General features: G+C 45.4%; 2 protein-coding genes across 3 annotated transcripts; both read right to left on the bottom strand.

The window, feature by feature from the left end:
* Window positions 1–16,508: 16,508 nt before the first annotated feature.
* On the bottom strand, window positions 16,509–45,257 carry TAB1 (TGF-beta activated kinase 1 (MAP3K7) binding protein 1). The gene is made up of 11 exons (XM_051962012.1): window positions 45,148–45,257; window positions 36,875–37,011; window positions 36,237–36,390; window positions 35,137–35,223; window positions 34,571–34,709; window positions 34,092–34,205; window positions 33,477–33,588; window positions 32,982–33,126; window positions 31,349–31,571; window positions 29,764–29,920; window positions 16,509–29,385 (listed from the first exon to the last, which is right to left on the bottom strand). Exons 1-11 carry the CDS (start codon window positions 45,178–45,180, stop codon window positions 29,178–29,180), a joined length of 1,509 nt encoding a protein of 502 aa, XP_051817972.1. The 5' UTR covers window positions 45,181–45,257; the 3' UTR covers window positions 16,509–29,177.
* Window positions 45,258–52,657: 7,400 nt separating this feature from the next.
* Window positions 52,658–82,859, bottom strand: SYNGR1 (synaptogyrin 1). 2 transcript variants are annotated; one of them, XM_051962013.1, is made up of 4 exons: window positions 82,299–82,859; window positions 66,034–66,271; window positions 62,214–62,359; window positions 52,658–56,894 (listed from the first exon to the last, which is right to left on the bottom strand). In XM_051962013.1, the coding sequence occupies exons 1-4, from the start codon at window positions 82,395–82,397 to the stop codon at window positions 56,679–56,681; spliced, it is 699 nt and encodes a 232-aa protein (XP_051817973.1). In that variant the 5' UTR covers window positions 82,398–82,859; the 3' UTR covers window positions 52,658–56,678. The 2 variants fall into 2 exon arrangements, with proteins under 2 accessions (XP_051817973.1, XP_051817974.1); XM_051962014.1 differs by lacking the exon at window positions 52,658–56,894 and adding an exon at window positions 59,219–59,921 and having other exon boundaries at window positions 82,299–82,840.
* Window positions 82,860–113,574: the final 30,715 nt, after the last annotated feature.

Raw genomic sequence — 113,574 nt, 5'->3', positions numbered from 1 at the left:
CCTACCTTAGCTGAAATAGGGGAATAGATCTCGGAGACTGACTCTAGCTCTAGAATCCAGAGCCAAAGAAATAAAAGGAGCCAGGATCGATTGAGTAAAGGTCTGGGGAAGGTGCAGGGTCCCAACCCTGCCTTTCCGACGGCCCCGAGTCCTTCTGGATGCAACAACTGTCTCCTAGACTCTGTCCCCAGGAGAGCTGGGTGCAATGGCAAGAAAGCGAGTTTGCCTGGAGGAGCTGACCACATTGAACAGTAGTAGAGCACCTCATTTCCTCTCTTCCATTAAAACTGGCAGGAGGTAGGGACCTGAGAGCATCTTGCCCACACTTTCATTTTCTACAGGAGCTAAACTGAGGCTCCCAGAGGAGGAAGGGACTTGTAAAGGCCCACACAGCGAGTCTGGGTTGGAATCCAGTTATCGAGCCTCCCGGGGCAGCACTCCCGGGGCAGCACTCTGTATTTGCTCCAGGATTCCTGGGAGGAAGGAGGGCTTTCCAGGTGAGGGCTGGGAACCTTGGGTGTCCTTGGCTGCCCCTCTCCACCTTGGCTCAAAGTGGCCCCCCAGCAGCTGAGCTCGGGGGCCCCCACCCTCATCCCCAGGGGACAGGACCCGCTCAGTCCCTTGGACTGCCAAGGGATCAGACCACTGGGCTCTTACCCTCTGCATTTGCTTCCTGAGGGCCAATGTACCCCTCCAGTCCAGTCTCAGTTTTGTTATGGAGCAAATGACAAATGCAACTTTGTTCCCCAGGTCACAATGGAATGGAAAGATAGTCATTGTCAGGATTAAACTGGCCTCTCCCTCCCTCCCTCCCTGGACTGTGTCCGATAGTCTGGGGCAGGAAACCTTTGCAATAATATCTGAGCCAAGAAGAACAATAACACCTTGGGGGAGGGGGGGAGAGAGGGGAGAGGAGACAATCCCTAGCTGCCATTTTCCACCCTGTTGGACAGACCCAATTATTTGTCTTTAACAAATGAAGAAATTAAGATCCAGATTGGGGAAGGGCGTGGGGAGAGAAAGGACCAGCTTGGGAACTACACCCGTCATTTCTATAGCATTTTTGTTGGGTTTGTTTGGGATTTTTTTTTTTTTTTTTTTTTGGGAGGGGAGAGTGAGTCAATCAGGGTTAAGGGATTTGCCTAAAATGACACAGGTCTTCCTGACTCCACAGCTGGTGCTCTATATGCCGTACAACATAGCTGCTCCAGTTTCTGTAGTGTTTTAAAACTTACACAGAAGTTTCCACACAACAACCCTGGGAAATACTACTACTGGAAGGATTAATAGCTCCATTTTATAGATGGGAAAACTGAGATTAAGAGGCCAAGACGAAGAGTTCATCTTGAATTGAGCTTGAAATGATGATAGAAAACCCAGGTCTAGCTGCCTGTAAGACTGATAGAAAGCTTGATATGGTAGAAAAAAAGGATTTAGATTCCAAAGACCTGGATTCAAATCCTACTTTTATCATTTACTGACTTTAGGTAAGCCATTTATTCTTTCTCAGGGCCTCAGTTTCCCTAATTATAAAATTATATATACAAAATTATAAAATGAAAAGATTAGATGAAATGGCCCTTGAGGAACCCTTCATTATCAAATTTCTTTCCCCTCCCCCTTTCCAGAGAAACATCCGTTGCAATAAAAAAATTTAAAAAGAAAGACAAATCATAGAAAAAATATTCTGAAAAAGTAATCAACAATAAGGGACGAAAGTACACCTTCTCATCTCTTCTCTCATAGAATGTTAGCACTTTAAAATCGGCGATTGTTTCTGTTTTTATCACCAAAGTCCGGCACCTAGCATTATGGCAGGTGGATATCGGTAGTAGACATTTTTTAAAGTGCTTGTCCCCCCAAAATAAAATAAAATAAAAGAGTTTGTCAATTGTGGGCCAAGCTAAGTGAAGATGTTTTTGGACTGAACTTGTGATTTCATTAGTGTAGGAGAATCCCTGAGCAAACTCCCTACCACTGAGGCTGCTTTCGACTTAATCCTCTAAGAATTACCTGGGGCATTTAAAGATTAAGTGATTTGTCCAGTCTAGACACCCATTCTATGTCAGACCAGTCATCTTTCTCTTTATTAGTTTTATTTGATATTTTCTATTTTTTACAACACTATAGTATATCACGTCTCTCTCCTCCTCCCCTTTCAGAGAGATATTCCATATAATAAAAAGTATTTTTGTAGAGAGAAAAGGAAAAAAAAAAGTTGATACAACTGATGGAGACATTGAAAAAGTCCGAAAAGTTGTGGAAAGTATAACAACACCTCTGGATCTCCCACCTCCAGCAAGGGGGCAATTTCTCATTTCTTTTTCAATCTATTAGATCTATAGAATTTTATTATGTTTACTTTTGCTTACGGGTGTGCTATTTACATTGTTCGTTACTGTGTATATTTGTTCTCATGGCTCTGTTGACTTAATTTTGCACCGTTGATGTAGATCTTTCTCTGTATTCGTCGTCATTTCTTATAGCTTAGTCATATTCCATTACATTCACATACCCTCAATCCGTGGGCACTTATTGTTTCCAATTTCTAACTATCACAAAAAAGTGCTGCTATAAATAATTTGGAGTACATGGAGATTTTTTTTCCCTTATAATGGCTTCCTTAGGGAATGGTGTCTCTAATTCAAAGGTATGGACATTTTAACATTTTATTCACATAGTTCCAAATGCTTTCTAATATGGTTGTAACACTTCAAAGGTCCACCAACAAAATATTAAGATGCTTATCTTCCTACAGCTCTTCCAACATTGACTATTTTGCCATTAAAAAATTTTTTTTGGCAATTTGCAGGATATGAAATAAAATCTTAGGTTGTTTTAATCTGCATTTTCCCTTTAATTCATGGTTTGGAACATGTGTATGAGTGTGTATGTTTGTCTCATGCATATTTTGCAGTTCTTTTGAGAACAATTTACTCACATTCTTTGACAATTTGACAATTTATCTATTGGAAAATGGTTATTGGTTTTATATTTGTTAATTGTTTATATATCTTGAATGCCAAATCCTTTACAAAGATTCCCCCATTTGACTATTTCCTTTCTTTTTTCCCCTGAGGCAATTGAGGTTAAGTGACTTGCCCAGGGTCACACAGCTAGGAAGTGTCTGAGGCCAGATTTGAACTCATCCATTACACCAACTAGGTGCCCAGATTACTTCCTTTCTTATCCTAAAGACATTAAAATTGTCTATACAAAAGCTTTTTCAAGTAATCAGTTTTATCTATTTTATCTTTTGTGATTTTTCTATTTCTTGGTTAGTATCTTTTGTTATATGACATTATCTCAGAGAATGGCTGATTAATGTACATTCCAAAATATTTTAATTTTGTACTTTTTGTGATTATGTGTTTATATTAGTATAAACAATAATGAAAAAAGTTCAAGATGTAATATAAATTTTAAGAAGAAAATTTTGTCACGGTTTTATTTTAAAAAAATTAAATGTAAAATCCACTTGATTTCATTCTTTTGAATTAAAATTTTGATATGTTTTTTAAAAAGGATACATCTCCTACCCATAGCTGTGATATACATATATATATAATATATGTATACATATATACATATATATATCTGTTTCTCTTTTATTATTTTTTTGATAGCATGATCTTTAATATTAAGGTCATGTATCCATTTAGAATATATTGTAAAGTGTAGTCTAAGCCTAATTTTTGCCAGGCTTCTCTCCAGTTTTCCCAGTAGTTTTTATCAGACAAGGAGTTTTTCTTAGGTAATTTATATTCTCCACTTTATCCCACACTGGTTGTTTCTCAATCTCTCTAGTCGAGTCTGTTCCATTGATCCAACTCTCTATTCTTTAAGCAATACCAGATGGTTTTGATGACCGCTCTCTGAGAGAACTATTCCTCCATCTCTACTTCTTTCTATAATTTCCCTTAAAATTCTGAAACTTTTGCTTTTTCAAAGGGTTTTTGTTATTTCATCAAGTTCTGAATTTGATTGGTATATCATTAAAAGTATAAGTTTATTTCGATAGTATCGACACTTTTATTATATTGGCGAGGGTTCATCAGGAGCACTGAATATTCTTCCAGTCATTGAAATTTAAGTGGTTTTTTTTTTTTTTAATTTCTTTAAAAAGCACTTTGTAATTGAGCCTATATGAGACTTGTGTGTGTTTTGGGAGATTAATCCCCAGATAGTTTGTGCATTTTGAAGATATTTGGAATAAAATTTCCCTTTCTATTATTGCTTCTTGTGTTTCATTATTATTAAATAAAAATGCTATTTTTTTTTTTTTGCAGCTCTTAACTTTGTTGAAGCTGCTGTCTAAATCAGTATTTTTGCTGATTCCTATGATTTTCCAGGTAAACCTCTATGTTACCAGGAAACAAGGATAATTTTATGTTTTCTTTACCTATCTTTATGACTAATTTCTTTCTTTCTTATCTCCTTGCTATTGCTGACATTTCCAGAGCTCTATCAAATAGTAGTGAGGAGAGTGGACATTCCCTGCTTCACTCCCATAGTTATTAGGAAGATTCTAGTGTATCCCCATTGCTTTTGTTTTTAGATAAATAAATTTCATGCTATTTTTTTTTTAAAAAAGATCCCTCTGTGCCTATGCTTCTGTAGGAACCAGGAAGACCTAAGTTCAAATTCAGTCTCAGACACTTCCTGTGTGACTCTGGGCAAGTCACTTAACCTGTTTGCCTCAGTTTCCTCATCTGTAAGATGAGTTGGAAAAGGAAATGACAAACTTCTCCAGTATCTTTGTCAAGAAAACCACAAATGATCTCACGAAGAGTTGGACAGGACTGAAATGACTGAACAACAGCAACAATACCCAGTTCCTTTTCCTTTATAATTTCCCCTTGGTTGACTCCTTTGGTGATCTTATCAGTTTTTATGGGCTCGACTATCATTTCTAAGCTAATGTCCTCTGAAGTTTTTCTGAATAGATACAAATAATAGTCACATTCGAAGTAAGCAGTTTGCTGGACAGCTCCTGGGGACCCTAGATGTGTCTCAAACTCAGTTTCAGAATGAGGTCATCTTTTTCTCCCCCCAACCTTGCCCTTCTCTAAACAGCCCTGTTTCTATGGAGGATACCATAATCTTCCCAATGGTCAAGCCAAGCCAACAAGCATTTAGTAAGTGTCTGTCATGGGCCAAGTACTGCGCTAAGCACAGCATTGGGTATTCAAAGAAAGATAATTAATAGACACTCTCAAGGAGCTCAAAGCCTACTGAGGAAGATATCACACAATGATATTCAAATAAATTAGACAGAATAAATTGGAAATAAATAGCTGAGGGAGTCAAGAGAATTTGATTTTAGAGATCACTATTAAGTCTGTATCTTTGGCCATGTATATATAATCTTGGGCAAGTCACCTGGGATTCTCAGTTGGCCTCAGTTTTCTCATCTGTAATGTAATAAGTAGGTCTTGATGGCTTCCAAAACCCCTCCATGATCCCTTTCTAATATAATTTCATTCATGAAGTCTTCCTTGATGTCCATTCAGCTGTTAGTGTTCACTCCCTTGCATTCCCTTTTGTGGGATATTCATTTGTGTGCTCTTTGTTTCCTCCAATAGATTGGAAACTTCCTGAGGATGAGAACTATTTCATATTTGTCTTTGTATTCCCAGTGCTTCATATAGAGCCTGGTATATAATAAAAACTCAATAAATGCTTACTGATGGAAATGAAATGTAGATTATGGTAGATGATTAATTAGATTCCTATTTTATTCTAATCAGAATTAATCAGCTTGATATGATTCCATAGGAGGAGTGCTTATAAGTTCACTTATATTAGACTCCAGCTTTGGACTGCAGATTGTAAGTTCACTTAATTATAAGAAGCTAGCTGGAGGATCTTCACCTTGTAAAAGTGACAGAATCCAGCCTGGTGGAGGTGACTCAATAATATGGAAAACCTTTCAGCTATTTTTTTTTGCATTTCCTCTTCTTGCTTCTCTCCCATCTTTCCATTACCCAACAAGGGGAGGTGGCTGTGAGTATTTGGTCAATATATGACCCTATTTGTCTACCTCTGGTCTGTCTATCAGCTCTTCTACTCATGTAGATGTTTGCACATCTGCTTATCAGCCCAGCCCATGGATTTGTTTGTTTGCTTGATAGGACCTCCTGAAAAGTCAATAGGTTTGTCAAAATGTGTTCATCTGCTCATTTTGTCAGCCAATGGGATTTTGTATCTCTTATAGATTCTAGAAAATAAAGGTCAAGCCGACAAGATTAGAAGGGAAGCAATAAACTGGGAAAGCATTTTTACAGTTAAAGATTCTAATAAAGGCCTCATTTCCAAAATATACAGAGAATTGACTCTAATTTATAAGAAATAAAACCATTCTCCAATTGATAAATGGTCACAGGATATGAACAGACAATTTTCAGATGAAGAAATTGAAACTAGCCATATGAAAAAGTGCTCCAAGTCATTATTAATCAGAGAAATGCAAATTAAGACAACTTTGAGATACCACTACACACCTGTCAGATTGGCTAAAATGATAGGGAAAGATAATGCGGAATGTTGGAGGGGATGTGGGAAAACTGGGACACTGATACATTGTTGGTGGAGTTGTGAACGAATCCAACCATTCTGGAGAGCAATCTGGAATTATGCTCAAAAAGTTATCAAACTCTTCATACCCTTTGATCCAGCAGTATTTCTCCTGGCCTTATACCCCAAAGAGATACTAAGAAGGGAAAGGGACCTGTATGTGCCAAAATGTTTGTGGCAGCCCTGTTTGTAGTGGCTAGAAACTGGAAAATGAATGGATGCCCATCAATTGGAGAATGGTTGAGTAAATTGTAGTGTATGAATGTTATGGAATATTACTGCTCTGTAAGGAATGACCAGCAGGATGAATACAGAGAGGACTGGCGAGACTTACATGAACTGATGCTGAGTGAAATGAGCAGAACCAGGAGATCATTATATACCTCAACAATGATACTGTATGAGGATGTATTCTGATGGAAGTGGATCTTTTTGATAAAGAAAAGATCTAACTCAGTTTCAATTGATCAAGGATGGACAGAAGCAACTACACCCAAAGAAAGAACACTGGGAAATGAATATAAACTGCTTGCATTTTTGTTTTTCTTCCCAGGTTATTTTTACCTTTTGAATCCAATTCTCCCTGTGCAACAAGAGATCTGTTCGGTTCTGCACACATATATTGTATCTAGAATATACTATAACATATTTAACATGTACAGGACTGCTTGCCATTTGGGGAAGGGGGTGAAGGGAGGGAGGGGAAAAGTCGGAACAGAAGTGAGTGCAAGGGATAATGTTGTAAAAAAAATTACCCAGGCATGGATTCTGTCGATAAAAAATTATAATAAAAAAAATAAATTAAAAAAAGTATAAGGTTGAAATATTGCTGTGGTGTAGGAAATGATGAATTTGTGAATTTAGAAAAATATGGAAAGACTTGGACTTAAGAAGGAAGATGTTACCCATCTTCAGAGAAACAGAGGACAACAAACAAGCAAACTGCAATAGTCTTACAAAGATGCATATGAATGTATATATGTATGCGTGTGTATGATTATAGATATTGATGTATATGTATGTGTACTTCTACTTAAAATAAATCTGTGCTTAATTGTAGCCTTGGAGGGAGGGGAAGGAAGAAGGGGGGAAAAACAAAGTAAAAGGTACACAGCAGAGAACAAAAGAAAATCTATAAGGAAGTAAAGATGGACAGTTCTGAACATAATGTGTAGTATTCATTATACTGGCTGATTAGGTCCTCAGTAACTGGGTGGGGTTGACAGGAATTAGAGCATTGATAGAACTGTTCCTTGGGGCAGGTAAGGAGGGGCACTGATAGAGATCAGTCCCACCTTTTGTGGAGGTTCCTTCTCTGTGGGTGGCCTGACCTTTTGGTGTCCAGCCAAGAAATCCACCCCTGTGGTTAAATTTCCACTATAAATCTGTCCATGGTTCATGCCATTTTTACTGAATTCCTCTTGGGATTATAGCCCACTACAGCACTCTGCCTCAGGATATCTTCCCTTCATCTCTCCCCCATGCCGTATGTAATCTCTCCTTTCAACAGCCCACCATGTCTTTCTTCTTTTATAACTCTTTTTAAAAAAATCATAGCTTTTTTATTTTCAAAATATATATTATGGACAATTTTCAACATTCACCCCCTACAAAACTCTGTGTTCTATTTTTTTTTCCTCCCTTCCCCCTCCCTTTCCCAGTCGGCAAGTGATTCAATATATGTTAAATATGTGCAATTCCTCTCTATGTATTTCCATAAATATCATGCTGCACAGAAAAATCAGATCAAAAGGGGGGAAAAATGAGAAAGAAAGCAAAATGCAAGTGATCAACAACAAAAAGTGAAAATACTATGTTGTGGTTCACACTCAGTTCCCACAGTCCTCTCTCTGGGTGTAGATGACTCTCACTGAACAAGTTGAACTGGTTTGAATCATCTTATTGTTGAAGAGAGCCACTTCCATCACAGTTGATCATCATATAATCTTGTTGCCGTATACAGTAATCTCCTGATTCTGCTTGTTTCACTCAACATCAGTTCCTGTAAGTCTCCCCAGACTTCTTTGAAATCATCCTGCTGGTCATTTCCTATAGAACAGTGATATTCCATTCCATTCATATACCATAATTTAGCCATTCTCCAATTGATGGGCATCCACTCACTCTCCAGTTTCTGGCCACTACAAAAAAGGTCTGCCACAAGTATTTTTGCACATGTGAGTCCCTTTCGCTCCTTTATAATCTCTTTAGGATATAAGCCCAGTAGAAACAAGGCTGAATCAAAGGATATGCACAATTTGATAAACCTTTGGGCTAACTAACTCTTTTAGGGTGTTGCCAGCTAAGGGTAGACTCCATTTCTTAGCCAGTACCAAATGGTTTTGATGACCTCTGCTTTATAATATAGTTTTAGGTCTGGCACAACTAGCCCACCCTCATTTGCATTTTTTTTATTAATACCCTTGAAATTCTGTTTCCAGGCTTTTCTGAAATCAACCTGCTCATCATTTCTTATAGAGCAATAATATTCTAATATATTCATATACCATAACATTCATTCCCCAACTGATGGACGTAGTGGAAAACATTCTTGGTTAATGTGATAAACAATTTACAAAAATAAAATATGAACTATATGAAATAAAGGATGTCTTCTCAAAAATGATTTTTAAAATATGTGTATAATTTTTACAAGTTCTACATTTAAATAGCCCCCATTCAAGAATTCTTATTTTTCTTTTCAAACATTTTCTTTTATCTAGGTTGTAAAATAGTTTTTGTGTTGTTATTTAAAAAAATAATCTTTCAGACTAATAGGTATATTGAAATTTGATTTGAGAAATCAGCTACTAATTTTAATGAAAGCCTAATCTGGGATCAAAAAAAATGTTTAGATGCCATTCTAAGTTAAACAACTTTGACAGAAATATACAAACATTTTTGGTGTAGATACTTGTAATTCTAATCTTTAAAAACTTCTAACAGGATATTACAAGTGACAAGCTGAGGTCCAATAGCTGTGCACTTTGACCATCCATGAAGACTGAAAAGCACACACGTAAAAGAGGATGGGAGCAAGAAGTTCCAGTCTATATTATAGAAGCTTCAGTTCTTCAGCCAGAGCTGAATCTTGAGTTAGATGACTTCGGGGACTTCCCAGTATCATAAAAATGGAAAGATAGATCAAGGCTGGAGCTCAACAAAAGGACAAGCATGTTTTCATTGTCTGAATGGGATATGGGATGAGCTTGAGGTGCAAGTCACAAAATCGGGCTCACTGATTCCCAAACATTCAGAGAAAGATCTAGGAGGATGCTTCTGTCTTTGATGGAAGTGTTCAGAAACACCTCAAAGAAGTTCTGGTTAATGGCATCATCACAGAATCCGACAGCCCTTATACATCACCCATAGTAGTGGTATCTAAGAAAAATGGAAAGATAGAGATACATGCGAATTACAAAGAAATAAAGTGAGTGACATAAACTCCCACTTTCCAAAGGCTGATGGAAAAAATATCTGGAGACATGAACTCTCTGGAAGTGTTAGCAGACCTTGGTAACATCACGGTCTTGTGAAAACAATGGAAGAACATAAGAAACTAAGAGAAGGTTAGATCAGCTGGAGGAAACCAGTCTGAAGATATTCATTGATAAATGCTAATTTTGCAGAGCTTCTGTTAGGTATATGGACCACACTGTTTCCCAACAATGTGTTAGCACTGACCCAGAGAAGATGGATGTACTTCTTATGTAATCACAACAACCTGTTGTTGTTGCTAAACTATTTAAGTCATTTAAGATTCACTCATGGACATGTAATTTTAGAAACCCTGACTCAAATGGAAAAGAAAGGTAAAACTGTCTTTAAACCTACCAAGGCTTTTGGAGATAAATGAACAAATAAATGTAAGCTTTGAATCAATTGCCTTACTCATGTATTGGTATAAGCAGCCACAAAAGACCCACAAAAACAAAAATAAACAAAAAATAAACAAATAAAAAGCCCCTTTGTCCTCCACACATGCCACCTTGGAAGATTTGGGAATTTTCCTATACCAAGAGTGATGATCACCAATGACCACTTGTATTCTTCAGCAGAGGTTTGACTGACACTGACTCCCAAGTATTTTATACTGTCTGTTGTCCTTTTGAATGGAATTTCTCTTTCTGTTTTCCTACTGGTTTTTGATGATAATGTACAAAAATGCTAATGATTTGTGGGGACTTAATTTTATATCCTACAATAGTGTTGAAGCTAATTGTTTCAATGAATTTTTTAGTGGACTCTAGTGTTCTATAAATAAACCATTATATCATTTGCAAAGAGTGAAGTTTTGTTTCATGATTGCCAGTATCTTTTTCTTGTCTCATTGTTTAGTAATATTTCTAATATGCTATTAAATAGTAATGGTGATAATGGATATCCTTGCCCTGATATTATTGGAAAGGCTCCTGGCTTATTCCCATTAGAGATAATGCTTGCTCTTGCTTCTAAATAGATATTACTAATCATTTTAAGGAAAGTTGCTTTTATTCTTGTGCTTTCTAGGTTTATTAGTAATGAGTATTTTTTTTTTAAATCAAAAGCTTTTTCTGAACTTATTGAAATAATTCTATGATTTTTGTTGTTTGTATTGTTAATGTGGTTAATTACACTTATACTTTTCATAATATTAAATCAATCTTTTATTTCTACTATAAATTAAGCCTGGTCATAGTATATGACTTTTATAATATGTTGCTGTAATCTCCCTGGTAGTGTTTTATTTACTAAGAATTCAAATTTGCATGAGTTATAGAAATTGACATAGTTTTCTTTTTTTGTTTTAACTCTCTCTGGTTTAGTTACCAAGAGAATATTTGTCATAGAGTAATTAGGTAGAATTCCTTCTTTAGCTATTTTTTTCAAGTAATTTATATAGTATGGGAATTAATTGTTCTTTAAATGTTTGGCAGAATTCAATTGTAAATGTATGTATGGTGGTTGTTTTTTTTTTTTTTTTCCCTCAGGAAATTTATTTTTGGTTTGTTCAATTTCTTTGTCTAGGACAGGGCTATTTAAATGTTCCATTTCTTGTTCTGTTAATCCAGTCAATTTTCATTTTTGTAAATATTCATTCATTTTATTTAGCTTTCAGTTGTATTGGAATATAGTTAGGCAAAAGACTCTTAACTTTTAATTTTATCTTCATTGCTTGTGAATCCACCCTTTTCATTTTTTAAGCTGATAATTTGGTTTTCTTTGTTTTTAAAAGTCAAATTAGCTAATGATTTATCTATTTTATTGGTATTCCCCCACAAAAAAAAAAAAGTAGCTCATAATTTTGTCTACTAGTTCAATTTTTAAAAATTTTCAATGTTGTTTAATCTTGCTTTCATTTTCAGAATTTCTATTTTAGTGTTTAATTGGGGGGACAAGTTACTTAGTTTTCTAAGTTTTTTAGTTGCATGTACAGTTTGTTGACTTATTATTTTTCTCTTTTATTGATATAAGTATTTAGACAAATAAGTTTCCCCTGATGCTTTGGCTATATCCCACAAATTTTGGTATGTTATCTACTTTTTGGATTATCTTTGATGAAATTGTTTCTATGATTTGTTCTTTGATTCACCTATTCTTTAGGATTAAATTATTTGGTTTCCAACTAATTCTAAAACTATGCTTCAGGGGCCTTTTATTGAATGTATTTTTTATTTTTACTGTTATCAGAAAAAGATGCATTAAAATTTTCTGCTTTTGTGCATTTGTTTGTGAGATTTTTATGACCTAAGGTCATGGTTAATTTTTGTAAAGGTGACATGCACAAGTCAGAAATATATATATATATTCATATAGCTATATAAATGAAATGATATATGTGTATCTGTCTGTCTGTCTCTCTCCTTCCTCTCCTCCCCCCCTCCCCCCATCTTCTATTCCCATTCAATTTTCTCCAGAGGTCTATCATATCTAACTTTTTAGAAAAATCTGTTCATATCCTTAACTTCTTTCTTGTTTATTTTATATTTAGATTTATCAAGGTCTGAGAGAGATAATTGAGGTCCCCCGTTAGCATAGTATATTTCCTCCTATAATTACTTTTCCTTTAAGAATTAGATGCTAAATTGAAACTATGCTCAAAAAGTTATCAGACTGTGCATACCCTATGATCCAGCAGTGTTACTACTGGGCTTATACCCCAAAGAGATTTTAAAGAAGGGAAAGGGACCTGTATGTGCAAGAATGTTTGTGGCAGCCCTGTTTGTAGTGGCCAGAAACTGGAAACTGAGTGGATGCCCATCAGTTGGAAAATGGCTGAATAAATTGTGGTATATGAATGTTATGGAATATTATTGTTCTATAAGAAATTACCAGCAGAAAGATTTCAGAAAGGCTTGAAGAGACTGACAGGAACTGATGCTGAGTGAAATGAGCAGAACCAGAAGATCATTGTATACTTCAACAACAATACTATATGATGATCAATTCTGATGGATGTGGTCCTCTTCAGAAATGAGATGAACCAAATCAGCTCCAATAGAGCAGTAATGAACTGGACCAGCTACACCCAGCAAAAGAACTCTGGGAGATGACTATGAACCACTACATAGAATTCCCAATCCCTCTATTTTTGTCCACCTGCATTTTCAATTTCCTTCACAGGTTAATTGTATATTATTTCAAAGTCTGATTCTTTTTGTACAGCAAATAACTGTTTGGACATGTATACATTGTATTTATTATATTTAACTTATACTTTAACATATTTAACATGTATTGGTTAACCCGCTATCTGGGGGAAGGGGTGGGGGAAAGGAGGGGAAAAGTTGGAACAAAAGGTTTTGCAACTGTCAATGCTGAAAAATTACTCATGCGTATATATAATAATAATTATATATATATAATAAAAGAAAGAAAATTAGGTGCTATAGACCACCTGGTGCACATATATTTGGTATCGATATTAATTCATTGTCTATGATTTATTTTATTAAAATGTGGTTTCTCTGTATCTCTTTTAATTAGGTCTACTTTTGCTTTTGCTTTGTCTATCATAAATGATATTATTTTGATACCACATGCTTATTTTTTACTTCAGATGAAACAGAATAGATTTTGCTCCAGTCCTTTATTTTAACACTAACCAGAAACAATAGTTCCTAATCCTTTATCTAATTCATTATCCTCATCTGTTTTATAGGTGTTTATCCCATTCACATTCATAGTTATGACTGATAACTATTGTTTTCTATCCTAGTCTCATAATTATTCTTCTCTTTTTTTAACTCTATACCCTCCTCAAGAATCTGTTTGGTTTCTGACAGCTGTCTCCTTTAATTTATCCTCCTTACCTTTCTCTTGATTTCTTTCCCTCCTACTTTTCTGTTGGGTAACATGCGTTTCTGTACCCAATTATGTGGATATGTATATTCTTTCCTCCTAAAACTAATTCAGATAAAAGTGATGCCCACTCCCGTTCACTGTTAGCACTATTATATAAACCCTTCCTTTTGTGCCCCATTTATTTTTCATGTTTTCTCTCTCTCTTTTTCCCCTCTTCCAGTATTTTCCTCTCCCCCAGCCATTCCATTCTTCTTTTGAGAATTTTTTGAGGTTGTATTAAACACAAATCACACCTAGGCTCTTCTATTTAGACTCTTTCTTGATAATAATAAAGTTCCGACAAGTGATTTGTATCATGTCCTCAAATAATGATGTAAACCATTTAACCTTGTTTAGTCCCTTATAATTTCTCATTCATATTTAATTTGTAAATGCTTCTTTTGAGTTTTGCATTTGAACATCCAATGTTCTATTTGGTTCTGATTTTGAGGAATGTTTCAAACTCCCCTATTTCATTAAATATATATATATAATTTTTTTTTAACCTGTATGCTTATACTTGGTTTTGCTGGGTGGCTTGTTCTTGGTTGTACTCATAGCTCCTTTGCCTTTTGGAATATTATATTCCAAGCCCTCCATTTCTTCATTGTGGTGGCTGCCAAATCTTGTGCGATCCTGACTATGACTCCAAGGTATTTGAATTTTTTCTTTCTGACTGCTTGTAACATTTTTCTTCTTGACCTGAGAATGATGGATTTTGTCTACAATATTCCTGGAAGTTTTCATTTGGGGGATTCTTTCAGGAAATGATTGATAAATTCTTTTTACTTCAAAATTATCCTCTGGTTCTAAGATTTCGATTCTGGGCAGTTTTCTCTTATAATTTCTTGAAATATGATGTTTAGACTCTTTTTGTGGGTTGTTGTTCATGGCTTTCAGGTAGTCTAATAATACTTAATCTCCCCCTCAATCGATTTTCTAGGCAAGTTGTTTTGTTTCATATTTTTCTACTATTTCATTTTCTTGATTTTGTTTCATATTTCTTAATGTCTCAGAGAAATTTATTTCTAATTGGCCAATTTTTGTTTTTAAGGAGTTATTTTCTTCAGGGAGGTTTGGTACCTCTTTTATCAAACTTATTTCCTTTTTATAATGTTTTTGCATAGCTCTCATTTATTTTCCCATTTTCCTACTGCTTTTATTTATTTATTAAGATCATTTTTTGCTCTTTTAAAAAAATCATTTTCTTCAGGTTTTAACTCTTTTAGGAGTTCTTATTGGATTTTTGTGCAGTCTGATTTTTTTTTTCCATTGAAACTTTGCTTGTAGATGTTTTCAAATCATTATCTTTTTCTTACCTGCTCCCCTGTCCCATATCAACTATCATTCATGGTTGGGTTCATCTTCCAGCCTACTTCTTGACTATGGACTTTGTGTTAGGGTTGGGCTCTATTTATCTCTGGGAGATAGTATCTGGTTTGAGTTTTTTTATGTCCTTCTGCTATGTTTTTTTAAAGTTCACTCTGGGGGCCTGAAAGTTTTTGGTGCTTCTGAAATAATGTGATGCTGGAAGAAGTCTGTTCTCTGTCTTCCTGGTCTGAACTCTGGTCTGATCCAGGTTTAGATCTGTCATCTTGCATGTGGTTGAGTTTCAGTAGAGCACCATTGGAGTCAGTCACTGTTAGTCTGCTGGAAGGTTCTGCAGAGCCAGAGACACACAGCTGCTGGCTACTCTTCTGGATCTCCTGTCCTGCTTATTCCACTTAAGATTTGTGGGTTAAAAGCTAGAACTGAGTAATAGTTTGGCATTTTCTTCTCTAGTTTTCCTTCTGTGTTCAGAACCACACAGATAAGTTTGGTTTGTGCTCAATATATAACTATGGCCCAGTGCTGGTTCTGGCCACTCTCCTCTGACCTCTGCATAATGGGGGACAGAGCCTCCAGAGGGACCGGTTTCTGTTCTACAGCTAGTCTGGGGGTTTCTTGGGATTTTAGATTGTCCCAGGGCTTTCTTCCCTGGGGGCTTTTTCATCCATCTCCGGACACTACCAGAATGTTCCTTCCCATCACTTCTGAGTTTCCTTGGATTTGCCAGCCAGGATTCACTAGAGTGAATATTCTAGGTTAATGTTAGAGCTGAGTAAAAATGCTGACTCTTCTCCATCTTGAATCTGCCTTCTACAATAAGAATTTTTTAAAACATATTTTTATTTGTTTCCTTAAATATTTCCCTACTGCAGGTAAAAAAATTTTCACCATCCACTTTTAGGGGCAGCTGGGTGGCGCAGTGGATAGAGCACCATCCCTGAAGTCAGGAGGATCTGAGTTCAAATTTGACCTCAGTCACTTAATACTTCCTAGCTGTGTGACCCTGAGCAAGTCACGTAACTCCAATTGCCTCAGCAAAAAAAATAAATAAATAAATAAAAAACAAACATTCACTTTTTAAAATTTCTTCTTCCCACTAACCCTTGTCTTATTCAGTGAGAAGGCCGGAAATATGATATCAATCCTACATGTGAAATCATGCAAAACATTTCCATATGAACCATGCACAACACACAATTTTTTTTTTTAAAAAGCACATACTCTGTGCTAGGCACTCTGCTAAGTCCTAGGGATATAAAGAAAGGCAAAAAGCAGGACAATTTTGTGACTGTTCTGTTCAATTTAATATACTTAAAAAAAAAAGTATACCCAGGGGCAGCTAAGGGCCCTCCAGATAGAGCACTGGACCTGAGTTAAAACTGACCAAGACACTTAACACGTACTAGCTGTGTGACTCTGGACAAGTCACTTGAATCCAATTGCCTCATTTAAAAAAAAAAAGTATACATAACAGATTCATGGTTTTACATATCATTCACTTTGTTGAAATGTCTGTTTATTCATGAAGGTTAAGTTTGTAGTAAAAAGGAAAAATTAAGGGAAACTGCTTTATCTGTTCTAGCAATCAGGAAGGAGGAAAATTCTAAGGGGATTTGCACCTAGTCCAGGGGACAGAAAAGGAAGTGGAAGCTAATCTACTTTCTCCGGGGGGGGGGGGGGGGGGGGGGGGGGGGGGGGGGGGGGCAATAGCTGGGTATGACCTTGGTCCATTATCCCACTGATCCTCACAACAATCCTGAGAGGTAGGTACTATGGGAGGATTAGCCTAACGTTCCAGGTGAGAAGAAAAGGGATCTGTAACAAAATATGAGGCAGCTCACAAAGCGTAGGATTCCGTTCTGGGCACCACACGTGAAAAGAGACATTGATAAACTAGAGAGCCTTTAAAGGAGGTTGGCAACTGTGCTTTTGGAGGGCTGGGAGTCCTTGCCAGATGACGATGGGTCAAAGGAATTGCAGCTGCTCAGTTGGAGAAGGTGAGGGTTCAGGGTGACAGTGGGTCGATCAACAAACATTAAACCAACAATCAACATGAACAACAACCAAATGAAATGAGCATTTCCACATAATGTGACAGAAAAAGGAGAGGACTGTGGTTCTCTTTTACATACAGCCTGCTTTAAAAAATTCAATGTGATAAATATATGAATATATAATAAACATAAATAAGCATATGTAACAAGTAAATATAGGCATCTAGGGAGCACAGCAGATAGAGCACTGGGCTTGGAGTTAAGAAGACTCATTTTCATGACTTCAAATGTGGCTTCAGACTAGCTAAGTGATCCTGAAATAGTCACTTAACTTTGTCTCAGTTTACTCATATGTAAAATGAGCTGTAGACAATTTGAAACTATGCTCAAAAAGTTATCAAACTGTGCATACCCTTTGATACCCCAAAGAGATACTAAAGAAGGGAAAGGAACCTGTATGTGCCAAAATGTTTGTGGCAGCCCTGTTTGTAGTGGCTAGAAGCTGGAAAATGAATGGATGCCCATCAATTGGAGAATGGTTGAGTAAATTGTGGTATATGAACGTTATGGAATATTATTGTTCTGTAAGGAATGACCAGCAGGATGAATACAGAGAGGACTGGCGAGACTTACATGAACTGATGCTGAGTGAAATGAGCAGAACCAGGAGATCATTATATACCTCAACAACGATACTGTTTGAGGATGTATTCTGATGGAAGTGGATCTCTTCGATAAAGAGAACTAATTCAGTTTCAATGGATCAAAGATGGGCAGAAGCAGCTACACCCAAAGAAAGAACACTGGGAAATGAATATAAACTGCTCGCATTTTTGTTTTTCTTCCCGGGTTATTTCTACCTTCTGAATCCAGTTCTCCCCGTGCAACAAGAAAACTGTTTGGTTCTGCACACATATATAGTATCTAGGATATACTGTAACCTATTCAACATGTAAAGGACTGCTTGCCATCTGGGGGAGGGGGTGGAGGGAGGGAGGGGAAAAATTGGAACAGAAGTGAATGCAAGGGATAATGCTGTAAAAAAAAATTACCCTGGCATGGGTTCTATCAATAAAAAGTTATTAAAAAAAAAAAAAAAAAAGTAAAATGAGCTGTAGAAGGGAATAGCAAACCACTCCAAAATCTTTGCCAAGAAAACCCAAAATGGGGTCAACAAAGAGTTGGACACAACTGAAATGAGTGAACAATAAGAGCAAAACATATATTTCAATATAAACAAATTCAACATTTAGTTTTTATAGCTCTCCTACTTGTTAGATATTCCTTCTAGGCATTTTTATAAGAGGGTTTAATGGCAGTCTTTTCTTTCTTTCCTTTTTTCTTTCTTCTCTATTTTCTCCACCTATTTTTTTTCTGCTTCTCTCCTCCCTCTCCCCCTCTCCTTTCCTTCCTTCCTTCTCTCTCTCTCTCTCCCTCTCTGTCTCTTTCTCTCCATCTCTCCTTCCTTCCCCCCTTTCTCTCTCTCTCTCCATCCCTCCCTCCTCTCCTTCCCCCACCCCTCTCTCTTGTTGTCTGTCTGTCTCTTTCTCTCACTGTCTCTCTCTCTCTGTCTCTATCACAGACACTTTTACTTTCAAGCTTGGTAGGGACTACTAGAATGGAAGTGGCTCTAGAGAACCAAGAGTCACCTCTTGTAACACAATCAATAATCAATCAACATTTATTAAGTGACTACTAGGTGCTGTGTTGAGTTCTGGGGACACAAAAAGAGGCAAAAGTCAGTTCCTATCCTCAAAACGCTTACAACAGAATGCAGAAGAGCTCACACAGTGAATCCTGGGGTAGCTTCAGCCAAGATAACCGCATAAGTGGTTGGTCTCCCTGGCGGGGGGAATAGGGGGGCAGACAAGACATTTAACACCGAAACTGTCTCTTCTCTCTGTTATAACTCCCAAGGAACCAAGTACTGTGCATAATCATGCAAAGCAAAAGCACTCCTTAGCCAAGTTCTATCACTTCACTGGATCTCAGTTTCCTCACAGTTTTATAACTGAGGAGCTCAACTAGATGGGCTCTAAAGTCCTCTTAGATCAAAGTCTCCTCCAATAAACCCAAATCCTATGATGATAATGAAATCCTATAATGGCTGCCCTCGGTCACAAGGTCACATCTCAGAAATTTTGGGTCACTTCCTCTTTCCTTCTCCATTCAAATGGCTTGACGTACCCACATCCAGAGAAAGAACTATGGAAACTGAATGCAGATTGAAGCATAGTGTGTTCCCTTCTTATTTGTTTTTTCTTACTTGTGATTTTTCCCTTTTGTTCTGATTTTTCTTTCACAACGTGAAAATATGTTTAACGTGATTGTACATGTATAACCCATATCAGATTGCTTGCTGTCTCGGGGAAGGGGGAAGGAAGGGAGGTAGGAAGAAAAATCTGGAACTCAAAATCTTATAAAAATGAAAACTATTTTTACATGTGAGTGGAAAAAATACTATTAAGTGGAAAACAACAACAAAAAACAATAAAAAACAAATGCTTGGTGTTTCACCTGGCTACCACCTGCTAGTCCCATTATCAACCCAGTTGGTACAGCTGCATCCAAGGCCGAATAGGGCAGGTTTTTCCCTTAGGTGTTCTTGTAACTTGGCTCAATTTACCCACCACATGCCCTTCCTACTTTACATCAAAGCCTTTCTATTTTATAACTTAACCTGTGATTTTCCCTGACCCTCCCATTCTTGGATTCTTAGAGCTGGGAGGGACTTTCAACATCTTGTCTCGCCTTACAAAGAGAGAAACTGAGGCCCTGTGAGTATTCCCTGAACTTCCAGCCTGGGAAAAATAAGGAAACTGTGTCTTAAAAAAAAAAAAAAGTAAGCTCCCAGTCACTGGAATTTTTAAGCAGAAGCTGAATGGATGATGGATAGAAAACGTCCTGAATTTGGAATCAGAATCTCAGTTTCTAAATCTCTTCTCTGCTACTTCTTATCTCTGTGATGCTGACCAAATCACTACATCTTTCTGAATCCTACCTAGTTTCTCCTTCTATAAAATTAAAGGGATTGGATTAGACAGCTTTCAAAGTCCAAATCATAGGGTACTTTAGGATAAGTGATCATGTCACTTAGCTAGTCTCTTCCTTACTACCTCCTCAATAAAAGAGACCCCACTGTCCTCCAAGGGGAAGATAGAAAGATAGATTTTTTTCTCTAAAAATCTAAAGATTTTTTCCTAATTGAAGGCCATGATTTTGTGGAAAAGTCAGGACTGGAATCCAAACTCTGAGAACAAGGTCCTCTGCTCTGCACCATATTGCCAGCCTACAGTTCTTGCAACACTTTATTAGGCTGGTAAGAAACAGGGTCAGTTGCCAGGAAACGGCTTTGATAGCAGTCAAACTAGCAAGTATTCAACAAATATTTGTTCCATAAATATATGTGCCAGGCACTGCACTACACAATAAATAGAGAACACAAGGATGAAATAGAGACAAGAAGTCTTAGGAACAACAGTACTGTCTCTTCCTAGCCCTCCAGCCTGGCCCCCCCTAACAATCTCAAAGGGGAAATAATCTTTGTGGGGAAAGGGTCTGTCACCACCTTTAACAAAGAGTGAAAACTAACTCCTATCGGGAGAAAGGCAACCCCAAGACTCCCAGGCTGTTATCCCCACAGCCATCACCAAGGGAGCAATGTCCCCCTTCATCCCCACGACTACCACCAACTCTGGATCAGTTACAGCCTTATGTATGTTATATCATTTGATCATGGTACCTTTCTCTCTGTCTTTGGCATTGAAATATATGACTGACATATAGTGTATTCACTGGGTCAGAAGATACCTAGTATTCGAGGGCTTATAGCATTATCCCACATTATTTCCCAAAATAATTGGACCCAAATTCACAGTTCAACCATTAGCGTACTACTTTGCCTAACATCCCACAGCCCTTTCAACATTCACCATTTTTATCTTCTGTTTTCTTTGCCAATCTTATCGGTTTCAGATGAAACCTTGCAGTTCTTTTACTTTTTTTCTTATTACTTATCAGAGGGAACATTCTTTCATATGGTTGTTAATAGTTTGAATTTCTTCTTTTGAAAACTGTGCTATCTTTCAATCATTTTGCTATTCTATTACCAGACAGCAACTTGTATAAATCATGAGTCACTATTAGCTAGTAGACTGGCCTTAGAGTTGGTAATGACTTAGAGGTGGGTTTACAGCTTATCTCTGGATTGCTTTCTCCACTCTTGAACATTATGTTAGTTTCTTTTTTTATAATAACTTTTTATCTTTCAAAATAGAGGCAAAGATAGTTTTCAACATTCACCCTTATAAAACCTTGTGTTCCACCCCCAAAAGGAGGTCATGAAGAATCAGACATGACTTAAATTTACCCAATAGCAAGAATTTCTTGACTCTAATACACTGTCTCTTAAAATAAAGATTACCATAAAAAAAATTTTAAAAAACACTTTGTATTCCATATTTTTCTCTCTCCCTACTTCGTCCCTCCCTTAGTCAGCAAGTAATGCAATATAAGTTAAGCATGTTGAACATTATATCGTTACAGAGAGATTATAATCAAATATAAATCTTGAGGGTGGGGAGAGATTTATTTTTATCCTTGTATCTCTAATTCCTAGTACACAGTAGGTGCTTAATAAATGCTTGTTTATTGGCCTGCTTTGGGAAATGGTACTTCCATATAGAGAGTTCTTTACATGAATGGAATCACAGATCTGAACAATGCATGGGCCCAAAAAATCCAATCTGTAACAAAAATCACTGAGAACTCCAAGCATAATTAAATGAGTCCAAGATTTTCCTCACAATCAGGGATCGACCCCCCCCTTCCCCCTTTAAGAGCTAAATACTTTTATACACTTGGAAGAGCACTAAAAATAGAAAGAGGAATTCCAATTCACTGATTGGTCAATTCCAGAAGTGGGGAAATCTTATAGAAGGCTAAAGGTAATGTCTATCAATTATAATCACTTTGTCAACAGACCTTCCACAGATCATCAACTTCAGGTCATCTTAGCAGGGGCTTTCCAAAGGTCCCTTTCAACATTATCTCAGGGCTTTCCACAGGTCATAAGACCCTTATGTTTGACCATTAATATCCTAAGGTCCAAGGAAATTGGGTTGGAAGCAAAGGTCTCAAGGAAGTAGATGGTAGTGATTCATAGGGATGAGAGTATTGCACTAGCAAATGAACCTTATATTACATTTCTAACTAATATGATGAATTTAGCCAATATGTAAGTAATATAATCACTAATATATGGATTAATTATTTATAACTCTTATTGTAACAGCATTAATCCTGTTCTGTTTAATTCACTAATATTGATACCCATCAAATAAAAATAAATTGAATAATGATTAATTTGAGCAAGGGGACCAAAATTGTTGTTCCAAATAACAATGAAGTGCTCTAATAAATATTATATGTTATTATTATAACAGATAAGGAAATTAAGCCCATATCGAGAGATAAACTCATTGAAGGTCAGACAAGTTATACATGCGAACTTGAACTGGCTCCAAATTCGACATTATTTGTACCACACCATTCCTCCATCCAGGTTAGCTATCCCTGGAGACAAAGAGCTCATTTCTTGTCTCATCATTTTGCCTTCTTATTTGCCTTGATTGCCATGACCTATTTTGATCCTATTCAAGTTGTGGGGTTCCCCGAGTTTACCAAAGAAGGGTTTTTTTTTCAAAATCCAGAAGACCCTTCCTCTACAAAAGACTGGTCTTCCATCTGTTAAAAAAAATCCCCTTTTTTCCCCTTTAATACCTGTAACTTAGCCTGCCAAGATGTCAGCGGCTTTCCAATTCTTGTCACTTTAGAATCTGCTTTTTTGTTTTCAAACTGAAACCTAAGCCATTTCTGAATCAGGCTGGCTCTTTTCAATAGCCAACACTTAGATATTTGTTTCCTGCCACATGCTCTGGGGGCTCTCCCAGGGAGCAGATGGCAGCCTAATTACCTTCCATGTTGGCCAAAGGGCAATGGGAGCTCAAGCGGGTCATTGGTAATCATTGGACGGCTGTGATTCTATCTCAGATCCTCTTTCTGAGGCGTTCAGGGCCCTCGCCCAAGGTGCTGCTACCTTCCATCTGTACCCCACCATCCATCTGTACACAAGCTTCCAGGTACCAGAATCGGTTCATGCACATTTGTCATCTCATCAGGGTGGAAGAGCAAGGATTCTGATAATTTTCTTTTTTGGGAAAAAAAAAAACTAGTTAATTTCATTAAATTTTATATATCAATCAATAAAACTCTACCTTTTCTCCCTCCCAAGTCCCTTTCCCCATTTAGAAAGAAAAACAAAAGCCCTGTTATAAACACATAGAGTCGAAGGAAAAAAAATCCCAATCTACACTGTAAGTTCTTCCCCTCTCTATCCAAAGGTGGGTAGCATGTTTCGGCATGTGTCCTCATTCAAATATTTTTACAAATGAAGAAGCCAGTGCAGTAACAAGAGTAGGGTGATGGGGATTTTCCCTCCGGGCACTAAAATTGGTGAAAATAGAATTTTAATACCTGCTCTGATTCTGTCATTGTGGTCTAGCTTTCATTTTTAAGAAGAGCATAAGAGGCTTTGACAAAGCCTTTGTAAAGATGTAGGCGGAACATGTGCAAAAATGTTTGTAGCGGCTCTTTTTGTGGTAGCAAAGAATTAGCAAATGAATAGATGCCCATCAAATGGGGAATGGCTGAATAAATTATGGTATATGCAAGTAATGGAATATTGCTGTTCTATAAAAAGTGATGCACAAGCTGATTTTAGAAAGGCCTGCAAAGATTTACATGAACGGACCCTGAGTGAAACAAGCAGAACCAGGAATACATTATGTACAATAATAACAAGATTGTGTGATGATCGATCATAAAAGACTCAGTTCTCCTCAGCGGTTCAGTGATACAAGGAAATTCCAGTAAACTCTGGATGGAAATGTCATGTGCACCCAGAGGGAGAATTATGGACACTGAATGTAAATCAACACAAGTTATGTTTGCTTTTTTTTTCTTTTTCTTCTGTTTTTTTTCCTCTCATGATTTTTCCCTTTTGTTCTGATTTTTTTTCCCCCAACATGATTCATAAGGAAATGTGTCTTAAAAATGAATGTACAGATATAACCAGGAAAAAAAGAAATTAAAAAAAAAAGTGTAGGTAGAGCCAAAGCGCCCCCACCTGTAATAGAAGCAGGGTCTCACATATAGAGAGAAAGCATATGAAGTAAGATTGGTCTCTTCCATGTTCCCTCTTGAAACTGTAAGCCAGAAACAAGCAATTCACTGCTTGAAAAGTCCTTAAAAAGTCTGTCAATCCATGAGTTTCCTGGTTCTCTCCCAGTTCTGCCCCATCCTTCTGCAGGAAAGAATCTTCATCTTCACTAATAATAATAACAATTCACAGCAATGAATTTTGGAGCAGGAATCACACTTCTGCTGAGCTGATCTAGTTACTCCAGCCAAGAGATTCAGAACCTTGTTCTTGAAGAAGCCACGATGACGATTTTATGATCATTGCTTTTTCTTCTAGGCAGTGGAAGGAAAGATGCTAATTTTACCAACACTATGGACATTCTGCCATGCTTTCTTGTCTGGGAAGAGCACACATCTTCAGTCTACAAACATGAAAAAGTACTGACTGTGTGAAGAGGTCTAGCAGGCAGGGAGAAATGCAAAGTTTCAACGAGACACAGAATCGTAGCCTCCTGGATAGAGATAAATGGGATCTCGGAGCCCAACAGCTTCATTTACACCTTGCTGGTTTTCCCACCACCGTCTCCATCCCACATCACTCAGTAACCTCTGCTCTTTGAAGAATCACTCAGTCCATATATTCTACTCAATTAAAATTTTGGTCGTTGTGGTTTCTCTAGGAAACGGCCCTTCTTTCTTCAACAAGATCAGTCCCTGGCTCGGTCTTTCTCTTTTCCTTGACTTTTGCTTCAATCTAGGGAGACAGAATAGATGAAGGAAAGCATTCACAGCCTCCTCATTCCACTTCCAGGCCACTTACAACTTGTGCTAAGAGCTTAGACGCCCTGGCGTCCCTCCAGGGACTAAGGTTGGGATCATACACTTCCTCCCTCCAGAAGCCTTTCCTGCCATCACCCTAGTTGCGAGCATGCTCTAGTTCTTAAATGATCTGGTATTTACATCTATTTCTTCCTCCCAGGCATCAGTACCCCTGGATTAAGCCCAGTGACCGCTCAACGGGCGGGCCGGTCCATCTGGGTAAACAGACACTGTGTTTTGGTGGGGAGGGCTGAGGGTTGTTTTTATTGGACCAGGGACGCCGCAGGCTGGACTAGGGTCAGATTTCTCGATTGTTCTCCAGCCTGGCTCCATGACTTGCAAATAATTGTTTCTTCATGTGGCAAAGCAGATCGTGGTGAGAACGTTAGCCTTCCCTTCCTTGATTCCAGATAGCTTCAGGCTGAATATTTCCCGAGAAGTAAATCGGTGCTTTCCCTAATGGGTGCACTTCCCTTTTTTAACTGGTTCCCTTCAAGATATCTACCATTTCAAATCAACTTATATTTATATATCCATTTATATTTAATAATAGTGCAATGATATATTGCTATATCAATAGTTATATTAATGAGTTAATTAACAATTTAATAATCAAAATAATAAATAATGCAGTTTGATTATCACTTTAAATTGTTAGTTAATAGTAATAATAATTATACGATCATTGCTTTAAATATTATTAACAGACTTAATTTGAGCTAATATTTATATAATGCTCTAAGGTTCACACACCTTGGGAGGTAGATACAATTATTATCCCCATTTTACAAATATCAAGTGACTTGCCTAGGGTCACACAGTTGGCATGTGTCCAAGGCAGAATTTGAACTCAGTTCTTTCTTTGACTTCAAGTCCATTTTATCCGGTCTGTGAGAAGGAACACTGGCCCAGGCCTTCAAGGTGAGCCCCAAGGCCTCGTAGTGGGGCACAGGGGTGATTAAGGAGGACTTCCGTTCCTCTTGGGGAGAGGAATGCTTTTTCAGGAGCTTTTCCTGATGTGGGCCTGAGACCGGACTCTGCAACTTTCCAACCTTAGCAGGGCTAGACTCCGGGTCAAGACAACAGGAAGAAAAGCGGAATGACCTGCCCCAGGTCGCACAGGTCGTAATTGTCTGAAAGAACTCAAACTGAAGTCTTCCTAACACAAAGTCCAAGGTACCGTCCCCGACGCCAGAGGCGCTGAGTGCAGCTCCGACCCGGATTAAAACAGAATTTGGAAACAGGTGATAAAATAAACTAAAACGTCGTCCTTCAGTTGTTACGGGCTCTTGGTGGCTCCATTGTGGTTTGCTTGGCAGTCTTCCCTCTGCAGCGTTTCGCAGATCAGGGAAGTGAGTCTCACAGCTGCTCAGGCTGGATTTGAGCACAGGAAGAGTCCAGGGCGGGACTCGGGCCCTTCCAATGTGAAAGACTCGATGCAAAGTTAAATCTGCGGCGAGACCATCGAGTGAACATGCCCTGCTCCGGGTAGCGTCCAGGGGCCGTCCTCATCGCCAGCGGGATGTCCCAGGAAAAGCTTCTTGCCTTTGGATAAATGAGACTTTGCCCCTCTCTCCGAGGGGGACCGCGAACCAGCTTCCCTGGAGCTGCCAGGGCCGTTTCCTTTAGCCCGGGTCCGTTCCTCCAGCGGTGCGTCCACTCGTCGGTCACTGGAGGCGGCTCCCACGTTCAGGAGACCGTGAAGCTTTCTGGGCAGGGATGGGGGGGGGGGGATGCAGCGGGCCTCGGGCGGCCTGTGACGCCCTCCCCAGGTGGTCTGACTCTGCGCCCCCTCCCCTGGTCCCGGCACCTGTAGGAGGTACACGGAACACGACAGGAGGCCGGACGGAGGGCTTCTGGGAGCCTGCCCGGGACCCCCGGGAGGGGACAGCACAGCAGGAAGTGGTCTCTCAGGAGGTTCACAACGCCGCCGGGGCCTTGCCAGCTTCCAGGTCTCCCAGGGAGCATGGGAGTGGGTCAGCTGGGATTTGGGGCTTTAACCTTTGTCCTCCCCCCAGTGGGTCATGCCCAGCCTCATTCAGAGCAGCTGCCGCGGGGGCCAGAGTGGGGAAGACCCTTAGAACCCGAGCTCAGGGCCTGGGAGGGGCCCCGGGCACAGCGGCCGGAAGCAGCCACAGAACGTGCCGGTGCGGCCCAAATCACACTCAGCCTAACTGGGAAAGCGCAACCACCACGCCCTGCTGCTCTCCCGGTGTGCCTCCCCCCCCAACCCTCGCCTTCTCCAGCTCCTTCTGCAGATGAGGAAACTGAGGCAACTGCTAGCGTTAGCAGCCAGGCTCGCACTGCAGGCAAGTGCCGGGGAGACAGGGAGACCCTAGCTGTCCCCATGGCACAACGCAGGCCACAGCACAGAAAGCTGGAAACGACCTCGCACAGAGCTGGGGTCCGCGACTGTCGCGAAAAATACTGTGACCCCAGCTACAGGAAAGCGCCTCCTGCTTTCCAAAAGAGAAGGGATCGGGCCTCGGGGGCCGTGCCCACCTGCCCAGGGCACCCCTCGGGACACGGCCAAGTCTGCGGGCTCCCAGGGGGGAGACAGGCCAGGGCGAGCGCTCCCCGCCCTCCCGACTGAGTGTTTGGGGGAAAGGACCCCCAGGGGGAAGAGGCCGAGGGGAGATTCTCCCCCGCCTCCATCACTGCGGACGCCTGTGGGCTTCCTGGGTGGTACCAGGCCCTAGGGCCGCCAGCTCCCACGGTAGAGGGCCTCTCAGTGCTGGAGCCAGGCCCGGGGCCCCCTCCCCACCCACCTTGCAGGACGCTCCCTGCACGTGTAGCCCTCAGGAGCTTTCGGGAGCGCTCAGGGTCAAAACTGTGTCTTCTGTAAGAACACACTGTAACTGGGAAGATGGTGGATGAGGAGACTCACACGCCCCAGGAAGGGGCGGGGGAGGGGTTTGAGCACACAAGGGCCCGTCAGGGAGGGTCCCACAAAGCCCAGCGGAAATGCTCCCGTGACCGTCTGCACAACGGAGTCGTGTTTCCTGTTAGCTCAGTGGGGGACGGCCGGGGACGGAGGGAGAAAACACAACTTAAAAGGAGAAACGTTTTTTCAAAAACTGCTCCACACTAAAGTCACGTCAGTGGGCCAGAGAAAGGACCCAGCTCAGTGCCAGGGCACGAGGCTTCCCGAGGCTTATCTCCAGCGGGCGAGAGGCCGTGCCCGCGGCAGGTGAGACGGGCAGGGACTGAGAGGTCTGCGGAAGGAGCAGCCTGCGCGGAACATGGAGCTGGGGATGCCCGGCCGAAGGCCAGTCTGATGGTTAATGGGAGCCAGGGGCTGCACGCGGGGGCACTAGGGAGCCACGGAGGGTTCCTGAGCAGAGAGGGGAGGTGGTGGGAGGGTCTGCTGCAGGGCGGAGCCCACAGCCCTGGCCAGGACAGATGTGAGAGGGCAGGGAGGGGGATGTCCGAGAACCACCCGGTCACTGCCCCTGGTCACTGTCCTGAGGCCGGTTCTGGCTGTTCCTGTCCCTCATTGTTGCCAGTGTTCCCGGCTTCCTCTCCCAGCACCCCAGGGCGGACCTGTCTCCCCCGGCCCCTGGAAGTGAAGACTGACCCCGAGCAGACTGACCTGGGCCTGGGTGGAGAGCTGCCTTGGGCGGATAAAACCCCAGGCACAGCCGGCTTTCCTGGGGAGTGGGGCGGCCCGGGAGGGGCTGAGCCAGAGCACACGAGCGGGAGGTGATACAAGCTAGTTTATTGGAAGGGGCTGGGCCGGCTCCTGCTGCCCATGCCCAGCCTCTGCCCGGGGCCTCGGGGCCGGGAGAGCCCACAGAGCCCTTCGGTGGGCCCTGAGACAAGGGCCCGGCTTCACAAGGGAAGGGCAAGGCTTGGGGAGGAGGGCCTGGCGAGGGCCCCCCGGGGTGGGGGCCAGGGAGGGGCACCGGGCCCTCAGCCGTTCATCCCTAGGCAGTGCTAGGACACCGGAAGGGCGCCCTGCTCCCCGTGGTCCATGTTCCAGAGGCGGTAAAACTCTGCAAAGTCTACGTAAGGCTCCACGCGCCCGTCCTCGTCGGGCTGCAGGGAGTGGGAGGAGCGGGTGCGGAAAAGCCCCCCGTCGGAGCTGGAGCTGCTGCTCTGGGTGTGGGTGTTGGTGGACTGCAGGGTCATGGTTGGGCTCTGGCTGCAAAAGACAACAAGGAGGGATGCAGCCCTTTCTCAGGCCTCCCAGCCTCCCCGGGCCCCCCAGCCTCCCCGGGCCTCCCAGCCTCCCTGGGCCCCCCAGCCTCCCTGGACCCCCCAGCCTCCCCGCTTCCCCCGGCCTCCCAGTTCGCGCCCTCGACAGGCTCGTGGAAGACCCTTCATTGGAGGAGCCCACAATGGGGAGAAGTCGGGCCTCCTTGCCCTCTCAATGCCCTCCCCATAGGCTCCCTTCTCAGAAACTCAGCCCTTCTCGGCCCCAGCAGCAGCCCAGGGACTACGGGGTCAGAGGGGATGGGGGGAGCAGACGCCCAGGGGGGAGGGGGGCGTCTCTGAGGAAGAGAGCCCAGCTGGGACTTACTTGGTGAGGGTGGGCGTGACCTCGTCCAGCGTGGAAGCGCTGTGGGCGCCGTTGACCATCTGGCCCTGGGAGGGCATAACCAGGGAGAGCGTCACGCTGGTCTTGCTGGTGCTCTGGGCACTGGAGTACGGCACCGAGACGGGGTACACGCGTCCTCCTGGAACAAGAGCCCCCCGTGGGTCAGCCCTCACTGCGCCCCCGCCCCCAGTCTGGGGGAAGCTCCCCGGCGGTTCCCGATAACGCCCTCTCTCCGTCTCCCACAGCACCCACTTAGAACCTCTGTGCCCCCCACCCCCGGCTTCTGCGGGTAGCTTTGGAGGATGGGGCTCAGTGTGGCCCCTCGGGTCCTATCCACGGCGGGGGCTTCACACCCACCACTGAACCCACCAAGAACACGAGGGAGGAGGAGAGCGAGCCGGACTGGAACCCCAGCCGCCGCTGATGGAAAATCGGGGGGTTATAAGAGCTGCTCTTCAAATGGCCGCTCCCCAGCCCGGGCACCCACAGTTCTCACAGCGCGCACGCACGCCAACGATGCCCCCATTTTACTGGCCGGGCCCCTCGAGGTCAGAGGGGGCACCCGTGGGCCGGCCGAGCCCTCCCTCCATGTGGCCACAGACGGCCGCTGGACTCTCACAAAAAGGGCAAAAATGCAGAGAATTCACCCAGCTGGCCTCGGGGCGCAGCCCACCCCCCCACGAGGCGGAATGCCCAACCGCCCACGGCCAAAAGGGAAAACTGCCCATCCCCAAGAAGGTCCGAGCTGGACCAGGAATAACGGGTGGATGTGGGGCCAGGGCAGAGGGGCCGGTCACGGGAAGAGAAGGAGGGCCAGAGCCAGCAGCCGTGCCCTCTGCAGGGCGGCCCACCGGAGCTGGGGACCACCGGAGCTGGGGACCCTGGGCCGGGGCTCTGGAGGGAAGCACTCCTGGAAGGAGACAGGTCCCGCAGGACACAAGGGCAAAGCAGGTAAGCTCTAGGAGGGGCGGGAAGGGGAAAGCCCTACTGAAGGTGGGGGGACCTCCTCCCGAGAGCCCCAGGCTGGGGGGACCCCAAGGGTAACGGGGTTCATGCACCCCATCAGCCCTGGTCACCGGTGACCTTGTCTGGGAAAGGGCCGCTTCTCCCTACCCCGCCTGGTAGGGGTCAAGGTGCCATACCCTGCCCCACCCCCCCACTATAAAAGTGGGGGGAGGCCCATGACCCCCCGGCACCAAATGCAGGGCCCCAAGCCACGAAGGGCGCCCCTCAGGGAGCACTTGGTCCCCGGTCCGGCCTGCTCCATGCAGGCTCCCCCCCACTTTGGGGGCCCCTCACAGTCTCAGGGCTCACTACAGACAGCCCACAGGAGAGCCCGCCTCCCACCAGTGTCACTGACCCTGCCCTAATCCCCAGGCAGAGAAGCAACCGGAACCTCTTGATGTTTTACCTTCTAAGGGTCTGTCAAAAGCCCCACCCACTGGGAATCGCCCCAGGCTTGGGGGAGGGGGGGCCCTGCAGGACAGAACCGAGGGAGGCACAGGGAGGCTGGGAGGGGCAGGAGAGGGGGCAGCCGGGCGCGGCCCCCGCGCTGAGGCAGGCGTACCTTGGGCCGGGGTCAGGGTGGGCTGGCTCATCTCGCCCAGGGAGTACCCAAAGTTCCTCACCAGCAGCGTCATGTCCTCATGCTGCGGGCAGAGCGCCGACCGTTCCCCGCCGCTGGCGAAGGTGTCTCCGTGGATGCGCTTCACGCGGTCCACCACGGCCTGGGCCACGGCATCCAGGGAGGTCTGCTTGGCAAACTCCGTGTCAATCATCGCCGCGATCTCCTGGAAAGGGGCCCGAGGGTCGTGCCGGCCCCGGCAAGCACAGAGGAGTCAGAAGAGACCCGGTGGTCGCTGGAGAGAGGTCGCGCCGGGGGTCCGACCTGCCCTCGGGCGGCCCCGGTAAGTCATTTACCCTCAGTGTTCCCCATCTATGAAATGGGAATGAAATCACAACTGGGAAGCCCTCAGCACAGGCCTGGTTCTCAGTAAGTGTTATATAAATGCCAGCTTTCTCCTCACTGGGAGGACCGTCCCCACCCACCCAGCTCCTTGTAACTCAGGCCCACGGCCCTGCCCCCGGGCACTGATCTCCCCAGGCCCTGCCCCCGGGCACCGACCCCCCCACTGGCTCTTCCTGCAACAAGGCCCCCCAAAGGGCCCCCCCACAGCCCTGCCCCCAGGCACCGATCCCTCCCAGGCACTGATCCCCTCTCAGGCCCTGCCCCTGGGCACCGATGCCCCAACCTCCGCCCCCCCCCCCCCCCCCCGGGCTCTCCCTGCACCCTTCCTGGTTCACAGCCGATTTCCCCAGCAGTAACGGATAACACCTGCCCTGTCCCACATCCCAAGGCCACAGGGATAACCAGATAACAAGCACCCAGAGAGGGAGGGTTACTATTCTCAGGTGACATTTTGCATTTACACTTTATAACTGGAAACCAAGGGACAGGGACAGATACCCGGCCTCTGCTTAAAGCCCCAGGACTCTCGCCCCGAGGGGTTGCCTGATTAACAATGTGGCAGGAGGGGCAGAGTGCTGCAGGGCTGGGTGCCCCCCTCTCCCAGGGCCCCAGGAGCTCCCCAGGACCATCAGCTGTAAAGCAGCTGCCCCTGGACTCTCTGGGGGAACTTTGCTGCCCCTGGGGCTGGGGCCCAGGCAGCCCTGCAGGGAGCCTCCTCCTCAAGCAGGAAGCATGAGCACTATTAGCCCGTTTTACAGATGAGGAAGTCCAGGCCGGGAGGGGGACGGCCCATCAGTGGAGCTGGGGCTCTAGGCCTTTCAGACACAAACAGGCCTGCGGTTTCTCTCTTTTCTGGTTACTGCCCATCTCAGGCCTCGAAAGCGCCCGTTACTTGGTCCCCCACGTCCCCCTTGTCCCCAGAGCTGTGGGTTCCATTTTGTTGTCCTGAATATGCAAGACCAGCCGGGGGATGGGAACTGGCCACAGAGAACATGGAAAATGGGCCCAGTTGTGTTGCTTTAAAAATTGGTCCAGAGTTGGAAAGGAGGCCCATTTTCCAAGAGCCCCTCCCATGGTTCTCTGCTGGCCACGGGGGACTGAGCTGTTCAGCCAAGTTGGCCCGAGCATCACCTGGCCCTGAAGCTCGAGGGTCCCTGCGGTCCTGGCCCAGCAGCGCCCCGAGGCATTTCTGCCAAGCACCAGGCCAAACGCCAAGGTGGGGGGCCCTCACCTGATTGGCCTGCCCCGGCCCGTGGGCCGCCTCCAGGGCCTTGTAGAGCCCCTCTGACATCAGCACCAGGAAGCCCGTCACGCCCTCCAGGGGCTGCCCTCCGTGGATCTCTGGCTCGGCAATAATGGGCTTCGCCTTGGCAGCGCTGTCGGGAGAGAGCCGCGGGGAATGCTTAATTCTGAGAAGTCACTTTGCAGACTTTCATGCTGGTCATCCCCCAAACGGAACGAAAGGATGCAACGGGGGAGGAGACGGACCCACGAGGCCGAAGGCAGGGCTGCCCTCAGAGGGCCCCGGGCCTCCCGCCCGGCACGCCTGGCCCCTGCCTCACTGCCCCCCTCCCCAAGTCCTGCTCCTCCCAGTGCTGGAAGGGGGCTCTGCCCTCGGGGTCAGCACCTGGACAGGACAGCCCAGAGGCCTTCCCCATGTTGGCCAAAGGTGCCCTTTACCTGCCATCCAGGCCGTGACCAGAGACTGGTCAGAGGCAGTTCTCACCTGAGCAATTCGATGTCACTGTAGCCGTATTTGACCTTGTAATCCCCGATCCGGCGGGTACTCTCCTGGCCACCAATGGTCCCCACCTGCTTGATTTTCCCCGCATCCAAACCTGCCAAGGATAAAAAACAATCCCATAGATCCCTCTAATGGGGTCTGGGGCCTCGGAGGGGGACCCTCTTTCACGGGTCTGGGAGGGCAAACCTATTTTCATAATAATACTAAGATGTCTTTGTTTCAAATATCGATAGGTGTAATGCACATAAAAAAGTTGGGGTCCTCCATAATTTTTAAGAGTGTAACGAGGTCCTGAGACTAAAAAGTTTGGCAAATGACGGTCTAGCCCTTGCTCAGGAAGAGCAGAAGAGCCTCTGAGATGCAGCTGCAGCAGAGGGAAGGGGAGGTGGCTGCTACTGGGGAGAACATCTCCAGTCACACCGAGACTGCCCCGGGCCTCGCGGGGGTCCCCAAAGGCATCAGCCAGAAAGGGAAATCCCCCATGAGGGGCATTAGCATCCCTGGTCACACCAGGCCGTCTCCTGCCCGGCCTGGGGTCCCCGGAGCCTCTAGCAGAGGGAAGGGCGGCCTCCAGCTGCGGGGGCGGGGGGCACGCACCCAGCTGCGACAGGCGGAAGAGCTCGTCCTCGTTCTCGGGAGTGTGGTCGGCGCTCAGCTGTGTCACCTGCAGCCCGTCCCCGGTGGCCTTGCAGAGGAGCGCTCGGTTTGTACCTGCGACCCAGAGAGCCAGTCAGCAGCAGAAAGGAGGGAGAGAGAGAGAGCGGAGGGGGACACAGCCAGGCCGGGGGGGGGGGGGCCTGCCCCACACCATACGGAGAGAGACCAGTCCCCAAACTCGGGGTGCCGTGGCTCTCTTCCTTTCACTACAAAGTTAGACTGAGGTCTAGAAGGACACCAAAGCCAGGCAGCTTCTGACGGCTGACGGCCCGCTCCACGCCTGCAGCCCCCCCCCCCTCCCCCCCGAAGGAGCCCCCAGCTTTCCCCAGCTTTCCCAGAGGGCGCCCCTCCCCTCGGCCTGGGGCAGACGCCCGGAGCGCCCACGACCGGCCTCCCCAGAGGCTGCGTCGGGGACTCACCAATGTTGGCGATGTAGAGCTTGTTGCTGAGAATGAGGGCCACCACGGCCATGGCGCCGCCGGAGATCTCTCTCTCCAGCACCTTCAGCCTTTCCAAGATCTTCTGGTACTGAGGAGGCAGCTGGTGGTGAGGGACGCCCTGCAGCACAGAGAGGGCCCCCGAGGCGGCTCGTCAGCCCCGCTGCCCTTCAGGACCCGTCATGGGGGCTGCCGAGGCCGGCCGGAGTCTGGTCACCCACGGCACACCCACCCTGGCCGCCCACCCAGGGCCTTTCAAGGGTCACCAAGAGAGACCGTGTGGGGGATGGGAAAGGGGAGGGGTCTGACCCCGCTCTGCTCCCAGACACCCGGGCGAGCCCACGCCAGGCCCTCGGCCTCCCTGGGCCTCCGTCTCTCCCTGATGACCCCTAAGGGCCCTTAGATTCTAAAAGCCAAGCGGCCTGTGCCCGAGGAGAGGCTGCTGATGGGAAACAGCCGAGGAGTCCGGGACCCACAGGGGCGGGAGATCCAGGGAGATGGAACCCCAGGCTCGTCCCCACAGTGGGGGCAGGGGTGCATGCGGGTACCTCCGGCAGCTGCGACTGGAGGCTCGCCTTCTCTGCCAAGCCATCATCGATGGACTCCAGAAAGCTCCTTTCCACAACATCAAAGGCCTGGGGGCAAAGAGAGGAAGGCGTCAGAGCCGCCCCGGTCCTGGGTCTGAAGCGCTCCCCGACCCGACTTCCCAAATTCTCTGCTCAGCTACGAGCACGATCAAACATTCAGGGGTAGCAGAAGGAGGAGGAGCCTAATGTCCGGGTCACTTAATCACAGGCCCCCTGCCCCGAATGAAGGGGACAAGCGGGGCCGGGAGAGCAGCCGGGCTCGCCCCTCCTCCAACCCCGCCTGCCCTTGCCACCTCCGCGTCTCCTCTATCTCGCGGGCCGGGAGGTGCCGAGCGCTCCGGGTCAGAGGCCGGTGACCAGAAGAGGACACCAGCATCCCTCGGGCCTTGGACGCCCTGAGAGAAGTGGGGCGGGGCTGGAGCAGGCGACGGCCTCCGGGGCTTGTGGAGAGCACTCCCCGCAGGAGCGCTTTGGGGCCCATCTAGGGAAGAAACCTGCCCGAGACTAGAAAGGGCGGGAGAGCAGGTGGCGAGTTCCCCGTCAGCACCGCGCTGCCGCCAGAACCCGCCTCTGCCCGCCAGCGGCCCTTTCCCTGGGTGCGTCCTTATTGTCAGCCGTCTCCCTCTGAGACCGGAAGCTGCTTCAAGGTGGGGACGGCCTTCTCCTGGGCCCGGAGCCTGGAGCACAGCAGGTGCCGCTGGCTGAGGGGCCTTCCCAGGCTCCCCCAAACCTGCCCTTCTTGGGGCTCCGCTCCCACGCATCCCCTGCAGCTAACCCCTCCCATGGGGAACGCCTTCCCGATGTCCTCAGCGGCGGGGGCTCAGAAGCAGGGCGGAGCCGGTGACTGGGAGAGTGAGGAGGAAAGGGACAGCAGGGCCGCCTGCTGAGGGAGGGTCAGCCTCGGTAAGGAGCAGGGGGCAGAGGAGACGGGGAGCCCGGGGCGCAGGCGGGCACCACAGACCCTCCCGACACTGGGGAGTGCTCCCTCGGAACGTGACGCCGGCCCCGCCGACCGCCCCCGGCCCGCGTTACCTGCCCCCGGCAGCCCAGCGGGCCGTTACCTGGAGCAGCACGCGCCTCACGTCGGCCTCACTGTGGTCAGCGTTCAGCTGGCCCAGCAGCAGCTCCGCCGACAGCCTCTGGCCCACAAAGCTGGCCACCCGGTTGCCATCGTAGCCGTTGAAGACTCCGTAGAGGAAGCAGTTGTTCTCGCTCCTAACAGAGAGGGCCAGCCAGGAGGGAGAGGTTTGGGCCGGCGGTTTACTGCAGCGTGCCCGCCCAGCCCGGGGGACACCAGCCGCGGAGGAGCGCTCCGGCTCTGGGGCTGTAGCCACCGCCCGGGGCAGGGAGGAGGGAGCTGCGCTGAGAAGCAGCAGAGCGGGGGCCACCGTGGGCTCAGCTCCCACTAGCGATGTAATCCTGGCTAACTCCTTCACCCTCCCCGAGCCTCAGTTTCCTTCTCTGTAAAATGAGGGGGTCCTACTCGAAGGTGCTCTGAGCTGCACGGTCCGTGCTCCCCACCCTGTTCCTTCCCGGGAGACCCCTGGGCAGGTTCCAGGGGGCCCTTGTGCTACACGAGGCTACGCAGGGACTCCCCATGCTGGGTCAGCCACCGTCACTGGGGGGCTCACTGACAGGAAGCCACGAGATGGGCTGGGAGCCCCCCGCGCAGTCAGGACAGCAGCCCCGCGCCTCTCACCTGAACTTGAGCCAGTTATCCTCCAACGGGTGGCTCTCAGTGCCCTTGCCGTCGGCGGAGTAGGTTCGGTTTGGCGCAGAGCCGACCCCAGACAGCTGGCAGAGAGGCAGGTCGTCGGTCCAACTGGGCTGCTGCTCCTGGGGGAGACGAGACAATAGAGCTACACCCCCTTCTCCCATGACCCAGCCTGGTCGTCCTCTTCCCAAAACAAACCCAGAGGAGTGAACATCTCCCGCCCCTCTTCAAAATAATGACTCTGATGGACAGACGAACCCCGACGGCCCGACAAGCTCTCTGAGGGATGAACCTGCTCTTTAGTGCACCTCAGACTGTGCAGGAAGGTCTCTGTACAAACGCCGGCTTGGGGTCTGTGGCTAGGGTACGTTAGAAAAGCAGGAGCTTCAAAAGAGACAAACCTGAAGCAAGCAAAGCTAAACTTTCAACCTAAGAGAAATGGGGGAGAGGAGGGGGAAAGAAAAGATCCAGAAGTTTGAAAATGATGGAAAATCCTGTCAAACAAGTGATTAATCAAGAAACCCTGATGGCCTCTCAGGTGCCAGGCCCTGTGCTAAGTGCTGGGGATATAAAAAAGGGCCAAAGCCGCTCCCCGAGGGCAGGAAGCTTACAGGGGAGACAACAAGCAAACAAGCGTGTGCAAAAAAGCCCCAGACAGGACAAGGAGATGATTAAGGAGGGAAGGCCCCGGAAGTGAGAGGAGTTGGGGACGGCTCCTTTAGGATAGAGGATTTTAGCTGGGACTTAAAGGAAGCTGGGGGGGTCCACAGTCAGAGCAGAGAAGGGAAGGTGTTCCTGGCACGGAGAAACCTAAGAGGAAAGGTCCGGAGCCGGGAGCCAAAGGGTCCCATCATGGGTCGCCGGATCTGAGGACGTGTGGGAGCCAGGAGCCGAAGGGTCCCATCATGGGGTCGCCAGATCTGAGGACGTGTGGGAGCCAGGAGCCGAAGGGTCCCATCATGGGGTCGCCGGATCTGAGGACGTGTGGGGAGGGAGGTGCAAGACTGGGAAGGTTGGAGGGGAGAAGGGAGAAGTCAAAGGGCTCTGAATGCCAAACAGCACTTTGTCTTTGATCCAGGAGGCGAGGGGGAGCCACTGAAGTGTCCAGAGCATGGGGGAGGGAGAGACACACATTATCACATCTGCACTTTAGGAAAATCTCTCTAGTGGCTGAATGGAGGATGTCTTGGGGCAGCCGGCCCCCCAGCAGCTACTGCAATTGTAGTAAGTCATCAAGAGAATGGGCACACTGGGCCCTGAGAATCAGCGGTCTGACGACCGATTTTCAACAGACTTTCTTAACCAGTATTGGTAGCTGGAGTCGGCGCTGCTGCACCTTATCCGCAGGGGTGGCGGACACTCCCGAAGAAAGGCCCCGTGTTTACTGCTGCCGGTGGTTGTGTCCAGCTAATTCTGTGCCGTGGTAACTAACTCAGACTTTGGTCACCAAGCCCGGGTGAGACCCTGTGATCCTGAAAGAGCACTTCACGGTCCTGACCACTTGCGGACTCCGGAGGGGGCGGACGCAGAGCAGAGACACCCGACCACTACATCCCTGCTGCCAGGACCCTGGCCCCCGTGTGCAGCCCGGAGACCCTGCTGGCTTCCGCAGCTGCCAGGGACGCCGCGGGCCCATCCCCAACACACGGCCCTTCCCTAATCAATGAGGCCGGTCCAGCCTGCAGAGGCCGGTCCAGCCTGCAGAGGCCTTTGTGGGCGGGGCGATAAAGCACGCACAGGTATAAGTTTCCATCCCCTTTACACTGGGGACATCTTAGTGGCTCCACTCATGGAGTCTCTAATGGCCGGCCCTCTCTCAGTTCCCACGGCCCCCATCGCTCCTGAAGGGTGACCCCGCTTTTCCCCACTCTGCCGCTTCCGTACTAAAGCACGTTCCTAAAAGCTCTGGTTTGCCCGGGGCAGCAGCTGCCTCCAGCCTGCAGGATGGAGCCTCTCTCTCCGGCACTAACAGCCCCCCCTTCCCAGTGCCCAGCGGGCACTCTCGCGGCTGCTCCATCGGACGTTCTCCCCGAGACCTCCACACCCGGAGTGCCCATTCCCATGGTTCTCTCCTACCTCTGCCCGCTGCCAGAGCCCCTCCTCAGCTTCCACAGGGACACGGACACGCTGCTTCCCCAAGCTCCCAGAGGGCTCGTCGGCTGCTGACCCAGTCCCTGTGGCCCAACAGACTAACAGAACCCACGCTACCCTAAGTACCGAGGGAGACAAAACACAAGACGGGCTTCCTGCCTTCAGAAACTCCTCCTTCTGGTCAGGGGGACATGACGTGCACACAAACAGGGGACACGAGATGCTCCCTAGAGCAGAGTGGGGCCCATACATGGCGTCATGGGATGGAAAATCCATCTGAAAGAAGCAGAGTCTGCACAAAAGAACAGGTAACACGGGGTCTGGGCTAAACAGAATGGGGGGCATCTGAAAAGCCAGAAAGAGGGAGAGGAGGGAAGCCTGGGGGAAGAGCTGCACGCGAGGGGCCTACGAGCATAAGCATAAACGAAGCATTTATTAGACATTGACACTGGGCTGAATACTGGGGATACAAACAGAAAAGCCAAATTGTCTCCATCAAAGAGCTCCCATTCTAATGGCGGAGACAAATGGGGAAGGTTTCAGTTGTCAGTGAGCCGGGCACGTCCCACGGTCCTTAGGGTGCCAGGGCAAAGCAGATGGTCGCTTTAACGTCACTGCCAACGATGAAGTCACATCATTTTCTGGTGCTGGACTGCAGACGAGGGCCGAGGACCTGGGAGACGTGTCCTTTCTGGGTCTGCTGGAGCTGTCCCCGCAGCCCAGGCGCTCTCGCCCCAGGAAGGTGGCGGAGGGCATTGGGTGGGTGCTCTCACCCTTCCCCGAGCTTCTCGGGCTCGGGCTCCTGAGCTGTCTCCATTAGGGTCTGAGGAGAGATGATGTGGGGAGACACAGCCCGGCCCTGGCTGCGTCCTCTCTCTCCCAGGGTGCCCTGCGGCTTCAGGGAGGCTGGCTTGCCTCTCGTGGGTGTGGCGGTTGATGGGGATGGCCGGCATTTTGCCCTTCCTCCACCCCCAACGATGACTGGGCTGGGAGAAGGACAAGTAGCCCCAGAAGTTACATGTCCGAGTCAAGACCTAGCCTTGGGCCAGGGCACAGGGCAGTTTCCCTGACGCTGACGGAACTGAGAGTTCTCATTTTATTATAGCTACTACAGGCTCCAAAGTGGCTTCTGGCTTCCCCCCTTTCTCAAATTTCTTAATACTTTTGGGAAAGCTCTTCTATTTTCCACACATGTATTCACACAAACCCACCACTTCACCCCAGCCCACATACAAAATATCCTCACATCCCGAGCACAAACTGACGTGTGTGTATGTGTGTGTGCTTCCGAATGTGTAAAGAGATGATGAGTCTCCTAATCATAGTCTTGTCACACATGAGCGGGAGAGGGAGTAAATATACATAAGCTCACTTAAAAAGGAGTCATGTTTTAAGGCAGAGGATGGGCCAAGAAATGGGACTGTTCCCCAGAGGTTCCCTCAGTCCTCCCCGCCGGAGTCCTCCCCACCAGAATCTTCCCCACCGGAGTCCTCCCCGCCAGAGCCTGGGCCAGCAGAGATGCACCCGGATCCCAGAGACCCCGGCTGATGGAGCCCTGCCCCTGACCGTGGACAGCCCATTTTACCTCTCTGGCTTCCTTGTCTCATCTCTCTGGGAAATGAAGATTTCAAACTCAACTCTGAGCTATGGGGATCACTGTGAAGCAGCTGGCTTTTAGCCCGCACGCCCGGGAGTGAAGATCGCCTCCTCAAATGTCGACTTCAGAGGCCCCTCCTTAACTACATCTCCATTAGCCGCGCTGTTTTGGGGAGCCCTGATGTCACCGCTGGTGGCCGCCCCCCTACAGAGCCACAGGGGGCACCACAGGAGGCGTCACTTACAGAACTGATCAGCCCAAGGCCACGCTACCCAAAGGCCTGACCGGCAGAGGTGGGGAACATCAAGTCCGTGGCACCTCGGTGTGTGTAAGAAGACCCCAAATTCAGAGACAGCCGGGGGGGCGGAGGAAGAAAGGTGGAAAGAGGAATGAACATCAGCATGGGGACGGAGCTCCAGGCCAGGAGCTTTACAGAATCGCAATTCTTCCTGCTGTCCCACTCCCATCCCCCTTCCTAACCCAAATTCTGCAGATTCCTTAAAAAAAACCCGGCTTGGAATACACTGAGGTTACCCCAGGGAGCCTACAAGAGAGGAGTGCTCTAGCCCTGAGAGCACCTACAGCTAGGACTTGATAGGAAGGCCAGGGCACCTCACCCCAGTCACACCTGTAGGGAAGACCACTCTTAAACGCCCTCCCAGGGGTCCTCACACTCCCGTTCCAGTGGCAGGGAACACTGTTTCTGAAATGGAGTCTGAATGCAAATCTTTGTATTTTTCTTGGTTTTTTAAATCTATGTTTTCTTTCTCAACATGACTAACATGTTTTATATGACTGCATGTATATAATCTGTATCTCAATACGGAGGGAAGGAGGAAAGGAAGGAATTTTGCACTTGAAATTTTAAAAAGTGAATGTTAAAAATCACTTCTAGATGTACTTAGGAAAAAATAAAATATTAAAGTCAACATACTTTTTCAAAAAGAAAAGACATAGTGGAAAGAGCAGTGAATTTGAAGTCTTAAGGCCTGAGAGGCCCAGATCCTGGTTCTGCCTCTCGCCACCTTTGTGACCTTGGACAAGATACAATGGGGGATATAACTTCCTCGTCCATAAATAGAGGGGTTGTAAGGCTTTTTTCAAACTTTAACCCATGACTCTGTGTCACAGGTGATGAATTCTTTTAGGCCATGGGAACTCCTGAAGGTTGGCTAGAGGCTGAACTCTACACTGGTAGAGGAAAAACTCAGGCCTTCCTGAAATACTAAAGTACCATCACCAGGTAAGAGCAGAGACTGGCTCAAAAAAGGCCCAGATGCTTTCATTTAGTGGCCCCTAGCTCCAACAACAGCATGTGTGTCACCCTGCACCTGCTAATACCCAAACAGTGGAGGTTTCTTCAAAAGAGGAATACACACAGGGTCCTGCCATAAAGCACCACAGAGTTAGGGCCGGAAGGGACCTCAGAGATCTTCTAGCTCACTGCCTTCATTTTCAGATGGAGCCCGAGGGCCCAGTTGGGGAAGGCTATCTAAATCAAACTTGGCTCTGCTGTCTGACCCTAAGAACATCCTATCAACTGAACAAGCTTTTCTCCACTTTCAACTTCTCAAACATTCCCAGTGGCCGACTCCATAGAGTGAAAGCATGCTCCTTGGAGTCAGAGGGCCTGAGTCCAAATCCCACCTCTCCAAACTCTGTAGGTCTGTGCCAATCAAGGAACCTCCTTGGCCCATTTCCCTGAATATGGCACAAAGGTTTGGCTTAGATCAACAGTTCTCACAGGGGGTCTGAGGTCCCTGGGGATTCACAAGACACCTTCGGGAGGTCCATGAAACTAAAGTATTTCATAATAGTACTAAGACATCATTTGCCTTTTTCATTCTCCTTCTCTCACAGGTGTGAAGTGGAGTCTTCCAGAGGCAACAAGATGCAAGGATTAAAGAGTGAGCAGAGGACATGAATGAGCTCCTACCTCTTTTGCAGAATTGTCCTTTTGCCTTTTAGACAGACAAACCTAAGGACATGGCTAGACTTGCTGCTTTGCTTATCTTTATCTAGCATGAGGACCACCTGATCACAAAAGAACTTTCCTACGAATGCTCGGCCACGAACATAAACGGTGCTGAAATATTCTAGCGTTGAACAAGTTCTAGGAACCCTCATGATTTATACCAGTACAACTGAGTTGACATCTGCATCAACTGTACAAAGACCACGGTGGGTAAAAGTGCCAGTACCGCAGCACAGACAGGGGCAGTGGCACCAGCCTATTTGCCATGTTCTTTCCCGCCTTACATTCACAATAGAGAACAAAGTCAGTTTCACTTAGGAATATCCTCCTTGAAGCAAAAAAAAAAAAAAAAATTATTAATCTGATCAAATCTTGACCTTTGAGTACACATTTTTAATGCCGCATGTGAGGAAAGCAAGAGCACCCACAAATAACCCTTGTTTGCACCACACCCCAGGGCAGTGGCCATCGAAAGAAAAGGCACTTGTGAAACTGGGTGAACCCCTTGTTTCTCTATTGCCATTTTTACTTCAAAGAAAGACCCACAAACTATGGTTATTCAGACTTGGACAACTAGCAAATGTTTTCTCAAAAATGAATAGAGCAAACCTGTCATTTCAAGGAGAATGAATGATAGTATATGCTGCCAATGATAAAACTTGAGTTTTAAGGGAAAAAAATAGAATTTTAGAAAACTTGAATCTGTCATCATGAATTTGACAGCTTCCAGGTACTTAAACACTTTGGATGAGAGACGTGGTGAATTGAACAAATCTGACTTTGGGATATTATATTATCAGTAAACCAATGTTATCCAAACGACCAAAGTGAGAGGTTACAACCTGAGTAAAAGTTCCTTTCAAAACACAAGATAGATCAATGGGTATTAGGGTAACAAGAGGATGAAAAGTTCACTTATCTGGTTTTAGGAGCCACGTTGCAACTACCATTTGTTGAGTTTGGGTATAATCTCAAAGAATATCCACAAAAACCTAAAACTGTTCTTCAGAAACTGTTCCCTTGTCCAACCACATCTCCACATGAAGCTGCTTTTCTTTATCTACTCCAACCAAAACAACTTATTGCAATCAACTGAATACAGAAGAAGAGAGAAGAATCTAATTGTCTTCTATGAAGCCAAAAGTTAAAGAAACATGCAAAAAGGTAAAACAATGCCATTTTTTCCATTAAAACTTTTGTTTTGGAAGTTATTCTTCATAAAAATGTACATCAATATGTAGTGAATTGATTATTAAATGAAAATAAGTCTCTTAAAAATGTTTAAATTTCTAATGTGATAAATATCAATAGATACAACCTATATAAGCAAAAACTTTTTTTTTTGAGGGGGGGAGTTTTCAATAATTTTTAAGAATGTAAAGATTAAGTCCTGAGAGAAAAAAAAGTGGCGAACCAATGGATTGGATGGCACCTAAAGTCCCTTCTAGACATATAACTACACCTTAAAAAAAATAGCAAATCCCCCCCCCCATTTATGCTGGTTGTATTATTATTATTATTTTTAATTTTTAGCAAGACCCTTGACATGGAGCAGGATCCTCGGGTGACAAATGTCAAGCTTCAGAGACTCAGAAATTTTGATTTGTTTAGGTTTGACTTGGTGGGATGGAGTTTCCAGAAGCATTTTCTCTCTGAACTCTTTTATTATTATTATTTTATTAAAACTATTTTTAAAAAAATTCACTACACGGGTAAAAGTGGACCTAAAAGGCGCTTCATGGAAACTTAAAGCAGGAAGTCTTTCACGTTGTGTCCCGCCCCACCCCCCATTCTCGCAATGCAGACGCTGCAAATTAGGGAGTCTGAGAGACTGTATACGGGCTACCTATAAAATGTCCTGCGCTCCGCTCTTCTTAGTGACTTGCCTCTCATGAGTGGGAAGGAGGGGCCGAACGGCAGCACGGCAAAAGTCGGTCTCATGTTTATCACTTGGGCGACATTTGGCAGATCATCCCTTTCCAGAGCTCAGCGCCCTCATCTGGAGCACGAAGGGGGTTAAATTAAAACCTCTAAGTTTTTTCCAGCGGAAACGGGCCCTGCCCTCGAGGAGCTTACCTTCCTTCAGCCTCCTCCCCCTCGGCTCTTCACAGAAAAAAAGCACGTGACGCTAGGAGCTTTAAGACGCTACAGCATAAAGCGCATGCGCTGCCGGGTGTGACAGGAGGGGGGGATTTACGCACCACTAATCCTTCCCCTCCCGTCACGGAGGGACGCGCGCATCCCGGCGCCCCGCGAGACCAAAATGCCATAGGAGCGCGAGCCCGCCCCTCCCATTGCTGAACAGTGCGCCTACGTGCCAAAGTTTCTGCTCCCGGTCCCCCACGAGAGGGCGCGCGAGACCGGCTCAGGGATGGCGCGAGGTAAGCCCCAGGCCCCAGCGCGCACGCGCCACGCGAGGGGGAGGGACCGCGGGAATGGGATGGAACACAGAGAGAGATAGCTTAGACGGGCCGGGGTAAAGGCCTTCCACCCCCCTTGGCTGAAACGAACCGGTTTCTCCCTCCCCCAGGCCCAACCCATCCCGCTCCCTAGCCCCGAGGCCGGACGGCGCCGGTCCGCGGGTGGCTTCCTCACACTCTGCAGCAGGCTCCTCCTCTGCGCCGCCATCTTGGAGGGAACCAACCCCCTCCCTTTCCACCAGCGAGGCCGAGTCGCCGAGGAGAGTGAAGGCTAGAGAGGCTTCTCACGTTGGAATTGCGCGCGCGCGCGTGCGTACGTCTAGAAGCCAGGACCTAAATCGGAGGGAGGAGTTGGGACAGGAAGAAGCCTTGCGGGTCTCCCGCTACGGAACATGCGCGTGCCGCCGCCTCGCGGCCACTCGGGCTCTGCGCAGGCGCTGGTTGACTTGCTTGGTTCCCTAAGCTCTCTTAGACCTATGGAAGCAGAGTTGTTTCTCCCATTTTATAGATCAGAAAGTCGAGTCTTAGAGCGCTTCAGTCTTGTGTCCGGTGTTACAGCCGCTGTAGGAGCGGGATTTGAACTTGGGGCTTCCGACTCCAACGCTTTTGATGCTCTCTGTGGTCCTCAGCTGATAGCACTGTTTACACCTTTCGATTCTAGTCCTGGAATGATTTCTAAAGATGTCACAGGCCCCTTCCCCGATAGTGCAATGATTAAGCTTTTATTGTGTTCCAGGCCCTTGGTGCTTTACAAATGGCAGGTATTGTTTTTGTCCCCATTTTACAGATGGGGAAATGGAGGCAGATGGCATTTCCGTGGTTGGTGCAGCGCCACACAGCTAGTCAGCGTCTGAGAAGGGGAGGTGCATTTATTGAGCACCTGCTGCATGCTGGGCACAGTGCTAAGTGCAGTGTTTACCTCCTTGACTCTCACAGCAGGTTGGGGGGGTGGCATGGGGCCCCGAAGTCTGCAGGATGATGGAGGGAGGTCCCCCTGGGTCCGGACTGCAGCGGGTCTGCACCGAGGCCCAGGGCAGAAGGGGGCGAACCCACTCCAACAAGCTGCCGTGGGCCTGGGCTCCCCACCTGCCGCAGCGCGCCCAGCCAGGACAGGAGGGGGACCCGGGGTCTCAGAAAACAGACCAATCAGCCCAAGAGGGAGGCGGGGGGACGTGGCGGGCTAGCCCCAGAGAAGGGAAAGGACTGGCCAGTTAGCCAGCAGTGGGCCGAGGTACTGTACAGGGGGCTCTCTGAGCCCGGAGGTTCTGTTTGCTTTTGAGCTTCTCTGGCTCCCAACTCGGTGCCTTCCTGGGTATTAGCTAACTTTGTACAATAAAGCACAGGGGATTCTGGGAATGTACTGAAGCAGTTAAGGAAAAATTCCCAAGTCATCCACTTTTCAATTGTATTTCACGTGGACACATTGAAAGTGCTTTATCTCAAAGAGTTAAAAGGGAGGATTCAAAAAAACATGTAGCAGAATCTGGGGTATAGAAATGTAAATATGTATAAATACACACCAAAAAATGCGTGCATATTCTGAATTCCAGCAGCAGTTCTGATATAGCAGCCCCAGCCACAGGATCTGTAAGAGGTGCTGGCTCTCTAGCAAATTTTCGAATGAGAAAAATTGTCCAACTGTTTAAATATTCTCAAGTGAGAAATTCTGTTTTGCAACAGGAAATAAGAAAGAAAAAATGGAACCACAAGCCACTTTGAGCTGAGACTCATTAGAAAGAATTAGAGAACGGTTTTTAACAATCCTAAGGCTGATAAACGGCTGAAACTCGGTGACTCTGTAAAAGAGGAATATAATGAAATGATAGATATATTAAAATGCTTAAAGATCTGAGGCATTAAGTAAACATGCAAATCTCTAAAAGGGAAGGTATTTTTTAGGTTTCAGTCGTTTGGGAAAAAAAAAATGCTTTCCACAGTACACTTTTAAAAGAAATTAGAAATAAACTGACTAAATGTAGGAAAAAAAGATTTATCTCCCTCATTTTGATTGGCACAATCATTCATGAAGAGATTTTTTTTTAAAGGAAAATGCAAAAGAGAAGAGGTATGGTGTATTCCAGTGTCACATCAGAAACCTATCCAAAGTCTGAATTGTCACAAGCAATATCAATTTCAATAGCAAAATTAAACTTGAGCCAAGTAGATAAAATATTTTCATCATTAAAAGAAATGAGCTTGTATGAATAAAGCAGCATATACCCTAAAATCCAACTCAAAATTGTTTTTGTATGCACATTTCAAAATTTGATTTGTTAACACCAAATGAATTTTCCATCTTTTTTCCCTGTGCAATATTTGTCACAAAACAAATCAAGATTACCAAATAAGATACTGAAGGCTTTGTGTGTTTTAAAATTTCATTTTAAGAACGATAACTTTTGAATATTAAGTATTTGTGATGCCATTTAACTTTTAAATGATCTCTTTGGCATTTATTTTGCATAATGTTCCCATTTTAAATGTTTTCTACTATCAGATATCTACAGTTTTGTCATAAACATATTGGTCCATGATAATGTCATGTATTATCTTTTCTACAGAAAACCTCCAAAGTTTTAGTATAACTCACAGAAAATGATTCACTGGTTATTATTACAGTCACTCGTTTAAAAACAAGCAAATAAAGTGTTGTGAAAAATACAGAATAACTTGTGGTTTGGGGAGTTCCCTAGAATTCTTGGGAAGTCTAATTTCTCATTCCTGCATCTTGAAGATTAATATGTTAAGAATGTGTAAACACGAGTGATGTAGTTCAAGCACCAAAATGAAGTATGTGATGTAGACACCAAATGATGGCAGGCAAAAAAAGTTGCAGTTCAGTCATGTTAAGAATTCACGATGGCCGTTCTCTTTGGTGAAAGGTAGATTTATTTAGGGGAAGAAGCTACAGACAAAATGAAGGAAAACAATAGACAACAGGAATGGTTAGTATGAAGTAGTTGGGAGAGCATATGAAAGTAGAAAGGGAGCATCCCATGAGGCTGGGGCAGGCTAAATCCTGAAAGGGACTTGGCCTCCTAGTAGAGTTAGTTAGCTGTAAGGAGAGGTGGAGTTGGGAAACAGTGGAGTTAGGAATTACCATGAGTCATGGGGGAAGGGGAAGGGGAAAGACACCAGGAGACAGTGCTCTGGCAGACTGACCCAAAGGAAGGCAGCAGCCATGGAACAGCCCATAAGGAGATATAGGGAAAATTTAACCTCAGGGATGTGACTGGGATTTCTGTCAGGGCATGGCGAGGTGAGACTATAAAAGGTGGGTCTCAGGGGGTTAACGTAACGTGGATTTCAGACTAGAAGACCTCCCTAGTGGTGGGACCATGGGGCTAAACTGATCTCTATCAGTGTCTTCTCTCCACCTGCCTCAGGGATTGATTAGTTTTTATCAATTCCTCTACTAACCACATCTAACATGGCAGACCTTATCACTAAACCGGAGTCAGAGAACCTAGGTTCACATCTCATATCTGCTGTTTGTATAATTATGGGCAAGTCCCTTCCCCTCTCTCGATTTCAGTTTCCTCATCTATAAAAGGTTGGGGCTAGACTAGACGGCTTCTGAGATCTGTATCCTTTGAATTAATCTGATAGAAGAAAGGAAAAGGCCTTCAACTATCAGTTTACATGTACATTTTCTCATGTATGATAAAAGCAAACTGTGTTATTATCTTCTAGAAATAAGGACTTTGGGTCTAACCTCTAGCAGAGGCCCCAGGCCAGGAGGGGAGGAGAAGTTTTGAGATAGAAGGGGGGCCCTCCTATCATATTGGGCAGGTATCTCCCCTCTCCTCTGATGCACAGGAGTGACCCCTGTCCATAAGAACTTCTGGGCTCTATTGACAACTAGGATGGTTGGGAGCGATTATCCAATCTAATCAGCATGACTCAGAAACAGGCCTTTGGGCATCTGTGATGGTCCAGTCTGCTCACATTCTTCCCATTAAGACACGTGCCAGGACTCCCCAGAGTCCTGCTGCCTTCCCCTCCTACTCAGGGCTGTCCCATAGGACTCTACTCTGGTTTACTCAGTACTTTCTAATTTGCATTATTATTATAATTGTCCCTTGAGAGACAGCATTGTATAACAGCAAGCCCCTGGTCACTCTTCTCTTGGAGTTATTTTGCATTTGGATTTTATATTTATGTCGTATCCCCCATAGACTGGAAACTTCATTAGGTCATGGAGTTGACTTACATTTTTTCTCAAATTCCCTGCATCCGGCACAGAGTCTGGCATACTTAATAAATGTTATATTGGGTTTAATTAAATCTCTGCTTCTGCTGGATCCTCATCTTCCAGTTTCTGTCCTCAGTTATCATTTTTCCTCATTGACCCTTGGTTTCAGGTATCACCTTTATGCAGATGACTAGATAGGAACTGGATTCCAAACTCGTAGCTTAATAGGGAAAGTCATCTTAGCCCTCTAGAGTTCAGTCTTCTTCAGAGTGGAATCAAGATTAAAAGCAATGATTCCTAAAGCCACTTCAAATTTGACAGCACTATAAATCCTAAGATTTTCATTTCTACCTATGGCTAGTCCAGCCTCTCTTCAGAGCCCTAAGCCTGCATTTCCACAGAATATTTCAACTTGGATGCCTCCCTCGCACCTCAAATCTATCCCAGACTGAATTCAATAGCTCAGGATCTCAGTCTGGAACTCTTTCTTGTCTCCCTTGCTGTCACTACCATCTTCCCAGTTCCCAGCAATGATCCAAGTAATTTTCAATTCCTCACCCTGGACACATTTGGGGTCAGACCTGACTCCAGTAAGTCAGAATTATAATGGGATACTGCAATATTTTATAAGAAAGTCGATTTAATATCGAACGCATTCGGCAAAGATACAGTATTGGTCCCATTGGGCACTTTCTGTTTGGAATATGTTCACTTATGTACCAATGGGGAATCCTTTGATTCTGAGGCTGAGTTTTTAACCCCTAGGTCAGTGGATTGAGCCACAATCCCTTAGATTAAGTCTTAAGAATGTTTTAAAAGAATGCCTTTTAAAGGAAAAACTATCTTTTGTGGCAGAGCCCTTTTAGACTTTTTGTCATGAATTTCATCCAGATTAAATGGTGTTCCTAATGAGGCATTCAAGTCCTACTTTTCTATTTCTGCCATATTGCTTTTGTGCATTCCTGTCTCTCCATTCCCCCTACAGCTATTCCAATGCAAGCCTTCTTTAGCTCTCTTCCAAACTATTTTAATAGGTTACTAACTGGTCTTCCTGCCACTTGTATCCTTTCTGTTTGATCCATCATCCATATAGCTACCAAAATAATTTTTCTAATGTCTACCCCTCTATCTTCAATGCCCATTGATTACTAAAATAAAAGTTTGAAACCCTTAGCTTATTGTTCAAAGCCTCTGGTCTTTCCAGCTTTGTTTAATTTTTTTTTTTAACTTTTTCTCCAGTCTGTCTAAACTTGCTCTTTCTCCATTCTCATCTTCCCCTTTCCTAGCTTTGTGCCCAGGGTTCGTACTCTTCCCTGATCCCCCACAATGACTCCCTGCCAGGAGGGTATGTATAGAATTCATAGCATGTCAGAGTTGAAAAAGAACAATCTATCTGAAAGGCCTCTGTTTGGGCCCAAGAACTCTGACTTCAGCAGTCCTAGAGGAATATATGCAAAATCCATGTTCTTCCCTTTGACATCTTCATCTGCCAGCTATAGAGGTTCTGTCCTTCCTCCCCGATCCCTATCCTCCCTCTCAGATTCCCAGAGCTTCCAGGGATCAGGCTGGATCCCCCCACCCTAGTCAGGCCCTCTCTTCTGTTTTTTCCCCTTTCCCACTAGATTTCAAAGAGACCTCTCACCTTCCCAGGGGCAGGTCTGATGCCCCATACGGTTTCCCATCTGTCGGCAGATCTGTTCCTCCACCTGGCTGTCAGAGTCAATATCTCCCTTCTTAAGAGTTGGAAAAAGTTTACTACAATCCTCCCTCTCCTGCTCAGACCTCACAGCCCACCTTGATGGGATGGGGGGGGAAGATATATGGGCATGTGAGTGCGCTGGCAGAAGCCGAGACTGGGCATATAAACTGAATCCCTCCCCCCATTTTTGTGAACCCTAATGTATTTTTTGCAAATTTTGGGTGGATTTCTCCACTGTTACAATTCTTATATTAATCTCTGTATAGTCTACTTTCATTTAAGAAACACTTAAGAGCCTACTGTGCTGCATGTAAACTGAATCCCTCCTCCCATTTTTGTGAACCCCAAATATATATTTTCAAATTTCCCATTTTGGTTGGATTTCTCCACTGTTACATTTCTTACTATAGTTTTCTTTGTATGTCAACATTCATTTACTGTGTTGTGAACTGTTCCAAAACAAAGTGTTGTGTGAGCCTAGATGGAAAAGACTCATCAAGATGTATTTGGGGGATCTGGAAACACTTTTTCTAAGGGATGTGTAGGAATTAGGCTTGTGAGGAAGGTGCAGTAGAATGAGAGCTAGGCCCGGAGTCAGGAAGACCCGACTTCAGATGTGACCTGTGATACTTATTAGGTGAGACCCTGGGCATTGCCCTGGTCTCCTCAACTGCTAAAATGGGGAGAATGATAACTTTCAGGTTTACTATTCAGATCAAATGAGATATCTTATCTGTTAAGTGCTTTGTGCCTGGTACTTAATGAATGCTTGTTTCCTTTCTTCCATCTTTCTCCCATCTAAGAGGCAAGAACTGTCTTACTCAGTTTGTACCTTCAGCACTTGGTGAGGGGTTCTGAACACAGGCACTGGAGACCCACAGAGAGAAGGATCTTTTTATAGCACCTTTCTCTCGACATGAGTGACTCCTTGACAAAAAAGTAGCGAGGTTCTTGAAATGGGAGCTTTCTCCCACAGCCTGGTCCGTGGTCCGAGGCCAGCTGAAGATAATATCGAGCTCCTGGTTGTCTCCCAAGGCCAATAGATTGCCCTGTTCCTCTCCCAACAGAAACAAATTACTCTGTTCTGCACTTAAATCCTGTCGCATAATTTCAAAAGCAACAGTTATTTTCCTCTGGGTACAAAAAAATCTGTTACATGCTGATTTCAGGGAGATTTTTCCTTTTGATTTTTGAAGTCTGTCACTTGTGTTCCTGAACAAAGCTTGCTTCTACTCTACTCTACTCTACCCTGAGCCAGGGTTGTGAGCCAGAAGCTGCCCCAAGTCCTCCAGCTCAATTCCTTCCCCTACGGAGATTTAAAAAGTCTTTTCTGGACTTTAAGGGTCTTGGAGCAAGGCCATCTGCAGAACTCAGACACTGGCTTCTCCAGGAAGCTTTTGCTCACATCTTCAGGCCTTACAGAACATTTTATCTTGACCCTTTTTAATGTAGTGTCATGTAATATTTTATACCATAATTGAGTGTTTGTATCTCATCTCCCCAATCTACTGCAAGCTTGGAGGCTCTTCAGAACCCATTTTCTTCCAGAGAAGAGAACATGGGCATAGTGTGCATGTGTGAATGAGCTAAGATCCTGAAGAAACTTCTGCTCAGTTATCAGGATCAGACCGAGATGGGAGAAATGACATTATAGAAGACCAGATTTGTTCACAGGTAAAAAGTGGTCCTTGGGGCCCAGATCTCTCCGATGACAAATCAAGTACTCCATCTTTGTTCCCTTCCCCTCGTATCCAGGAAAACCGAGAACACAGTGACTCTGTGGCCCAGCCATTGGGTTTGGAACACCACTTTATTGATACATCACCAGTAGTCACCACCTTCACTTGGTTCAGCACAAATATAGAGGACGGAGCCAACACAGGTTCTGAGAATCCCTCTCAGGCAACCGGATGGGGTGGCCAAGGGCTGGTGGGTAGGGGAGGAGTCTGGATACACTGGGGAGAGCCAGAAGAACATCCTACTATGTGGTCCTCCTGGAGCTGACCATCCTTTACCACTTTCTCACATTCACCCACACACACACACACATAGATATTTGTATAGCCTTATATTATACATCATATATATAAAATATATATTTATACTATACACAGGCAGTAATGCTGCGGAAAGAGGGGAGAGGGAAGGATGGAACACCCAGTTAGGTCTATAGACACCCCAAGGATGCAGTCAGTGGGAGCAGCGTTGAGAGGCAGAGGGACAGGGATAATTCTTGATGTGGGGAGCATTGACCCAAAGTGGCCCTTTAGGCCACCCTGTTTTCCATGAAGGATTCTTGGACCCAGATTTAGCCAGGACCAGGACCAGGCAGAAAGGCAAGATCTAAGGAGAAAAAACAATTAGGAGCCCTTGGTGAGCTGAAGGAAGTCTGGGGGGCAGTGAGGACCTAGAAATAGTGAGGAACTTGGGAAATGAATGGGGCATCAGACTAGGAGGTAAAAATCCTGGGTTCATCTTGAAGAAAATTAGATGCTTGCTTCCTATAAAAGCACCACAGTCCTATCAAACAGATCTGGGATCTGCTGGAGGCACCCCAGAAAATCTACAGGTCTGAAGCCCGTCATGGACCTCCTGGGAGCTAAGTGGGGGTGAGGAAATCCATGATTAGGATCAAGGCAGGGGCAGAATATATGGGGTTGGATATGACTGAATGAGACCTTGGCTGGAGTTGGAATCCAGCAGAGAGAAAATGATCCCCCATGAGCACCCCCTTCTTCTACCACACCCACCAGCTCACCAGCCTGAGCTGAGGTCATATGGTCCAGCACCTTGCCTCCAGGTAGGTAAGATGCACTCCCACTTTCCAGATGAGGCAACCGAGGCCTCCAAGGCCTAAGGGCTTTGTCCAGGGTCTCCAGTATCAGGCAGATCAAAGCCCAGGAATTTTGTCCCAATATGAGTTCTGGTGACCTCAGTGGAGGTGATCATGGGGTGGGACGTGTATAGAAGAGGGTTGCTAGGGTAGAACTCCTTGAATCTCTCACAGATGAATATCATTTTGAGGTTTTTTTCACCCCCATTCCCTCATTTGGACTTTACAACATTCCATGAAGGCAGAGATCAAAACCCTCCATTTGTGGATGAGTAAACTAGATCTGAGAGCGGACTGACTTTACTAGCGGTGAACCAGAACAAATACTTGAATTGGAAAGGAATTCAAAAGGCATCTAGTCCCCTCCCTGCCTCTGTCAAAGCCTTTATACCCAGCCACGGTTGGAAGGCTTTTAGTGACAGACGGCTCACTGCCTCTTTAAATAGACTATGCTTTTTAAATAATTCCGTCCCTTCCATGGAGCCCAAATGGGCTTTCCTCCAATTTCCATTCATCATTGCTAATTAGGTCATAGACTCACAAAATGCCAACAGAAGAGGGACCTTCAAGATCCCCACTGATGAGATCGATTTGGAGGCTGTCCGGTCCAACTTGTCATTGTATAGGTGAAGGCTGACATGGGGAAAGGGGTATCTCCCAGGTCACACACAAGCCAGTGGTGGGATATGAACCCAACTTCTGCCTCCAGATCCCCAGCTCTTTTCACTACTGCCCTTTAATGCCTCTTCCCCATAATGGCCTTTCAGATACTAAAGAAAAGCTTCATCCTGTCCCAAGTTTTCTCTCCTCCCCAGTTCCTTCATCTGATCCAAATAGGACAGTTTGCAGCCCCTTTCCCCACTGGCATCCTCCTCCACAGCCTATTCCATGATCTCGCCAGCCTTGAGGATTGGGGGCGGGGGGGAGGTGGAGTTACAGCTGGACTTCCCTACCCATATATAGTGTTCCTATAGTTACTAGAAGTCTGTTCTCCAGTGGACCCTGCGGCTTCCCTGAGACAAGGGCCTATCTGTGGATAATGGGGCCAGAGTGGTCTGGAAGGAGGCAGCCAGTCTGGGCTCCCCTCCCTCTCTCCTCTGTCATTTGCTATGTGACATCGGGCACATGGTCGTGTGAAGCAACAGGAGCATTATGTAAACACTGGACTTGGGGTTGGAGGAGCCAGGTTCCAGCCCTGCCCATTAACCTGCCTCCTGACCCTTCTCATGCTTTTCTCTGGACCTAAGGCTATTCCTTCACCCTCCAGATAAGGGGGGCGGATGAGGCTGGATATTCTACATCAAGGTCCTAACAAAAGGGGAGGGGGTGGCAGCGGGTGTGAGCAGGTACTCTGGGAGATGGGACCAGGTGTGCAGCTGGCATTCAAGGCTCTCTGGGAGGCCCAACTTGCCTTTCCAGGCTTTTCTCCCTTCCACCTCTCATTCCTTTCACTCTAGCCAAAGGTCCCATGCTTTGCAGTAAGAGGCAGTGTAGCCTAATGGATAGAGAGCCAGCCAGCCAGCCTCAAAGTCAAAGATTGTTTTCAGTCTTATTTGTGATCCAGGGCAAATATTTCACCTCAGGACCTCAGGAGTGTTGAATGACTAAGAAGGGACCTGTCTACATTTTCTCCTTCCCCCTAAGAAATCACCAGCCCAACCCAGTATCAAACAGTTCTAGGTGGGACCGTGAGCTCCTCGAGGACAAGGACCCCATCTCCCTCAGCTTGAATCTCAGACTCGTTACCTCACACAAGGCTGGACCCGGAAAGAAAGATGTTTTAGAAGTGCTGATTCAGGAGCCAGATGCTCGACACACCCAGACCATCTATAGTGTGGCCACATAAAAGCCCGACTAGTACAAAACATGTGTGTGGGACGGCCTAAATGAGGCAGGACAGAGACACAAAGATGGATCGTTGAGCTGGATTTGGGGGGCGGGGGGGGTAGAGGAGGTTGGGGATTGTTGGGAGCACGGAGTGCAGGAGGCTGCTCTGGTGCTGGCTGTCCCCATAGGATGCTGGGATTCACAACTGGGTCACTGCAGTTCCACAGAGGCTGAAGGAGCCAGCAACTGCGGGGAAATTGGGCGCAGGACAGAAAGGAAAGGGAGCTCTTTGAGGGACATTCAGCGGCCTGGGAACGACTCAGCTGATCTCCAGTGGGAGGAAGGCGAGTTCCTGTGTGGGCATTGTTGGACGGGGAGAGTGAGGTCCCTGTACCCCTGGATTGGGGAGCCGGGGAAGGTGACGAGCGCCTTCTCTTTGATCTGGAAAGCACTGGGACCAAGAGGACATGCAGGTCAACAGGGATGGGCCCTGGCACCTGTTAATCCTGCCCGTCCGAGCCAACCGGAGACCCCAGAAATGGCAATAACACTGAAAGGGCCCTGCAGCACCAGGAGCCTGGAAAAGGAGCCCAGGGTCTGAGGGGGAAGGCTGCGATGGGTGGGAGGGAGCGGAGAGAGGGCATCGGGATCAGTGCTTCGTGAACCGATGGGGAAACGCACTCGAATCCAGTGCCCTCCCCCCACACTGGGCCCTTTTGCCAGTGGGACCCCTCCACGCCAAGCCCTTGACAGACAAATGTACTTACACTTTCTCAAATACGTCCACCTTCTGGTGATACACGTGTCACACACACAGACACACACACACTCACACACACTCCCTGCCCCCCTCAGCCACAGCCACGGGCCCCTAGGATGGACACCGGCCTCCTCTCCTGGACGGTCAGCCCCTCCCTGGATGTCCCCTAGGACCCGGTGGAATTCAGAGACATTTCTAATAAAATTGGAGAGGGAGAGGACGGACACAGACTCCACTGAGCTAGAGGACGGGGCTGGGAGAGGAGAGCAAGTGTGGACTGGGTGTGTGCGTGAGTGTGCAACAGCTGGGGGGCTGGGGAGGGAGAAGGCAATGGGGGTGTCTTTGCCTCTGGACGCGGAGGCGAGGGGGGGGCAGGAGGGGCCGTCACTGGCTCAGTACCCCTGTGTCTGGTAGCCCTGGGTCTCGGCATCAAAGGCATTGGCAGGCTGCTGGTAGGAGCCGCCAATGTCGGGCCCAGCCTCCGGCTCATTGGCGTAGGGGGCATAAGGCATGGTTGAATCCTGGCTCGGGTCCGTGTAGTCCTGGGAGAAGAGGGCCGAGTCAGCGCCGATCCGGTACCTCTGGAAGGCCAGCACCGCCTGGCCCACCTTGGGAAGGGGTGGATGGCCAAGGGCAAGGGGGAGGGGGACACCGGGAGGGGAGGAGACACACAGACAAAAGCCAGGTTAGTCAGTGTTAATGGTTAGTACGTGCACCATGCTGCTCTGCGGGGTTAGTGCCCAGAACCGGTTAGCACCGAGGGGGAGCGGAGGTGACGGGGAAGGAGCCCGCCTTCTGGGAGGGACCCACTGCCACCAGCCGGCTCCCGGGCCGGGACAGCGCGCCCAGACGCCAGAGGCAGCGGGTCCCTGTGCCCCGTCTCTGCGGGACTGTCGAACCTGCCCGTACCCTGGGACCTGCTGCCATTCCTTCCCGAGGGAACCAAGAGGAGGCAGTACCACGGTGAAGGCCCTTCCCTCGGCCCGTTCGTGCTGCCCGAGAGCACATGGCCCCGGGCCTGGGGGCCTCGGTCTGAAGACAAGCTCAGGAGACGCTTTTCCTGAGACCACACAAGGTTACGTAAGCTTGGGAATTGTCCCCGGGACAAGCTGAGCCATGAGAAGAATCGCAGCTTTGCTGCAGCTGCTGAGAAACATCAGCACGTTGAGCCTTGCCCCTACAAGCCAGGGAGCTGGAAAGAAACTAGGCCGACTTTAAGAAAATGTCCAACAGCTTTGTCGTGGCAAAGGTTCCAGGCGCTAAGGGTGCTGTGCTAGGAAATGGGGCAATTTCTGGGGAAATAAGAGGGCTTGGGGACTGCCAGTAAAGCCCCACAGCAGTCCAGCTGACTCTGGATACCAGGCCCAGAACGCGCACACAAAGCGAGCCAGACATGGTTAAGGAAGATAGATGGCTGCTCAGCCAGAGCCCACCTGTTGGCAGGAAGTCTGAGACAGGAAGGAGAGGTGAGGCTGGAGTTTTAAGGCACAATAAACTCCTCCTTCCCAGCTAGGAGGCTCAGCCAGAGCACACCTGTTGGCAGGAAGTCTGAGAAGGAAGGAGAGGTGTGGCTGGGGTTTTAAGGCACAATATCATGAGTAAAGTCCTCCTTCCCAGCTAGGAGCCCACCTGTTGGCAAGAAGTCTGAGACAGGAAGGAGAGATGCTACTGGAGTTTTAAGGCACAATAAACTCCTCCTTCCCAGCTAGGAGGCTCAGGCAGAACCCACCTGTTGGCAGGAAGTCTGAGACAGGAAGGAGAAGTGAGGCTGGAGTTTTAAGGCACAATAAACTCCTCCTTCCCAGCTAGGAGGCTCAGGCAGAACCCACCTGTTGGCAGGAAGTCTGAGACAGGAAAGAGAGGTGAGGCTGGAGTTTTAAGGCACAATAAACTCCTCCTTCCCAGCTAGGAGGCTCAGGCAGAGCCCATCTGTTGGCAGGAAGTCTGAGAAGGAAGGAGAGGTGTGGCTGGGGTTTTAAGGCACAATATCATGAGTAAAGTCCTCCTTCCCAGCTAGGAGCCCACCTGTTGGCAAGAAGTCTGAGACAGGAAGGAGAGATGCTGCAGGAATTCTAAAAGCTTATGAAAACACGGAAAAAGAGCAGAACAAGGAGCAGTGGCCATGGCTGGAGGGTGGGAGAGGAAAAAAGTGTATGAATGGGATAGGAGGAAACATGCTCCTGAGTCATGGTCAAACTCCCAGAAGGAGCCAACGTAACAAGTGCAGAAGAGGATCCCTTCACTAGCCAACAAGAAATCATCAGGTCAAATGAAAGGACCATGATTCTTTAGCCTAGAGAAGAGGGGATGTGAGAAGAACATAAATCATTCCTGTGGAAGAGGAGCAGAGATGGAACAGGCCAAAGGTGATCTGATTGAACCTTGGAGCTGGCCCTAAGCAGAATGGGCTGCCTCAGGAGAGGGGAGCTCTCTGTTGCCCAAGATTCTCAAGGATGCTAAGTGACCATGACTCATCTTCCTTTAGATATTCTTTCCTTCATCCAGAGGGCAGTGGGGGCTGAAGCCCTTCTCATGGAATATAGGTTCCCATTCTCTCTGTTTCTGTGCCTTAGTCCCTTCCCAGATATAAGCTTCCATAATCCCCAAAGAGATCACAACCTGCTTCCCCTCCTACATTCACCCAGTTTATGTGGGAAGAGATGGCAAATCAAAGCTATCGATTAGTGATGAAAGTGAGTGTGTACCTGCTACTGTTGTTCTGAGGGAAAAACATTCCCCTTCACCCCAGATTACTAAATCAAAGAGGAACCTGGAAAGAGTGTCCATGATAGGAGCTAGGGGCTTCCCTTAAATCCCAGTGGGAATCTCGGGGGAACACCCATCAATGAACCAATTACAGAAGAGATCATGGAGATTGTACCCAGAAGGGTGGTAGAGTCTGCACAGTCTAGGCAAAGAAAAAGAGCTGGAGGAGGAGAAGGCATTAATGTTTATCCAATGTTGAACAGAAAGGCCTTTGGCCACCCACATGGGGATGGCTGCCAGACATGAAGGAAAGGTTCACGGTGTCTCAGGCTGAAGAACACCTATTTTTGGCACCTAAATCCATTGCTCTGACTCCTTCCAACCTCACCAAGTGGCTCTCTGATTTGGATCGAGTCTCCCAAGTAGACCTTTCTGTTGGGAAGGTGATATGCTGACCAGCTATCACTGCTTAGCTCTTCTGCTGATCTATAAAAATGGACAGATTGGTCCTTTGGTCCTTCTGGGAATATTCATTGGGAATCCATTCTCCAGAGCTTGAACATCCCTTGGTGAGCAGAGGAAAGGGAATCCCTTAATTAGCAGGGGTAGATGCTAGACCCTTGACTCTCCCAAGATGCAGGTGTGAATACCCTGTAAATCGGGCTGAGAGCTGAAAGGAGCAGGTCAGTATCTGTCTGCCCCTGCCCTTCCCCTACACATGCCAACTCCCTCCCCTCCAAGCCCAGGTTGGGGACCCAGAGGTCTGTGTGATAAGATCCACAGTGTCTGTCCTGGGGCCTGGGGAGGTCAGACAGCCGTGAGAAGGGGAATTATGGCTGAGGTGGAGGAGGTGTGGGGAAGAGCGTGCTGTACTCCTCCTGAAAGGTGATATCCTTGAGTCTCCGGGAGGCCAGGAACGCAAGTATGCTCTGTAAGGAGAGAGCAAGGTTGAGTGGGTGGGGAGAGGTCAAAGCTTTAGAGCTGAAAGGGACCTTAGAGACCCCATTTTTGCAGAGGGTGAAAAGGAGGCCCAACAGAAGACAAATCGTCCAGAGTCCCTCAGGCGATAAATGGTAGCGCTGGAGTTCAAAGGCAAATTTTCTGCCAAATGTGGGACTTTTTCCACTGTCCTGCCAGGCTTGTCTGCTTAGCTGGAGGATAGAATGTCCTTGGCCCAGGGGAGGGGAAGGACTTGCCCAGGATTTATAGGAAGCAGGCATCCAAACCAGGTCTTCTGCCTCTGGATCCCGTGATCTTTCCACCAGCACAGGGATGGATGCCCCCACCAGACCTTCCGGAGGCAGAGGCTCAAATACAAAGCCTTAGAACACAGATCTGACTAGGGGCTTCTTGTTTGTTTCTTTGTTTGTTTTTTACTGAGGCAACTGGGATTAAGTGACTGCCCAGGGTCACACAACCAAGAAGTGTTAAGAGTCTGAGGCGGGATTTGAACTCAGGCCCTCCTGACTTCAGGGCTGGTGCTCTGTTCACTGTATCAACTGGCTGCCCCCTCGGTTTCTTGTTTTAAAAGCAGGTAGCTAAAGAGCCGTCTCCCTCACCTCAGATCCCCATGAGGTTGTGGTAGCATAGTTACTATGCTTTTGGTCACTGTTAGCCAACAGCTTCTGGGGAAACAAGAACCTCGGGTGATTGAGAATTGATAGGAGTAGTCAGGGTCAGGAGCAGGCAGGGCATTCGACTGGCTCGGGTACAGCTTGGGACACTATTCTGACTTCTGTATATGTTTCAACTTCTCCATTAGGCTGTCGGCAGGGACTGTAGTGCTTTTTGTCTTCGCAGCCCCAGCACCAAGGACAGTGCCTTGTACGTTTGGAACATGAAACACTGGGGTACAGAGTGAATATAATTGGGTTTGGATCAGGAAAATCTAGAGCTCAACAACATCTTGTTTCTCAAACTAGTGGCCAGAGTTAAAGGCTTAATGACCTTGAACTGTGAGTGATCACCCTTTTTTATAGGACACTCTCCTCTTTGAAACAGATCATTTGGGTTCCTCTTTCAAAGACTTTCTGACGTTATTCTCATATCTGTATTTTCTCTGTCTCTCTCTCTTTGTCTCTCTCTGTCTGTCTCTCTGTCTCTCTCTCTCTCCCTCTTCTTGTTTCTCTGTGTGTCTCACCTCTCTCACTCTCTCTGTCTCTGCCTCTGTCTGTCTGTCTGTCTCTGTCTCTGTCTGTCTTATGGCAACACTGACCAGTTTGCCCATTCCTATTATCCCATCCAGCCAGCCAGAGTAAGACATTAACTTGTGGTACCTGCCAGTAAGGGCAGTAAGGGGCTGGTGATCACTGGGACCCCCTGGCCACAATTTTAGGCTTTCTGTTAGACCTGAACTTCAATGCTTGGCTCCTTCATCTCCGCAGTTAGTGCAGAGACATGCTCTGACCAAATGCCGGTGGATGGGTGATGACATGGCAGGAAATCTTCACTAGACTTGGCCTCTGAAGACTGGGGCTAAGACTACTTAAGACTAAGAATCTCGGCTCTGCCGTCAGCTAGCTCAGTAGGTGATCTTGGGCAAATGCTTCTGTTTAAGTCTCAATTTTCTCATATGTAAAATGGAAAGAGAATTCTTTTCATCGCCTCCTTCATAGAGAAGAGAGCACTTGGTAAATTAGCCCAATGAAAATACAAATTATTCTAATTATTTCTCCTGCAGAGGACTGCAGAAAGACCTTTGGCTCCGAAAGGCTTTGCCAGCAGAGACCAACACTCCAAGCTGGAAAGGCTTTGCAGGCAGGGGCAGTGATGGACTGTCTGGCAACCAAAGACTAGCCTATTAATGGCAAGGGGACTAAGAGCAGATGGGCCCTCAGCTGTTATATTATTTCAGCCACTAATTCACAGCACCAAATACTAACTCATACATAGCATGGTATCTATGGAGCACTGTTGTGTGCTCATTGGATTTTATGGTGTTCCTTCATTAACCTTGGAATAGGATGCTCTCTTATGTAGAAGTGAAGAAGTGAGCTCTATCTCTAGAGGGTCAGCAGTGTGGGTAGTTGGATAAACTAAGAACTGGTTGGTCCAAATCCTGGGCCTCTTTCTTCCTTCTAGACTCACCAGACTTCCTAGTTCAAGTACCTTAGAGCCCAGTATGCTCTGCCTGCAAATAGTTGGCTCTTGCTAAAACCAGCGTAGAGGAAGGAATACATGATTTCTGGTAGCTGGATCAGAAGCAAAGGGTCTCAACTTACCCAGGTAAAGATGGAGAAGAAGGAGAAGGTGATGGCCGCTCGAGCTGCATCTGACCCCTCGTTCATAGGATTGTGTTCGGGTTTAGAGACCTGCCACTGGTTGGCCAAGAAACAGAAACCAACAAACCAGAGGAATGCCCAGAAGGCTGCAGGAGCCCAGGAGAGACAGTGGGGAGGGATGAGAAGGGGAGAGAGAAGTGTACACACATGTCACACAAAGCGAAAAGAAGAAAAAGGCAAAAGAGAGAAACGATTGTATAAGAGAGAAAGAAAGACCCAGGAAAAAAGAAAAGGATCAGTGAGGGAAAGGGTAAGAGACAAAGGCATGGATATAGATACAAATCAGGGTCAGGAGCCAGAGATGAGAGACAGAAACAGACACACACAGGGTGAGAGGAAGGGAAGGAGGGAGGGAGACAGAGAGAGAGAAAGGAAGAGAAAGAGAAAGAGAGTCATATTTCTTGCATTTCTCTCACCCGCTCTGAGGTCTAATGACCAGCCAAAGTCTCTCACCACTCCCACCTCCCACTGCTGTACACAGACTGTAGAAGCAGCTCTGTCCTTGCAGAGCTCACCATCCCCTCTCCTTAGGATGCCTCAGAACTAGAAATGCTGTTCCTATGGCCCTGTCTCTCCCAGATGTCCTTGGAGACCCAAGAGGAAGTCTCACCTCTCCTCTGAGGAAGCAGGTAACTTGCTACCTAACCCATCAGCCATTCTGTTGTTGTATAGATCACCCCATTTTGAAGCCTTCCTCTAAAGTTCACTATGTCTCAGAAGCAGGATCTTGAATCCAACTCTTCCTGACTCCAAATTTAGCTCTTAAGCCACCAAGCCACACTGCCTGTTTTTATATTTCCAGGGCACTTTGAAGTTTACAAAACACTCTCCTCTCAACACCCTGTGAGATAGTTAGTGAATGCACCATTATCTTTATTTTATAGATGGGGAAACTGAGTTTCAGGGAGATGAAAGGATTTTCCCATGGTCAAACAACCTCCTACTAGAAGAGGCAGCTTGGTGGAAAGTACATTGGATTTTAGAGTTAAACGCTTATATCCTTTGGTGCAGATAGGCCATTGCCAAGGAGGTAAAAAATTAGGAAGAAAAGCCCTAAGTACAGCAAAATAGCATTTTTGGTAATGGCCAAGAATTGGAAACAAAGTAGAAGCCCATCAAGTTGTGGTAGGTGAATATCAGGTGATTTTTCTGTGCTGTAAGAAATATGATGAATATGATGAGTGCAGAGAAGCATTGAAAGACTTAAATGAACTGATACAAAGTAAAATAAGTAGAGCCAGGAAAACCCTATCTAAAAGACCACAATAATGTCAATGGAAAGAATAACAGTAACAAAGATCAAAACAAAACAGTGACATGATAATGACCAAGCCTGGCCCTGAAAGAAAAATATGAGAATCTTTACCCATCACTTCCTAAATTGCAGAGGTGAGAGGCTGAGGAGACGGGATGCGGCACACACTGGAAGGCTCAATTCGTGTGTTGGCTGATTTTGCTGATGTTGTTTTTATTTTTATTTTTTATTAGTAATAGCTTCCAGGAAAGGAGAACAATATATTGAGAAATGATGATGATGTAAAAAATATATCCTTAAAAAAAAGATAGTATTTAAGAACAGGAATTAGATTTCAGGACATGGCTTTAAATATGGAATGACAGCCTCTTGAAGAGAGTTAGAATAAAAGGGCTGGGAAGAATCAATTTTCTTGGGCTCAGTGGTACCCATCTGTAATCCCTACTGGGCCATAGCTGAAGCTGGCAAACCATATGAGATTAGGAGTTCTACGTAGGGCTAAAGCCAAGCAGGTATCTGCACTAAGACCAATATCAATATGGTGAGTCACTAAGAGTGGGGGGCCACCAGACTGCCCCTTTTGGCTGAGAAGAAAGCTGAACAAAATTGTACACATATCAAGAATATATTTATTTAATATGAATCGGGGTATGTGTGTGTGTTCAGGACAGCATATAGAATGTCAAAATGAAGTCAGACCTGGCTTTAAATCTGGCCTCAGACACTTCCTGGATATGTGATTCTGAGCAAGTCAGAAAGATGGGTCTGAGTTCAAATTTCGTCTCAGATACTTATTAGCTGGGTGATCCTGGGCAGGTCACTTAACCCTGTTTGTCTCAGTTTCCTTATCTATAAAATGTGCTGGAGATGGGAATGACAAATTGCTCCAGTATTTTTGCCAAGAAAACCCCAAATGGGGTCAGGAAGAAGAGGACATGATTGAACATGACCAAACAACAACAACAAATACACACACGTGTGTGTGTATTCACTATAAGGATATTGAAGGACAGTCCCAAGAGAGAAAAAGCATAATGGAAAGCAGTTGGATGAAAGGTCAATAGAGAAAGAAACATAATTTTGTGATCAGAATATGTTACAGACCTTCTGGATAGAAAGAGGAAATAGATGAAGATCTTAGGAAATGGCTCAGAAGTCTGGCATAGGTTGTGACAGAATATTTGGGACTAGCTTCACTTATCTGGATAGCTGCTGGAACTCTCTCCGCCAAAGGCAAATGTTTTAATGAGAATTTTATCCTTCACAAGGTAGAAGAACTGACAATTAGAAGCTGATGATCATCAATAAGGAAGACATGTTTGCTGTAGTCAAAATGATGGGAATTCTGAGAGAGTGACTGTTCTAGCCTCGTATTCCTAATAAAGAGCTCCCATGTGTAGAGAGACCAGCAAAAGACTGAAGACCATGAATGACTAGAATGATTAGAAACTTGAGTTCACGCTGAAGGAAGACTGGGTCAAGGGATTAAAGACATTTGGCTTAAAGAAGAAAAAAGTGAGAAGGCAACGTCGGTGGCAAGGGTATCACATGGAAAAGGGATTAGACTTTGCTTGGCTCTGGACAACAGAACTAGGAGCCATATGTTATAATTGCAAAGAAGCCAATCTACCAACAGAGCCTTTCGAAAGGAGGATGGCAGCTTTTGGAGAGAATGGGATGGCCATCACTATGGGTCTTCAAGACAAGTCTGTACAAAGGTAAGTTCCTTGAGGGCAGGTATTGATCGCTTTTTATCTTTGTCTTCCTAGCCCCTGGCCCAGTGTCTGGCAAATAGCAGGCACTCAAGAAATACTTGATTAAGGTAGTGACTGAAAGTAACTGAGCCCTTGCCAGGTGTAGTCACAGTGGCAGTTCTAGTTTGGGTAGAGCCTGGAACAGAAGGTCTTTTTAAATTGCGATTCATTGACTCTGACTTGAATTCCAGACCTGGATGGCCTTAGGCTAATTATTTGACCTCAGTTTCCCCGTCTGTAAAATGAGAGTGTGATGATTCCCAAAGTCCCTTCCAGTTCTATATCCAAAACTGAACGATATAAGAATTTAGGATAATTTTGGAGCTACATCTCATACTTGGGTCCCAGGAGAGCACAAGTCTATACCACAGATCACTGTTTAAAGACCAACTCAAATGCTTCCTCCAAGAAGCCTTCCTTCATTCTCAGTAACAATGTCCCCAAATCTCCTTTATCATTTATTTGCCCCCTCTCTTAGGAACTGGTCATGAAATACTGGGGACTAGTTATCTGAGTGTAGTCTTCTTCCTCCCAACAAGACTGAAAGTTTCCCCCATCCAGCCCATTCTCTTCATACAGAACATGGGTAATAAATGTTCATGGAATCAAGCCTCCCTTCCACAACCCCAAGGATTATGACGCACACCTCCACCTGACTGAGAAGGAACGTAAGGCCCCGAGAAGCTAAAGATGGTGGGGGGACGTGGAGGGGCCGAGAAGGGCCCACCTGCCCAACCCCTCTGAGACTCACCCGAGACACCGATGTCCGAGATCACAGCCTTCTTCCGGTCTTTGACGCTGCTGATCTGAGGGAAGTAGACATCCAGGGCCAGGTAGAGAACGCAGGTGAGGAAGGCCAGGACGCCCACAGTGACTCCGTAGTTGCAGGCGTTGCGGTTCCGGTTGTAGATGCAGAATTTCTCACTCTCCTTCGAATCGTTTATGTAACCCTCATTCACGATGGAGCCAAAGACAACAATGGCAAACAGCTGGCCGGGACAGACGGAGGGCAAATTGAGAACAGGGGGCTGGTACCTTGGCACCCACGAGCTGCCCCCACTTTCTTACTTTGATTTGAGAAAACTGGACAAATACTGTAGGCTGGGGCTATATTGAGGATGGCACAATAAAGAGGTAAAAAAGGCAAAAAATGGAACGACATTGCCTCCAGCAAATAGTGAGCTCTTTGGACCCAACCTGTGACCTTATTTTTATATAGGGGGCATATTATGCTCCTAAACTCGGGGCTCCATGAGGGAGCAACCGTGAACATTGCATGACCCTCTTGTCATAGTAATAATACTAATAATGATAACAATAATAATAATAGCTTACAATAAGGTGATTTTTGTGGCTTACATCATGCTTTCCTTATCCTGTCCTGTGAGGCAATTCTTTTTTGATGTTTTATAAGGAGTTTTAATCAATCAGTCCATTGACAGGCATTCCTTAAACATGGATCATATGTGTCAGGCGCCGGGTTAGACACTGGAGTGATCTAATCAGAGCCAGAAACAACCTGCACTTTCCCAAGTTTATCTTCTAGTGGAAGAGCAAACATGGACATGGTTAACTAAAAATGATCAGAATATACACGGAAGGCATCGAGCCCTTTGTTCTGGGGGGCTGCTCTAGCACCCTGCAAGTGCAGAAGGAGGCCCAGGAGCCGGAAGGGATCTAGGAGTTCCAAAAGGTAGGGATGGGAGCCGGATCTGAGGCAGGGAGACTGAGCCGGAGCATTGGGGAGATGGATGGATGAAGAAGGGAAACCTGGGAAGGACCCAGCTGATGAAACCTTTAAATATCAAGCAGATAAATTTATGTTTGATCATAGGCAAGAAGGAGCCGTTGGGGTGTGTGTACACAGGATAAACAGATGAATCCAAGGTAGCGTGTAGGGAGGGCACTAGCCGTGGGGTGGCTCAGGAAAGGCTTCATCTGTGCACTAGATGCTACCTGAGTTGTATCTTAAGGAAAGAAAGGGGCTCCCTGAAATAAAGATAAGGAGTGATTTCCAGGAATTGGGGGCACCAGTGTAAAGGGAGATTCAGAAAGAGAGATGATTAACTGTCCAGACCAGCAAAGGAGACAAAGAGGATGAGAACTGAGAAGGGGCTGTTAGCCTGGGGGGGACAGGAAATCGCTGCTAACTGGAGGGATATCAGTTGAGTGATGAGGTCAGAAGCTACACTGTGGGCAAGGAACATCGGGAGAGAGGAGGAAGTAAAGGCATCAGCTGATGAAGAATGGTATTTCATGGGGATGGTGGGAGCAAAGAAAGGGCATTTGAAGATGGGGAAGACGTGGGTGTGTTTATAGGCAGACAGGAAGGAGCTAGTAGATGGAGAGACTGAAGACTAGAGAGAGGGCATAAATCTGCTGAAGAAAATAAGGGAAAAGTGCACAGAGAGACAGTGGTCTTGGTGAGGGGGAGGAAGAGGAGGGGCTCTCTTCATCAAAGATTGAAGGGATACTTGCCAGCTAGGGGAAGGAGTGGGAGGAAGGAGGGGAAAATTTGGAATAGAAGGTTTTGCAAGGGGCAATGCTGAAAAATTATCCATGCGTATATCTTGTAAATAAAAAGCTTTAATTAAAAAAAAAAAGTTGAAGGAGAAATGGTGGGGATAATGTGAGAGGACTGAGATGCAAAAGATATCTTTTTATCTTTTCTCATTTCTCCTCTCTTCCTGTTTCTCCCTCCCTCTCTCCCCTCCCTCTCTCTCTTTCCCTCTCTGTTTTTCTCTCCCTATCTATCTGTCTCATTCTCTCTATCTCTGTCTCCTCTGTGTGTCTCTTTCTCTTTCTGTCTCTTTTTCTCCTATCAGATTGGGAGGTGAGAAGCAAGGCAAGGACAGACAGATCAGGGCAGCCTTCCGCAGAAAGGGGAGCTCGAGCTAAATCCTGAAGGAACAAGGGATTCCAGGCTGTAGAAGTGAGGAGACAGATTATTCTAAGCATGGGAGATGGCTAGGGGGGGATGGCCATGTGTGAAAAATAGCCAGGTGGCCATGGGAGCCGGGCCTTAGAGAGTATGGAGAGCATGAGTGTGTGAGGAGGAACCAGATTGGGAAACCCTGGATGCCAGAGGCGGTTTTCATACTGAAGAAAAACAAGGCGCCCCCAGAATTTATTGAGAAAGGGGGCAGCATGGTCAGAGCTGTGCCCCGGGGGCTGCATGGAGGCTGGAGTGGAATGAGGAGAGGTTGCTTTGAGGAGACAACTAGGAATCTAGAGGGGAGGAGAGGTGAGCCTGGTCCAAGATGGTGGCTGTGAGAGGAGGGAAGGAGACACTTCTAGGAGAAGCCGGGAGGCTGGAGAAGGTCAGGGCCAGGAAGGGCCGCAGCCCTTACAGCATCACAGCTTGTTAGACTTTAGCTCAGATTTCAGGGAAACACACTGCCTGTTTTTAGAAAATTTCCACCTAGAATCATGAAAATGAAGGGGGGAAGGCAAACATATTTGGATACTTGAAGGGATCAGCTTCAGTTATCTTGAAAAATCACTGGTGTGACATGGGAATGGCTGTTCCCCAGGAGGCAGGGGCAGCTGAGTATCACTATATGCACCTGACATGTTGGATGAGGGATGCAGACAAGGCTCTGGAGATCCAGGCAGCCAGAGAAGGCTCGTGTCCTGGGACAGTGGGAGACGCATCAGAGACAGACTTGGTTTTCCGTCCTGGCTAGTGTTCGCCCAGTCTCAGATTGTTGACTCTGCCTGCCTGCTCCCACTGCCCATATTGTTAGAGGAGCGGGCTTTACACTCCCCCTCTCCGCCCCTCTCCCAACCCCCACTGGTCCTGCCCACTCTGGCCAAGCACACCAGGCCGGAGCCCCCTCCCCCTGGCAGTGATCACATCTCCCCTAAGAGTTCTCCAGGCTTGTCCCCAGGACCTCCCAGTGATCCCTGCATGGCCTGCTCTTCCACCCCCCATTCTGACCATCCCCTCAAAGGTCCCTTCAGAAAAAATGGCAGAACCAGGAGAACATTGTACATAGTAACAGCAACACGGCGCAATGATCAACCATGGTAGCCCTGGCCCTTCTCAGCAATACACTGATCCAAAACAACTCCGATAGACTTGGGATGGAAAATGCCATCTGCAGCCATGAGAGGACCAGGGAGACTGAGGAGCTGCACAGGAATCTGCCAGGAGAGCCTAGACCTGAGCATCTGCCACCCTTGCCATCCTCTCGTGGGGTAACTCCAGGCTTAAAACAAGCAGTGACGCCCGCCCGGCCTGAATCCTTGCCCAGCTGACTCCGTGGGGTACCCAGAAGGCCGGGTTCCAGGGGGCCTCCTCTACTCTGCTGGCTGTGTGACCCCGGTTACTCTCCGAGCCTCAGTTTGCCCATTTGTAAAATGGGACGCTCTCATTATGTGACAGGGCTATTAGGCGAATCAGCCGTGGTAATTAGTATGTGTCACAGAACATGGCCGACGAGGAAAGCATTAGTCACGATGTGGGCGCTCGGCTTTGCGCTGTTACTGCGCTGACACAGAGGCCTCCCCCCAGCCTTCATATGCGCTTCCTCACCTGGTCCTCACAAGGGCCCTGATGCTTCTTCCCATTGTGACCTTGGACAAGCACCTTCCTCTCTCTGGGCCATAGATTTCATCTTTGTAAAATAATGGGGCTGAATTAAACCTAAAATCTATGGTCTAAATCAGAAGGCTCAGAATTTTTCCCTCACTCTCCCAATACATCCAGTGTTTTCTCCTCATTACTACTTGTAGGGATGCCTCTTGCTCTAGGGCTGGGTGGTCATGACCACTGAATGCCCGTCGGGTATTAGGCCCATCAGAGTGCTCCCATCTTTCCCCTCTGGTCTGATCAGGGACCCCCAAAGAACAGTGATATGTTGACTCCATCCCTGAACAGTCCAAGCTCTTCTCCTTTGGACAGCGCCATTTACAGCTTGTTTTTCCTTGGATTGGGCTAAAAACTGTTCCCGTAACTTTCCCCTTTTGGTCCCTCCATTCCACTGCCATCCCTGCAAATACATCTCCTGTCCAGGCTACTCATCCCCAGACCTCCTCTGGCCTGATCTCGGGCGGCCCCCCCCGACTTCTCTCCTCGGAGTCCCTATTGAAGCCCCTGGGGATGGCTGCTGGGGAAGGCACTTTCCAGTTCTGCCCTCTCCAAGGTCACACACGCCAGCCGTCATCCCCCATGAGAATGGTGGCAGCTCCTCAGCTGGTCCCAAGATGACCAATCAGCCTTCCATCACCCCCCCCCCCCCATCATGTTTTCCATCACTCTTGAACACTGGAATAGCCACAATTTCCCATAAGGTCTAGTCAGGCAGCCTCCGCCACTCATAGGACATCACAGAGAGGATCTGAGATCTCCTACATTTTCCCTAAGAGGAGGCTGTGACTCTCCCAGGCCGTAGGAATAGGCAATATGACTGAAATTTGAACCCACGCCTTCTCCTAATTAGGGAAGTCTCTAGGTCCCAATCAGTTCCTCTCAGCTGGAAAGACAGCCCTCCAGGGCAGGCCCTCCCTTGGTGCTGAGTCCCCCATTCTTGCATCACCAAGTTCCTCTCTGTCTAATTAGAAGCATCCCCAGTCATGCCCTCGTGGCTGTATTTATGATCCAGTAACTCCCCAAGCAGCTTAAATACTCCCAGAAGTTGTGAATAAGACACTTTTCTCATCAGGAGTCTTTCCAGCCCCACCCCCTACTAACTCCCATCACACCTTTCTCATAGGGACCTGCCAGGCCCACAGCGAGATTTTGTCAGCAGCCTCCAGACAGGCTGCCCTTGGGTCTGATCATCTTCCTCCACCCATCCAACAACTCTCCTCTACTTACTGGGCAAAGGCCAGCCTCCTTACTCTGTGAGCTTACTTTAAGTTCAGATTTGCAAAGCCTTTTTTTTTTTTTAACAGACATTATCTCACTTGAACCCATAATCCTGAAGAGCAGGTGCTGCCCAATGAATTCATCGGCCCCATTTTTCAGACGAGAAAAGGGAGGCCCTGTCACGCAACAGCTGGATTAGTGCTTGGGTCTCCAGTGGCTGGCACTTGGCAGCTCTGAAGTCCTGGAAGCCCGCCTTCCTCCACTCTCAACATCTTGCCCATCTCAAGATTCTGGTCAGCTCTTTCTATTGCTGTTTGCTTGCACTTTCTTTTCCTTCCCAGGATTTTTTTTCTTTCTAGATCCAATTTTTCTTGTGCAGCAAGATAACTGTATAAATATGTATGCATATATTGGATTTAACATATATTTTAACATATTTAACATGTATTGGTCTACCTGCCATCTAGGGGATAGGTGGGGGGGAAGGAGGGGAAAATTTGGGTCAATGTTGAAAAATTACCCATGCATAGGCTTTGTAAATAAAAAGCTTTAATTTAAAAAATACTTCCTAAGGACTACTTAGCTCCATTAAGCAACAAGTGAGCAATTATTATACTGGAGAGATTATTTCCAGGTGGGAGCATCAGAGAAGGCTTCTGGGAGGAGGTGGTATTTGTGTCTTTGATTATAAATATTCACCTATCTATCTTATTTTCACCCAGAAGACATGGGTCCCCTTTTATTTATTTCAATCTCAAGGGGCTCTTCCTCATTTGGTGGTCTGTCTCGGCCTGGCAGGATCGATAACCCAGATATTCTGAAGTTCCAAAACCTTCTCCTCTCTTCTGACTCCCATCCCCAAGCTGCCTGTCTCGTTTCATAATTGGAGACTGTCAGATCCAAGAGGCCCTTAAGACATCATGGAACCCAAGCTCTGGGGCAGGGGAGGGGAGGAACCACTGCCAGGCCCCCCTGGGGGTCCCAGCTACACCCAGATTGCTCTGCTCACCTGCCCACCTTGTATCATTGTATTACCGGTCAGCCAATCGGCAAGCATTATCTTCCCTTTCCCAGCCTTCTCCCTAATTTTCCCATGATTGTCATTGGGTCCCACCATCCTCCCCATCATCCAGGCTCACAATCTGACTACTATTCTTGGTTCTTCACTCACTCTCACTCCACAGATCCAATATGTGGCCAAGGCTTTTGGACCATGACTCAAATATGTCCCCCTTTCTCCTCCGAAACTGTCATCCTCATCACTTCACGCCTGGATTGTTGCAATGGCCTGTGGGTGGGTCTGCCTGCCCGGACTCCATCCTCCAATCGGCTGTCAAAAAGATTTTCCATGTCCTCTACATTCAATAAATCCAGTGGCTTCCTATCATCTGCAGAATCAAATATAAAATCCTTTGACTTTGGAAGCCAGATTTCTTAATCTGGTCTCCTACCTTTCCAGGCTTTTTCCCTAATCTGGCCTATGTGACCCAATGACACTGACCTCTTGGTTCTTCCTTCAACAAAACCCTCCATTTCCAGACTCCAGGCATTTGTCCTGGTAAGTCCCCCACACCTACAATGTCCTCCTTTCTCTGATTCACCTCCTGATTTCTCCCTTTTCAAGTCTCAGTTTTAATCGCACCCTCTACAAGGAGCCTTTTTCTGATCCCCTTTACATCCTGCAGAGCCTTTCCTCTCCTACTAGAGGTAATTTATCCCATCAGCCCTGTTGATACAAAGTTGTCTGCATCCTGTCTCTGCCATTAGCCTGTAAGTTCCTTGAAAGCAAAGCCAGCTTTGTTTTTCTGTATATTCCCAGCACCTGGACCAGTACAGACTAAAATGCTTGTAGAATGAGTCTGATAAGTGCCTACTATGTGCAGACCAAAGTGGACAGGCCCTGCCCTTCGGGGATCTTGGATCTCTAGCAAGGAAAACAAACCTACATATATGTATATCGTCACTGATATAGATATATGTGTGTATACCCATTTCTGAGCCACTACATTCAGCGGGCCACAGACCATCAAAGCCACCTGTTCCAGGGGACAATGACACGTTCAGGGTCACACGGTTCATCTCACATTGCCATTTACACCTCTCCATGTACGTCTGTCTCCCCAGCTGGATCATAGACCCTCTGACGGTAGGAGCCGGGTCTGGACGCTTCGGTCTCCTCCCATGGCCAGTGCCAGGAGTGGAAGGGGCTTGGAGAACACACACCGACTCCACCGGAGCCAGATGGGAGAGGGGAGAGGGCCGGGCAGGAAATGAAAGGAGTGAGGTGGATGAGAGATGACAGGCGGAGCAGCCCCTGGCTCTGGGAGCCAATCGGGGAGACACATGGCTTGCAGATGGAAGGCGGGGGCCGGCAGAGGGGCAGAGGAAACAGGAGGCTCGGGAAGGTCAACCAAGAGGAGCAGCCTGGGAGGGGAGGCCCACACCAGAGGCCCTGGGATTGCCCCGCTGCCAGCGTGGGTCGGGAGGGCTTCCTAGAGCCCTTGAGCAGCTGAGATGCCCATCACAGGACCACCCGGCTTCTCCTCCTCCCCTTTCCCATCACTCTGGTCTTTCCTTTTCCAAGCCCCCACTCTGCTCCATCGTTTCAGTCCCCCCCTTAAAGCAAGAACACTCTCTATAGCACCACATACCAGCCTATTTGGGCACTAGGTGGTGCAGTGGGTAGAGCCCAGCCCTGGAGCCGGGAGCATTGGAACTGAACGAGGAACCTTCCAGCTTTAGGGCTGAGGTCACATCCGGAATCAAAGACTTTTCAATCGATCGCCTTTTCTCTTCACAAACCCTCATCAAGCTGAACAAACACTGGATAGGACCATAGGGAAGAAAGGTCTGAATTCAAATCCTGCCACTGTCACTTGTTCCCTGTAGGATGATCTTGAACAAGTCATTCAGCTCTCTGTGCCTCAGCTTATTTGTCTGAAAATAGAAAGAGCAGCACTCACTTTGCCCACTTTGTAGGGCTGCACGTGAAGGAATTTGGTTGGTTTGTTTTATTAAATAATATTTTATTTTTCCAAATTCATACAAGGATAGTTTTTAGCATTCACCTTTGCAAAACCTTGTCTCATATTTTTTTCTCTCTCCCTTCCACTCTCCCCAAGACAGTAAGCAACATGCTACAGGTTAAACATGTGCAATTCTTCTAAACATATCTCCAAGTGCAAGAAAAATCAAATCAAAAGGGGAAAAAAGCAGGAGAAAGAAAAAAATAAACAATAACAACAAAAAAGGTGAAAATACTTTGCTTTGATCCACATTCAATCTCTATAGTTCTCTCAGAAGGCTCTTTCCATCACAAGTCAATTGGAATTGTGTTGGATCATTGTATTATTGAGAAGACCTAAATCTATCACAATTGATCATGGCACAATGTTGTTGTTTCCATATACAAATGTTCTCCTGGTACATGAAGAAATTTGTAAAATTTAAAATGTTTACAGAAAAATTGAGTCGATATTCTACTGAGCTTGATTGTAAATCCCCCCACTGGATCTAGCTCTGTGTTTTCTGGTCAAGCAGAGAAGGAATAGTGGAGATAGGGGAAGAGTAATAGAATGAACCCTGGCTCAGGAATTAGAAAAACTGAGTTGGCCCCAAATGGGAGCTTATCCCTCTGGGCCTCAGTTTATTTATTTGTTAAATGGAGAGGAGAGCCAGTTCTTTGTCTTGTTTGTGTCTGGTGAACTTGATGGACACCTGCTTTAAAATCATATTTCTAAATAATTGAAGGAAATGCTTCATTTCACTCAGAGGGGAGTAGACTCCCTGAAATCTAGCTACAGTTCAGGGCTCTGAGAACTCTTGATTTCTAACGTCTCTTTTCAACATTAAATCTGATTCTGGATGCATTCTGGGTAAAAACGAACATTTGACTAGATTACTTTAAAGGCTCCGACAGATCTAAAACCCCATGATCCTTCCTCACTGGGCATAGAGCTAGGCTTCCCCTCCTCCACGCCCAGCCAGGATACTGGTCTCCTGGGGGTCATGTGAAACAAAACTTCTTCAGCCAACACTCAGCGGCCCGCAGGGGCCTCTTGAGGACCACATGATGAACCCTTAGAGATGGACTCTTTGCAATTTCCTGCTTCCTAGGGGAGGAATAAAAAAACCCTTGGCAAGGTACTCTGTTTCCTTAAGTCTTAAATGTCCCTAAACCCCCTTCTTCTCTTTTCTAAGCCTGGGTTCCTCCAGAAGCACACTTCTTCTTGGAGACAAACTCCTTCCCCCGGTCACCTACCCTCCAGGTTTTTCATCTTTGGGGTCAGTGAGACTGACAGACTGACTGACTGACTGACTGAGAGGAGAATCCATCCTCCCAGCATCTGAGACTTACAAATACACATTTTCTTATTTAATCATCCCAGAAAAGCTCCCCATTTTACAGATGAAAAAATTAAGGCTCAGATGGGAGGGAAGCTTTGCCCCAAATCCCTCACTGGCTAAGTGCCAGAGGCAAGAATCAGACACTGAATTTGATATCATAGACCTCTGTTCAAATCCCAGCCCTGTGTCAATGCCTTTGTTATAATAGATAGCATTTCTATGACACTCTAGGACTGCAGGACACTTCTAAATATCCTCTTCTCAAATAGTTATAACCTTAGGAAATGGGCGGGAAGTAGGCGCTATTATTGCCCCCATTTTTCAGATGAGGAAGCTGAGGCTGAGAGGAATTAAGTGAGTTGGCCGGCTAGGAATTATTTGAAATCATCCTGTGAAATGAGAAGGAAGGCAGAGGGCCGATGAGGTTCTGCTTGTGATCCTATGATTCCAAGGCACATGGTCTTTGCCATACACACGGTGTCCCAATAATCACACTGACATAACCAGGAAAGGGGGGCAATTCCTCCTGCTTCCTGTGGTGAGTTGGGGGGAATCCCACCTCCTCCATGGGCCTGTAAAATTCTTTTTTTTTTTTTTTTTTTTCTGAGACAATTGGGGTTAAGTGACTTGCCCAGGGTCACACAGCCAGGAAGTGTTAAGTGTTTGAGGTTAGATTTGAATTCAGAACCTCTTGACCTCAGGGCTGGTGCTCTATCCACTTCCCACCTAACTGCCCTGGGCCTATAAAATTCTGTAACATGAGGGGATTGGACTAGGATGGCCTGGTCTGCCGGTCCATCTCAGCTCCAAATGCTACGCTGTGATGAACGCCATGAGAGCAGATTTTCTGCCTCCTCCTGATAGGACAGGAAAGGAGAGATGCGGGTCTCCCAACAGTTTTGTCCCAAAGCCATTGTTGGGAGGGTCCTATTGTCCCGCAGGCAGCAAAGAGTAGCAGTGGAGGCTGGGAATGGGCAGACTCGGAACTGGCTGGGGCTGGGAAGGGGAGGATCTGCTAGGGGAAGCACTGAGGCTCCGTGTCCCAGATATGGGAGAGAGGATTTCTCCTCAGGCAGAGCTCACTTGTATTTACTTGATATGTATTTTGCACGTTTGGATCTGCTAAAACTTAAAGGAGGACGTGTTATAGAATGTAACCTCCACGAGGGCAGAGGCTGTTTTGCTTTGGACCAATAAAATGCCTGCTGGTGAACTGATGCCCCGAGATCCTTTTCAGTTTGGAAATTCTGTGATTTGATCATTTTGAGACCATAGGAGAGCCATAGACCCCAGACCACAGAGCAAGAAGGGAGCTCGTTCCAGTCAGTCCTCATTTTACAGAGAAGGAAACTGACTCGTCCATGCTCTCACAAGGGAGTAATGAACCACATCTGGGGCTTTGGGCATCAGACCTTTGCCCATCTGGGGCTGGCACTGCTAGGACAAGCATTAGGAACATTTTAAAATTCTGTCTCTTTCTCCCTCCCTCTTTTCTGTGTGTGCCTCTCCTGGCTCTCATCTCCCCCTCTCTTCTGTCTGTCTTCCTTCCTCTCTTCCTCCTTCCCTCTCTCCCTACTTTCTCTTCTTCTCTATCTAGTCTCTCCTACAAGCAGCCAGATGAGACCCCCTGCCAGGGGAAGTCAGCCCTAGCATCTGGGACCTGGGACATTTCACCCCTTCCACCAAGGCCAGGAGGTCTGGTGGCCAATTGAAGAGCTGCAGAAGCTGGGGGGCGGGGGGAGTCCTGCGTCCCACAGCTGGGAGGCTCTCCAGCCACTCCTGACAGGTGCAGGCTGTACCCACAGGCCCCCTGGCCAAGAGAAGCCTCCACCTCCCAAGGCTAGCTCACTGGTGCTCTTCAGGGGAAGGCTGCAGGTTTCTGGACATCAGACTGAAATCTGCCTCTCTGCAACCCCACTCCTCCCCCACTGCTCCTACCTACTTCTGTCCAATGGGGTCAAACCGAATGAGGTTAATCCCTTTTCCATTTGACAGCCCTTCAGAGACTTAGGAACCTTAGGGAAGGCTCCTCAAGCCTTTCATTTTGCAGAGGGACAAACTTCTCTGTCTGCTCTCTCTGTCTCTGTCTCTGTGTCCTTCTCCAATCTCTCATCTTCCTTCCTCTCTCCTCCTCCCTCTGTTCTCTATCTCTGGCTCTCCTGTCTTTCTCTTCTCTTTCTTTCTTTTCCTCTATATCTGACTAATTCTCTTTCCTCTCTTGCCACTCTCCCCCCTCCCTTCTGTTTCTTTGTCTCTCTCCCTTTCTCTCTGCCTCTGTCCCTGTGTGTCTCTGTTTCTGTCTCTTTGTCTCTCTCCCTCCCTCCCTCTTTTCTCTTCTCTGTGTGCCCCTCCTATCTCTCATCTCCCCTTCTCTTCCTCAGTCTGTCTTCCTTCCTCTCTTCCTCCCTCTCTACTTTCTCTTCTGTGTCTCTCCTGTCTTTCTCTTCTCTTTCTTTCTTTCCGTCTATGTTTCTGTCTTTCCTTTCTCCACTCTCCCCCCTCCCGTTTCTTTTTGTCTCTCCCTTTCTCTCTGCCTCTGTCCCTGGGTGTCTCTATTTCTATCTGTCTCTTTGTCTCTCTCTCCCTCCCTCTTTTCTCTTTCTGTGTGCCCCTCCTGTCTCTCATCTTCCCTTCTTTTCCTGCCTATCTGCCTTCCTCTCTCCTCCTCCCTCCTTCTCTCCCTACTTTCTCTTCTCTGTGCCTTTCCTGTTTTTCTCTTCTCTTCCTTTTATTCCCTCTATATTTGCCTCTGTGTTTCTCTTTCCCCAATCTCTCCCCCTCTCACTTCTCCGTCCCTGTTTCTGTTTCTCTTTGACTCTGTTTACCTTTCTCTGTCTCTATATCTGCCTCTCTCTCACTTAGCACGTTGCCTGGCACATAACAGGCTTTAATAAGTACTTGTTGATTAATTGATTAAATAACAAAGTAACTTCAGGCAGGGCGAGCAATAAATTGGGGGAGAGCGCCTGTGGAAGGCAACCAACCCTTGAGCTGAACCCAGAAGGCTCCAGTGAAGAAGGAGGGTATTCCAGGCATTCCAGGGGACTAGCATTGCAAAGGCCCGGAGGAAAGAGATAAAGCAAAAAGACCAGTTTGGCAAGAATGTAGAGCAAATGAGAGGGAGTCAAGTGAAACCAGTCTGGAAAGATACTCCTAGAGACAACAATGAGGAGTTTGGGTTTTATCCCAGAGGCAATAGGGAGCCGGTCAAAGTTCTTGAGCTGAGCCAGACCCTAGTTTCAGTGTCTTGGCAAATATTTGCTTAAAGTGTTAAATGAATGACTCTGAATATCACTTTCACTATGAATTGAGGCTGTCAGGTAAGAGGTTGGGGAATTCCTGCAAGAGAAAGTTGACTCCCACTAGGACGCCTGGGGGATGACTCCCTATCAGAAGGCCGGTGCTTCTGAATATCTGTCACTTTTGCTTGCCAGGATGTGCCGCCAAACAACCTAAAAGGCTCCCTGCAACAAAAGGAACCCCCCAGGTTTCCTGGTTCTTGCCTGTTCTCCCTACCTGAATAGGTCGCTATCCCTGGAAGTAGCAGCTGGCAGCCAAGATGGAAACAGGGAACCAAGAGCAGCATTGTCTGACTGATGCTTTCATTATTTATAGAGTCCCTGCTGCATCAGAAGTTGGCAGCTTTGAGACAAGTACAGTCCTGCCGTCCTTGCCTCGGGAAAAAAGGCTCTAGTGCTAGATTTGGGTTCAAAAAGAGAGCCTGCCACTTACTTGCTACCCAGACACCCCTGGGAAAATCAGGCTCTTCCTCTGTGAGATGAAGGGCTGGCCACAGTGGCCACCGGGGAGCCGGGCTCCTGCCCACCCGTAATCACCAGCCCTGTCTCCCGTTCTTTGTCCCCTACCCTCACAGGATGGAGCCCATCCCCAGAATAGGGCGGGTAACTTTGGTTCATGATGTTCCCGCACTTGGCTTGTTTCCTCCCCACCTCCACCTGTCCTTTGGACGGAGAGGGGGTGGGGAAGAAGATGTGCCAGACTCTGTCTGAAGCCTTTCCCAAGGAGCCCCAGGCCAGCAGAGAGCCCGATCTGGACTCACTTTTCACTCCTCTCGATATCCTTTTCACATCGTGTGATCTGCCAATTTTTGGATAGGGAGAGAATGAGGAGCCTGGGTTCAAGCCCTTGGTTATTTAGAGAGGCTTTCGTTTAGCACAATATAGAGTGAACGCTTAATAAATGCCAGTTTAAAAAAAAAAAGAAAAAAAATTAAATGCCAGTTAACTGACTGACTAAAGACAGAAAAAGCCATAGAAATGGGGGGGGGGGTAGCATTAATCTCACTCCTATTACTATTCTAAGTTCTCCCTTTGTATTTCCCACAGTGCCTAGAATTAGGACTTGCAGAGTAGATGCTCAATAAGTGAACAGATTTTCAGTATTGTCTTGGTGCTTGACCATATAATATATTCCTGGGAATCACTGGTGGATGGATTACATGGCAACCTCCTGGGGCAGCAAACCCAGGACTTGGTCCCCTTCCTTCCAGGGGTCCTATAGTCCTAGAAAGTCTACAGAAACCCCAGATGCCAAAATCTACTTGCCCAAGGTCACTCGGGGAATATTAAAAATGGAATTCAGAGCCTGAGAGTCCAGTATTCCACTCCTTTCTGCCACAGCCCAAATATTTATCTGACTTTTCTTTTTCCTTTTCAATTGGTGCCTTTTGTTTTCCCATGACTTTCCCTTCAGCCCCATCCTTCCAGATGAAACCCGGCTTGCCACATTCTGCTTTCTATCTTGGGTTCTTTGTGGCCATGACTAATATCCTCTTTTAGATTTTTAATAAGGACTGGGACTGTCTTCTCGCTTATCACCCTCGGGCATCTTGCAAAGGACTTCTGACCCAGTAGAAGCTTAATACTTTTTTGCTGAAAGGCACTGAACTGGGGGCGCGGTGGATGGAGTCAGGAGTTAGAAGGATGAGAGTTCAAATCCCTTCTCATACACACTTAAAGCAAGTCACTTAAAATCCCGCTTGCCTCAGTTTCCTCCTTTGTAAGATAAGTTGGAAAAGGAAATGGCAAGAAACCCCCAAATGGGGACACAATTGAACCAAGTAAGAAGGGCTGGAGACCTGAACGCGTCCCCCAGTGGAACAGAGATTGCACAGATCAGTTACAAGTCTCATCTAACCAACAGCTTCAATCTCCTCTCTCCAGTAAACCTCTGAGGGGACCTTTGGGCCCAGCAGGATTGTATTTTCTCATCTTTAAAAGGGGAAGGGGCAGGACCACTGATTTTCTGACTCACCTGGCTCTGCCATTCTATGTTGCTGAGTCTCCTGGAGGGAGCTCACCCTACCTCCTCCTGGGCTCTAGATTTTGGCTCCCTTCTTTCCCCGGGGACTTCAGCAACAAGCTCTGCTGAGAGAGGGGCCAGGAACGCTTCCTTCCTCCCTGCTCTTTACTCCCCCACCTGCAGGGAGGTAGAACCTCATAGGGTTAGCCCGACTTCTCAACTGGCCCAAAGGTGCCTCCTCAGACCTGAGAAAAGGGGTCCCTTTATTGCCACAAAGAGGAAGTTTTAGTCTTCCAAGAGGAAGAGGAAAGCTTCTTGAGCATCCTTTCGGTCTGATCACAACAAGCCAAGGACGGGCGCACAGTGAACTGCAACCCGACAAAAGGCACGCGAAGGGCAGTGGGGGACCTGTCCCTTTTCTCCCTGCCCCTCCACCCCCTCTCCAGGACCCGTCCCAGAGTGAGTGGGGGCAGGACGAAGCTTTGCTGAGGGCACATGTCAGTCCCGCCCGTGCTTGTCCGGGAGCCGGGAGATCTCCTGCAGAACCTCAGGCCGGCTACTGGTCGGGGTCCTGGGAGTGGGGGAGGGGGTCAGAGCCTCCCCGAGCCTGCTCCGGCCCGGGCCGCTCCCCGGCAGTTACGGCAGCGCAGGACGCTCTGCTCAGCACTGCGGCCAAGCCTGCGCCGCTTAACCCAGCCCCAGCCCCACGGCCCAGCTCCCCACCCAGGCCCGCAGGCGGTTTCTCCCCCCGCCCCGCCCCCCCTCACCAGGAACGGCCCGTTTAGGTGCAAGAAACCTTGGGATTCCCAGCCGTCCGCGCAACAGGCTGACCGAGCCAGCTGAGCCCATCCCACCCCCCTTCATTCCCTGTCCTCAGGGAGGAGCCCCTGCTGGGAGGCCGGGGAAGGGGTGGGGGAGGTCGCGGGGAGGCTTTCTGCTGCACCTCCTCCCGGGCTGGGCTCTCCCTTGGGCCCAGCCGGGGCCGTCGGTCCCGCTCTGGGCTGAGACCCCAGTCTCGGTGCACCTGCAGGGCGCTCGCGTTCCCTTAATCCCTGTGACCTTCTGGTGCAAACACATGCCCACACAGAGGCGGCCTGGGGGTCTCGCCCCCGCCAGCTCCCGCGGCGCCCCGGCTACCCTGGGAGTCCCTCTCCCCGGGCCAAATGCGGCCCTCGCCTTCGCCGGATCTCCCCCGCCTGGCTCCCTCCTCCCCCCACTGCGTTCTCCCTGCTCTAAGGAGCCAGACCCTTCCCAGCGCCAGCATGAAGTTGTTTACTCCGGCTACCATCGCCGCGGCGGGGGAAAGCGAAGGCGCCACCCGAGCCCGGGCTCCGGGGACTCTCGTCTGGGGCGCCCGAGCTTGGAGGTCAAGGTGGGGAGACCGCCCCCGGCGGGCCTCCGCCTCGGCCGCTCGCTCCAGACGCCGGACTCCCAGGCCCGATAAATGGGGAGGGGGTCCTCTCCGGGGCGTGCAGAGCACAGGGACGCGAAGGCCGCCTCACCCCGGCACCCGGGAGGCCCCCACCCCGCGAGCGGACCCCAAGTCCCCTTCCCCGCCCCGCCCAGCCCCGGCCCCGAGTGCTCCCGAGCCTTACCCAGGACACCAGACGCAGCACGGTGTGGGGCTGCCGGATGAAGGTCTGGAGGTCGAAGGCGCCCCCAGCCTTGCCAGCTCCGTACGCACCGCCTTCCATCCTCGCTGCCCCCGGCCCGGCCCGGCCCAGCCCGGCCCCGAGCGCTGCGCTGAGCTGCGCAGCGCGCGCGCACACTCACACTCACTCCCTCTCACACACACACTCACACTCCTCACACACACTCACACACCGCCCGCGTGCGAGCCGGGGAAGGGGCGCGCACCGCGCGCGCTCGTGGGGCTGCCGGGTCAGTGTGCCCGCGCGTGCGTGCCTGCGCCTATGCCTCTGGGGCTCCGCCGGCCGGGGTGGGAGGAAGGAAAAAGAGGAGGAGGACGAGAAGGGTGGGGGGAGGAGGAGGAGGAGGAGAAGGGGGAGGAGTAAGGATGTCCGACACGGACTGCAGGCTCCCGGGACCGGGCGCCTCAGTGCCGCGCTGCGGCCGGGGGTAGGGGGAGAACCGGGGACAGCAGGGGGCTCTCGCCGCTGCCCCCGCCTCGGGCTCGGTCCGAGCGCCCAAAGGAGGGCGCGTGCCCGCAGCGGGCAGGAGACTGGGCAGCAGGTGACGTCAGCACCTTGTTTCCCGCCCCCCCCCAGGCGCCCCAAACTCCAGCGGAGATGGAGAAAGGAAGGACACGATCCTCTGGAGGAGCGGAGCTTCGGTTTGCTTTGGTCCCCAAATAGCCGAGTCTGTCCTGAAACTTGTAGCCCCAAAACACCGTAGCCCCCGAGCCGAAATGCCTTGGAACCGGGAGTCTCCTGAATCTTCCCTCTGCCCTTAGTCCCCACGCGACCTTGAGCGAGCCCACTTGGGCGGCCCCAGTTCCCAAATTCTCTGCAAAATGAGGGATCCCTAGGGCCCCTTCCAGCTGCTAACCCCGAAAGTAGGGGAGGGGGAGGGGAGGGGGCAGCGGCCGGTGGGGGTGGGTGGCCCAAAGGCGACTGAGCTGCGATCTTTGCCCTCCTTCCTAAACGCTTGAAAGCTTTGGCTCACCCCTGTGGGTAGGCTGTCCAAGAGCAGGACCCAAGCCTGCCATTCCCTCTCATCTTGTAGACCCGAAGCAATCCATCGCCTTTGAATGAGGGAGAGAGGGGGTCCAGATAACTCTCTGAGGTCCAGCGCTTCTCCAAGTTTTTCATCTCAGGGCTTCTTAAACTCTGAAAAAAAAAGGTTTGGAAGCCTCAAAGAGCTTTTCAAAAATGGATATTATCCATCGGTATTGACTAGTTTCAAAATGGAAATAGTTCTGACCCCTTGGAAGGGCCTGTGGGCCCCATTTTGAGAACAGCTGCTCCTACATTTTGTTTATTCTTACGGCACACACTCCCTGGACCGTGGGTTATTCCCCTCTCTGGATAACTCAGTGGGAGCATCTTCTTTTTCAGTCACATATTTCTCCGAATACATCTTTTAATACAGATTCTCCTATTGCAGTCTCCTCACGGACACCTTAGAATGGGAAGGGCACTGGAGATTATTTAGTTTTTAGCCCAGCAGTGGGATCTTGAGCAAGACGCTTATTTACTTGGGCTTCAATTTCTTCATCTGGAAAATGAGCAGCCAAAGTCCCTTCTAGCTCCAGACCTATTGTTCTAAATCACTGGGCTATTGCAGCCTTGCAATTGTTTTTGTTTTGTTTTGTTTTGTTTTTTTGGGGGGGGAGGTTGTATCTGTAGAGTGAAAGGGTTTGAATTAGGTGGACGACCAAGGTTTCTTGATTCTGACATTCATTTTCTTACCCAGAATCCAATCATACTGCTGCTAATATCCTTACCTCAATTCAATCCAATAAGCATTTGTTGGCTGTCCAAGAGGCAGGATCCAAGCCTGCCATTCCCTCTTATCTTGTAGAACTGAAGCAATCCATCCCCTTTGAATTGGGGGGGAGGGGGGTCTATATGTGCTAGATGTTAGGGCTACAAAGGCAAAACTAAAAAAAGTCTGCACCCCCCAAAAGATTACAATCTATTGTATATGTTGAACATATATTGAATTACTTACCAACTGGGGTGAGGGAAAGGGAGGGAAAAACCTTGGAACACAAGATTTTTGCAAGGGTGAACGTTGAAAATTATCCTTGCCTATGTTTTGAAAATAAAAAGCTTAAAAAAAAAAGAAAGAGAGAGATTACATTCTATTTGATGGGGATAAAAACATGATATGCAGGAGGAGGGCAGGGAATAAGCATTTCTAAGGACTTTGCAAGTATTATTTCATTTGAATTTCCTAACAACTCTTGGGTGGTGTTATTATCTACATTTTACATTAGAGGAAATTGAGTCAGAGAGATTGTGGCTTGCTAAGGCATCTTAGGATCTTTCTAAGTCCAGAGCCAGTGCTCTAACCATTGAGCCACCAACGTCTCTGAAATATAACAGTCTAATGTTAAGCAACAGAAATCGTTAGTTTCTCTAAAACCTAAGAGACTATTGCATTTTTTTTACATGATTTCACATAGGCGGCTAGGCAAGATATGAAGTAGATAGTAGATAACATCAGAAAGACTCATGTTGCTGAATTCAAATCCAGCCTCAAATGATCCTGAGCAAATTACTTCTGCCTCAGTTTCCTTCTGGAGAAGGAAATGATTAAAATGCTCCGTATCTCTGCCAAGAAAATCCCAAATAAGGTCAGGAGGAATCGGTAGGACTGACATGAGTGAATAGCACCATTTAACAGCCCTAGGGAGGGAGGCTCCAGATGAGGGATTTCCTTTCCATAAAACATGTCAGCACCTGCTCTACAGCTTACTGTCAGGGACTTGCCTGGGGCACCCAGAAGTGAAGAGACTTGCCCAGTATCTGAAGCTAAGATGATTCAGAAAGCATGACTGGAATCCAGTTCTTTGTCATCTCAGCGTCAGCCCTGAGTAAGGCATTTGGTTGATATCTGGGAGCACATTAGAAATGCTGCTTGGATGGCAGAGGCAGTTGGTGGACAGCTTGGGTGGCTCTGTCGCCAGAGATTCCACCAGGCTGAAGAAGGAACTTCTCCCACTTCCCATTTCTCTTTCCTAGAAACATGGCGGAAATGTCAACTAAGGGGAAAAAGCAAATTGAAAAGAAGCAAAAAAACAAACAAAAAAAAAAACCCTCATCATCTTTTAGCCTTTAATATCCACAAAAAGAAAGCCAGTGATAAGTCACAGATCTGAATAAAGTGGCCATTCTCCCAGGCTGCCACTGGAGCAGATACGAAGAGCTGCTCAGAGCTGACTTGGGCAGCAGCCCAGGATGCTTCCCTCAAGGTGTGGAGGGAGCACTTTAGGAACTTCCTGACTCAACTACTTGCAAGATCAGCTCTTCTCCCAAGTATTTTCTTTGCATCCAAACCTGAGGAATTTCTCTGGGAAATTCTCTTTTTGGGGATTTCTAAGTGCATTTTATCACTTCCTCTGTATTTAGAGTCACCTAAGTATCTTTCTTCTCCAGGGAGTAGACAAAACAGTAGAATGGATATCTAAGACTGGGTTCAGTCTTGCCACATCCCAGTTTCTTAATTAATGACTGTCGATTCGTTATTGAATCATAGGAGTTTGAAGAGACCTCAGAGGTCATTTTGTCCAGTCATTTTACAAATGAGAAAACTGAGATCATTTTGTCCAGCCATTTTACAACTTAGTTTCTAAGAGGTTAAGTGAGCTGCCTAATGACACACAGACGGTCCATGATGAGTCAAATCTAGCCCTCCTTCTTCAGGACTGGTCAGAAAATCTAGGTGGGAACTCCAGTTCTGTACAAATCCTCCCGCCCTGTTGAATTTAATTGAATTAGGAATTATGAGTGATGGGAATGGGGCAGCTAGGTGGTGCAGTGGGTAGAGCACCAGCCTTGAAGTCAGGGGAACCCAAGTTCAAATTTGGCCTCAGACACTTCACACTTCCTGGCTGTGGGACCCTGGGCAAATCACTTAATCCCAATTGCCTGAGGGAGGAAAAAGTGATGGGAAAAGAAGCTTGGCCTTTAGAACTGACCTTGCCACTAAGCCAGAATATGACTCTGGACAAATTACCTGATTTAACTTAATTCTAAAGTCTTCCCTCTGCTGATTATCTCCAATTTATTGCCTGTAGCTTGTTTGTATGCAGTTTGCATGGTGTCTCTCTCATTTAACTATGAGTTCCTTGCTAGCAGGGTCTATCTTTTATATTTTATTGTACTCCCATTGCCCGGCAAATACTAGGTACTTAATAAATATTTATTGATTGGTTAACTGAATGAAGTATATGTTTTGTATCATCTGCTTTAAGTTTGAACCCACTCTCCCAAGGGACTGAGGTATTATGGGGAATGCCCTCCCTCTTCTGGGGAGGGCAATAACTGTCATTTTTATTCTATCTTCTCAGTAAATATCCCTTAAAAAAAAAAAAAAAAAGATAAGTCACTTAACTTCCCTGGGCCTTAGTTTCCTCATACCCCCTCATATGTAAAATGAAGGGGTTGAATTTTGATGTCTTCAAATAAGTCTATGATGTTTCTAGATTTTGGAGAATTTAATTGACTTGTACATTAGTCACCTACTCAACTAAACAGAAGGCCCCTTCCTCTATTTGGCCCACACAGCCCAGCACAGTGTTGAATATACAATTAACAGAAAATAGCTGATGATTAGCAATACTTGGGTGGAGCAGCTGGAGGACTTGTTCCAGGAACCTAACTGCACACATATTCTTAAATCACGTTTCTTTAAACACTCTTCCCCTCGACAGAGATGCTAATAAACTGTCAAATGGCCAGGATGTGAAAAAAGAGAAGCTAACTCCACAGACTGAAGGGAGAAGCTGCCTTTAAATGGGCCGGATCTACATTTGCTGTTGTCTGTAACTTCAGGCGTCGACTGAAAGGACTCGAGTGGTTCTCAGTCCAAAGCAAATAAGAGAGTCAAACCATCTTTGTTTAATTAATGGGAACAGGTGACAAGTATAGTGCCATGTCATAAAAAAGAAGAAAAGGAATAATGAAAGGAACTGGAGATGTTTATCCTGGAGAGTCAGAAACTAGGACCTGTAGGCATAAATTTCAGAGAAACAGATTTCAGCTCAGTATCAGGGGAAAGCTGGCCAGAACTCTGTCAAGGTGTAATGGGCTACTTGGATAGATGTTGAGCTCTATTGCCACAGGTCTTTAGAGCAATGCTTTTTGATGTTTTTGTGTGTCCTGGATTACTTGGGTGATCCATAGAAGTCGATGAGCCCTTTCTCAAACTGTCTCCTCTTTCTCCTTTCTCTCTCTCTCTCTCCTCTTTCTCCTCTCTCTATCTCTCTGTCTCTGTCTGCCTCTCTCTTTTCTCACTGTCTTTTTGTCTCTGTCTCTCTCTCTGTCTGCCTCTCTCTTTTCTGTCTTTTTGTCTCGTTGTCTTTCTCTGTCTCTGTCTCTTTGTCTGTCTCTCCTCTCTTTCTCTGTCTCTGTAACATCAAAATGATCATTTTAAATGCTTAAAATAAAATACAGGCAGTATGCTGGCACAGTGGGTCCCTTGGAGTCAAGAAGTTTCACTTTCCTGAGTCTAAATCGGGCCTCAGACACTTCCTACCAGTGACTCTGGTCAAGTCACTTCACAGTGTCTGCCTTAGTTTCCTCATCTGTGAAATGAGTTGGAGAAGGAAATGACAAACTACTCTTGTATCTCCAAAAGGGATCGTAAAGAGTTGGATATGACTGAAAAGAATGAACAACAAAATGATATGTATAAGATTACAAAGGAAGTCAATTATACTGAAATAAAATTATCTGGATATTGAGAAACAAATCTCCAGACCTTGATGTTCAGAACCTTTATTCAAGCATAAGTCAGATAAATTGGTACATGGGGTCAATTCCAACACTGTGTAATTCTGGGATCTTGTGAGTACTTTTTGACCTCACAAGGAAGAACTGATTGCTTTTCTGTGAACTTAAATGATGCAGAAATTTTTAAAAATTTAATAGTATCCTATTTTTTCAACATTTGTTTTTGTAAGATTTTGAGTTCCAAATTTTTCTCCCTCCTTCCCTTCTATCTCCCCAAGACAGCAAGAGATCTAATATAGGTTATACATGTACAATCATGTTAAACATATTTTAACACGTCGTGTTGTTCTATTTTTTTCCCCTTACTCTCTCCTCTAAACAGCAAGTAATTCACTATATGTTAAACATGTACAATTTTTCTATACATGGAAATATTTTTAAAGCCTCTTATAGATGACATTCTGAGTCATAATCACCATTTCCCTGGCCTCTGCCAGATATGTATGGCATTCTAGAGTCCACCATTCCCTGTTCTAAGCTCCCTCCCAGCCCTGACATCCCCTGTTCTAAGCTCCCTCCCAACTCTTAACATTCCATATTCTAAACTCCCTCCCAGCCCTGACATCCCCTGTTCTAAGCTCCCTCCCAACTCTTAACATTCCATGTTCTAAGCTCCCTCCCAGCTCTGACACCCCCTGTTCTAAGCTCCCTCCCAGCTCTGACATTCCCTGTTCTAAGCTCCCTCCCAACTCTAACATTCCATGTTCTAAGCTCCCTCCCAGCCCTGGCATCCTCTGTTCTAAGCTCCCTCCCAGCTCTGACATTCCCTGTTCTAAGGTCCCTCCCAACTCTAACATTCCATGTTCTAAGCTCCCTTCCAGCCCTGACATCCCCAGTTCTGAGGCCTCCCCAGCTCCAACATTTTATTTCTAAGACCCTAACATTTGTGTTGTAGGCCTTTTATAGTTATGAACTTTTAGCTGTAATTTGCAACTACTCATCAGAACCCCGTGAGTTTTTTTAAATTTTTTTATTTTTACCCAGGTATCACAGGTTCTTTACACATAATTTGGCTAATTGGGTAGAATGTTGATGAATATGGCATTCAGTCACCATTTCTTCTGGTATTTTTGTAACTTCTGTTCTCCAGTCTGCCTGGGGAGAACTCTGCTGCATGTACTGTCTCATCAGCTTGGGGCAGGACAGGAGGGCCGCCTCTCCGGATGAGGGTGAGTCATTCTCCTCCCCAGACCGACCAGATTTTCATTTGCAGTGTAAATACAGCTGTTCCATGAGACCAGTCATTAATAACTGGTTTGGAGCAGTTCTTGAGGAATCCAGGACAAACCTGGTCCAATTTCTCAGCCAAGAACAGTTTAAGCAAGAAAGTGTTATACACATGTAGTACTTGCATAGAAACCCAAAATTTGCTGAGAAAACAACAAATTCACATTATCTACATTGCATTTTGTTTTTATTTCTTTTGTTGGCCATTTCTCTATTACTTTATAATCCAGTTCAGGCTGTATTTGGGAGGTTTGGAGCTCGCCTCTGGGGAAAATGGGGAAAGCTCTGATGTAAGAGATTATTTTTGTTACTGCTAAGCAAAGTATCTTTCTAGTTGAGAAAAATGTAGAATCTGAAGAAATCTTGGAAACTGTCTATCTCAGTTTTCTCATTTTGTGGATAATAGAGTGAAGGCTTAAAAAACTGGCTGGTTGGAACTATATGAGCAAAACTACAAACCACTTTCCCCACAAATAAAGTCAGATCTAAACAATTAGAAAAATATTAAGTGCTCTTGGATAGGTCGAGTGAATATAATAAAAGTGACAATACTCCCTAAGCTAATCTATTTATTTAATGCTATACCAATCAGACTCCCAAAAACCTATTTTACTGACCTAGAAAAAATAACAACTAAATTCATCTGGAAGAACAAAAGGTCAAGAATGTCAAGGGAGTTAATGAAAAAAAAAAAAATCAAATGAAGGCGGCCGAGCTGTACCTGATCTAAAACTATATTATAAAGCAATGGTCACCAAAACCATTTGGTACTGTCTAAGAAACAGAGCGGTTGATCAGTGGAATAGTTTAGGTTCACAGGACAAAATGGTCAATAATGATAGCAATCTAGTGTTTGACAAATCCAAAGACCCCAGCTTTGGGAATAAGAATTCACTATTTGATAAAACCTTCTGGGAAAATTGGAAATTAGTATGGCAGAAACTAGGCATTTGACCCACACTTAACACCGTACACCAAGATCAAAATGAGTCCATGATCTAGGCGTAAAGAACAAGATTATAAATAAATTAAAAGAACATAGGATAGTTTACCTTTCAGATCTGTGGAGAAGGAAGGAATTTATAACCCAAACTAGAGATCATTATTGATCACGAAATAGAAAATTTTGATTATATCAAGTTAAAAAGTTTTTGTACAAACTAACTAATGCAGACAAGATTAAAAGGGAAACAATAAACTGGGAAAACATTTTTACAGTCAAAGATTCTGATAAAGGCCTCATTTCCAAAATAGAGAATTGACTCAAATTTATAATAGTTCAAGCTATTCTCCAATTGATAAATGGTCAAAGGATATGAACAGACAATTTCTGGATAAAGAAATTGAAAATTTCTAGTCATATGAAAGAGTGTTCCAAAAATCATTACTTGATCAGAAAAATACAAATCAAGACAACCCTAAGATACCACTATATACCTCACAGATTGGCTAAGATGATAGGAAAATATAATGATGAATGTTGGAGGGGATGTGGGAAAACAGGGACACTGATACATTGTTGGTGGAATTGTGAACGGATCCAAGCATTCTGGAGAGCAGTTTGGAACTATGCTCAAAAAGTTATCAAACTGTGCATACCCTTTGATCCAGCAATGTTATTACTGGGCTTGTAATATTCTTCTCTAAAATGTAATGTTCTCTGAGAGCAAGAAAAACTCTCGGAGTTTCTTGGGAGGCCTCTTTCAATTCAGAGTAATAATCACCTCAAATGAGCCAGGAGTTAAAAGTCCAAATCCTTTATTGTCTCTTCAAAAATCTTATCTCCTTCACTTGGGGCTCGGCTAGTTTTCTGGAGGCCTTCCGGATATTGGTTTCAGCGTTCTCCACAGGACAGCCTGCCACCACTTTTCTGTCTTCCTTCGTTCTGCCCGACTGCCATCTCTGGCTTGTGAATCTCCTCGACTGAATCCTGGCTGAGGCTCCGAGTTTCTAGTGGGCTTGTGTGTGTGGCCCTGAGAGCTTCTGTCTTAGTACCTAATAAGAATCTTAACAGGGCTTATATCCCAAAGAGATCTTAAAGAAGGGAAAGGGACCCACATGTACACGAATGTTTGTGGTAGCCCTTTTTGTAGTGGCCAGAAACTGGAAACTGAGTGGATGCCCATCCATTGGAGAATGGCTGAGTAAGTTGTGGTATATGAATACTATGGAATATTATTGTTTTATAAGAAATGACCGGCAGGATGATGTCAGAGAGCCCTGGAGAGACTTACATGAACTGATACTGAGTGAAATGAGTAGGACCAGGAGATCATTTTACGCTTCAACAACAATTCTATATAATGATCAATTCTGATGGACGTGGCTCTCCAACAAGGAGAGGATCCAAATCAGTTCCAATTGTTCAGTAATGAAGAGAACCAGCTACACCCAGTGAAAGAACTCTGGGAAATGAGTGTGGTCCACAATATAGCATTTCCACTCCTTCTGTTATTGTTCACTTGTATTTTTGTTTTCCTTCTCAGGTTATTTTTACCTTATTTCTAAATCCACTTTTTCTTATGCAGCAGATATAAATATGTACACACATATTGTATTTAAGATATACTTTAACATATTTAACATGTATTGGACTACCTGCCATCTAGGGGAGAAGGTGAGGGAAAGGAGGGAAAATTTGGAACAGAAGGTTTTGCAAGGGTCAATGTTGAAAAATTACCCATGCATAGGTTTTGTAAATAAAAAGCTATAATAAAAAATAAAATAAAATAAAAAGAACTGGTTGGTTAGGGGCAGCTAGTTGGTGATAAGAGCACCAGCCCTGAAGTTAGGAGGATCTGAGTTCAAATCTGACCTCAGACACTTAACACTTCCTAGCTGTGTGACTCTGGGCAAAAGTCACTTAACCCCAATTGCCTCAGCAAAAAAAAAAAAGTAAACATATTATGATAGAGAACCCAGGATGGTCTGGGGGACTTTCTCACTTTTTCACTCTTTCAGCTCATAGCCCCCACCCAGAGAATTGGAGGAAATGTGGGGATAGAACACTAATTATCATTATTATCATCAATAATTATTAATATGACTTCTTACTCATAACTATAATAATATAAGGCTAGCAGCTGGACCTGTTATTTATGGTATTCCTATAGGAAGTCAGCATAGCCTTAATGGAACCAGGGCACTGAGAGGCTGTGACTTGTCCAGAGTCACACAGCTATAACCGTCTGAGGCTAAATTTGAACTCCAGTCTTCTTGATTCGCGGCAAAGTGGCTGGGTATATAAGTGTATAGAACATCAGGCCTGAACAATAATTTCATGATTCCAGGGCCCTGCTCTGAACACTCTGGCACCACCTCGTGGTTGTTAGCACAGCTGCTGAGTCCCCAGTATCTGATTAGAATCTTGTTCTTTCCCTGCCATCTTTCTTTTTTTCTTTTTCTTTTTTTTTAAATTAAAGCTTTTTATTTACAAAACATAGGCATGGATAATTTTTCAATAATGATCCTTGCAAAACCTTGACAATTGTTCCAAATTTCCTCCTCTACTCTCTGATGGCAAGTAATTCAATATATGTTAAACATGTTAAATATATATATAATCCAATATATGTCTACATTTTTATACAATTATCATGCTACACAAGAAAAATCAATGTTAAAATATGCTAAACATATTAAAAATATATATTAAGTCCAATATGTTTAAATATTTATACAATTATTGTGCTACACAAGAAAAATCAGATCAAAAAGGGAAAGAAATGATAAAGAAAACAAAATGCAAGCAAACAACAAAAAGAGTGAAAATATTATGTTGTGATTCACATTCAGTTCCCACAGTTCTCTCTCTGGGTGTAGATGGCTCTCTCCATCACAAGATCATTGGAACTGCCTGCCATTTTTTTTTTAAAAATTATAGCTTTTTTATTGACAGAACATATGCATGGGTAATTTTTATAACATTGTCCCCTGTACTCACTTCTGTTCCAACTTTTCCCTCCCTTCACCCCCTCCCCTAGATGCCTGCCATCTTTCAAGGGCATGGCTTCTCTGCTGGCTCCCACCAGTCTTTCCCTAAGGTCTCATTCTTCATTCCCATCCATCCAGAGAGACCTTCTTCAGGGTCTTTCCGATTACCAGTCTTGCCCATTGCCAGGTATGTCTCTCTAAAAGGACACTTTTTAGGCCCCTCAGATGCCAAGGGGAAACAGGGCAGAAGGGCCAAACCGTTACTTCCCTTTACAAGTTTCTTTCGTTGCTCTCATTTCTTTTTCATTTTTTCTTCCAGTGCTCTTGTTCCATTTGTAAAAATCTTTTTAAACTCTCGGTTCATCTCTTCCAAAAATTCTAGTTGACTTTGTGCTTTTACTGTAATTTTTTCCTAAATCAATACTTGTAGATATTCTAAAGCCATTCTTTTCTTTTGTGTTTGTGTCTTGAGTGTTCTGTCACCATTATGGTGTTTTCTTGTTTATATTTGCTCATCATGGTGTATTCTTTATATTTGTTTGTTCCTTCTTCCAGCCTGCTTCCTGAACTTCAGATGATGTTAGGGCTAAGCGCTGCACCCTTCTGGAGAGGTGGTTTGGGTCTGTCCTCTTGCTGTTTGGGGGGGAGATTGAGGATTGTGTTATTCCAGCGTCTCAAGGGCAGTTCAGTGCTCCCAGAAGTGGTTGAGCCAAGACACCACACTGGCTTCTGGTTTCTGAGCTTCCTCCTTTCTCCATATACTTGCCAATGCCTTCCTTTCAAAGATTCTGTCTCACCCAAAGTTAAGTTCCCCAAAGTATTTAGTGTAGCAAGCTGCATTTGGCGACAAGGTGGACTTTGTGAGCTTTTTTCATCTCTCCCCAGAATCTTTTTTTTCCACAACCTGAAATGGGCTTGGTCTTTTCCATTTTCTCTCTCAAAACTGGAAGCTGGAAGTGCCAGATGCAGCTGCAGAACTCAAAATAAGTCAAAATATATTTTGAAAATAAAAAAGCTATAATTACAAAAAAACTTTAAAAAGAGGAAATTGTGGATTTTCCATAGTAAAAACAATAAAAGCACTTGGATTACTTAAAAAAAAAATAGAAAAGAAAAAGGGGCTTCTGGATGGCTTGGGCCAATTGGGACAGAAACTTTATTGCTGAATCATCCCCTCTGCTTGGCCCCATGTAGACATCAAGGATTCATAATCCTGCACACAGTTCCTCTTTTGCCCATGAGCTCTCTTGGGGGAGCCTGAAGTCTTTCCTTTGAGCATAGAGATGGACAGGTGAGACATTTGGGAGGAATAATTTCCCTTTCTTAGATTAGCTAAACTATCTATGAGGGACTTATCTCAAGCTAGTAATCTCATCCAAAAAGGAAGTTTGCTGGTTAATCTGATGTGATCTGTTCTAGATGAAACCATTTTCGTTTCTCCTCATATAAAACATAATCCCCTCTGAGATCTGGGAGAATTTTTTTTTCTTTTTGTTTTTTTAGCCCCAAGGTTTAGGATTCAGAATGGGCAGAAGATGCTTGAGTAGATTGGAATTAATGCCATTATATATCTATCAACATCCCACCCTCCCTGAACAATGGCACAATCACGTTTTCTGATCTTCCTCTTTTTTTGTAGTTTTAAAAATTCATTTTGTTGTCTTTTGTTAGCTTTTATCTCCTGTCATATAATTCATCCTTAACTTCATATTATCATACTTCCTCCCCTGGGGGAATCTACTCATGAAAGACACACCACAACCATGATCTCTGTGTCTCCTTGAAACAATTAATCAGTTCCAGGTGATACACAGAAGCCAGAAAAAGGATTCTAGTAGTGCCCTTAGGATTTTTGGAGGAGATGACTGAAAGACTCTGCTAAAGAACGCCTAGTTTTCCCTCCCTGCCCTCCCTACCCTGCTGAGGACAGCTAGATGGCACAGTGGATAGAGTACCAGCCCTGAAGTCAGGATTGACCGAAGGCTTCACTATTATGTTGTTTTGTCATGTTTGACTCTATGTGACCCAATGGGGTTTTCTTGGCAAAAAAACAAAAAAAATACTGGAATGATGTGCCATTTCCTTCTTCAATGCATCCCTATTTTACAGATGAGGGACTGAGGCAAATAGGAATTATCTGATTTTCCCAGGATCACTTAGCTAGTATTAGAAGTCACGTTTGAATTCAGCTTTTCCTGACTCTGAAGTCGTGTTCTATCCACTGCACCACCTAATTGCTCACTATCATACCCCTTGATTAAGATGAATAAACATTGCACGTCTTGGCAATTGTGGAAATTGTTTTTTTTTTTTTTTTTTTTTTGTCTAAGATTAAAAGAAACAAGAGGTTGGACAAATACTCAAAGAAGCTGTAATTTGATGACCAGACAATTGTGTGGTACACAAACTATTACACAAAGAATTCTTTTCTCTTCCCCCATCCCACACTGTTAGGCTGGTAAGGCTAAGAAGATCCCTAAAAGTAATCTAGAAAGACCTTTTGTGTGACTTTCTAATTTCATTGTGTTTTTTATATGTTAAATACAATATATGTACACATATTTATACAGTTATCTTGTTGCACAAGAAAAATTGGATTTAGAAAGAAGGTTAAAAATAACCTGGGGAGAAAAACAAAAATGCAAACAACAACAGAAAGAGTGCAAATGCTATCTAATTGTATTAATAGAAATAAATTAAATAGTTGCAAGATCAGACAGATGGAGATAAATACTAGAACAAAGAAGACACGTTTCCAACTTATAGGAAAGGGATCAGTGCAAATGCTATCTAATTGTATTAATAGAAATGAATTAAATATTTTCAAGATCAGACAGCTGAAGAGATAAATACTAGAACAAAGACACATTTCCAACTTATAGGAAAGGGATTCAGGCCTGATGTCAAGAATTGAGTTCTAGCCCAGACATTTACTAGCTGTATGAGTCTAGTCAAGTCACTTTACCCTATTTGTCTCAGTTTCCTCATCTGTAAAATGATCTGGAGAAGGAAATGACAAACTACTTCAAGATCTTTTGCCAACAATCAAAGAATCAGACATAATTGAACAACAAACTTATGGGAAAGTTAGGGATGATAACCCAGTTAGTTATATAACAGGCACGTGCTAGAATTGGCTCATTCTAACTCCAGAGATCTGGAGTGTGAAATTTTCAGTGGGAGTATTTCCACCTCAAAAATCAGCAAATGATACAAATAAAGAATTGATCTATTGTCTCGTTGATGTCTAGACTTTAGTGATGGAGGAAAATGTAATGAGGCTGATTAAACATAAAAGTCTCTCTAGCATTTTGGGGGTGGGGGGAAGCTGGTTGCTAAATATTTACCAGCACACCAGGTTGAAAAATAGATCTATGCCAAGGAAGAAAGGCAGCCTTATTCTGATCCTCCTCACACCTTTCTTCTCCACCTGTTTTCTCCTGCTGTTGCTACTTTTGAGAAGAGTAATTTTATGTCATTTTTCCCCCCTTTTTTCTCTCTGGCTTGGAGAATCCCCTCAGACTCCCATTACCTTTTCTGAGGACTCTGGGAGATTTTTTTTTTTAATAACTAATTGCTGCAATATAGCCTAGCAAGAACTCATCTAGTGAGGTCCTGTCTAATCCTATCATCCCAGGAATGATTCTCCAGAAATTCAAGTTTCTAGCCTCCATCCACTATATCCCAATACTCCATCTTGCTTTGTTTTTACTTTACTTACCTGGAATCTTTAAGCTTATTAGCCAATTATTCATCTCTATCCCTTCTGTGTTTGTGGCCTGACACATGGTTGTCAACTGAATGATTTTAGATTGACATTGAGCTTACCATTAGAAGTTATTCAAGCTAAATTTAAATAAATAGTTATGATTGAACTAATGCTCACTTTGAAGAACGATTGGCTTAAATTTATCTGTCTCTAAAGCTAACATTTCTCCAATTTCTATACATGTGTGTATATTATAAATATCATTGTGTATAAATGGACCTGTGTATATATGTGTGTATACACAGACACATATTCTTTGGTTTTTCTAAGTCATTTCTGGTTCGTTCCCAAGAATTGAACCCATTCTCTTGTAACAAAGAAAAAAAACAACAAATTGATTCAATAAAACTCTCTCATCTAAGCATGAAAGTAAGTGATGTTTATTCTCTGGGAGGTCTCCACTCTCTTCTGAGAGGAGGGGAGGTTGTTCCAATCTCCAACTTAAACCACTAATAAGGACAAGTAGAACTGTAAGCCAGATCCAGAACTGGGTTGAGCTAGACCAGAATCCAGAGCTGAGCCTCAGGAGAGTTTTGGCACTTGTCTGTGTGGTGTTGAGAGGAGGAATGATAAAGCAGCATTATTAAATGGCTGGCTTTTAAGTGCTTTAAAGTACGCAGAGCTCTTTTATGTGTTTAATCTCATTTGAATCTCACAACCACCTGATTGAGCTATTGCTCTCTCAAACTCCAGACTCCATTTTTTATCACCATGGGGAGATGGGGAGACGGTTTATCCCATCAGCCTCAGGAGTGATGAGGAGGCACAATGGCTAGGGTGGGGTAGGTGGGGATGGAGCACAAGCAGAATAAGTCACCCTGCAGTATTAGGGCTGGGGAGGAGATAGGAAATTCACCTCCAATTTCTGCCTAAGAGGTTTTGAGCTGTCAGATTAGCCAGTGGTGGGCAGTGGGGGAGGGGTCTGCACACCACAGCTTGAGTGGAAGCATTAAAGGGGATTTACTGTTCCCCTTCCCTTCACCATCTGGGCTATATAGCACACAGAAGCTGGGGCAGGCAGCAGTTGGGTGGGCATTAGCAATAGGACTTCCCATATGGGTCATGAGGATTCATGAGACGGCATCATTCTGGGCAGGATGCCAGCTCTGGCAGGGGAAAGAAGGGGGACAGCATATTCACCATCAAGGATGGCTCGTCCACTTTTCCTTTTTATAGGCAACTAGGTAATACTGCACCCAGAGTGCTGGATCTGAAGTCAGAAGACCCAAGTTCAATTCACTTACTAGATGTGCAAATTATTTAACTTCTTCCTCAGTTTTCTCATCTGCAAAATATGGGAATAACAATAGCATCTGTCTCCAGGGTTATTGTGAGGGTCAATTGAGGTAATTATAAAGCACCGGGCACATAGTAAGCACTTATATAAGTGCTATTATTATTTTATAACAATATCACATGAATGTTGGAGGGGATGCGGGAAAACGGGGACACTGATGCATTGTTGGTGGAGTTGTAAATGAATCCAACCATTCTGGAGAGCAATCTGGAATTATGCCCAAAAAGTTATCAAACTCTGCATACCCTTTGATCCAGCAGTTTTTCTATTGGGCTTATATCCCAAAGAAATACTAAAGAAGGGAAAGGGACCTGTATGTGCCAAAATGTTTGTGGCAGCTCTGTTTGTAGTGGCTAGAAACTGGAAAATGAATGGATGCCCATCAGTGGGAGAATGGCTGAGTAAATTGTGGTATATGAATGTTATGGAATATTATTGCTCTGTAAGGAATGACCAGCAGGATGAATACAGAGAGGCTTGGAGAGACCTACATGGACTGATGCTAAGTGAGATGAGCAGAACCAGGAGATCATTCGACAACGATATTGTATGAGGATGTATTCTGATGGAAGTGGATTTCTATGACAAAGAGACCTAACTGAGTTTCAATGGATAAATGATGGACAGAAACAGCTACACCCAAAGAAGGAACACTGGGAAACGAATGTGAACTATTTGCATTTTTGATTTTCTTCCCGAGTTATTTTTACCTTCTGAATCCAATTCTCCCTGTGCAACAGGAGAACTGTTTGGTTCTGCAAATATGTATTGTATCTAGGATATACTGCAACATATTTGGCATAACATATATAGGACTGCTTGCCATCTTGGTGGGGGGGGTGGAGGGAGGGAGGGGAAAAAACGAAACATAAGCGAGTGCAAGGGATAATGTTGTAAAAAATTATCCTGGCATGGATTCTGTCAATACAAAGTTATTATTAAATAAAATAAAATTTAAATGAAAAAAAAATAACAATATCACATATCTCTTAACCACATCATGTATGGTCTATAATGATTTTGTTTTTCCAGTTCCCAAGGATTCTGATGAATGGTTAGAGGGGTACAGCAAGAGTAGAATGCGAATTTGTTCACTTGGGATCTCCATAGCAGTTTAGGAAGATGGGAAGCAATTATAGTAGAGTGGACTCAACTTCCTGAGTTCAAATCTGTCTCAGCCCCTTACTACGTGACTTTGGGCAAGTTATGCCTCGGTTTCCTCATCTGTAAAATGAGCTGGAGAAGGAAATGGTAAATCACCTTCAGTATCTTTGCCAACAAAACTCCAAATGAGATGGTGAAGAGTCAGACATGACTGAACAAGCAACAAAAATATAATATATCAGTCTAATTGGCAAGAATCATAAGGGAATCCTTCTTTATTCTTAGTAGCTCTTTCCTTTGCCCCAGAGAATTAGATTCTTGGCAAGGATGAGAGAGCCTAGGGACGGAAGGCTAGGGATTTCCGGCAATGCATTCTATAGTTAGGCAGCTAGGTGGTCCAGGGGATAACACTGGATCTGAATTCAAATCCTGTCTTGGATATTAAAAACTTGTGTAAATGGGGAGCTAAACAGCACCTGCTTTCCCAAGGAGATTGTGAGAAGGTTGTCAAGTGTTCAGTAAACCTAAAACATTATATAAATGTTAACTATAATAATACTAGTCACTTTGGATCTAGGGATTAAGGAAAACGGGGGGGGGGGGGGGGAAGGAGGAGAGGGATAAAAGTTTCCTGGTCATAGGTCAAGGGCTGGTTGTGAGGAAATGATAATATTTGTCAAGTATTCAGTAAACCTAAAACATTATATAAATGTTAACTATATTTATATATAACTATATACTTATAATACTAATTACTTTGGATCTAGGGATTAAGGAAAACAGGGGGGGATAAAAGTTTCCTGGTGATAGGTCAAGGCCTGGTTAAGGGTTGGCTCATATAATCAAGAACAGTGAAGTGGGCAAAAAAAAAGCATTATGCTAAGATCTAAGGGGAAAGAGAAGACCCAAATCTGGATAGGGCTTATCTAGGAAGGCTTCATGCTTCCATGAAGTACCATTTGAGCTGAACTTTAAAGGACAGGTAGAAGAAATTCAACAGATTACCTTTATCTGCTTGATAGGAAGACATAGGGTTCCTATGATTTTAATTTTCACGTTCAACCGCTTTATTTGTCGATATAATCAAAGAGCTTTGAGCCAAAGATGGAAGAGTAGCACACAAAGCAAGCAAGCAGCCTTGACTTTTTGAGTTAGACACCACCACAGCAATGGGGACAAGCCAGGCTTCCTTCCTTGGAACCTGACTGAGCTCAGGGGCCTTTCTGTAGCCTCAAGACAGCAGCATCTGGTTCCCTTTCCTACATCGAGATGCACCACCAAGGAGCAGAGCAAGGGGCAATGACGCCAAGTCAAGGTGGATTGATCTGGCCCTGGGAAGCGCTGGCTTAGGGGGATGTTGCTGCTGCTTTGGAGGATGGCCAGGATGAAAGGGGGCCCCACACTTAGGCCAGTGTGTTCCAGGAACCAAAGGCCCCGGACCCTGGCTGACCGCAACCACTGGCAAACCAGTGGACCTGATCTGGACCCGATCAGGCAGCTCAGGAGGAACTTAGAGAGTACGTGCTGTAGGATGGCACCAAGGACAAGCTTAACGGGGCCTTTCTCCTGGATGGGGACATGGACCATCCTCAGCCTGGAGTAAACCCACCGGGGATGAGAGAGCAAGGCTGTGTCCCCTGCACGGTGACTCAGGTGTCTCAGCAGCTGCAGCATGGAGTCAAAGGCATTCCAGACCCAGTGGAGCAGAACACAAAGGAAGCCCAGAGAGCAGGAACTTGCTTCTCGGAAGGGTTGCCACGGAGTGTGGTGCATGGGGATGAGAAACTCCATGGAGAGCCTCCCGCCCATTCCTGGGCTGCCGGTAGCATTCAGGTGCTGCTCCATAAGATATAACTGTGAACAACAGAGATGGAGAACAAGGGAGAAGCCAGCCTTCCTACAAGCGTGCAGAGAAAGCCAGCAATAATGGCATGTAGGTTTTTCACCCAGCACTTCTGGGGCAAATACGCAGCAGGCCTGAAAAACCAGGAAGTTGTCAGCTCCCAGAGCTCAGGCTGCATAGAGCATCTAATCCCCTTGGCTGGTACAAGGGGAGCTGAACCCCCAAGTTATGATCCCCACCAGGCACAAGGCTCTGGCTCAGGTCACACCCCTCAACTTATCTCTACATCTCCTCACAATCACCAGCAGCACAAAGACCCAGAAAGTGATGTCATGCCATGGTATGAGGAATTGTTGGCTGGCAACAGGAAGACTATGAAAAATGCCCTGGGATCCATACCTGACCCTCTGCCAGTAAAGCACCATGGATGACGGGTGGAACTGCCCTTCTTGGGACCTTGATTTACTCCTCTGTCTAACTGAGGCATGTAGATTCATATGATCTCTAAATTGTCTTCCAGCTCTAAAATTCCATAATCATCTATGATCAAGTCCAGGGGGATGAAGGACAGTTTCCCAGGACTCTTGTTACTCTTTAATTTTTTGTGAGGCAATTGTGTTCAGGGTCACACAAATAAGTGTTAAATGTCTGAGGCTGAATTTGAATTCAGGTTCTCCCAACTTCAGGGCCAGTACACTATCCACTGCAGAAAACCCACATACACAACACACACACACACACACACCCCTTTGAGAAAGGAGAACCTATTGTTACTGATTCCCGTCCCCAATATCAGAGGCAGGGAATGGTCTAAATCTACTGTCTCACTGCCATCTACTTGGCTCATAAGTTAGTTCATCAATAGCATTCTCTCCTAAAATCCCCCTTCTCTTTTTAGATAATGATTCTATTTCTAGCACCCTGGACAGCACTCCTAAGATCTTTAATACTATGAGAGACAATAGATCCTCTACTAGGGGCAGCATAATCTTGACCTCTTTTCAGGGGGTACCCTATCACATAATAGTCTGGTTCTGTGGCTCCAGCATGAATCTGGTCCTGCCCAAACAGTCCAACTGAGACCTCTGAAAGAATCAATTAGGGAACTTAGGAAATATCCATTTCAGCCTTCACTGTTTAGTCTCTAGACTGCACATGTGTTTTTGTTAAAAGGGGATGTAATAATAGCTCACATGTATCATGGTCAGGCCCTATCCCACTGAGATTCTTAGCTCATTTTCAAAGGCACATGATCTGGAAGGAATATTTATTCATGGATAGCTTAGGGTGCATTTTAGGATGCAAATTGAACAAAGTAGAGAAGAACAAAGAATAATTTGGTGGGAGTTTAACTAAAACCCAAACATTATAGTGTTGAGTGTAGCATCCCATTGCTATTATCAAGGTATGACATTTCTCAGGGATGCTTCACTGTTTCTTCAATTGTTTTTTTTTTAAGTTCATAGCTTTTTTATTTTTCAAAATACATGCAAAGCTAGTTTCTCCAACATTCACCCTTGAAAAACTTTGTGTTCCAATTTTTTCTTCCTCCCCAACTCCACACCTCTTTAATATAGGTTACACACGTGCAACTCTTCTAAACATATTTCCACACTTATACTGTACAAAAAAAGGAAAAGATGAGAAAAAAGAAACAAGCAACAACAACAAAAAAAAGAGGTGAAAATAGGGCAGTTGAGTGGTGCAGTAGATAGAGCAACAGCCCTGAAAGTCAGGAGGGACCTGAGTTCAAATCTGGCCTCAGACACTAACACTTCCTAGCTATGTGACCCTGGGGAAGTCACTTAAACCCATTTGCCTCAGGAAAAAAAAAGGTAAAAAGACTATGTTATGATCTAAACTCAGTCTCCACACATCCTGTCCCTGGATGCAGATGGCACTTTCCATCCCAAGTCTACTGGAACTGGCCTGAATCACATCACCTCATTGTTGAAAAGAGCCAAGATCCATCACAGTTGATCATTGAATAATATTATTTCTGGGTACAATTATCTCCTGGTTTTGCTCAGTTCACTCATGTTCCTGTAAGTCTCTCTGGGCCTCTCTGAAATCATCCTGCTGATCATTTCTTAAAGAACAATAATATTCCATCACATTCATATCCCATAACTTATTCAGCCATTCCCCAACTGATAGGCTAGTTTAAAATTCCCTAGGTGAAGCTAGTGAATCAGTTTTTTCTGATTATCTCCAGATCAGAGACCATTTTTCAAGGATCTTTTCCTTAATGCTGTAGCATCTCAACTGAAGTAGAGTGGCCTCTAGGCCTAGGGGTGGTTCCAAACTCTTTCCCTTCCCACCCACAATCTTCCCATTTTCCCCTCTGGTTTCTTTCTGTAAAGATTTGGGAACTCTTTTCAAATATAGAATATGTCAAGGATTGTTATAATACTGACAATTCATCTGTCCAATTTTTTTCAATTCTCTAGTACTTATGACAGGAAAAGTCCAAAGAAAAAGAAAAACCTGAAGAAAAAAATTTTATGGGTATTTGGAATAAAAGATTACCAGGATCATTCCAGGTCTATTACTTCTCGGTTATATAACTAATTAGTCAATGTTACAACCAAATTCAGAATCCAGGTTGTCTTACTCTCAATCAAGGAGCTTTTGCCACTATTCTTCCAGAGCCTCTTATTGAAAAAGAAGACATAGCAGACTATGTCCCAAGCTCTCTGGGAACCTTTAGCAAGAAGAATGATGGGACATAAACAGGGCAAACCAAGAGAAGCATGACAGAGGTGGGGTCTAAAGGAAACGATCATTCCTGGCTTGAATTCAGAGGAGGAAAATATCATTCGAGTTGGGTTTTAAAGAAGGAGTAAGGCTTTCAAAAGATTTACCTCTGGCTGTCTATATCAAATCCAAATAAAGACAGAGATTTTTTGAGTCATTTCATACTTGGTCACTTTATTTTCTGACCTGACCATGGAGTACCATCAGGTCATAGACTAAGAGGAGCAGGAGCAGGAGATAGGCTCTCTTGAGGTGGTTAGCCAGGGTCTCCTTCCAGGGGGAGGTGATTCTGGTCCTCTTGCTCTGGCAGCTGAGAGTAGGAAGCATCCCTGGGGACTCAAGGCTGCAGGTCCTGGTCTGCTCTCCTATATTCCTTTGTATCACGAGGGAACTGAGGCTGACTGAGCCTGGGGAGTGCCAGCTGAAGGTGGAGGGGTCTGGTCCTGGGAAGCGCTGGTTCAGGGGGATGCTGCTACTGGAAAGGCTAGAAGGACAAGCTTCCAGGGAGTCATAGGTAGACAGGGGAGCCCACCATGTCCTGGAATCATGCAGGAGCCAGAAGCCATGAGCACACATGGCTTGGATCCCTTGGATGACCATATCCCTGCACACATGAAGGCAGCCCCAGAGGCAGATGAAGAAGAGATGCTGAAGAATGATTTGCCGGATGACGTCAGTGCTCTTGGTCTTCTGGTGGAAGTTGACTAGACCATAATAAGCCCACTGGGCCCAAGACAGCAGCGGTATTCTCACCTCCTTCCTCAGAAGTTTCAGCAGCCTCAAGCTGCTGTATTGGACCCAGTGGAACATGGTACAAAGAATACCTAGAGAGCAAGTCTTGGCAGTGAGAATGGGGCTCCACAGGGCCTGGAATATGGGGGACAGGAACTCCTCAAACAGCTTCCTGGACATGTTCATGGTCAGTATCTCAGCTGCCTGCTGGACACGCCACAGGATATATAGGCAAACCACACAGATGGAGATATAGTGGGAAGCCAGACCCATCATGGCTGCAGAAAAAGCCAGCAACAACATGGAGATTTCCCCCAACAGACTGGGTTGCATACAATAAGCACTCAAGTGATCAGGACCTTGTCCAAGAAGGGAGGTAGTTCTCAGTCCCTGGGGCCCAGACTCCCTGGGGCATCACTCCCTTGCTGGTGAAGAGAGGAGCTGAGCACCCAAGTTGTGGTCTCCAGCAGCCACAGGGCTGGACTCTGGCTGGACAGCAAGCTAGAAAAAGGACATCTTAAGAGTTAGTGACAACACAAAGGCCTGGAGAGTGATGTCACCCTCAGGGAGGACAAGCATTGTGTCAGGTCAAACCTAAATGGCTTTCAGAATGGAAGCTTATCTGGTTCCCTATGGAGCCAGCATTACTCAGACTATTTTCCTTATGAATTGGTTGCCATCTATGGTGACTTCCAGCTCTAATAGAGCCCTAGCATCTTATTATTAGGCAGAAGGTGGGATCAGGTGGCATTTCAGGTCTCTTCCAGCTACAATATTCTATAGCTCAGGATTTTCCCTCCTCAATAAAGTTATGTGAAGTAGGTAAAGACATTTATCCTTGATAAAGTATGGGTCCTTTCTTTTTTAATAGCTTTTTATTTTCAAAATATATACAAAGAGTTTTCAGCATTCACCCTTGCAAAACCTTGGGTTCCAAATTTTTCTCCCTCCTTTCCCCCACCCCTTCCCCTAGACAGCAAGTTAACAAAATATGATAAGCATATACAATTCTTCTATACATATTTCCACATCATGCCGTACAAAACAAAATCAGATTAAAAAAGGAAAATAATGAGAAAGAAAACAAAAAACAAGCAAACAATGACAAAAAAGGGGAAGATATTGTGTTGTGATCCACACTCAGTTCTGGACATAGGCAGATGGCTCTTTTCATCACAATTCTATTGGAACTGGCCTGAATCACCTCATTGTTGAAAAGAACCACATTCATCATAATTGATTATCGCATAATCTTCTTGTTGCTGTGTACAGTGTTCTCTTGGTTCTGCTCACTTCACTCAGCATCAGTTCATATGTCTCTCCAGGTCTCCCTGAAATAAATCCTGCTGATCGTTTCTTACAGAACAATAATATTCCATAATATTCTTATACTATAATTTATTTAGCCATTCTCTAACTGACGGGCATCCACTCAGTTTCCAGTCTGAAACTCTTGCTCTAAAGTGCAGTTTCTTAACCAAAGTCTCTTTTGCTGATGAGTAAGGTCAACAGAGTTGACTGGCTACTCCACAGGCATTGGGAATGATTCTATTCTAATATTATTTGATTAAGCCTTCTTTCCTATGCATCATCCCCAACAAAGTATCTCCCCCTGTATCATCAATGCTACAATCATTTGATTTGCATCAGTTAACTTTTTTAAAGGGTGTTTACTGAGAAGTTATAGATAAGACAGAAATCAAAACCATTTCCCCAGCACCCAGAATCACATCCTTATCTTTTGCATTCATTTCTTAGTCTCTGGCATTTGAGCAGATTCTACAAAGAATCTACTTTGCTAAATTCCCTTCTAAATATAGCATGGCACTGAACAAAGTTCCTCTCTCCTCTCAGACAATTCTTGATTGACCAAATGGATCCATGTGGGCAATTCATTGGATCCAACCCTCATGTAGAACCTGGATTCTGCTTGGTCCTCTGGGCTGAGCTAGTGGACAGTAGATCACTCAGTTGGCAACAGACTGGATTTTACAAAATTCGTGGTGCTCTGGTTGTTCTACTGACCTTTGAAAGCTCACAGGATCACAGTCCGCCTGTCCATTCTGCCTCTTGTCCTTCCTTACCCAAGACACAAAAGAATGGGGATAACAAGGAGAAAGCCAGCAGCAGGGCCATGTGCATGTTTTGGCTTCCTATGGATTCCAATGTGTCTGGAAGTTAGCAAAGAGATGCCCAACATCAGAGTATACTGTACTCTTCATGCTATTAGTTCCAGATGGGAGAGAGTCCAAAGTCCCTCCTACGGCAGAAGTGAGTGCAAGGGATAATGTTGCAAAAAATTACCCTGGCATGGGTTCTGTCAATAAAAAGTTATTTAAAAAATATTCCTACACATATTCTGAAGGGAAAGCCAAGGTCTATCATTCTTCAGATTCACCAGGTGTTCATGTTCCCAACTCCACCTTATCCCTCATTACATTAATATTACTGAGTAACTATCCAGGGGTCCTCAAACTCCGACGCAGGCCAGATGCAGCAGCTGAGGATGTTTATCTCCCTCACCCAGGGCTATAAAGTTTCTTTATTTAAAGGCCCACAAAACAAAGTTTTTGTTTTTACTATAGTCTGGCCCTCCAACAGTCTGAGGGACAGTGAACTGGGCCCCTATTTAAAAAGTCTGAGGACCCCTGATACTGTGCAAGCACTTCATGCTGGGGATTACACAAAATTTAGGCAAGATAACTTTCCTGGCCGCTGGGCACAGTCTAATGGGGTAGGGACAGGGAAAAAAAAACACTAAGACATTCTATAGCTCTAATATGGCAGTACTTTGAGTTTAAATTAGAAAATAAATTACAAGAAATAAAGAAATGCTAAGGTTCAAATAGTCCTTGTCTTTGCTTGTAGCTGAGATGAAAAGAAGTCTATTGAATCTGACTTTAACACCTTACTATCTATCTATCTACACTACATATATCCTTGTGCAAGTCCCAGAAGCAGAAATTTAGAGCTAGAAATGAACTTAGAAAATTTTCATCTCCTTTGTGTAATGGTCAATTTCACTTTTGGGAATATTATTTGTTCCTGGGAAAAATACAGACATAAAAATAAAATACTATAGGGCATTTGGGAAGTAAAGTCAGAGTAAGGGAGAAATTTCCAAGCTCTCCAGATTTCCTCCAAAAACAGACAGAAAAATTGTCATGAAATGAACATAGGGCAGCAAAAATAAAGTGATAAAGCAGTTGTTCTTCTAAGATAAATTGAGAGGACCTCAGGGGAAAAAAAAAACAGTCTCTTGTGGCTGAGCTTTAGCCTAATTGAAGTGTAGACACATTCAGACTAATTCCATTGAATCAACAAACAGCAGGCAAGTCTTTCAGGAAGTGTTCTAAGACTCAAGAAATTTCACCTCACACACTTTCACCTCACAAAGAACAGCAGATGGCTGAGTGGGGGAAGATACGATAAGGGGCTTTGATATAAAAGATTTATATTTATATTCAAAGAAAGATAGTGAGGTTAAAAAATAGCCACTTCAGCCTCAAAGAGTAACATCAAATGTTCATAAGCCCAAAAAGAATTCTTGGAAGAACTTAAAAAGGAAATAAAAGATCAAATAAGAAAGATCAAGGGAAAAAAATAAAGGAACTCAAGAAAATTATGAAAAGAAAATCAACCAGCTGGAAAAAGAGGTCCAAAAAAAAAATAAATAAAAGATTCTTTGAAAACTAGAATTAGGCGAGAGGAATTGAATGTTGTTATAAGACAACAAGAAATCAACTCGGAAAAAAAAAATAGAAGACATTCTGAATCAACTCATTAGAAAAACTACTGACTGTCAATAAAAAGTTATTTAAAAAGAAAAAAAAGAAAAAAGAAAAACTACTGATCTGGAGAACAGAACAAGGAGAAACAATATAAGAATTGTCAAACTACCTGAAGGTTATGATCATAAGAAGAATCTGGATACAATATTACAAGAAAATAGCAAGAAAATTTGCCCTGATATAAACTGCTTGCATTTTTGTTTTTCTTCCCGGATTATTTATACCTTCTGAATTCAATTCTCCCTGTGCAACAAGAAAACTGTTCGGTTCTGCACACATATATTGTATCCAGGATATACTGTAACCTATTCAACATGTAAAGGATTGCTTGCCATCTGGGGGAGGGGGTAGAGGGAGGAAGGGGAAAAATCAGAACAGAAGTGAATGCAAGGGATAATGTTGTAAAAAATTATCCTGGCATGAGTTCTACCAATAAAAAGTTATTTAAAAAAATTAATGTTGACAAGATAAGATTGTTACCAAAAAAAAAAAAAAAATTTTGCCCTGAAGTTCTAGAACAAGAGTGAAGTAGACATAGGAAACAAAAATCTTGCATTTACCACTTGAAAGAAATCCCAGAAGGAAAACTTACAGGAATGCCATAGCTGAGCTTCAAAACTCCCAGATTAAGAAGAAAATAATGCAAGCAACAAGAAAAAAAAAAGCCAGTTTAAATACTGCAGAAATACATTGAGGATTTCATAAGATCTAGTAACTTCTATTCTAGAAGAACGGTGAGCTTAGAATATTATATTTTAAAGAGCAAAAGAACTAGGATTGCATCCAAGAATAATTTACCCATTAAAGTTGGGCATAATCCTGAATGGGAAAAAAATAGATATTTGACAAAATGAAAGATTTTCACATATTTGTAACAAAAAGCAATATAAAAGATTGGAATGAAATATAAGGAAAACATTAAAGACTAATTACAAGGCAGCACTCATTAAGGTCAAACTTTACATATATATAATATGAAAACGTTAGCATTCTTAAAACTATCATTATTAAGGTAGTTTGAGGCTGAATTGGGGGATTCTAGAAAAAGGAATTGGGTAGGGAAAGGTAAAAGGAAATAATTATATTATAAAAATGGAGTGTAAAAGGAAGAACTGATAGAGAGGAAGCAGGTAGGGATAGAGGGCTGGTAATGTTGGAACTTTACACTTATATGAGGAGAAAAATGGTATGATATAGAAGGGGATAGAAGTATTATGACATGTAGAGAGAAAAGGGGAAAGGAGGGAGGATTTTTGGAAGGCTATATGGATTAAGATTGGAGATGGGAAAGGGAATGGGGGACTCTTGGAGGGATGGGTGATGTGATGGGGTAGAAGATAAGGGGAAGATAAGGAAACAAAGGGTAAAAATGGAGGCTGGCAAAGAAAATAGTGAGGGAAATTCACAAGTTGTAATTATAACTCTGATTGTGAATAGAATGTTTATAACAGCTCTCTTTGTGGTGGCAAAGAGCAGGAAATTATAGGGATATCCCTGATTGTATTCATTACAATCAGTAATTACAAAAAGTAATGAATACTACTATGCTATAAGAAATGAAACCTTCTTTAAAAAGAATGGAAAGCAATTCTCCCTGTGCAACAAGAGAACTGTTCGGTTCTGCATACATATATTGTATCTAGGATATATTGTGACATATTTAACATGTATAGGACTGCTTGCCATCTGGGGGAGGGGATGGAGGGAGGGAGGGAGGGGAAAAGTCGGAACAGAAGTGAGTGCAAGGGATAATGTAAAAAATTACCCTTGGTTTCTGTCAATAAAAAGTTATATTTAAAAAAAAAAGAAAACAATATTACCATTACTGTATACAATATTTTCTTGGTTCTGCTTATTTCACTCTTCATTTTGTGCAAACCTTTCCATTCTTTTTTCTTTTTAATTTTATAACAACTTTTTATTGACAGAACCCATGCCAGGGTAATTTTTTACAACATTATCCCTTGCACTCACTTCTGTTCCGATTTTTCCCCTCCGTCCCTCCACCTCCTCCCCCAGATGGCAAGCAGTCCTATACATGTTAAATATGTCACAGTATATCCTAGATACAATATATGTGTGCAGAACCGAACAGTTCTCTTATTGCACAAGGAGAATTGGATTCAGAAGGTAAAAATAACCCAGGAAGAAAAGCAAAAATGCAAGCAGTTTATATTCATTTCCCAGTAGCTGCTTCTGTCCATCCTTGATCAATTGAAACTGAATTAGCTCTCTTTCTCGAAGAGATCCACTTCCATCAGAATACATCCTCATACAGTATCATTGTTGAGGTATATAATGATCTCCTGGTTCTGCTCGTTTCACTTAGCATCAGTTCATGTAAGTCTCGCCAGTCCTCTCTGTATTCATCCTGCTGGTCATTCCTTACAGAACAATAATATTCCATAACATTCATATACTACAAGGGTAACATTGTTTTAAAAACAACTTTGGGGGAGGATTCTGGGAAGATGGTAAAGTAGATTGGTAAATTTCAAGTTCTCCCCACTTCCCCAACAAATAGAACAAATTTGTGCCTCGAGGTGAATATAGATTCGTGGAAAATCATGAAGACTTGAGGTAGAACAGTGGTCCTCCAGATACAACCTGAAAAGATCTGAGGAAAGACTAGAGAAGTTCGGAGTAAAGACCCAGGGCCCAGATTACCTCAAGTGAAATGCAAACACCTACTGGGCCAGTTTGGCAGAAACACTAAATGGGGACCCCTCGGGCTAGCTGGGTGTGGCTGGAGTCTCAGCAGGAACCACAGAAACTTTAATCTCCTGGATTATTTGTCCAGTACGGGCTTGAGTTTGGGAAGACTAAGGGAATCTCCGTTGATGAGGAATGCCAAAACCACCTGTGCTTCTGAGACGCAGTCCTGGGCAAGAAGGAACCACTATATCCAGTGAGTACAGAGGGGGCAGGAATGCTCTTGGCTGCAGGCACTTGCTGGAGGGTGGAGGGTTTAGGATTCCTGGTCAGAGGAAAGAGCTGAAGGGAAGCCAAAAACACTACCTCCCCTCATCCCAGGATTAGAAGAGTTTACAATAATACCTCTTAGTTAAAGAAAAAAAAATGAGCTAGCAAAGAAGAAGGAATCCCACCATAGAAACATACTATGGGAACAGAGAAGAAAGGTTCATCTTCAGAGGAGGACACTGAAGTAAAAAAAAGCTTGCACCCCAAACAATAACCTGAAATGGCTTCATGCCCAGAGAGAATTTATCAAAAAACTTTAAAAAAAGAATTTAAAAGTCAAATAAGAGACATTAAGGAAAAGAAAAAGAAAAACCAAAAGATTATGAAAAAAAGTTAAGCAATTAGAAAAAAGAGGTAGAGTCTCAAAGATGAAAATAACTCTTTGAAAATTAAAATTGGGACAGTGAAGCTATGAAAGACCAAGAAATAACAAAAACAGATTATAAAGAATAAAAAATTAGAATGTGAAACATCTTATTTTTAAAATTCCAGATGTGGAGATCAGATCAAGAAGAAAAAATATAAGACTACCTGAAAGTTGTGACCAAAAAAAAAAAAAGACCACAACATAATAATACAAGAAATAATCCAAGAAAATTGTCCTGAAATGATAAAACACAAGAGGAAAGTAGAAATAGAAAAAAAATCCAAGGATCACCACCTCAACAAGATCCTTCATGAAAAATATAGGAACATTATGAAATCCCCAGATCAAAGAGAATATATTGCAAGAAACAAGAAAAAAATTTTTTAATATGCTGGAGCTGCAATTAGAATTGTACAGAACTTAGCAGCAACCACAATAAGAGACCACAGATCCTAGAATCATATCTACCAACAATCAAAAGAACTAGGCCTGAGGCCAAAAATATCATATCCAGCAAAATTATCTATAATATTGAATGAGAAAAAAATGGATAGTCAATGAACTTGCAGACTTTCAGGACTTTCTATGAACCAAACCGGAAGTTAATGGAAAATTTAATATACTAGAGTCAATACCAAAGTTTCAAGGAACTCAACATGGATAAATTGCTTTTTTTTTTTTTTTTTTAAACATGGGGAGATTTATAACATATGTTTAAGATTGACATCAATAATATGACAGCTCAAAAGAAAGATTGGGACAGAGTTAAGGTAAAAATAGTAATGATGTCATCAAATTAGGTGAAGAGGAAGAATAGCCACAGAGGCATTAAAGGAGGGAGGTCTCATAGTTCTGAAAACCTCACATAAGGAATGGGTTAAATAGGCAGCACTACACTAGAAGGATATAGCACCTTCCAAAATCTATAAAGAAATAAGAGGAGAGGGCTGGACAGACCAGGAAGCAAAGGGTGACAGAAAACAAGGGAAGGATCCGTGGGTGGGAGGAAGCTAAGTTAGAAACAAATTAGGAGCAAATTAAAGCAAAGGGTCACCAGAAAGAGAAAAGATATGTGTGAGGGTAATGTATGTGTATATGTATGTGTATATATATATCTACATATGTATATATAAACATGTCCTTTCTTAACTATAGCCTGCTTGGGGATAGTGAGAGGGGAGGCAAGAATAAAATAAAAAAGGTGCACAGCAGAGAATAAAAGAACAATTTACAAGGAAATAAAGTTGGATACTCATGAATATAATTTCTTTTACATATATATATACTTTTTTCTTGAACTGGTATTTTTTGTAATATATTTTGAATCCTTCCTGATGTTCTGCTAGGCACATGACAATGTTCTTTTTTGTTTTATTTTGTTTTGTATTTCTTTCTTTTTTTTTTTTTTTTTTCTATTCTGTTTCTCTGGAGGAAAAAAAAAACCAACTTTGAACAACTGAGTCATTTTGACTATTAAAATTAAAAGTTAAAAATTAAAAGACATGAAGATACTATTTCCATCCAGAGAAAGAACTTATATACATGTACTGTATATAGATATATTCTTATTTGTGTCTAATGTAGTCATATCTCTAGGGTGGTGAGGGAAGGAACAAAAAAGAAATGTAGATGATAACTTTGTATGTTT

Source organism: Antechinus flavipes, chromosome 5 (genome assembly GCF_016432865.1).
Source record: "Antechinus flavipes isolate AdamAnt ecotype Samford, QLD, Australia chromosome 5, AdamAnt_v2, whole genome shotgun sequence".
Lineage (NCBI taxonomy): Eukaryota > Metazoa > Chordata > Mammalia > Dasyuromorphia > Dasyuridae > Antechinus > Antechinus flavipes.
This window is presented reverse-complemented; position numbering and strand designations above follow the sequence as displayed.

Excerpts from the sequence above, each read along its gene's own strand:
- TAB1 (XM_051962012.1), bottom strand. The coding sequence starts at position 45,180 with ATGGCGGCGCAGAGGAGGAGCCTGCTGCAGAGT. Across the intron at positions 35,224-36,236 it reads TGAGGCGCGTGCTGCTCCAG|GCCTTTGATGTTGTGGAAAG; the intron begins GTAACGGCCCGC and ends CTTTGCCCCCAG. Across the intron at positions 31,572-32,981 it reads GGCCGGGGCAGGCCAATCAG|GAGATCGCGGCGATGATTGA; the intron begins GTGAGGGCCCCC and ends GCCCCTTTCCAG.
- SYNGR1 (XM_051962013.1), bottom strand. The coding sequence starts at position 82,397 with ATGGAAGGCGGTGCGTACGGAGCTGGCAAGGCTGGGGGCGCCTTCGAC. Across the intron at positions 66,272-82,298 it reads TGCTGCGTCTGGTGTCCTGG|CTGTTTGCCATTGTTGTCTT; the intron begins GTAAGGCTCGGG and ends TGTCCCGGCCAG. Across the intron at positions 62,360-66,033 it reads CTCGGACATCGGTGTCTCGG|CCTTCTGGGCATTCCTCTGG; the intron begins GTGAGTCTCAGA and ends GGGCTCCTGCAG.